Raw genomic sequence first — 144,179 nt, forward strand, 5'->3', positions numbered from 1 at the left:
TCTATATCTCGAAATATGTGTTGGTAAGCTTTTCGCTTCGACCAAGTTTATCTTTACCTAGTGACGAAAGTCATGATATGTTTCAATCATCTTGAAAATTGCTTTGACAAGAAATAGTGTAACAACTATATAACGTCCTCTAAGAATGTTTCAATGTTTGAAATGAGAGTTTAGATTACATAACCAATGATGGACATAAGTATTGTTGTGGAAACACATTTATGTATAAGTCCTATTCCTTGAACCAAAGTTTGCAAATTTTGTTGATCAAGAGAAATCGGAAGAATGGCTTGTTTCCAAGTCCGCGAACTCAGTCCGCGAACTGCCGAACTTCTCATCCCGAGAAATTCTGCTGGAGTTGACAAACTAGTTGCGTGAGTACCAGTCCGCGAACCGGCGGAAGGTCTCTTGCCGAAATATTCTGCTGGAGTTTGTAAACTCTGTCCGGTTGCTTAAGTCCGCGAACCTAGTGTGCGAACTTAAGAAGGTTATATATCTGAAGACGTTTTCTGAACTCAAACTTTAAAAATACTAAGGAATGCAGTTTGCAAACCGTGGCTATAAAAGTTCATGAACCGATTCAAGTGAATCAAATCATCTTTGCTTTAATTGTGTCTTGTGTAGTTACATAAGATTTCCTTGCAATTGAAAAACTCTCTAACTAGTTCATTTGAGTCATTTGAACTAGTTATGGTGAAGAAGAACATGGTTGATATAAAATGCCCATATGGCTAACCTTTTGGTTAACTATTGTTGAACCAACAATGTACACGTTTGGGTACGGTTAATAAACCTAGAAGCATGCAGTTCATTTGTGTGTAACAATCTAAGTTTTCGATCTAACGGTTGAGAAATATTAGCTTGAATCTAAATCAGGTTTTCATCTAACGATGAATATTTATTGCTTTGTTACCAAGGCAAAACCCTGTTTTGAAAGTGTGAGTGGGGAAAAACGATTTGCTGGTTTTTACGGAATTGAAGAGTCGACCGTGTGGAGACTCCTTGAACCGAACGAGATGTTGAACCTCACACAGATGGACTGCAAGAAGGGAGTGATTTAATTTCGAGATATCAATCTGTAAGACCCCGGCCTAAACCAAGAACAATGGCCGTTCCAGAGTCAATTCGGTCACAAGAGAGGATGGGTTGATCTGTAGGAGGGAAGCTGAGAAATACGTGAGATCAATGGCGATCTTAGATTGTAGGTGTTTTGTGAATTCAGCGTGAAAATGCTCTGAATGATTGAATTTTTCTCAATTGAGAGTAATTTATGTGAGTTCGTGTAGACGAAAGATTGTCTGTATGAACTTTGATGACAAATTGCTCGTCTTTGCGAATGTTGTTCTAGTGTTCGAAAACTTCTGTCTTTTCAATCAGGATTCAGGGACATTTTATAATGCCGGAGTTGAAAACACCATGATCCCATGAAGTGTGACAGTTGCTGGAATCAGAGAATGGGAAATGGGGAAATCATGTTAAAACCAATTACTCATTGTGCGGAGACTTGGTTAAATTTCCACCCACTACTTTGCTGACTCTTCCAACTGATTGCACGACTTGCTCACATTCTCATCGTGGGTGAACACACGTGTCGTAGACCGCCAGACCAAAACCCTAGTTAATATCCCCCCATGCGACACAATTGAAATCTCGTGATTTCGGAGGCAGTTGCTGACTTTATGGGACGATGAGTCCATGTAGCGCTGAGTTGAACATGTGTGAGTAAATGTTTCGAAACTCATGAATTTAACGTGTCTGCTGAGACTAGGTATCATCATAACCTAAGACGAGCAAAACTCTGTTGCTAAATTATTGAAAAATTGATAGTTGAACCAACATTCTCTGGTTTGAGCAAATATTGCTAGTCCGAGCGAATATTTCTAATTGAGTAAATATTGCCGGTTCGAGCGAATATTGCTAGTTCGAGCAAATATTGATAATTTGAACAAATATCGTTCTTTTAATGAATTGTTGGTAGCTGGACCAAGTAAAATATTAATTTAAGTTACTTACTGCTGGGTCGAGCAAAATAAATATGAATGTTAATCATGGAATCAACATAAAATTATCAGAGTGTTCGAATCTGCTCAGAATTAAGTTTCTGCAGAGCTCTGGATTCAAAACCTGGTTTTATGGAAAATAATGCTCGTGTGAGTGACAAATCATAAAACCTGGTTTTATGGAAAATATGAGGGACCGGCCAGGAGGTCATGGGACCGGCTCTCGATGGTCGTGGGACCAGTAGATGGTCATTTGAGCAAACTTCCAATTGTTTGGAAAGAGTTTGAACCTAATATGAGCAGCTGAGCAAATTAGGTTAAAATCATTAAAGCACGCGGGACCAGCTGTTTGCAAGCCTCAGGGTCACCCTTGGTCGGTCAAGGGGATGTTCCCATGTCACCATAATGTTCACGCATCAGTCCTGAGAATTTTGATATTTTCTGGTGCACGTTTGAGCAACATTTGGAGAAAATATGCAAAATCCATGGTTTTGCTGAAACCGGCAAAAATACATGAGATGATGAAAATAATAAATAAAACAAGAAATTACAAGGTGTGGGACCGGCCACGGCTAGGGCATGGCCGGCCGGCTGACACGCGGTCCCACATGCTTTTCCCAGTTTTATGTGATTTTATGTATTTTTCTCTGATTTAAGGGAAATTCCATGAAACTGGAGAGTTTGGCGAAATTAGGGAACTTCCATGAGATGAGAGACATAAATTAAAATATATAATAGGTAATGGGAGTGTGGGACCGGCAATGGCCGTGGCATGGCCGGCCGGCCAATGCGCGCGGTCCTAAGGCACTCTTCCCAATTTTATGTAACTTTGATGATTTTATATAATATTCGTAAAATCAAAGGGATTTGTTGAAAATCAAGATATTTTGTTGAAATCAGGGAGTTTTCATGAAATCAGGAAACAAAACACCAAATAATAATAAAATGATGGGCGTGTGGGACCGGCTAGAGCCCGGTCCCACAAGTTTTCCTAATTTTTTAATATTTTCCATGATTTTAGAGAAAATACATGAAATTAGGTAATTTTAGGGAAAATTCATAAAATCAAGGAATTTTCATTATTTGAGAAGGAATAATAAAATAATGGGACGTGAGGTGTGGGACCGGCCAAGGCATGACCGGCCGGTCGGCGGTCCCGCGACACCTTTCCCTAATTTTATTATTTTTGATAAAATCATGTGATTTAGATAAAAATACATGAAATTATGTAATTTTCATGATTTTAGGAAACATTCATAAAATCAAGGAATTTTCATAATTTGAGAAGAAATAATAAAATAATGGGACGTGAGGTGTGGGACCGGCCACGGCCAAGACATGGCCGGCTGGTGCTCGGTCCCGCGACACCTTTCCCTAATTTTATTATTTTTGATAAAATCATGTGATTTAGATAATTTCTTTGAAATAAAGGAAATTTGCTCGAACAAGAGGATTTTCATGAGATCGTGAAAATAGTAAAAATATGATAAAATATAAAATTGGACGCGAGACTAGTCATGGCATGACTGGCCGGCTGGTGAGCCTAGTCCCCTGGCGCTTTTGCTTAATATTTTATTATTATTATTTTCCCTTCCTATTTTGCATAGGTTCCTCGTTCGTTCGTATTTTTGAAATGCTCGTTCGTGCATTCAAATGCTGGTCTGTGTATTATCTGCTAATTACACTTGCACCATTTTTGTCAGAGATTATTCGATGCTCAAATGCTTGTTTCATTGAATATTTATTACTAACATGTGGAATTCTGCTGGGAAGAACCACAGATTGAAGTAACGAAATATAACGAGGAATCGTAGAGTATTGCTGGATATTCAGGCGATTAATTGACGACTCGTAGAATATTGTTGAATATTCATACGATGGCTTGTAGAATATTGCTGGATATTCAGACGATTTAAGATAATTAATTGTTGGCTCTATACTAGAAGGGATTCCTGTCTAGGAGCATTAATTATCTGAGGGTTGAGCAATATGAACTTGCTGGAGTATCATATTCCTCTTTCATAGTCGGGGAAAACCTGGTTACATCCCGAAGACGTTGTCGCTCTATACTAGCAGACATGCTGTCTAGGAACCGCCCAATCTTTCGATTCTATACAGTATGAGATGTGCCGTGGCCTCAGCTAAGAGACTACACATCTTCATCTTCCCTGAGATAATTTCTCCATCAGAGGTGGCATGAGCTTTCATGCATAGAGACATGAGTCTCGATACTCATCCGATTGCCGGATCCGGAGTAATTACTGAAATTGCTCAGTATTCATGAGATGTGTTGTGGCCTCAGCTGAGAGACTACACATCTACATGTACTCTGAGAGACGACCTTCTCAGTCAGAGATTTTATGGCATGAGCTTTCATGCTTTGATGAGATACATGAGCCTCAATACTCATCCTGTTGTCGAATCTGGAGTATAGTTTTACAATTCTACCCTTTGTCGAAAATCCACCATCTACATTAAGTCCCCTGCTTAGTGAGGAACAGTCATGTTCCTCAGTCAGCAATAAATGGTGATTTTCCGGGTACAGACAAAAATAAGTAATTGAACTTAGTCATAAGATAAGATATTACCAGATTTCGACTGAATGAGCAAGCCATGGTTTGAGCGGAAACCTATGTGGCATGATAGAACATCATCCAGTGAACATAAATTGATGTAGAACCGCCGATTTGATGGTGGAACCTTGGTTGGTTTAGGATTCATGGGCCGGGCCCAGAAAGGAAATCCTTAAGGAATTAGGTTTTGGAAATAAAATTAGGTATAAAAGGGAACTAATCCCTTTGTTTTTATTATTCTTTCATGACCGACCACCATCATCACCTCCTCCCTCTCTTCACGTCGCAGCAGAGAACAGGAAGTTTTCCCACCGGAGTTTCCACCGCCACCGCCGTCCGATCACCGTCAGGTGAGTCGATTTTTTTTCCAGAGTTTGCTGATTTCATGAGTTTTTCATGCTTTCACCATGTCAAAATTCTATACATGTGTATATGTTGATGTGAGTTTTGTAGAAAAACCCTTGTTTTATCAAACGTATGTTCGTTCGATCATTAGTTTTGAAAACTAATAAAAATCCATGATTTATGAGAGATTTCTTTATATATGTGGACTTAGGTCCAATGATAAAACTTAGTGTATGAGCTTTGATGTGAACCAAGATTTTACCTTAATAGATGTGAGCTTTCACAAAACTAGCATAAACCTTCGTTTTTTTAATAAAACACTAATACGAAGGAAAATAGATTTTTTTTAATATATATGTAGCCGTGACATATTTTATGTGAAACATGATGACATATTTTATTCACATGGATTTTTTCTTATTAGATAAGTTCTGAAAATTTATATGAACAAATTGCATTAATTATTGATTTATAAAATCAAGACATGGGTTTTGAGTAACCTTCAAACTAGACAACTTATTTATGATGAAGTCATGTCTTATTGTAAATTTCATAGTTCAGTTGTGAGAATGTTCACGTTATGAAAATTATGTATATGATTTTATGAGAAAATCATTTTCCATGAACTAATGAAGTTTTGTTCGTTATTGCAGATTTCAAGGAACGAATTGATTTCGTGTGTTAACTCTTGCATTGCAACCACTGTTGTTAGTGAAATTAAAAGAGGTAAGATTCAAGAATTACCATTTTGTGGATGAATTTATCTGCATGTCGATAACACCACGCTCCTGGTTTCAGAAAATGTCGGCTTCCAGCAGTCGTAGTTATTCCTCTGGTTCTGACGAAGATCCCAAAGCTCCCATAGCTAAGTCGAGAGCCAAGGTAATTCGCGATGAGGGAGAAAAGCCCAGCGTACCCTTGAATGAGCGGAGAGTTACTTTTTCCGAACTCAGGAAAAGAAAAGCCGAAGACGATGAGAAAGATGCTCGTCAGCGTAAAAAGGATCGAATCCGGCGCAAAATACAGAGAGCTGAGGAAAAACGCCAATTCTTGGACGGGGTACCCTCTGATGCTGATGCTGATGTTCCTAAAGAAGAAACCACTTGGGGTTTGCCTTATCAGTGTGCCAGAGAACTCGAAATTCCCATGGAGCAGATTGACACTGAAGCTGAAGCGGAAGAAGATTCAGATTCAGATGATGATTTTTATGCTCATCCAGACGTCACCAATAGTCATGACAGTGATTCCGAAGAAGAGGATTCCGAGAAGGATAGTGATGAAGACTCTGAGAAGGACAGTGATGATGAATCTGACAACTCAGATGGATCTGACGAGTAACTTTACTTTCGATCTCTTTTTCGTTTTAGTATTTGAATACTCTCAATCATCGTAGTAGATGTCTTCATTCGAACAATTTTATTGAAGTATTTAGGTTTTCCTTTCGAACGAGATATTTTATTAACGTGAGTTCTTCTTGATTGAATTAAGCAAACCGAGCCAATCTTCATGCCGAACTCATTGTAATCTCCCTTAACTCTTGTGGTTCTTCGTCTTATGAAAATATCCAAACATAAGCTGTATAGTACATGGGGCCGTGTGACTTGCCGATCACAATTAACCTTGGTCAGTCCCCAGTGCACTATTTTACTCTGCATCTCCAGTTTGACCTTGTTCAAGACTTAGGGTTTCAGTAAAACTCGTAACTGAATCGGAGATAAGTGCCTGCCGTATCTTGTATATATCTGTGTAGATTTAGGGTTTATTACTTGCGCCAGTATTTCCTCCATTCCTAAGTTAGTTTCATCACAGAAGAAATTTCGATCACCATATCTCTCATATCATGTCTGCTGATAATACTTCTTCTCAAAACGGACTTCAGTCGAAACATGAAGTAGAAGCGCCCATCTTAGTAAGTTGCACATCTTTTCCGTCTCGTTCAATTGAGGTTACTGATCGTAGATAACCATAAGAATCTTTCTTCTTACAATTCAAGGCCCAAGCGGACTGCTAGAACTCCTTCCCGGTATAGGTCGGCTCCTGATGAGACTGGATCATCTGTAATCAATCTTATAATCCTTGAAATTTTACCATATATAATTCGGGCAAAATTAAACACTTCCCCGTTCATCACAGGCGGATGCTCGTGTCGTTGTTGATGCTAGAAGGAGAAGGAGTGGAAAGTCCGTGACTATGGTCGAGGTTGAAGATAGTAGCAATCAAGCATGTGAAGATTCTGCAGAATCGGTGGAGACATAAGACAGTGTTCATGACCGTGAATACCCGACAGCTGGGCTCTTGTTTGAAGCTCCATTGATTAACACTTTCCCAGATAATGAGGTGGTTGGTGGATTCGTCATTCCCAAGTGCCATGCACCTCTGTATACTAAGATATGGAAAAAGTATGGGCATATTGCCACTACAGAAGTGTGGAAAGGTTTTCTACCCACCCTCCTGACTACAGTTGCAGGGCTGCTACCGATCATTGAAGAAATGAACCAAATGCACCTGCGAGACGTCAAGAATCAGGAACTACACAAGTGGGATGAGATGATTTCCAATTGCGAGATATTGCGATTCAATGTGAGCTGGCTTCGCCGTCGTCTTGAGATAATTAAGATCCATAAGGCGGCGGAGGTTACTGATGCGATTTCCATGACCACTGCTTTATTGGAGGAGGAAAAGATACTGGCTTTGGAGTCAGAGAGGGTCGAGAAGACGTTTGAGGATTTGAAGGCAAAGACTAGGATCTTCCAGAAGAAACTCGACAGGGTTTCCTACAGGGATTTTCCATTGCTGGATGGTTTGTTCTGAGTGAATATTCAGGAAAGTTGAAATGTAGGTTTCTGACAAGGTAGAATAATCTGATAGCATAAGGAGTTATTGTTCAATTGATGAATATTTGATGAACAAATTATCATCTTGCATGCTCTTTGAAGGAAATAGATTACATTTGAGATGTATTTGAAATAAAGGTTAATTATCTGCTGTTGATCAAGCGTAATAGGCTTTTAACCGTTTGCCAATGATAACATTTCCTTCCTTTCCTCCACTGATTGCTAAAATTTTATAGTATCCACTAGACACCGCTTTGATGATAACATACGGCCCTTCCCATTTCTGAGAGAATTTGGGAGCAGACATATCTTGTTGAATGTGCTTTGACGTCTTTAATACCAAATCTCCTACTTGAAAAGTTCGGGGTTTTACCATTTTGTTGTAAGCCCTGGATATCCTCTGTTTATAAGCCTCCACGTACTTTTCTACTTTATCTCTCCTTGATTCAAGCATATCTAGTTCAGCAACTCTTGACTTGGACACTTCAGCTTCATCCCATCGTATTTCACTAGCCGCTGCAACCCTTGCTGAAGGAATTTTTATCTCGGCTGGGAGTATAGCATCAGCCCCATAGACGAGCGAATACGGTGACGTTCCAATTGAGATTCTCGGTGCAGTTCTGTAAGCCCACAAAGCCATGGGAAGTTGCTCATGCCACGATCGTGGATTGTCATGAATTGTTCGACTGATAATCCGGATCAAAGTTTTGTTGGTACTCTCTGCTTGGCCGTTTCCTTGGGGGTAGTATGGTGTGGAGAAGATCTGTTTAATCCCGTACTCCTTGAGCAATTTCTCGACATCTTGGTTGGCTAAAGGAGTCCCATTATCTGTGATGATATGTTTAGGGACGCCGAATCTACATATAACATGCTCCTTGATGAAGGCTGTAATAGTTACCCCTGTGGTACCTATGAGTGGGATTGCTTCGACCCACTTAGTGAAATATTCAGTAGCTGTGATGATGTATTCATGCTGCTTTGAGGATGCTGGGTTGATCTTCCCGATGATATCAAGTCCCCAGCTATAGAAAGGCCATGGACTATTCAAAAAGTATAATGGAAGACAAGGGGTATGAATGAGATTACCGTTAATATGGCATTTATGGCACTTCTGAAAGTATGTGGCTGCATCATCTTCCATAGTCGGCCAGTAATATTTCTCGTGGATTTGGAGAAACAATTTCTTTTTCCCCTGATGTTCTCCTTCATGAGTTTCTTTCAAGACTGTCAGGATTTCATCTTCGGCTAGGCATCTCAACAAGTCTCCTCCAAAGCTTATTCCGTCAAGAAAAACAAAACTCTTAGCTCTCTGTATGAGTTTGATTGCATCTTTATTTTCTGGTGGCGATTTGTTGTCTCGAAGATATTCGATGTAAGGCTGCCTCCAGTCCCCGGTGTGAAGGAGTGTTAGCACTTCCAAATGATGAGGAGGTGTCTGAGAATTAGGACAAGCTCATTGCAAAGTCCTCGATTGTGTTTCCATGGAAGGCCAATAGTACCCGAGTCTCTGGAGTCTTCTATAAAGTGTTATTACCAGCGTCTGTCCGCACACTTCTTGATGTACACTTTCGAGTTTCTCTTTTGCTTCTTCATCACCCAGGCATCGTGATAGAGAGGCATCGGGGTTGCGATGGTATAAGGCCCCATGAAGCAAGAATAAGTTCTTCAGCTCTTTAAGGATGATAGTCCCTTATGTAATGGAGTTGCTCAGTTCATGAATGATAGGTACTCTCCAGTCATTTGCTTGAGCTTCTTCAGTTTGATTAAGCCACGTGGATGACAGAGTTCTTCTTTGCACTATGATAGCTTTCTCTGAACCTTCGAATTGCAACTTGGAGGCAAGAGTTGCTAAGCAATCAGCATGCATGTTGTTGATCCGGCCAGTATGGGTGATGGTCGCGTCGGCGAAATGAGTCAGGAGTCGCTGTGCTTCAGCTCTGAATGGAGCAAGTGTTATCTATTTGAGAGAGTACACCCCATTCATCTGATTAACTAGCAGCTTTGAATCTCCTCTGATCTCCAGATGCATTGCTCCTGCTTGTTTAGCTAAGGATAATCCTAGCAAGAAGGCTTCATACTCTGCTGAATTATTTGTACAGTGGAAATCCAGCTTGAATGAATGTGAGAATACCTCTCCTGATGGCGAGACCAAGACTATGCCTGCTCCTCCGGTATCATTACTAGGAGTGGCGGATCCATCAAAATACAACAGCCATGTTTCCTCTTTAACGACTGAGATTCCTGGCAGTTCTCCTGGTACATCATCTTGTAACGTCTCGGAATCTTCTCCTTGGAAGGCCGCCAGTAAATCTGATACTTCTTGACCTTTGATTGCTTTGGGGGAAACACAAACTATGTCGAATTCTGACATCTGAAGCATCCACTTCTCAGGTCTTCCTATCAGAGCAGGTTTTGATAGCAAAAACTTTATGGGATCAGCTTTGGATACAAGCACGACTCTGTTGGAGAGTAAATAATGCCCGAATATTTGCATTGCATGAGATAACGCCAGGCATTCTCTTTCAGCTTTCGGGTATCTGAGTTGAGCATCCTTCATGGTTCGGCTGTAATAGTATATCGGATGCTCGACGCCTTCTTCATCTTCCTGAGCTAATAGGGATCCAATAGCAACGTCACTGGAGGTTGTGTATAGTATCATCGGTCGTCCCTGCACTGGAGACCTCATGACTGAGGGTGATAAAAGTATCTGTTGTATCTTCTGGAATTCTTCATGTTGGACATCCGTCCATGTGAAACTCTCTCCCTTCTTCAGTAGAGGAGTGAACGAAGCAATAAGTTGAGCCAATCCTGGTATGAAGCGTCTGATGTAATTCACTTTACCCATGAAGCTTTGTAGTTCCTTCATAGTGCGTGGAGGAGGCATGGTGGAGATGGATTTTGCTTTGTCTGGGTCGACTTTGATCCCTTCGGCAGTGACCAAAAATCCCAAAAACTTTCCAGAAGAAACTCCAAAAGCGCATTTTAGAGGATTCATCTTCAACTTGTATTCTCTGCATCTTTCGAAGACTTGTCTCAGAACTTCTAGATGGGATGTTCGAGCTTTCGATTTCACCACGACATCGTCAACATAATCTTCTACTTGCTTGTGCATCATATCGTGAAATATTGCTGTCATGGCTCGTTGGTAGGTGGCGCCGGCATTCTTCAACCCAAAGGGCATCATAGTGTAATGAAAATTCCCAATGGGAGTACGGAACGCGGTCTTGGAAGCATCATGTTCGAACATTTTGATTTGATTGTACCCGCTGTAACCATCCATGAACGAGAACATACTGTGGCCGCTGGTCGCATCAACGAGCATATAAATGTTGGGTAAAGGAAAGTCATCCTTCGGGCAGCATTTATTCAGGTTTCTGAAATCTACACAACATCTGATTTGACCATTTTTCTTCTTAACTGGGACGACATTAGACAACCATGTTGGGTTTTGAATAGGCTTGATAAATCCTGCTACCAGTAATTTTTGAATTTCGGCCTTGATTTGTTCCTCGAATTCATGCCTGAACTGCCAGGGTGGTTGTTTGACAGCCTTGGAGCCATGAATGATATGTAGACGGTGAGTGACCAATTTGTCATCCAGACCAGGCATTTCTTCATACGTCCAAGCAAATATATCCTTCAGTAACTCTACCAGGCATGTACGCTCTTCCGGTGATAGTGCAAAACTGATTAAGATTGGTCTTGGATCTTCCTCTGTGCCGATGTTAACCGTCTCAAGATCATCAGTGGTAGAATTCGTGCCATCTTTCAACTGTTGTGGAGCTTCCTGAACTTCATCCTCAGGTGGTTGTTCATTCTGACACGATTCACCAGTGCGGGGAGACTCTTGATCAATCTCCCATATTAATTGCTAATCTTTGCGTCGCCGGTAAATGACCCTTCCTTCTGCGTCATGAGTGGTCATAAAATTGGACCCTAGGATCGTAGTTTCATATTTTCGGCGTTTGATCCGTGTAGCAGGTGACTTGACTGTTTCTGCTTCTGAAGATGGTGATGACGCCGCAGATGCCTCAATAGCCTTCCAACTTGGAAGTGGAGTAGTGTAGATTTTCTTAGGAGGTTCAGGGGAGCTTCTCTGGGACTCGATGAATTCCGCATCGTAGGACAGAGCATACGGAGATGATGAAGCCGCTATGCGGACGATCTTGTTATTGAGTAAAGCCTTCATGTATTGATGGTAGGTTGATGGAACCACCTTGTTGTCATGGATCCAAGGTCGCCCAAGTATCATGTGGTAGTCAGGTTCTTGTTCGATCACATGGAATTTCACCTTTGATTGAATTGGTCCTACCTTCAAATCTATGTACGCGTATCCATATGTGCGGCTTCGGCTTCCTTCAAACCCTGTCATTAGGATGGGATGGCGAATGATTTTACCTCGCGGTAATTTGGCCATTCTAAGAGTTTTCATAGTGACAATGTTGTTGGAAGCACCGGTGTCGATGAGAGCTCTTCTAAATTCGGTGCCTTTGATGAAGCCAGTCACGTACAACGCGCGATTGTGCCCTTCGTCTGCCATGCGATCTTCTTCTCCAAAAGTGATGTTGTCGATTGAATGTCCAGTCATCAAAGAAACTTCTTCAACTACTGGGGTTGGTGAAGTTATTTGTACATCAGACGATATCTGGCTGAGTGCAACATGTGTTTCCGTGCGTTGCTCCTTAGAGAAGTGTAGGAGTTCACATAAATTTTCGATCAAATGTGCAACTTCCTGTTCCACTGGTTCCTTATATGTGATGAAACTGTTGGTCTGAGGAGGATTACTAGCCGAAGGATTTGGAAGTTCCACCATCTCTGCTCCTAAAATCCTCGTCACGTGTACCAGGCAAGTGAACAAGTTATCGATTGCGCTTTTCAGCCGGTCCATGTTTCTTGACAAGTCTTCTTGTCTTCGTTCCAATTCATCCAAGCTTGGGATTTCTCCATCCATCGGTTCAACAGAGGTAAATGGAGTTGTAGAATATGATAATTCATTGTAACCAGAATTATTCGAAGAAGTGTGAGAGACATTACCATTCAAGAGATTCTGGTTGGGATCTGGACCTGTTGAGTCATTCCTAAGACCGACCATCCTTGTGAAATCGTGAGATTGCAACCGAGAGATTAATCTCCCACTGTGGTCGCTAATCTGTGAGTGGGGAAAAATGATTTTCTGGTTTTTACAGAATTAAAGAGTCGACCGTGTGGAGACTCCTTGAACCGAAAGAAATGTTGAACCTCACACAGATGTACTGCAAGAAGGGAGTGCTTTAAGTTCGAGAGATCAATCTGTAAGATCCCGGCCTAAACCAAGAATAATGGTCGTTCTATAGTCAATTCAGTCACAAGAGAAGATGGGTTGATCTGTGGGAGGGAGGCTGAGAAATACGTGAGATCAATGGTGATCTGAGATTGTAGGTGTGTTGTGAATTCAGCGTGAAAATGCTCTGAATGATTGAATTTTGCTCAATTGAGAGTAATTTTTGTGAGTTCGTGTAGACGAAAGATTGTCTGTATGAACTTTGATGAGAAATTGCTCGTCTTGGCGAATGTTGTTCGAGTGTTCGAAAACTTTTGTCTTTTCAATCAGGTTTCAGGGACATTTTATAGTGCCGAAGTTGAAAACACCATGATCCCATGAAGTGTGATAGCTGCTGGAATCAAAGAATGGGAAATGGGGAAATCATGTTAAAACCAATTACTCATCGTTCGGAGACTTGATTAACTTTCCACCCACTACTTTGCTGACTCTTCCAACTGATTGCACGACTTGCTCACATTCTCATCGTGGTTGAACACACGTGCCGTAGACCGCCAGACCAAAACCCTAGTTAATATCCCCCCATGTGACACGACTGAAATCTCGTGATTTTGGAGCCAGTTGCTGAATTTATGGGACGATGAGTCCATGTAGCGCTGAGTTGAACATGCGTGAGTAAATGTTTCGAAACTCATGAATTTAACGTGTCTGCTGAGACGAGGTATCATCATAACCTAAGACGAGCAAAACTATGTTGCTAAATTGTTGAATATTGATAGTTGAACCAACATTCTCTGGTTTGAGCAAATATTGCTAGTCCGAGCGAATATTGCTAATTGAGTAAATATTTCCGGTTCGAGAGAATATTACTAGTTCGAGCAAATATTGCTAGTTTGAACAAATATCGTTCTTTTAATGAATTTTTGGTAGCTGGACCAAGTAAAATATTAATTTAAGTTACTGACTGCTGGGTCGAGCAAAATAAATACGAATGTTAATCATGGAATCAACATAAAATTATCAGAGTGTTCGAATCTGCTCAGAATTACGTTTCTGCAGAGCTCTGGATTCAAAACCCTAATTTTACCAAGATAATGATTTATTGCAAATAACATAAGACCGGCTACATGGGATGACAGGTTCACCATATAACGCCCATATGCTCGAATGAGCAAAAATACCAAAGTATCTTGAGGACCAGTTGGTGAAAGAATGATTAAATGTTGGTTTAATCATTTACTGAAATAATGCTCGTGTGAGCGACAAATCATAAAACCTGGTTTTATGGAAAATATGAGGGACCGACCAAGAGGTCATGGGACCGGCTCTTGATGGCTGTGGGACCAGTAGATGGTCATTTGAGCAAACTTCCAATTGTTTGGAAAGAGTTTGAACCTAATATGAGCAGCTGAGCAAATTAGGTTAAAATCATTAAAGCACGCGGGACCAGATGTTTGCAAGCCTCAGGGTCACCCTTGGTCGGTCAAGGGGATGTGCCCATGTCACCATAATGTTCACGTTTCAGTCCTGAGAATTTTGATATTTTCGGGTGCACGTTTGAGCAACATTTGGAGAAAATATGCAAAATTCATGGTTTTGCTGAAACCGGCAAAAATACATGAGATGATGAAAATAATAAATAAAACAAGGAATTACAAGGTGTGGGACCGTCCACGGCTAGGCATGGCCGGCCGGCTGACACGCGGTCCCACATGTTTTTCCCATTTTTATGTGATTTTATGTATTTTTCTCTGATTTAAGGGAAAATCCATGAAACTGGAGAGTTTGGCGAAATTAGGGAACTTCCATGAGATGAGAGACATATATTAAAATATAAAATAGGGAATGGGAGTGTGGGACCGGCAATGGTCGTGGCATGGCCGGCCGGCCAATGGGCGGGTCCCAAGTCACTCTTCCCAATTTTATGTAATTTTGACGATTTTAGATAATTTTCATAAAATCAAAGGGATTTGTTGAAAATCAAGATATTTTGTTGAAATCAGGGAGTTTTCATGAAATCAGGAAACAAAACACCAAATAATAATAAAATAATGGGCGTGTGGGACTGGCTAGGACATGGCCAGCCGGCTAGAGCCCGGTCCCACAAGTTTTCCTAATTTTTTAATATTTTCCATGATTTTAGAGAAAATACATGAAATTAGGTAATTTTAGGGAAAATTCATAAAATCAAGGAATTTTCATTATTTGAGAAGGAATAATAAAATAATGGGACGTGAGGTGTGGGACCGGCCAGGGCCAAGGCATGACCGGCCGGCGGTCCCGCAACACCTTTCCCAAATTTTATTATTTTTGATAAAATCATGTGATTTAGATAAAAATACATGAAATTAGGTAATTTTCATGATTTTAGGAAAAATTCATAAAATCAAGGAATTTTCATAATTTGAGAAGAAATAATAAAATAATGGGACGTGAGGTGTGGGACCGGCCACGGTCAAGACATGGCCGACTGGTGCTCGGTCCCGCGACACCTGTCCCAAATTTTATTATTTTTGAAAATCATGTGATTTAGATAATTTCTTTGAAATAAAGGAAATTTGCTCAAACAAGAGGATTTTCATGAGATCGTGAAAATAGTAAAAATATGACAACATATAAAATTGGGCGCGGGACTAGTCACGGCATGACTGGCCGGCTGGTGAGCCTAGTCCCCTGGCGCTTTTGCTTAATATTTTATTATTATTATTTTCCCTTCCTATTTTGCAAAGGTTCCTCGTTCGTTCGTATTTTTGAAATGCTCGTTCGTGCATTCAAAATGCTGGTCTGTGCATTATCTTCTAATTACACTTGCACCATTTTTGTCAGGGCTTATTCGATGCTCAGATGCCTGTTTCGTTGAATATTTATTACTAACCTGTGGAATTCTGCTGGGAAGAACCACAGATTGAAGTAACAAAATATAACGAGGGATCTTAGAGTATTGCTGGATATTCAGGCGATTAATTGACGACTCGCAACATATTGCTGGATATTCATACGATGGCTCGTAGAATATTGCTGGATATTCAGACGATTTAAGATAATTAATTGCTGGCTCTATACTAGAAGGGCTTCCTGTCTAGGAGCATTAATTATCTGAGGGTTGAGCAATATGAACTTGATGGAGTGTCATATTCCTCTTGCATAGTCGGGGAAAACCTGGTTACATCCCGAAGACGTTGTCGCTCTATACTAGCAGACATCCTGTCTAGGAGCCGCCCAATCTTTCGATTCTATACAGTATGAGATGTGCCATGGCCTCAGCTGAGAGACTACACATCTTCATTTTCCCTGAGAGACTTTATCCATCAGAGGTGGCATGAGCTTTCATGCATAGAGACATGAGTCTCGATACTCATCCGATTGCCGAATCCGGAGTAATTACTGAAATTGCTCAGTATTCATGAGATGTGTCGTGGCCTCAGCTGAGAGACTACACATCTACATGTACTCTGAGAGACGACCTTCTCAGTCAGAGATTTTATGGCATGAGATTTCATGCTTTGATGAGAGACATGAGCCTCAATACTCATCCGGTGGCCGAATCTGGAGTATAGTTTTTATAATTCTACCCTTTGTCGAAAATCCACCATCTACAGAAAGACTATATAAAGGAGACATCTAGTATTGTGCAAAACTAATCCCCACACCTTACGTGTGATACTAGTTTGCGTACTAGAGTCGGTTCTCCTTTAACCTTTGGTTTTCTTCTTCTAAAACCAGGTTAACGACTTAAAGACTTCATTGGGATTGTGAAGCCATACCGATACTACTTTTATCGTAGTTGTGTGATCTGATCTTGCATCTTCTAGAGTAAGAGTACAATCAGATTGATTGGCTTGAGATTTAATATCTCCGATAGGCAAGATATAAAAAGTACTCACAAACATCTTCGTCTCATTGTTTGTGATTCCACAACATCTTGTTTCTCTACCATACGATTAAGATTGTTGTGATGTTATTGATTAATCTAGGCTGTTCTTCGGGAATATAAGATCGGATTATCAATTGGTTCTTGTTCACCTTGATTATTATCAAAAGATGGAACAAAAACTTTAGGGTTTTTCTGTGGGAGACAGATTGATCCTTTGATAGACTTGTCTGTGTGAGACAGATTTGTTTATTATCAAAGCCTGCGATTTTAGGTCGTAGCAACTCTTAGTTGTCTGTGAGATCATCTAAGGGAATCAAGTGCGCAGTATCCTGTTGGGATCAGAGGCGTATGGAGTACAACTGTACCTTGGATCAGTGGGAGACTGATTGGGGTTCAACTACAGTCCATTCCAAAGTTAGCTTGGAGTAATCTAATGTCTGTAGCGGCTTAATACAGTGTGTGTTCAATCTGGACTAGGTCCCGGGGTTTTTCTGCATTTGTAGTTTCCTTGTTAACAAAATTTCTGGTGTCTGTGTTATTTCAATTTCCGCATTATATTGTTTTATCTTTATAATTGAAATAATACAGGTTGTGCGTTAGATCAATCAATTGGAGAATCCGACCTAACGGTTGTTGATTGATATTGATTGACACTTGGATATTGGTCTTTGGTACCATCCAAGTTGTTCCTTGTATTTGATTAGTACTCGCAGTTTCTGTTTGAGGAAATCAAATCAAGATAGAGATACAAACTCGTTGATATACTTTTAATTGATTGAGTCTTGTTGATTCTCTTAAAAGTATATTCGAGTTTGTCCATACAGATTGCTAAGCGAAATATTGGGTGGTGTTGTTAGACCCCCGTTTTTTCAATTGGCATCAGAGCGGGCAAACACGTTTAAGACCTTACAAGTCTGTGCTTGTAGCGATCTGACTCTATGGACAGAGGTGTTATCTCTATTAACGTACCACCAGCCTTCGATGGCTCTAATTACTTATGGTGGAAAATTGCTATGCGAGCTTTTATTCAAGCACGTGATTTTGAATCATGGGTATATGTTGTTAATGTCTATGATGCTCCCGTTGTGGCAGTTGGAGACGTAAACGTTCCCAAACCTATTGGTGAATACACCCCTGCTGAGATAAATGTTGAAAAGCAATATTCCGACGGTTTGAATACTATCATACATGCCGTTACCCTCAACACCATGTGTCTAATTGCACTCCGTCTAAAGATGCTTGGGATATCTTAGAAACCGTATTCGAAGGTAACTCCAGTGAAAATGAAGCTAGGCTTCAAAACCTTAATTCTGATTGGGAGGACCTTCGTATGGAAGATGAAGGTACGTTTGATGAGTTTAATCACAAAGTGTCTGAGATTGTTAATGCATCGTTTGCATTGGGTAAGACTATTCTTGAAAAGGACATTGTGATGAATATTCTCAAATCGCTGCCATCTAGATACGAGTCTAAGAAGCATGCCATCGTTGAGGGAAATAACCTTGATAATCTTTCCAGAAATACATTGGTTGGAAATCTAAAGATCTTTGATCATAAGCATACATCCAAAATCGAAAAGGATGTTGCCTTTAAAGCACAGAGGAACACTAAGTTAGTTGATAAAAGTAAAAGTGTTTATGTCTCTGAGGATGATCAGTCTGAGGATGATTTTTCGGATGAATATCTTGACAAATCAGTCTCCTTGATCGCAAGACAGTTTATGGATCTTCTATTGAAGAGAAGTAAACGGTTTTCAAGAGACAAACCTAGGTCGTCAGATAAACCTCACAATCGCATCCCTCCTAAAAACAAGGATGCTGACGAGGATATGCCACAGTGATTTAAGTGTAAAGGTTTTGGTCATTTTGCAAACGAGTGCCCAAATCGTAGAAAATACACTGGGAACAAAGGTCTTGTTGTAACACTTGATGAGATGTATGAGATCTATGATTTTGATGAAGACAGGAAATCGAGTGTCAGTCTTCTATGTGAAAACATTCATTTCGATAATTGTAGCAATACATATATCAACCTTGATAGTTTCGGTGAAGAGGAGAATCTAATCAAGCTGTAAGAATCAATTGACCCATCCTTTGGAAACGCTGGTTTTAATGTTTCAGGATCCACTATGTGTCTAGCTGCGTTCACACCACAGATGCCTGAATACTATCCAAGTTTGACGTGCTCATTTTGTTCTCAGAAGGGTCATGAACTATCAAGATGTCACAAGTACAAGCATCAAGTGAGGCATGCCAACAAACTTCAACGAAGAGCAAATCGATTGGCAAGGAAGCTTAAACTTGCCCAGAAGACTGCTGAGATATGTAGGATTTTATCTTCGACTAAGAAGTTGGTTTCCAAAGATAAAATTAGACCATTAGAGAAGAAGGTATAGTCAAATCGTTTTGATAGACAGAAGTCAGAGGATTCCTCTCAAGAGGAAAATGGTGGACAAATTGTTGTTCACCACAGCACAAATTAATTGTGTTGTTTGGTAAATCTTGTCTCATGTGCCTGTTCAAAAGAGATGAGATTGTGTACTGCTCAGGCTTCAGAAAAAGGTTTTTTCTTAGGTTTGTGTTTCTTGTCTATCTAATAAAGTAAAGGGTTATTATCGACAATTCTACTCTTTATAGGGTTTAGAATTGGGCGTCCACGAACCTGTGTAAAAGGTTGCGAACTCTACATTCCTTTTTCCTCTCTGATATCCTTTATATCTTAAGACTACTTGTTGAGATTGTGAATTCCACTCACAAAAACCAGTTGTTTATAACTGTTCTCCAAGCATCATGTCTTTGGATGGAAAAGATGTCAACATGATTCTTAAGCCATCAATCAAGGAAAAAGAGAAATCTCAAGTAACTCCTTCCCTGAAAAGAAAAAGGAGAAATACAAGAAAGCCAAGGGTTGTCCCTTCTAACTTTCAGAAGTTTTCTGATGTTCTTGGTGAGTTGAAGGAAGTAATAAAGGAGATTAGTGAAATAAAGGCTTGTGTTTTAAGATCTTTGGAAATTCAGAAAGCCCTGGTTCGACTTCATCAGCCAAGACGGTTTGTTGGTATTGACTCCTTCCTCCATGAACCTTATATTCCAATGGTTGTTGACGACAAGAAGTTCGAGAATGATAAAAAATTTCTCAAAGACATTGTTGCCTAGTATGTCTTCTTTTTGGTTTAGTTGGAAGAATAACTAGTGCTTTGAATATCAATGATTGTGACTACACATAGCTATTATTTTTCATCTTCTTGTGTTATTTTTTTTAGGTTTATTGGTATAAAATTCAAATAATATTTGGAGGATGATGTTTTTGCAGTATTAATCTTTATGATTTGTGATATTGCAACTTGTTATGGAATATGTATGCTTGCGTCCGTGAACATGAAGGTCCTATACTTTGTCAAAAGTAAAGTCGTTCGTGTTCGGTATTCACGTACTGGTAAAAGGATGAATGGACTTTTGACAAATACAAAATTTAAGCCTATATTGTCAATTATGTTGATGGAAGATAGGTTAAAATCTTTTGTTTTCAAGGATTATGTTTATTATTGTTTTTATGTAAATAATGATTGAAGATAGAATGAATCCTTGTGTATTCCGCAGTATTGATCATCCCTGATCCATATTCGCATGTATTACTCTGAGGCTCCGTAATGTGTCTTATGTTGAGCACGATACAACCAAGTTGATTATTTTTTATTAGCTTTGTTGGTTGTTCCATAAGGTACTTTATGTTGATCATTTTGAACTAAATTAATCATCTTTTTTGGTTATTTAGTTATTGCTCTGTAAGTTTTCTTATGTCGAGCAAAACAATTGACAATTAAATTGATTACTTTGATAATTAGTGTGGTTGTGTATTCCAATTAGACTAATTATGGGTTCTCTTGTAATTAATCTAGTTGAGTATTTTTGTGTCTCCATGAGTTTTCTTATGTTGAGCACAAACAATTGAATTGATCACTTTTTGTGTTTGATTTGATTGCGTATACCGATTAAATTAGTCACGGGTTTTACTTGTGATTAATTTGATTGAGTTTTTGGATATAAAAAATCATTCTTATGGTTTTTGGTGTCCAATAAAATCCTTCTTTTCTTTTGAAATTAAGGTCGCTCTTGTTGTTCTTTCGGGAATGACATCAAATGGGGGAAAGTTCTTTTGAACTTGTGCTTAATGGTCATATCTTGAGGGGTGTGCGGCTGTGGAATTTTAGAGGGGTTATCTTGTATCTTTAAACTCCTTGATTAATGTTATTAGCTTCGGCTATATGATTGCATCTAAATAAGATGATGTGTGTTCTTTCTTTTTAGTCATGAAATGTCTCTTATGGAAATTTCATTATGATCCCGTTCTTGTACCTTTGCCAATTTTATTGACAAAAAGGGGGAGAATTAATATGTAGTTCACACTACAAATACATATGGTCTTCAGGTCATTATGTAAGGGGGAGTGGTTTCCATGTGAGATGGAGTATTGACTAAGGGGGAGTAATACATATCACCATAGTATTATTGTTGAAGTTGTGATACAATTGAACTTTGACGCTGTGTAATAATACTATGACACTGTATAGCAATGATCGAGACCGATGATTTCTCATTGTTATAGCTACGGATCTTCAACAGTGGTGATGCTAAACTTACAACCTTTGGGATCATTGAAGTACTTGGAAGTGACGAAGATTTCGAGGAATGTTGAAGATTAGACATGTGGAATAGGATCTACTTAAGTTTCTTTATCTTTTTTTGTAATCCATATGTATTGATAGTTTTCTCACTAAAATTGACAAAGGGGGAGATTGTTAGAGCATTGTTCGGTCGAGCTCGCATGTGTTGCTATCTCAAGCATGTTTGTCAATGTTACTGATCAAAACTATAAGTCTTGATTTCTAGTCTATTATAGCTAAGTCTTGGACTAGGATAGAAAGTGTAGTTGAGCTCAAGGACTTCATGGCGATTCATCATACAAGTAGAAGAACTACTCAAGCAACCGGTGGAACTTCTCGACAAAAAGGTATGTGAAGACTTGAACTTATTTGTCACTCAAAAGTCTATCTACTCTATCTCCTACTTCTTGAGACAAAAAGTCGTATGCTATACATATATACTTAGATTATACACATTTGGTATTTTGAGCGGAGTATACCTCGCCTATCTATATCTCGAAATATGTGTTGGTAAGCTTTTCACTTCGACCAAGTTTATCTTTACCTAGTGACGAAAGTCATGATATGTTTCAATCATCTTGAAAATTGCTTTGACGAGAAATGGTGTAACAACTATATAACGTCCTCTAAGAATGTTTCAATGATTGAAATGAGAGTTTAGATTACATAACCAATGATGGACATAAGCATTGTTGTGGAAACACATTTATGTATAAGTCCTATACCTTGAACCAAAGTTTGCGAACTTTGTTGATCAAGAGAAACCGGAAGAATGGCTTGTTGCCAAGTCCGCGAACTGCCGAACTTCTCATCCCGAGAAATTCTACTGGAGTTGACAAACTAGTTACGTGAGTACCAGTCCGCGAACCGGCGGAAGGTCTCTTGCCGAGATTTTCTGCTGGAGTTTGTAAACTCTGTCCGGTTGCTTAAGTCCGCGAACCTAGTGTGCGAACTTAAGAAGGTTATATATCTGAAGATGTTTTCTGAACTTAAACTTCAAAAAGACTAAGGAATGCAATTTGCAAAACGTGGCTATAAAAGTTCATGCAAGTGAATCAAATCATCTTTGCTTCAATTGTGTCTTGTGCAGTTACATAAGATTTCCTTACAATTGAACAACTCTCTAACTAGTTCATTTGAGTCATTTGAACTAGTTATGGTGAAGAAGAACATGGTTGATATGAAATTCTCATATGGCTAACCTTTTGGTTAACTATTGTTGAACCAACAATGTACACGTTTGGGTAGGTTAACAAACCTAGAAGCGTGCAGTTCATTTGTGTATAACAAGCTAAGTTTTCGATCTAATGGTTGAGAAATATTAGCTTGAATCTAAATCAGGTTTTCATCTAACGGTGAATATTGATTGCTTTGTTACCAAGGAAAAACCCTTATTTGAAAGACTATATAAAGGAGACATCTAGTATTGTGCAAAACTAATCCTCACACCTTACGTGTGATACTAGTTTGCGTACTAGAGTCGGTTCTCCTTTAACCTTTGGTTTTCTTCTTCTAAAACCGGGTTAACGACTTAAAGACTTCATTGGGATTGTGAGGCCATACCGATACTACTTTTATCGTAGTTGTGTGATCTGATCTTGCATCTTCTATCGTACGAGTACAATCAGATTGATTGGCTTGAGATTTGATATCTCCGATAGGCAAGATATAAAAAGTAATCACAAACATCTTCGTCTCATTGTTTGTGATTCCACAACATCTTGTTTCGCTACCATACGATTAAGATTGTTGTGAGGTGATTGATTAATCTAGGCTGTTCTTCGGGAATATAAGACCAGATTATCAATTGGTTCCTGTTCACCTTGATTATTATCAAAAGACGGAACAAATTCTTTAGGGTTTTCTGTGGGAGACAGATTGATCCTTTGATAGACTTGTCTGTGTGAGACAGATTTGTTTATTGTCAAAGCATGCGATTTTGGGTCGTAGCAACTCTTAGTTGTGGGTGAGATCATCTAAGGGAATCAAGTGCGCAGTATCCTGCTGGGATCAGAGGCGTAGGGAGTACAACTGTACCTTGGATCAGTGGGAGACTGATTTGGGTTCAACTACAGTCCAGTCCGAGGTTAGCTTGGAGTAGGCTAGTGTATGTAGCGGCTTAATACCGTGTGTGTTCAATCTGGACTAGGCCCCGGGGTTTTTCTGCATTTGCGGTTTCCTCGTTAACAAAATTTCTGGTGTCTGTGTTATTTCAATTTCCTCATTATATTGTTTTATCTTTATAATTGAAATAATACAGGTTGTGCGTTAGATCAATCAATTGGAGAATCCGACCTAACGGTTGTTGATTGATATTGATTGACACTTGGATATTGGTCTTTGGTACCATCCAAGTTGTTCCTTGTATTTGATTAGTACTCGCAGTTTATGTTTGAGGAAATCAAATCTAGAGAGAGATACAAACTCGTTGATATACTTTTAATTGATTGAGTCTTGTTGATTCTCTTAAAAGTATATTCGAGTTTGTCCATACAGATTGCTAAGCGAAATATTGGGTGGTGTTGTTAGATCCCCGCCTTTTCACTGTTCAGTGCATCTTTCTTGGTTACAGCCTTATGCACAAAGGATATAGGTGTCTTAATCTAAGTACCAATAAAATAATCATTTCCAGAGATGTTAATTTGATGACAACACCTTCCCATATGCCACACTGTTTAATTCTTCTGGCACTTCACCAACCCTATCTCTCACACCCTCCATATTACCTGTCAGTACTTCTTCATCTGAACCCACATTTATTTCTAATGATGTTGGTGTATCATCCTCCACAACTGCACCTACTTCAAGTGATTCTCATCCACTACTAGTTTCTTCTACACCATCTTTTATTGTCTGTCCACCTGTTACTAATGCTCATCTAATGAACACCAGAGGTAAAATGGGAATTTCTAAACCCAAACCTAGAATATTTTCTTCTGAAGCTCAATTTGTATGTGATGACATTACAGTACTTACTTACTATACTGAGGCTTGTATGGATCCAAGATGGAGAGCTTCAATGGATGAATAAATTACTGCTCTACTCCAAAATGGCACATGGAGGTTGGTCCTTACTACTGATAGTCAAAATGTTATTGGTTGTATATGTATATTTAGGATAAAAAGAAGAGTTGATGGTTCTATAGAGATATATAAAGCAAGGTTGGTGGCTAAAGGATACAATCAGGTAGAGGGGGTAGAATATCAAGACACTTTCAGTCTTGTGGTCAAGCCTACAACTGTAAGGATAATTCTTTATATTTCTCTTTACAAGGACTGACAGATAAGACAATTAGATGTGAAAAATGCCTTTTTGTACGGCCATTTATCTGGGGAAGTATATATGGTTCAACCACCTGGATATGCAGATAAACTTCTTCCTAATCATGTGTGTAAGCTTCGGAGATCTTCATATGGTTTAAAACATCACCCAGGGCTTGGTTTGAGAGATTGAGTAAATTCTTATGTTCACATGGCTTTCTGCCATCCAAAACTGATACCTCTCTATTTTACAGGGTAACCAATCATTCTGCTCTCTATATTCTCATTTATGTAGATGATATTTTGGTCACTGGAAGTTCTTCTAAGGACATTGATGCATTCATTGCTGCTCTGAGCAAAGAATTTTCTATTAGAGACTTGGGTTCTCTTCATTTTTTTTCCTGGGTATTCAGGCCACCAGAAGCTCTGCAAGTATTTTTTTATCTCAAGAGCAGTACATTACTAATTTGCTTCTCAAGACAAAGATGAATGCTACTAAACCAACATCCACTCCAATCTTATCATCTACTTCTGATGTTGATTCTACACCTTTTGAGATCCAGTTTTATATAGAAGTACAGTTGGTGCCCTTCAATATGCTATAGTCACTAGACCTGACATTGAATTTGCAGTTAACAAAGCTTGTCAACACATGCAACATCCATCTAATGCACATTGGTCAGCTGTCAAGAGAATTTTAGGATATTTGCATGGTATATTGTCATTTGGTTTACAGTTTAAGAGGGCTTCAGTTCTGCAATTGCAAGCTTATTCAGATGTTGACTGGGCATGTGACATGTCTGATAGGAGATCCACAGGTGGTATGTCTATTTTTCTTGGTCCCAACTTAATTTCTTGGTGCTCTAGGAAGCAGAAAACTGTCTCCATGTCTAGCACAGAGGCAGAATTTTGTGCTTTAGATGATGCCACTTCTGAAATTGTCTAGGTTCGGTCTCTTCTTGCTAAATTACATTTCTCCATTCTAAGAGTACCATTTGTGTGGTGTGACAACATGGGAGCTACTTACCTGACAGCAAATCTTGTTTTTCATAACAAAATGAAACATATTGAAATTTTCTATCACTATGTGTGTGAATTGGTTGCTGCCAAGGCTTTGGATGTCCGCTTTCTATCTACACGGGATCAAATAGCTGACATATTTACCAAAGCATTGTCCACAACTCGCTTCTCCATTCTCAGGATCAAGCTCAGTGTCACTGGTTTGTCTAGACCCTGAACTTGCTGGTGTGGTGTGGTGTGTGTGTGTGTGTGTGTGTATTATGAAACCATGATATACTTGTGTGGAATGTATATGTGGATACACGTGTAGTGTGTGGTAATTGTCAGGTGCCAGTTATAGTGTACGTTATCTACCGGCTAAACCTGTCATAGTTTCTGTGTGTTAAATATCCCTGTCAGTATGTCATGTGTCTGTAATTGAAAATTCAAATTACTGTGAAATGAAATCAAACAAAAAGAAGATTGTCTAGCGACATTTGATCTTCTCAACATGAGTTGATGTTTTCCCAACCGTAAAAAGAAATCTGCGGTGGGGAAATCCAACCGTAGGAAAACTCATAGTATTCATGTTTTCCAAACCGTAAATCAACTCTACAGCTGGGAAAATGATAGGCACATTTTTGTATCTTATATAATCTCAATTGTATATATTATTAGTGCTCGATTTTATATTTATTATGCCTTTTTATGTCCCTGTAGGTATTTTTGGAGAAATAAACTTTTGCGACGAAATTGGCTAAAAAAGTGGTTTTTGCGCTCGTGGGAGAAAATTACTATACGGACTCTCACTTTGGATAAGGGGTAACCTAATTACTAAGGGGTGACCCATTTCCAGGCATCTGCTAAAGGGAGACCAACACAGGATAGGTGGAGGTCACTTTCTTCTCAAATTCGAATGAAATTTTGGCGGGAAAAATATCCAGCAAAGAACCAAACTTTGGGTTGGATTTCGAAGGTGTTTTAGAGAGATTCAATCGCTGAAATTTTTTGGGCTGGACGTGATTGAGCATAACATGCTTGGTATGTGCGCTGGAATCGATCAAATTGGGCTGGATAATCCAGAAAAAGGAAACAAAGTTTGAGTTTTGCACGGAAACTTTGTGGAATTATTTTAGGAATTCCAGGGAGACTAAAGGCGTGATATTGTTTCCTAAGGTGATATTCTATCTAAGGAAGAGTTTCGGATGATTTGGAAGTCTTAGAAACGCTTAAGGAAATCGGCAGAGAAGATTATTGCCGTAGCTTGCACGAAAAGAAAAAGAGAGAATTAATCGCTATTTTTAGGTTTCTGAGCAGTATAAAAGGTGTGTTTGAGTCCCAGGGAAGAGGAAGAAGTGATTGGAACAGTCGCAGAGGAGTTTGTAACACCACAGGGCTGAAGAGATCGAGTTGCAGGAAAACCCGCGTTTCTGCTGCTGCTGCTGAAGAACAAAGGTTGCAAATAAGAACATCGTCTCAAATTTGTAACGCTGCTACAGTAACTTCTTTGTAACAGTCAGTCCTTTGTTTTGCAACGCCATTACAACGTTGCAAACAATCAGTTTTATAGTTTTCATTCTTTTAATCAACTTTTGGGCTAAGAACAAATATTTTGAGCAAGTGATTAATATGAGGAGCTAAACCCCATTGCTGAGGCGACGGAGGAAGCCATTTTCCCAAATATTATGTGGTAAATTCTGTTTAATTTAATTTTTGTAATTCTTTTATGATTATTTGCACTGAACTGAAATTGAATTTATGATTCCGATTAAGTGGTTGTGTTCTCAATTGATGGGTCATGCTTAGGTTAAGTCTTTTGATGGTCCATGCTTTCGATTTACAGCTATTATTTTGAGAATCTACTTGTCTAGGCGAATATTAGAATCACTTCAAACGTAAAAAGTTACATAATTATTGTCTTGAGTAAATCACAAAAAATTGGAGATTGGTGGAATCCTGAGTCTCAGTGCTTTTTATAATCTTGATAACAATTTCTTTTTAAGTTTTCTATTTTAATTTGAGTCTAAAATCGAGTCTACACAATCCGAGTTGAACGAACTTTACTACCACTTAAAAACTACATCAATTTTTGGCGCCGCCGACGCGAACTTGTATTTAGATTTGTTTTAGGTTTCTTTTTATTTTTTGTTCTTTTTTACGCGTTTTGGTATTTTTCGATTCTTTTCAGATTTGGAGCGAAGCTACAAGGGAAGAAAAAGTGTTATAAAAGGAAAGCATCGCCAAAGAAGGAAAGCAAAGAGGAATCCAAAAGGAGTGAAGAAGAAGATTTTGTATATAGTTATTTTGTTTTATTTTTAGAAACTGTAAACAGGGTTTTATTTTTTGTAATTTTTCTTTTTATTTGTGGACACTTTTTGGACTTTATTTTTGGACTGGGACATTATTATTTTTAAACCCTACAGAAGGGTTGGTTTAAATAAAAACTGTGTGCAGAGAAGGACGGTGATTACGATATCGCCTCGGTCCCTCGGGTTCGTACATGACATAGGAGTCGTGGCCCGAGTCGACTTCAGCGGTTCTTCGCCCGTCTGGTACGGGAGGTAAGTTTTTCGAAACACCCGTGAATCCCCTGTCAGCGGGTTTACTGTATTCCTTCGTTTGTATATATGCTGAGGACTTGAAAACGGCTGCTTTAATTTCCTAGTAAAGGGCAATGACTGGCCATACAAGATAAGGGTTCGGATTTTATCACCGTTCTCTTCTTGCCCGCCTTAGGAAAACAAAACCAAACGCGAACCTAAGCCTAAAATTTTGACTAGAACGAGACCTATAGGGTAACGAGCTTAATAACAAAGTCGTTCGAAAAATATTGGTTACTCTTTTGAGCATACTTCGAAGTTCATGATGGTTTCTGTGAGTTGAATGCGTGATTGCGCCGCCTTGTAACCCGTGAGGCCTTGGGTATCAAAAAGCTCCATTGAGCTTCTCTCGCCTCGATTCTACTTACTTTGACTCAGATTGATTCCAGAGGGGTTTGCTCAGATTGTAACGAGTTCCTTTTCGAAAGAATAGAAGCTGGTCTAGAAACAATCTAAGTGGAACCATCATGCTTTTTGTTTGCTATAAAATTAGGTTTGATTTGGTTGAGTCAGCCTTGTTTTGTGATTGCATATAATCTCAAATATCCCGATAGAGCCAAAAATGGAAACTTTAAAAGTTTTGTTGAATCCTACTAGGACTACTCGTCCCTCTTGTATCAGGTTAGCTGAAACTGAAGCAAATTATGAACTTAGGCCTCGAACCCTACAGATGCTCCCAATCTTTTTAGGGAAAGAAAATGAAAACCCATACTTCCATGTTAGGGACTTTGAGGAAATTTTTAGTACCCTAAAGATTAGAGACCTTGATGTTGATGCTTTGAAACTTAGGTTATTTCCTTTTTCCCTGAAAGATGAATCCAAATCATGGCTATATAGTTTGGCTTCCGGTTCAATAGAAACCTATGAACAACTTACATCTGCCTTTTTGAACAAGTTTTTCCCTAGGCACAAAACATCGTCTATTAGGACGCAAATCTGCACATTTTCTCAACAGGAGGGAGAATCGTTATATAGGTATTTGGAAAGGTTCAATGACTTATTAGCCCAATGTCCTCATCATGGTTTAGAAAAGTTTAGGCTAGTTCAAATCCTTTATGAGGGTTTAGATTATTCGACAACAACCATGGTTGAGTCTCTATGCACTGGTGGTTTTGAAAACCAAACTGTTGATACGGCAATGGAATTTTTGAATGAAATCACCGAAAAGACCCAGCAATGGGAATATTGTAGGGACCCCAAGAGAACAATTCTTCTAGGTAGAGGAAACGTTAATAGGGTAGAAGGAGGCTATGAATCAGATGCCAAAATTGTTTCTATAGCAAAAAGATTAGAAGCCTTAGAATTGGGTCACACTAGTGGTAGAGTAGAGCCATATAATCCTGGTTGGATAAACCATCCGAACCTTTCATGGTCTAAGGACCAAGGTCAGTTTAGTAATTCTAATGTTCCCCCAGGTTTTGGCTATACTAAGAATACTTCAGGATCAGCTCAGTTTCAGAATCAGTCTAATAAGAAAATCTTAAGTCTAGAGGAAACTCTCACCTCGTTTATTCAAAATACTGAAAATATGCGTCAATTGCTTTCACAAAGCATAAAAGCTAGTAATAGGATAGGACAAGAACATAGTCAGGCCATTTCTGAATTGAAAGACCAGGTTAGTCTGATCAATGAGTCTCTAATAAAAAAAGGTAACTTCCCTAGTCAACCGATACCCAATCCTAGAGGAGATAAAACATTTAATCAAGTGAATTCTGTCACAACCCTTAGGAGTGGTAAAACGGTAGACAATAAGGTAGCCAAGCCTAATAGTGGACATACTGTAGATCCACCTTCTAGTTCCCAAGATGAGCCCCAGAAGGTGCCACTAACTGAAGAAACCGATAAAATTTCTAGTGATGCCAATGTGGTTCCCGACAGGTCTCATTTTGTACCCAAAGCCCCATATCCACAGTTGTTAGCTCCAACAAAGAGAGAGTCGACTTTCAACGAAATACTAGAGATATTTAAGCAGGTAAACATTAATATCCCTTTATTAGAGCAATTAGGCAAATGCCTGCTTATGCCAAGTTCCTTAAGGACCTTTGTACACGAAAGCATAAGCTTAATGTCCATAAGAAAGCCTTTTTAGCTGGCCAGGTAAGTTCAATCCTTCTGAACCAAACAGCCCCTAAGTATAAAGATCCTGGATGCCCCACTGTTGTAGGAATTCGATTGCGGTAAATAAGGATTCGTTGCTCGGACTTGTAAAGATTTAAAAATTAAGATATATACAGAATATATGTCACAAGATCAAGAGGAACCAGGACTCAGGATTCCAATGTGTTTCATATTCAAGTGGCTCAGAAAATAATCCTAGGCGATTATAGCTCAAAATAAAACAAGTATTAACTCTATCTTTGCCAAATTAGATTCCATAAAATATTACTTGTATATTATAAGCATGGCACATCAAGAATCCCTAGGACTAAGCATGTTCCATCAAACAAAATCACAAGTAATTAATTGAAATCATAAATCAATTAAAATCGGTGCAAAAAGTGAATTAAGAATTATTTAAATAACCACATGGCTGAAAAACAGCTTCCTCCATCATCCCAGTATTGGGGTTTAGCTACTCATAATAATCATGTTCTCAAAATACATACTTGATGCTCAAAATATGATTAAAAGAGTGAAAAATATAAAACAGTGAAACTACGACCCTCTATAAGCGTCCAGAGAAGAAAGACACCAAGAACTGCAGTAAAAGAACGACACTCCGCTGCTGCTGTTGATGCTGCTGAAAATAAGTCTGCCCTGGAGAGTCTGTTCTTCGTGTTCTTCGAGCTTTGTTAATGGCAGCAGCAGCAGCAGGTACAATTCCTGCAACTCCTCCTGCGCCTCTCTGCTGGCCTCCCAATTGACCCCTAACTCTTCATCCCCCTTCTCTGACATAAAACCAACTATTTATAGGCTTTAAATCCCCTTGAAACTCGATCAAACCCCTTGGATATCTCCATTATTCTTTACGGGTTGTTTGAAGAATAATCTTCTTCTTGTTGCGTTACAGGCTGTTTCTAGCTATTCTATCGTCTCAAATATCTTCTAGGACTTTTACCCAACTGTTTTGATGTATATCCCACGCAAGATATCCCATAAATCTCTCAAACTAATCTCAAACCCTAAACAGAAACCGTGTGCAATGTCTTGACTTTGTGTGGATTTTCTGACTTACCCAGCCCAATTAGATGGGTCTAATTGCTTCTAACAGGTCCCTTATGTCTTTTAGAGTCCGTGGGTACCAAATTTTCTCATTGAATCGCCTCCTAGGTCGCTCAAATCCTTGATCCAAAACTGTTGACGTTGCTGCCTTTTTTTCCGCCAAAATCCAGTTTTGAAACTTTGAAGATGACCTCCCCCTATCCAGTTCCGGTGTCCCTTTAGTACATGCCCTGAAATGGGCTGCCCTTTAGTAATTAGGTTACCCCTTATCCAAAGTGAGAGTCCGTATAGTAATTTTCTCCCACGAGCGCAAAAACCACTTTTTAGCCAATTTCGCCGCAAAAGCTTATTTCTTCAAAAACACCTACAAAGACATAAAATAACCAAATAAGTACAAAATAGAGCACTAACAATATAAACAATTGGGACAAATTAGACACATAAATGCGTCTATCACCCACCATATCTTGTGTGATCGGTAATTATTCAGTAGATAAGGCATTACTTGACTTCGGAGCTAGTGTGAACTTACTCCCTTATCATGTATACAACCAGCTAGGTCTTAGTAAGTTGAAACCGACTAAATAACATTGCAATTAGCTAATAGGTCTGTCAAACTACCTCGTGGTGTCATAGAGGATGTTCTGATTGAGGTTGATAAATTTATTTATCCAGTGGATTTCGTTGTTCTAGATACTCAGCCTGTTCAGGATCCTAGTGCTCAAATACCGGTGATTTTAGGTCGCCCATTTTTAGCCACAGCTAACGCTGTCATCAACTGTAGGACCGGACTTATGAACATCTCCTTTGGTAATATGACCACTGAACTAAATGTCTTTAATGTTAATAGACAACCTTCTGACGATTTAGAGGAAGTGAATATGATTAGCACTTTAGTTCAGGATCTAACTCAGGATAATTGGGAAGACACTTTATTTGGTGATTCCTTAGATGAACTTGATGAGGAAATTCTCTTAAGTCAGTTAGGTGACCAAACTTTTGAACTAGAAGAATCTCTTGAGTACTTTAAAGACTCTACGGACCCTGAGATTCAAGACATAGTGCTAGGCCTTACGGAGAGTAGTGTTGACCCTAAGTTTGGGGGTAATGAACTAGAAGAAGCTTTTGAGTATTTTAAAGACTCTGAGGATCCAGAAATTCAAGAAATAGTTAGAGGTTTGTCCGAGAATACTGACTACCCTAAGTTTGGGGGTAGTAATGGTCAATTATCCCCATTAGAAGTCCCTAACTTGGGATTCGAGCCTAGTTTTCCTGAGGTACTACTTGAGTCACTTCCGACTCCGCAATCGAATCCTCCTGATATTGTTCAGGAGGAAATTCTAAAAACTTGTTGTTCGAATGAGTCAATTTTTCAAGACACTCATATGACGCCCAAATGGGCACAACAGAAAAACCCAGTTGTCTTGCAGGAAACCTTGGATGAGGATGTGCTATGTCTGTTCATTTTTCTGATTTGGTGCAGTTGTCTGATAATTGTGGCAATTTTATTTGCTTTTGTTGACCCACAGTTGTTTCGACTATTGATATATGATTTGAAAGGTAATTAGCCATTTTGTGGTATTTGACGTCTGGCTGAAGACTTTAAATTTAGCACTTCTTGGGAGGTAACCCAATCTCATGCAACACGGTAATATCTTTCCTTATCTCTTTTGCTTCAAATGGTAACAGTTTCTCCTTGTTCATGCTTTTAATTTTATCTTTAGAACATTGAGGACAATGTTAGATTTAAGTTTAGGGGTATGGGAGAAACTTTTTAGTTGCAATAAATAAACTCCAGAGCCTAGAAATTTATGCCTATTAAGGATTGCACTAACCAATCTAAGTGGATGGAAGCATTTTGGTTGTAGGAGTTGAGGAACCAATCTGATTAGATGGCAACATCTAAAGAGTCTATTCATAAAAGCACAAAGCTCAGTTGTTAGAAATAACATGATAGTTTCACCATATCTCGTTGAGTCCTTTTCACTTCTATTTTTATTTTATTTTGTTTTTAAACTATGTTACTCTAAGTGATTAGGTGGGGCTCAGGATTCAAGTTGTTACCAATGCTAGGATGAATTAGAGTGATTGAGATGCCATGAAAAAAAAAAGTTGAGAAAGAAAAAGAAAAAGAAAAGAAAGAAAAAAAAAAGAGATGCAAAAAAAAAAAAAAATTGAGACCAGACCATTTGACCAAAAGGAATAAATTCAATAAAGTCGACCACTGGTACCCTTGTATATGCCAGTTGTGTTGAACTAGAATTAGGATTATCGATCACTGGTTCCCTTGTATATGCAAGTGTGTTGATATTAGTCAGACTAGTACCTCAGTCCATTAGGATAGGTTCATTTTGGCGGAGGACTTCAGACAGATATGGGAAACGTCGTTCAGTTAGTAAACATCAAAACCATCTATGTTTTTCTATATCCATCTTCTTGATCTATCCATGTGATTAGTTTTGACTCCGGATATTGATGTCCATAGTGCAACTATTTGAGTAGAGCTCTGTCACTTTATATGAATTTTAGTATGCTTGAGTGCAAACTCGTGTACATCAATTGGAATTTCGCATCAGGGTACTTCCTCCTGTAGTCAATAAGTATGCCAACCAAGGAGATTCTTTAGTGCCTTCCAAGGTTCTGTGTAGATAGCTAGGATCTGGAGTATAAAGGTTTTGTGGGTATACTTCTGGTAAGCCCTCCCGAGACTATAACTCGGCCACTAGGGCCACCTAGGGTTTTAAAGGCTTATTGCATACACTAAATGCAATCGACGATGCCTGCGACAGTGAGTTAGGATTTTATTTTCTATTTGATTTGCTCGAGGACTAGCAAATAATAAGTTTGGGGGTATTTGATAGGCACATTTTTGTGTCTTATATAATCTCAATTGTATATATTATTAGTGCTCGATTTTATATTTATTATGGCTTTTTATGTCCCTGTAGGTATTTTTGGAGAAATAAGCTTTTGCGGCGAAATTGGCTAAAAAAGTGGTTTTTGCGCTCGTGGGAGAAAATTACTATACGGACTCTCACTTTGGACAAGGGTAACCTAATTACTAAGGGGTTACCCATTTCCAGGCATCTGCTAAAGGGAGACCAGACAAAGGATAGGGGGAGGTCACTTTCTTCTCAAATTCGAATGAAATTTTGGCGGGAAAAATATCCAGCAGAGAACCAAACTTTGGGTTGGATTTCGAAGGTGTTTTAGAGAGATTCAATCGCTGAAATTTGTTGCGCTGGACGTGATTGAGCATAACAGGCTTGGTATGTGCGCTGGAATCGATCAAATTGGGCTGGATAATCCAGAAAAAGGAAACAGAGTTTGAGTTTTGCACGAAAACTGTGGAATTATTTTAGGAATTCCAGGGAGACTAAAGGCGTGATATTGTTTCCTAAGGTGATATTCTATCTAAGGAAGAGTTTCGGATGATTTGGAAGTCTTAGAAATGCTTAAGGAAATCGGCAGAGAAGATTATTGTCGTAGCTTGCACGAAAAGAAAAGGAGAGAATTAATTGCTATTTTTAGGTTTCTGAGCAGTATAAAAGGTGTGTTCGAGTCCGAGGGAAGAGGACGAAGTGATTGGAACAGTCGCAGAGGAGTTTGTAACACCACAGAGCCGAAGAGATCGAGTTGCAGGAAAACCTGCGTTTCTGCTGCTGCTGCTGAAGAACAAAGATTGCAAATAAGAACAACGTCTCAAATTTGTAACGCTGCTACAATAACTTCTTTGTAACAGTCAGTCGTTTGTTTTGCAACGCCATTACACCGTTGCAAACAATCAGTTTTATAGTTTTTCATTCTTTTAATCAACTTTTGGGCTAAGAACAAATATTTTGAGCAAGTGATTAATATGAGGAGCTAAACCCCATTGCTGAGGCGACGGAGGAAGCCATTTTTCCAAATATTATGTGGTAAATTCTATTTAATTTAATTTTTGTAATTCTTTTATGATTATTTGCACTGAACTGAAATTGAATTTATGATTCTGATTAAGTGGTTGTGTTCTCAATTGATGGGTCATGCTTAGGTTAAGTCTTTTGATGGTCCATGCTTTCGATTTACAGCTATTGTTTTGAGAATCTACTTGTCTAGGAGAATATTAGAATCACTTAAAACGTAAAGAGTTGCATAATTATTGACTAGATTAAATCACATAAAAATTGGAGATTGGTGGAATCCTGAGTCTCAGTGCTTTTTATAATCTTGATAACAATTTCTTTTTAAGTTTTCTATTTTAATTTGAGTCTAAAATCGAGTCTACACAATCTGAGTTGAACGAACTTTACTACCACTTAAAAACTACATCAGAAAACATGAACTCCCAACCGTAAACAATTTTGAAACTAATCTTAAATCCCTGATCTGATCGAATCTAACATATTCAAGCAATTAAATAAATGGATTTTTTCATTCTTACTTTATTGAAGTCATATTGATTGATTGTACAATTCTTCTTCTTCCTAGGGTTTATCAGAATCATTAATCGCCATCGAAGAAGATAAAGAGAGGGAGGAGAAGAGGAAGAACGTTTATTTTTATTTTTTCGTTTATGTTTAGTATTTGATTTCAAGTCAGGTTTAGGTTAGTTATTAAAAAGTAACTAATTATCAAAGGATAATTTTGTATTTTTGTATATAGATTAGGTCCACCCTTATTTACAAATAGGATATTTGAATCCACAAGAGCCCTAAAAACCCAAAATTTGGAGCCCTATAATAGGCTTCTTTTATAGGTCAGAGCGGGGCAAAGCCAGAGGAAACTCTGGTGGAGGCTCGCAGCGATACTGACGTGCAAATCGTTCATCTGACTTGGGTATAGGGGCGAAAGACTAATCGAACCGTCTAGTAGCTGGTTCCCTCCGAAGTTTCCCTCAGGATAGTTGTTTTCATCCCATAACACAACATTAAAACACAACCAACACGACGATCCCACGACCCAAATTAGGCTTCCCAACTGGCTTTTAAGCCCATTTGTCTTTTGAAAGTCCCCTAATTTTGGCGTTTTCTTTATGAACGGTTTTTTGGGGACCAGCCTTTTTTTGGGAACCATTGTTTTATTTTGGGTAAGACATTAGAAGTAATTCTAGGTCACCCTTTATCTATATATTTATATTAATACCAAAATTACCCTCCTGATTATTTTTGTATAATGATTAGTTAGTGTGATTAATCATTGATTAAGGTTAAATTAATAGATTGTTTTTTTTTAAGTAGAATTATTGAGTGACTAAAGTGATAGAAGAAGAAGAAGATGGAGAAAAAAATTATTTTGAGATGGGTGAATATGGAGAAAAAACATCCTCTGGGTACCGAAGTATGCTTGTAACTTAGTGAATGTTGTTATAAATGGCCTAAAATATTTTGAAAATCAAAATTGTAACAAAAAAATTTCAACCAGGTCAACAAAGTTCGGTTAGATTATATGAAGAATATGTAACCGAACTTTCTGCAAATGCAGTTCGGTTAATAAATCCAAAATCACAGGCAACCAAACCAGAGCTTTAATGGAGTTTTTGTTTGTTCGGCTAGCTGATAAAAAATCAAATGTAACCGAACTACTGTGCTTGAGTTTACAGAGTTTGTTTGGTTCAGTCGACTCGACCACGTTGTAACCGAACTTTAAACAACAGAGTTCGGTAAGTTCGCAAAAAAAAATAAAAATTTTGCGATTAAACCGAACTCAACATTTGGCTATATAGAGAAGAGTTCGGTTTTGAAATTATTTTTGCGACTCAACCGAACTCAGGTGTTCGGTTAGGCAAAATAAAATTCTTAGCCGAAGTGTTCTTCGTGTTCTTCATTTTTAAAAGTTCAGTTGTAAAACCAGGGTTTTTTTCAAAATTATCCTAACCGAACTTACTACTGTAACCTCCAAATTCAACATATTTTGATGACTACATCTCAAAATTTCAATCAAAAACGAATTAGAAGTAATGCGTTTGTGGGAAAATATTTATGGATAGGTTTGTTTATAAAAGATTGATTAATCGACGATGAAAACACTCAATGAATCGACGACGATGAAAATTTGATGATTTTGATTAGATTTGTATACGATCAGGTTTAGATGATCATATATTGATGAAGAAGAGAAGAAGAAAAATTGTAGAATAGAGGAAGAAGAAGTTGTAGATTAGTTATAATTTTAATTAGGTAAAAGGGTAAACTAGTCATCTCCACCTTTTAGGACACCCCTTATAATTATAGGGAAGGTGGCCTAATCAAATCATGGTCCCCTCAAAAAAACTCATGGTCCCCGAAAAACCGGTCTTCTTTGTACCTTACCTGCATACCTTGCTTGCCTCCATGGAAGAAAATTTTCCTTCTGCCCCTTCATGGTCACAAGTTGACAGGAAAATATGCAGTACCTCCACCTCAGTCTGGCCTTTTTAAAATTTAATCTGTATCATTCAGTCTGGGGTCTGGCCCGAGTTATACTCCATGTTTTTGTACATGTCCAGAGTAGTAACTGTGACAGTCTAAGTAACTTGGACCATATCTAGAATCCAGATTCATTCGCATCCAATCTGTACCTTATCATTGATCCATAATCAACATTTAATGTTCACAACTGTCCTCTGTCACTAAAAATCCTAAGCAACCGAAAACTGAAGCATACAATGGGGAACCTTATCATTCTACATCCTCTTTATTTATAACTTTGTTCTTATTCTTCCCCCCTTGATTTCTAGGAGAATTGAACAAGTCCATCAAATTCAAACGTGTTATTAGAACTGCAACTAAAACAAAAATCGTTCTTTCACCACAAAAGTCCACCAGCGAAAAGAGAAAAACAGGTTTCTAAGGCTGTAACCCGTTGGACACTATTAATTAGTTCAAATTACAGATTGCTTGTACCTCATGACATTTCACCAAAAATGACATCCACAGATTTTCAAATTTACTCGATAATAGGCTCCTTTTTCACTGTGCTATACTGGTATATCCTATTTAAACAAATTCAATCAAAGGTTCATAATAAGACTGCATTCGATTCATTTTCACATACGCAGACAAACAACATGCTCAGGCTACACAAAGGAGAGATTATAAAACTCTGACAAACAAACATGACGGAAAAGAGCTGCAGATTACCACGGCTTAGATGAGTGACCAGCCATGAAAAGCTTCAGCAAACAAGTTAAATGCATAATCTCACAGGGATCTCTGATGAATAGCTGCAAAAGCTTAGGTTTTTCTAGAGAGGTTTTAAAGGCACATAACTGCTCTTGGAAGAACTGACCAATGAAACAAACAAACCTTATCAACAGTAAGTGGTTCAAACGTCTATATAAACATGAGAACATGATAAGTAAAACAAATGGGACATGAGAACATGATAAGTAAAACAAATGGGAGCGAACACTGCAAAGAAATATTCTAGCAACAAAAAATACGTAGACACGTATTATAACAATGATTGAATCTAGCAACTCGGTGGTTTTCATTCCAACGCCTTCAAATGCTTTCATGAGCTCCTCCTCGTCATCTATGCTGTTACTTGTGTATAAATACCAGCGACCTAATGTCAATTAAACTTATAATATTATCACGTTGTTGTATTAGATGGAAGAGAAGCTTTTGTGGTTATTGATATGTTTGCTGCCATCGAGCAACATTAATGATGAAACTAAATGGAATTCTAATAAGAAAACAGATGGGATTTTAAAATGCGATGTTGAGTAGCACAAAAGGAATCGAAAAAAGCATTAAACTTGGAGCAGCACAGAAGGATAGGGTGACGGAGGACAAAGACAGTTCACGTGGATAGGGATCTAATACGAACGAATTACAAATTCAGAAAAGAAAACAATTACAAGGGCTATGAACTCTGTTTTGTTAGTTTGTTTTTGTTTTTTTTTTTGGAAATGCCCAACCTAATAATATTGACAAGCAACAAAGATTTTCCTAAGTATTGGACAAATGCATCAATCAAAGGATTACAATCATTAACCTATCTATATTTTGATCAATTGAAGTCAGCAAATATGCTTCAGTCTGGTGTGTAAATGAAGAGCTAAATACCTAAACAGGAAACAGGTGAATATAAATGAAGAGCCAAAGTTCTGCAATAAAAGTAATATAACATCAGGTCCCATCATCCAAAACATAACGTAGACATACATCAATTCGATCAGGAGAATGATAAGTGATAACGTATAAGCAAATCAAAGATTAATTCTGAAGTTGTATCTTTCTCCCTAACTGGGTTTGGTAATGATCCCATCAAATTTAATTCAAAACAATCAAATTAAGAAAAAGTAATGAGAAACTGTCTATCTGATGATAACTTGATTAGCGGTAAGACCAACAACAACAACAACAAAAATATTCTCAGATCTTCATCATTTTAATCATCTAAAAATGGTGAGGAGATCTGTAAGATGATGATGATGATGAACCATACCATCCACCCGAATTAGGTCGATTCCCGCTAGAATTAGGTCGACTGCCGCTAGAGTTAGGTCGATTTAGATTTCCACTGGAAGAAGACGAAGAAGTAGGTCGATTCATAAGCTCCTGATCCGAATCACCACCTCTGTAATATCCTCCTGATTTAGGACGCCCATTATCACCATACTGATTCGCTGAATGGCCTTGATTATTTCCAAGCTCACGAGATCGAAACCCTAGATTAATCTTCTGTCCGTCCTGTCCTAATCTATCTTGTTTACCAGCAAATCCTGGTCTTAGATGTGGAGGAACAAATGGTTCTGGTTTTGGAGAAGAAAGTGATGATGATGAAAATGAAGGCGATCGCGACGATGATGATGATAATACTGATTCTTTCTCTTTGTTCTGTGCTACTATTGCTATAGGTTGGGATGAAGTAGTTGAGGTAGAACCAGGACGAAGAGAGATTGAATCTTGTCCGATTTGATCTGAAACTTTAGGGATTTGTGTAGCAGATAGAGATGGTTGCTGCTGTTGTTGTGGGATAATTTGAGGTTGAGGTTGAGGTTTTGGAGTAGGACGAGTTAAAACAAGCATTCCGCCATGTATACGAGAGTTGGAAAGGTTTTGAAGTGATGATTTGGTTGATGGGTTTGTAGAATTTGTAGCTGCAGATGATTTGTTTGGATTAATTTTCTTATCGTATATGTCGTTGAAATTGATAGAGGAATACTTGTTGGTCCTTGCCATCAACCACCACCGTTTTTAGAGAAAGAAAATTTAAAAGAGAAGAGAGAAATTTTAGATTTAGAGAGAGAGAAAATGAAAGAGAAGAGAAGAGAGAGAGACGTTTCTATTTTGTTTTTGTTAGTCGTTTCGTAACAGGCGGAGGGTTTTCGTGGCATAGTTGGTGTAGGGTTTTGTTGTCTTAAAAATCGACACGTTTGCATCAAAAAAGGGATTAGTGTGAGACTACCTAAACTTTATAGAGGGGATTCAGGGGAATAATACGTGGTAGTTTTAGGTTTGGCTGAACGGAAAAGCGGGTCGCAACCGATATGCGCCACTATCATTCGGAATTGCAAGCAAGGTGAAGGCAGGCGCCAAATGCGATTTGGACATGAACGGAATGCGAGATTAGTAGTAACATATGCTAAGAAAAGGGATGAAATTTGGAGATGACGCGTATGCACGAGGCATTCAGGAATGCAAGCGTAGGTGTAGATAATCCACAAAGCTAGGTGGCAAGATCCTAAACTGTGATATACAAAGAACAAAGAGCAGCGAAGTACAAGATAGAACCAAACGGCGCAAAGAGTGAGGTATCACGTGGGTCGGACATGATGGCCCAATAGTTGTCGGATGTGACGTGATCCTTATTCTCTGACAGGTCGGGCGAACATTCAGAAAGCACTCGGTCAGACGAAGGAAGATGGTCAAACAAAGGAACGAGAAGAAAGAAGGGAGACATCGTGTTAACCAGACGATTAAGACTCGGCCTCGGGTGAAGAACTATCGGTCAAACCAGAAAGTCGGGCGAGCAGTGAAGGTCCGATAGGGAACAGCTAAATTGATGTAATGTGACCAACATTGTAATTATGTTGTATGTCGACCTTGGCCTATAAATATAAGGGAAGGTCGAGAGAGAGAGGCAGGTTAAAAAAGGAGAGGGGAACAAGTCATCATACTTGAGTTGTGAGAGCTTCACCACTTGAGAGGGAGTGAACAACTTGTAATCAAAGAAGAGCAATAATAACATTCATCCTTTCACCCCGTGGACGTAGGTAATCATACCGAACCACGTATATCCTTGTTCTACATTTGTTGTGTATCTTCACTTTGTGTTAAATCATCTTCTACTTCGTTGGATGTGGTGTGTGGTTTTATGCCACTACATTCTGGCGCCGACTAAGGGGAACGTCTAAGTTCTCCGGATACCTTGACTGCATGTGCCGACAGAGACGATCCAAAAGCTCCTAAAAACACTTTGCGTGTTAGTTGATGCTATGGGATGACCCCTACTCGGTGAAAGTCTGTATATGATCGTTTGGTTTGAAGTCTGTTGATATAGTTAAGTTTTTGTTGTTAAGATCGAGCCGTTAACAAACATTTTCAGTTGGGTCGATCCCGAACAGTCGACTAGTCTTGCTTGTAGGCGAGTCTGTTTTCGGGTCTTAATCTTCGTTTTCATAGTATTTTTCGCACTTGTCTTCGTATTTTGATCTTAGTTTTTGTCTTGCGAGTTCAACAACGGAATACCCATAAACTCCCAAATAACATATTTGATGTGTGGTTGAATTTGCTTGAGGTTCCATGTTGGCTGGGGAAAATGCCAAAACAACAGCACGGCGAGATTATTGGTCGCCGGTGAAGGAATCCAAGGAATCAAGGGAAGACATCTCTTTGTAGTTCAAGGGAGTGCATAAGTCTTAGTCCAGTTTTTGTTGTGGCGTGCTGACCTCATAAAAGTACGAATTTGGACCTTTTACCCACAGAGAACTAGGTGTTAATGATTTGGAGTCTAGGGAATGTAGGACAAATTGTAGTTAATGCAGAGTCGTAGTACCGAAAGCGACGTCGTGCAACTTTGAAAGCGACGTAACATGATACCCGTCTAAAAGGAGACACTTAGAGTCTGAACAGGGCAAATTGGAGAGGTCAGCATGGCAGAGTAGAGGGAATCGTACTTTTGAAACTCAGTTTTAGTGTCAGTCACCTTTTTCTTCTAAAACTGTACGTATTATAGAAACTTTTCAAAAACAGGTCAAAGTAAGGTGTTGTCTGTTTTCACTGACGTAGGTAGGGACGACTCTCGGACTAACAGCACATTGTGTCCGATGGCTAGCACGTCAGGGATGGGAAGAACTCTGAGGAAGCGCACGATCTCCAGTAACAGCATGCAAGGAGGAGTAACTGGGACGAGGCGAGGGAGTAACGGGCATCCACCACCAGAGGAATCACGAGCTGCTGCAAGGGGTATGCCAACTGTGGACGAGGAGATCGATCTGGGACGAGGAAAAACGACCGGCCGACCGTGTCGTGGTCAATCCCACGCCAGTTTTATATTTTTAATGCATTTTTTATTTTCCATGATTTGATGAAAATTCTCTCATTTTATCAAATCTCCTTCGTCTCGAGGAAACTCCTCGGTTTCATGGTACTTCCATAAATCAATAAAAAATAATATAAAATTAAGAAAAGGAGTGTGGGGCGTGACCATTGGCCAACCGGACCCACACCCCATAGTTCCTTATTATTTTATTATTATTATTTCTCTAATTTCATGAAAAAACTCCTTGATTTCATGGTATTTTTGCACAAATCAACATACAATAATAAATAAAATAAAATTATGAAAAACTTGTGGGACCGGGCCACTAGCCGGCCGGCCATGCCCTAGCCGGTCCCACACGCCCTTTGTTTTATTATTTTATTATTATTTTTCCTTAAATTCATCAAATTCCTTGATTTTATGGTATTTCTCTCAAATTAGGAAAAATTCCCTCAAATCATCAAAAATACCTAAAAAATATTAAAAAATTATGAAAAACTCGTGGGACCGGTCCATAGCCGGCCGGCCATGCGCCCATGTTTTTATTATTTTAATATTTTTCTTCCATGAGCTCATGAAAACTCCTTCAATTCATGGAAACTCCCTAAATTCATCAAATTTCTCAAAATTCATGATTTTTTCATAAAATCATCAAAATATTATAAAATTAAGGAAAGGGCACCACGAGACCGTGGTCACGACCGGCCGACCATGCCTTGACCACGGAGGCCCCAGGCCTCCTCATTCCTTATTTTATAATTATTTTTCAACATCTCATGGTGTTTTCCTCAGTTTCGTCGAAACCCTAATTTTGGCATATTTTCTCGAATGGATGCTCAATTGCACGCCAGAAAATATCAAAATTCTCAAGACTGAGACGCGGACGCCTTGGGGACACGAGCACGCTATCTTGACTGACCAATATTGGCTCTTTGGATCACGGAAGCCGATCCCATCAATTTTCACAGTTTTGACCTAATTTGCACAATTGCTCGTATTAGGTCCAAAACTCTTCCAAACACTTTGGATTTTCATGAAGTGATCTTCAGCCGGTCACGTGACAACCCAGGGCCAGTTTCATGACTCCATGGTCAGTCCCTCGCCTCGTCATAATTAATTAGGTTTTCTCACCTAAGGCTCAGACGAGCATTTTTGAATAAATGATTAAGCCAGCATTTAATCATTCTTCCACCAACAAGTCAACTCTTCAGGAGTTCTTTGTATTTGCTCACGTGAGCATATGGACACTACATGGTTGATCCACGGTCCCATGTAGTCGCTCCCTCCTTCGTCCCATGGTTAAACTTCTGACGAACCATGAATTGATCATCAATTGATCAAATTAGGGTTTCTGAATCCAAGGATCATCATTCCATATTCCAACCTTAATAATTTTACGACGGCCTCATGGTCATTAATTTTATTAATTATGCTCGGTTCTACACCAGTGTTCTAAGTACGCTGCCAATAAGCCAGCAACACATGCTCAGACGATCAAATATTCAACAATTCATCTCATGAGAAACACTTGCTCAGATGATAAATATTTGCTCAAACCAAGGAATATTGGTTCAACAATCAATATTCAACGATCCATCGAATTAACAATACTTGCTCACTTCATCGTATGAACTATACCTCTGTCTCATGACATGTTCAATTCATGAGTTTAAGAACATCATGTTCAACTCAACAACTACATGGACTCATCGTCCCATCAAACCACGAAGTCATCAATTGACTAACAAACCACGAGACGTCAATCGTGTCACTTGGGGGATATCCCTTAGGGTTTTGGTCTGGTGGTCTACGACACGTGTGTTCAAACACACGATGGAATGTGAGCAAGTCGTGCAATCAGTTGAAGGAATTCACGAGGTAGTGGGTGGAAAATTGACCAAGTCTCCACACGTTGAGCAACTGGTTTCAAACACGATCTCCACTTCCCCACTCATTGATTCCATCAACTGTCACACTTCATGGAATCAAGGTGTCTAAAATTCCAGCAATATAAATAAGTCTTTGAATCATGATTGAATCATTGGCATCATCAGTATCATTAATCTCACGTCAAACTGACAACACGAGATCATCAACTCATCAATTGAGCAACTACTCTCAATTGAGCAATTTCAATCACTCAGAGCTTATCGTATTCAGAATTCACACACCCACAATCTTTGATTACCATTGATTCCACACATTTCTCAGCTTCCCTCCTACAAATCTACCCATCCTCTCTTGTGACCGAATTTACTCTGGAACGGTCATTGTCTTGATTTAGGCCGGAGTACTACAGATTGATCTCTCGAATCTAAAGCACCCTCTTTGCAGCGGTGTATCTGTGTGAGGTTTAACATTTCGCTCGGTTCGAGGAGTCTCCTCTGTACGGTCGTCTCCTCAATTCCTTAAAAACCAGAAAATCGTTTTTCCCCATCTACAGATTGGAGACCACAGTGGGAGATTAATCTCTCGGTTGCAATCTAACAATCTCACAAGATGGTTGGTCTTGGGACTAATTCAACTAATTAAAATCAGAATATTTCAAACGACAACATTCCTCATGTTACACCTGGCGGCATGGAAGGCAGAGGGATCCCGACTTTGGCAGAGTTGGCTCAAATCCTAGAGGTCCATACCAGGAACATGGACCTGATGAAGGAGACGATAAACCACATCCTCGACTTTCTCATCAGATTAACATCCGAGTTAGGCGGTATCTTCGCTCCAGAAGCCTCAACACCGGGGACTGAATCTTCATCTGACCCTCAAATGAACAGCTTCACCACATACGAGAATCCGGTGGAACAAGAGGTCACACATTTGATTGAAAATCTATGTGAACTCCTACACTTCTCCAGGGATCAGTGCACAGACACATTTTCAGCACTCAACCAGATATCATCCAGCGTGCAAATAACGCCACCAACACTATCAGTTGAAGAAATCTCCCTAGTGCCTGAGCATTCGATCGACAACATCTCTTTTGGAGAAGAAGATCGCATGACGGATGAAGGACACAACCGAGCATTGTATGTCACTGGTTTCATCAAAGGCATCGAATTTAGAAGATCTCTTGTTGACACCGGTGCTTCCACCAACATTGTCACTATGAAGACTCTCGGGATGGCCAGATTCCCACAAGGTAAAATCGTTCGCTATCCCATCCTAATGACAGGATTTGAAGGAAGTCAAAGCCATACATATGGATATGCATACATAGATTTGAGGGTGGGGCCGATTCGATCGAAAGCAAAGTTTCATGTGATCGAGCAAGAACTTGACTACCACATAATACTGGGACGCCCATGGCTCCATGATAACAAGGTGGTTCCTTCAACATACCATCAATGCATGAAGGCCCTGCTCGACAACAAGATTGTTCGCATTCTGGCTTCATCATCTCCTTATGCTCCCCTCTATGATACTGAGTTCCTTGAATCTCAAAAAGGCGTCCCGGAACCTCCAAGCAGGATTCGCATTTTTCTACTTCCAAGCTGGAAGATTATCGAGAAGGCTGATAACGATCCGTTATCCTCAGCTGCTAAAGTGATCAAGTCACCTACTACACCGACAAAACGCCATAATGATCAAGTCTCAACTCCAGGGACAAACTTCACGACCGATCGAGACGTAGAAGGGAGAGTCATTTATCGCCGACGGAAAGATTAGCAATTAATCGGGAAGAACGATGAAAAGTCTCCCCACCATGAAGAATCGTGTCAGAGTGAGCTATCACTTGAAGAAGTCCAAGATTCCCCATGACAACTACAGGACGACACTGACTCTACCACTGACGATCTTCAAACAATCAACATTGGGACTGAAGACGATCCAAGGCCAATCCTGATCAGTTCAGCGCTATCACCAGAGGAGCGGACCGAGCTGGTAAAATTATTGAAAGAATATCAAGATGTGACGTACGAAGAAATGCCAGGTCTGGATGACAAACTCGTCACCCATCACCTGCACATCGTCCCTGGTTCCAAAGCTGTCAAACAACCGCCCAGACAATTTAGACACGAAGTCGAGGAGCAAATCAAGGTCGAAATCCAGAAACTGTTTGCAGCAGGGTTCATCAAGCCTATTCTTCATCCAACGTGGCTAGAAAATGTGGTACCTGTTAATAAGAAAAATGGTCAAATCAGATGTTGTGTAGTCTTCAGGAACTTGAATAAATGTTGTCCAAAGGATGATTTTCCTCTACCCAACATTGACATGCTCGTCGATGCAACCAGTGGTCACGGTATGTTCTCATTCATGGACGGCTATAGTGGGTACAACCAGATCAAGATGTATGAACATGACGCCAACAAGACTGCGTTCCGTACTCCCATTGGGAATTTTCACTCACTGTGATGCCCTTTGGATTAAAGAATGCTGGTGCCACCTATCAACGAGCCATGACTGCCATATTCCACGACATGATGCACAAGCAAGTAGAAGACTATGTTGATGATGTGGTGGTAAAATCGAAGACTCGAGCATCTCATCTCGAAGTTCTAAGGCAGGTGTTTGAAAGGTGCAGAGAATACAAATTAAAAATGAATCCTTTAAAGTGCGCATTCGGAGTTTCTTCCGGAAAATTCTTAGGATTCCTGGTCACGGCTGAAGGGATCAAAGTCGACCCAGACAAGGCAAAAGCTATTACCACCATGCCTCCTCCACGTACCGTGAAGGAACTACAGAGCTTTATGGGCAAGGTAAATTATATTCGACGCTTCATTCCTGGATTAGCTCAACTGCTTCGTTCACACCTCTGCTGAAGAAAGGAGCAAGCTTCACCTGGACAGCTGTTCAACAAGAAGCTTTCCATAAAATACAACAGATATTATTGTCACCGGCCGTCATGAGGTCTCCAGTGCAGGGACGACCCTGATTCTTTACACAGCCTCCAGTGACGTCGCCATCGGCGCACTCCTCGCTCAGGAAGACGACGAAGGCGTCGAACGACCGATTTACTACTTCAGCCGCACAATGAGAGATGCTCAACTCCGATATCCAAAGGCCGAAAGGGCATGCCTGGCATTGGTACATGCAATCCAGAAGTTCAGACATTACTTACTATCTAACAGGGTCGTACTCATCTCCAAAGCTGATCCCATAAAGTTCTTGCTATCAAAGCCAGCCTTGATAGGGAACCAGCGAAGTGGCTACTCCAGATGTCAGAATTTGACATAGCTTGCACGCCACCTAAAGCCATCAAAGGTCAAGCGGTCGCAGACTTGCTCGCTGCTTTTCCAGGGGAAGACACAACAACACTACATGAAGAAGTGCCCGGCGAATTCCCAGACATCTTGGTCATCAAGGAAGAAACATGGCTTCTATACTTTGATGGATCTGCCACCCCTAGTAGTGACACCGGAGGAGCGGGATAGTACTGGTGTCTCCATCTGGTGAAGTTTTCTCACATTCGTTCAAGTTGATTTCCACTGCACCAACAACTCAGCATAATGAAGCCTTCCTATTAGGATTATCCTTGGCCAAGCAAGCAGGAGCAACACACCTTGAGATAAGGGGGATTCAAAATTATTGGTCAACCAGATGAATGGAACGTATTCTCTCAAGGAAATCACACTTGCTCCATTCAGAACCGAAGCTCAGCGACTGTTGACCTATTTTGCTGACGCAACGATCGTCCATACTGGACGGACTAACAATAGCATGATGATTGCCTAGCAACTCTCGCCTCCAAGCTGCAATTTGAAGGAGTAGAGAAAACGATCACTGTACAGAGGCGTACTGTATCTTCAACTTGGCTCACTCAGATAAAGACATTCCAGCAAACGATTGGCGAGCACCCATCATTCATGAATTGAGCAGCTCTGTTTCAGAAGCCAAGTCAGCCTCAAAGAATTGAAGAACTACTTCTTGCTCCATGGAGGACTATACTATCGAAATCCTGATGGATCTCTATCACGATGTCTTGGGAGACGAAGCGAAGGGAAGAACACTCAAGCGCATACATGAGAATCTGTGGGCAAACGTTAGTGGTAACACTTTACAGAAAGCTTCAAAGAATGGGGTACTACTGGCCATCCATGGAGACTCAGTCAAGAGCTTTACAAGGATCTTGTCCTGATTGCCAAACACCTCCTCATCACTTGGAGGTTTTGACGGTCCACCACACTGGGGACTGGAGGGAGCCTTACATCAAATACCTCCGGGACAACGAACTACCACTGGAAAAGAAGCAAGCAGTCAAACTCATTCAGAAAGCTAAGAGATTCGTCTATCTCGATGGGATCTTATACCGCAAAAGCTTTGGTGGAAATTTACTGAGGTGCTTAGCCGAACATGAAATCCCTACAATCCTGAAGGAAGTACATGATGGAGAACATCAAGGAAAGAGGAAACTATTTCTTCAAATTCATGAGAAATATTATTGGCCAACCATGGAAGATGATGCAGCCGCACACGTTCAGAGGTGTCACCAATGCCAAACCCATGGTAATCTCATCCACACTCCTTGTCTCCCGTTGAATTCTGTGAATAGTGTGGCCTTTCTACAGCTGGGGACTAGATATCATTGGGAAGATCAATCCAGCATCTTCAAAACAACATGAATACATCATCACTGCGACAGAGTACTTCACCAAGTGGGGTCGAAGCTATTCCTCTTCGAAGCACCACTGGAGTTACGATTGCCGCCTTCATCAAAGAGCACATAATATGCAGATTCGGAGTTCCTAAGCATATCATCACAGATAACGGAACTCCTTTTGCCAATCAAGATGTTGAGAAGCTGCTCAATAAATATGGGATCAAACAAATCTTCTCCACGCCTTACTATCCACAAGGAAATGGTCAAGCAGAAAGTACCAACAAGACTTTGGTCAGGATTATCAGTCGGACGATTCATGACAATCCTCGATCATGGCATGAGCAATTACCCATGGCTCTATGGGCTTACAGAACTGCACCAAGGAGCTCGATCGGTACTTCGCCATATTCCCTTGTCTATGGAGCCGACGCCATACTTCCAGCAGAAATCAAAGTTCCCTCAGCCAGGATTGCAGCATCCAGTGGTGTACAATGGGATGAGGCCGAAATCTCCAGATCAAGAATCGCTGAGCTAGATATGCTGGAATCAAGGAGAACCAAGGTGGAAAAATATGTGGAAGCTTACAAACAGAGGATCTCCAGAGCCTACAACAAAATGGTAAGACCTCGAACATTTCAAGTAGGAGATTTGGTATTAAAGACGGCAAAGCACATTCAACAAGACATGTCTGCTCCTAAGTTCTCTCCTAAATGGGAAGGGCCATATGTTGTTATCAAAGCAGTGTCTAGCGGATACTACAAAATTTTAGCAATCAATGGAGGAAAGGAAGGAAACATCATCAATGGCAAATGGCTCAAAGCTTATTATGCCTAATCCATGAAACAAACTACCTCTTCATCATTTCAAGCATTTTCAAAAATGTAATTTCATTCCTCCAAAGAGCATGTGAATGCTCCTTTGTTCATTAAACATTTCATAAATGAGCAAAATTCGTTCATACCATGATCAACTGTTTCACATAACTAGAAACTCAGATTTACTCAAAAAACAACAACCACAAATGCTCACTCAGAGCAAACCATCCAGCAACGGATAATCCCTGTAAGAAGCCTCGTCAAGATTCTTCTGAAAAATCTTGGCCTTTTCCTTCAAGTCTTCGACCGCTTTCTCAACCCTTGCTGACTCCAGAGCCAGTATCCTCTCCTCATCCAGTAAAGCTGCATTCATGGAAATTGCATCAGCAGCCTCTGCCGCCTTATGAACCTTGATTATCTCAAGACGACGACGGAGCCAGCTTACATTGAATCACAATGCCTCACAATTCGAGATCATTTCATCCCATTGGTGCAGTTCATGGTTTTTGACGTCTCGCAAGTGCATCTGATTCATTTCCTCGATGATCGGAAATAGCCCCGCTACCGTGGTTAAAAGGGTTGGAAGAAAACCTTTCCACACTTCTGTGGTAGCAATGTGACCATACTTCTTCCAGATCTTGGTGTACAGAGACGCATAACATTTGGGAATCACGAATCCGCCGACCATTTCATTGTCTGGGAAGGTATTAATCAATGGGGCTTAGAATAAAAGTCCAGCGGTTGGGTATTCACGAGCATGGACATTGTCTCCAGTCTCCATGGATCCTGCAGAATCTTCACATGCCTGGTTACTGCTTTCCTCAACCTCAACCACGGTCACGGACTTTCCACTCTTTCTTCATCTAGCATCGACGACGACACGGACATCCGCCTACGATGAAACGAAGGAGTGTTAATCCCGGGACTCAGTACGATCTCAAGAGTCATAGGTTTACTTACAGACGATCCAGCTTCAGCACGAGCCGATCCATACCGGGCAGGAACTCTAACAGTCCGCTTAGGCCTTGCATTATAAGGAGTAGCATTCTTCTTACAGTCCTACGACAAATAATTCTCTTGTGATCAACAATCTCGATTGAACAGAGACAAGAAAGGAGAAGAAGAAGAAGTGTACAACTTACTCAGATAGACGTTGCTATTTCACGCTTCGACTGAAGATCATCTTGAGAAGAAATGCTATTGCTCGACATGACGGCAAGAGGGTAGGATCAAAACTTCCCTGCACGATGAAACTGACTCAGAAATGGAAGAAATATTTGCGTGGATCATAGATTTGGAGTCTTGAAGATATATATATATATCAGGCGATAGTCATATAGTCAACTCAGTTACGAGTTTCACTGAAACCCTATGATTCAAAGATCGATACTGAAGACGCGGAGTAAAATAACACACTGGGGACTGAACGTCACGGGTCAAAGGATAGGCCACGCGGCCTTGTACACGTCATGAATTCTCAGCCGCGTTTTATGTTACTTCTCATGAAAATCGACAAGTCATGATGAATTTGGATATATGGACATTGGTCCATGTCATGGATTAGAAGAAATCGATGTTAACAAAATCTTCATCATGCAGAGGCGCATGTGCATGACGCACATGCCAGGCGCGCATGCCAGGCGCGCATGCCAGACGCGCATGCCAGACGCGCATGCCAGACGCGCATGCCAGCGCCACTTACAACACCATGGCCACCGGCAGACCATCATGCCAAGGATACTAGCACGTCGCTATGCCACGGTCACTGACATGCCACCATGCCACAACTACTAGCCAAAACGAGCCTAGCATCATATGTGTTATTTACCTACGGTAAGCCTCTCAATTTTAACTTGCCACACGTAGCAAAGTGCTACATGTTTTCCACGAAAACTCTCGAGACATCAAAACATGTCACAAACTGGGGGATACTCATCAGGGTATTGGTCTGGCGGTTTACAGCGTGCGGCGTGCAATACTCCTGTTACAAGAAAGTGTCATAAAACGGGGCGGTTAGTAATGGCAAGAAGTAATGGTGAAAACGTATCCTTCCATTACTCAAACGTTCCCGCTTCTACGAGACCAGGGTACGTTTTGTTACGACTTGTATAATTCTCACCTATTTCCACCAGAAAACAAGTTTTGGTCAGGAGAACAATACACATCCAGAAATCACCTGGTGGCTTTCCATTCAGCTCGCCAGTTCAACTTTCGGATACAAGTCGCAAAACACCCACACTTCCAGAATCAACTATTCTGGCCTCAACACTTTCTTTGCTTCCCTCCCTAAGACCAACCCTTCTCCTTCACTTTGTAACCGAAGCAAGCCTGGAATGGCCATTTCTTGGTTTAGGCCAGGATTGTACAGATTGATCTCTCGAATCAAAAGTACTCCCGTGCAGTACATTGTTTAGGGTTTAGACTCGTTTCTTACCTACACACAAGATTACCGAAATCAGCAGAAACAATTTTCACCCACAAACAATTATATAACTAGAGACAACTTCGTATAGGATAGACTAGAAAGATTAGGATTATGAGACATACAAGTATTACTCGAAGACTTGAAGAATGTGAATAAGTAACAAGCTACAACGACGACATCATCCTTCCTCTTGAGGTTAGTTATATTTTGACTTAAACTGTTTCATTCCTAACGTATTTTTCAAGTCGTGCTATACTGAGAACATAACTGCGAAGCTGTGAATCATTACACTCTAGTAGTGAGACATAATCACATGATCATAATGTTAAGGAATTAGAATACGAAGTATAACGCTTATCTTTTGAACTTCGTATATAAGACATCGACAAAATCGTATGAATGCTATTGTGATTATGTGTATGGGTATGGGTGAAGATTTCGTCATAGGAAACAATGTTTACATTTGTTTAAAGGAAGTACATTCATGAACTTGTTTATGATACGAGAGGGAATTCTCTAGGCTTATTGGTATTGTTATTCATCGCCAATATGTGTCAGTTAGTAGAACCGATCATAACTTGTTATGTATCTTGGTAAAACTAGTCACAGTGCCTAACTTATGTATTGGTATGACTTTCATTAGTGTAACCGATCCTAAATAATCACCTAAGATGGTATGATCGATATTTGCAATTGGTGTAACCGATCCTAGTAATTAGTATGACCAATCACAAAAGAGTTGTGTAATCGATCCTTGTAATTGGTGTCACCGATCCTAGTGACTTGTGTAACCGATCACAAGTAATACCATGAGAATATGGTAATCGGCCGGTCATGGTAATTGACGTAACTGATCCTGGTAAATGATGTAATCGGTCCCAGTAACCATATTAAGGTAGAACCGATACTTGTGTTTGGTAGAACCGTAAACCCATGATTAGTGATTTGATATTTGATCAATCACGTAGTTGTTCTTGGAATACAAATGAAACAATTCTAAACTTGTTTGGAAGTGTGGTACACTCGATTCCAAGATTGTAAATATGAAAAAGGATTTACAAAGAAAAATATGTCGACATACTTTGAACATGTTCATTAACTCTTATCTTTTATTGTTCAAAGATATTCCTTAATAACTCAAGGAGATCCCGGACCGAAATAAATTAAGAATCTTTTATTTTATTTTATTTTTTTAATTAAGGTTATTAATTTTATATGCGTTTAATTACCAAAAATTAAATGCATATCTCTGGAAAATAAAAATTGGTAATGTGCATTTACTAATTGGAGATTTTCTAGTGAGATTTCGGAAATATTGGACAAAGCATTTCCAGGAATTATGAAAACCATTTGGGCATTTATCGCATATCTTAAGAATAATTAGGTTTTGGAAATTCCTTGGTGTCCAAACATCCTTGGTCTATAAATACCCAAGTTTGCATTTCAAGCAAACTATCCTAAGATCCAAGAAAACTTCATCTTCTTGTTGTTTCTGGTGGAGCCGTCTATTCGGAGTGGAAAGTAACCTAATTAGGAGAAACTCTTACCGCTCGTTTAAAGACTTATGTGGGATCAAGAAGCGATCTACGAGTACCACTGGTGGGAAGCTGGATAATTGCAGTTTATTTTAGTTTTCGATTAATTTGATTGACTAATGGTTGTTGAACTTTGATTGCACCTAGTTTTTTTATTTTTGAGAATCTTCTCTTATGATATAAGATTCACTCAAACTAGATCGAAGTGTCAACGGGATCTTTAGAACTGTTTGTAGATCTAAAGACGTCTTGTGATAATCCATTGTTAACAGACTTCGATTTGTGCGTGATTGATGAAAAGAGATTCAAGTGGTGTTGTGCAGGTGTTTATTGAAGATTAAAGAAAATTTGAAGACAAAGAAGATTTCTGATTTGGTTTTTATATCTTTGGGAGTGCACAAACCTTGATCGTTTAGGATCCAACTTGAATCGGATTTATTCGATTGATTAGTTGTGTAAGATCGGCATCACCTTATAGTTTCTTGTTTGATCCCATATTGATTGATTGTAAATCTAAACTCTGCTACTTCGGTAGTTGTTGGATAGATTGATCTGACTAAGCAAAGGAGTTTATTGGTTAAACGGAAGAGCCTTTGCTTATGACTTGAGATATCTTCATTTGAAAGAATCAAGAGAGTTGTTACCAAACAGATTTGTTGTTCATTTACTGTTTGGAATATGATCCAAAGGAATTGTTCCAGTGCGTGCACTTTTTGAATGTCGGAAGCGCAGGGATACTGAAGAAACTAGGTGAACTATAGGTTTAGTTGCTTGGTCTCAACTATACGAAGTTTGTTAGATTTTGTATAGCGGCTTAATTCTGAGAGTATTCAATTCAAGACTAGGTCCCGGGGTTTTTCTGCATTTGCGGTTTCCTCGTTAACAAAATATTGTTGTGTCATTTACTTTTGTTTTCCGCAATTATAATTGTTGTTATTATAATTTAAAGTAAATTACACAAACGTTAATTCCGTATTACTTGATAATGATCCTATAGAGTTTGATTAAGTCCGAACCTTTTATCAAGTAATCACACTTTGATTGTTGTATTGTCTCGATCTCGTATCCATAGACGATCACACAAAGTGTGAACACCGATTTGTAGTATTGTCTCGACTTTGTCCATAAACAATCACTTCGGTAAGAGGACTTATAGGTGGATAATTTAAAAGATTGTGGTGTATTTGGGTACCCTCGTCTTTTCACAATTGTCTTGGGATTAGCTCAAAGGATAACTCCTTAGATGATTCTTATGAATCCCGAGGTAGAAAATTTTTGCTATCAGATTCTGATAACATTCGCTCTGATGAGACAATTGACACTATGTCAAAAGCTGAAATGAAACTCACCAGAACATTAAAAATCTGTTGAGATTATTGAATTCAAGATTCTAAAATAAAATCTCTTGAAGAAAAACATGCTCAGCTTATTGATGAACTTGAGAAGTCTATTGGTCGAGAACGGGAACTCTACAGTATTGTTGAGTCTTTCTTTAACAATATCGAAAATCATATTCAAGAAACTACCCTACAACGTGAAAAAATTAGTGTTCTTGAAGATATTGTTAAAGAAGATTCAATTAGAAAAAAACGTTTGATCGAGACTCATTCATCAGATCTGAACAACATTCGTGCTGAAAAATAGAAATTGGTCGCATGTCTTCTCCTAGCCCAGGAACAGTACAATTACTTGAAAAAGGAAAACTCTATCTTAATGAGAAAATCTTCTTCTATGTCTTTCTCTAATTCTCATTTCTCACAAGGTTTATAGTACATGAAGAAAATTACTCCAAATAAAGCATCTGCTAAGAAATGTTTACATAACTTGAAGTCTTCCAATAGGGATATGAGTTTAGAACATGTTCCTTTCAATGTCTCTCTTCCACGAACCTGTTCTTTCTACGGAAAAAGAAATCATTATGATTCACATTGTTTTTCTAGAAAGAACTAGATTTTTGATCTTCAAAATCTACTTCTGTTTGCTATTGACAGGGCAAATTGTCTGAGTTTCCAAATTCACTCTTCTAGAAATCTCTACAGGAATTTTGTCCCTCTTAATGATGTTAATTCTTGCACTACAAATGTACACATTTCCAGTGCTAATGAGAATAAGTCTGGTAGACCTAAGTCTAGGAAATGGATTTCTCTAAATCCTGACCCTATGGAACCGATATCTAGAGGTCCTAGATTTTGTCTTCAGAAAAATCCTTCTGATGGATACTAAAAAAGGTTTATGTCTTATTCCTCTGGGATAAGAAACAACCGAAGGAAGGTAAGGAATACAAGGCTCAAACATTTAGATGGTATTTACAACTCATCTCTCAATGTTCATGGTAGGATTACATCTCACTTAGCTACCTAGCTCGAGGTAATTTCATCCTTGTATCTAACAAGGATGACAATTGCGAGATGCTCAAGTCTACTGTAGGTTACCATCTGTCTTGTGTTTGATTTAGCTGTTTTCTTCTTTTGTGAATGTTGAGTCATCTCTTGACTCCTAGTAACTGGTGTATCTTTTTCATATGCTCATATTAAATATTTTAATTATTGAGCTATGAAGATAAAAGATATCTGAAAACATGGAGTATTTCCTTATTCTTGGATCTTTTCTGATCCATTAACCTTTCATAACTGGTCCACGAACGTCCGTGTCTTTCTTGGGAGTTTTAGGATATCCATAACAAGGGTGTCCTTCTCTTGTTCATAAATATGGATATTTTATATTATTTTTTCTTCCCTAATAAAACAAAGAAACGGAGAACTCCTCAAGACCTCATGAAGTGGTGAATTTTGAGATAGAAGAAGACATTAAAGGATGCGATTCAGTTCAAGAAATTGTCTTGAAAAAGATGATTGCAAGGAAAGAATACAACTCATGGATTGGTTAATCTGTCAAGGATTTAATTCTTTTTTCAGAATGACTCTAAGGTCGAATTTGCAAATCTTTAACTGCAAATGAATCATCTCATTGATGGTCAGACCAAAATCCTTGAAACTCAAAATGTCTTGATACGGAATCAGAAGAAACTCATCGTGGACTGCGTCAAAGCTAAGCAGATTGCCCGCATCGTTGAAAGTACTGTACGGCTCCATAAGTTTTCTTATGTTGAGCATTTACGATTAAATTAATCATTAAAGTTCCTTTGTGGTTAATTTAGTTGAGTTATCTGGATACAAATTCATGTTTAATGTGATTTGTTAATGTCCAAAGAAAGCCTTATTTTCTTGTAAAAGTAAGGTCGCTCTTGTTGTTCTTTCGGGAATGACATTTAATGGGGAAGAGTTCTTAATTGAACTTGTGCTTTGCCAAATCTTTGTGGGGAGTGAAGCTGTGGAATATTGTATGAGTTATCTTATATATTTATAAACTCCTTGATGAATACACTAATTTTCGACTACGTGAAATCATCGAAATAAAGTTGATATGTTCTCTTTTGGTCATGAAGTATCTCTATGAGAATTTCATTATGATCCCGCTAGTTTTCGTACCTTTGCCAATTTATATTGACAAAAAGGGGAAGAATTATTGTGTCGTTCACACTACAAATACATATGGTTTACGGATCATTATGTAAGGGGGAGTGGTTTTCATTGTGAGATGAAGTATTGACTAAGGGGGAGCAATACATATCACCGTAGTATTATTGTCAAAGTTGTGAGACAATTGAACTTTGATGTTGTGTAATAATACTATGACACTATATAAAAATAATTGAGAACAATTATTTTCTTATTGTTATGGTTATGGATCTTCAACAACTATGATGCTGAGTTGAACACGTTCAGAATCACTGGACAGATTTCGAGTAATGTTGAAGAACCAAGGAAATCAAGCATTTGGATGAGAAGCTACAAAGTTTATTTATTTTGTAATCCATATGTATTGATAGTTTTGTCACTAAACTTGACAAAGGGGGGATTGTTAGAGCACTGCTTGGTCAAACTCGCAAGTTTTGCTATCTCAAGCTTGTTTGTCAAGTTTAGTTGTCAAAACTATAATCCTTGATTTCTAGTCTACTTATAGCTATGTCTCGGATTAGGATAGAATGTGTAGTTGAGCTTTAGACTTCACAACGTTCATCGATTGAAGACGAAGAACTACTAAAGGGAGCTTGTGGAACTTCATCAACAAAAGGTATGTGGAGACTTGAACTCATCTATCACTCAGAAGTCTATTTCTATTCTATCTCCTATTGATACAAAAGTCGCATAGCTATATAGACTTTACTTTATACACATTTGATATTTTGAGCTGAGTTTAACTCGCTTACATATTTCTCGAAATATGTGTTGGTAAGCTTTCGCTTTGACCAAGTTCATCATTTATTCTTGACGAAAGTCAGAAGAAGATCATGTGAAAATCGCCTCGTAACATCTTACATGATTTGTGTGAGACAATCATTTGATGTAGACTCGGAGTGTTTCGTATTCATCATTTGATCATTTGAAAATTGCTTTGAAGCTAATAGTTTGTGTGAGACAGCTATTCTCGTCCTCCAAGAATATTTCAATGATTGAAATGGGAGTTTAGAACAATTTACCTTTGATTGGATATAGCATAGTATGCGTACTTGTATGCTAACTGTTGCAAGTGTATTCCAAGTCCGGGAATTTAGTATGCATACCTGTATGCATACTGATTCAACAGTTGAAGTATGGAAACTATAGTATGTGTTAGAGCACTTCTCGGTCGAACTCGCAAGCGTTGCTATCTCAAGCTTGTTTGTCAAGTTTACTTTCCAAAACTACAAGTCTTGATTTCTAGTCTACTTATAGCTAAGTCTCGGATTAGGATATAAAGTGTAGTTGAGTATTAGATTTCACGGCGTTCATCGATTGAAGACGAAGAACTACTAAGGGGAGCTTGTGGAACTTCATCAACAAAAGGTATGTATAGACTTGAACTCATCTATCACTCAAAAGTCTATCTACTCTATCTCCTATTTGAGACAAAAGTCGTATAGCTATATAGACTTCAATTATGCACATTTGATATTTCGAGCTGAATTTAACTCGCTTACATATTTCTCGAAATATGTGTTGGTAAGCTTTCGCTTTAACCAAGTGCATCTTATATTCTTGAAGAAAGTCAAAAGATGATCATGTGAAAATCGCCTGGTAACATCTTACATGATTTGTGTGAGATAGTCATTTGATGTAGACTCGGAATGTTTCGTATTGATCATTCGATTACTTGAAAATTGCTTTGAAGCTAATAGTTTGTGTAAGACGGCTATTGTCGTCTTCCGACAATGTTTCAATGGTTGAAATGACAGTTTAGAACAACTGGATATAAGCACAATATGCGTACTTGCATATGTGTAATCCAAGTCCGGGAACCATGGTATGCATATCCGTATGCATACTAATTGGTTTAGTAGAGGTCCGGGAACTAAGTACGCATACCGGTACGCGTACTGGCGTGAGGTTCAAGTTCCGGGACTTTACTGAGTTTGGTGGTATACGTACCCGTTCGCATACTGGCGAACCCAAACTTAGTCCGACCACTAAGGTATGCGTACCCGTTTGCATACTTGAGTGAATTATGTTCTAAAATCGGTTTGTTCATGAACTAATACATTTATATAATAAGGAATGCAATCTTTTGCAAACCGTGGCTGTAATGTTCATGAATTGATTCGAGTGAATCAAAATCAATTTTTCTTCTATTGTGTCTTGTATACTTCTATGAGAATATAAATAATTGAACAACTCTATAACTAGTTTCATTTGAGTCATTTGAACTACTTATGGTTAAGATGAATGAGGTTGATATGAAAGTGTTCATATGGCTAACTTCGGTTAACTATTGTTGAGCCAACAAAGGTGTACACGTTTAGGTATGGTTACTCATATCTATATGAAGCCACTTTTCATTTGTGTGTAACAAGCTAAGTTCGATCTAACAGTTGAAAAATATTAGCTTGAGTCTAAACAGGTTTTCATCTAACGGTGAATATTGAATGCTTTGTTACCAAGGTAACATTGATTGCAAACCCTGATTTGAAGACCATATGAGGGAGAGTTCTAGCAACTGGGAAACCTAATCCCCACACCTCATGTGTGTAACTAGTTGCGAGTAGAGTCGATTCTCTTTTAACCTTAGGTTTTTCCAAACCCTGTAGGTTAACGACTTGAAGACTTCACTGGGATTGTGAAGCCAGAGCCAACTATTTTCTCTGTAGTTTCCTATTCTGATCTTGCTGTTTTGTATCATGATTGAGTATTATCTTCTCTAAGATTTGCTCGATATTTAATCTCCGATAGGCAAGATAAAAAGTAGTCACAAACATCTTCGTCTCATCGTTTGTGATTCCACAATATCTAGTTTCGCTACCATATGATTAAGATTATTGTGTGGTAATTGATATTCATAGGTTGTTCTTCGGGAATATAAGTCTGGTATATCAATTGGTTCCTGATCACCTTGATTTATCAAAAGACTGAACAAAACTCATAGGTTTATCTGTGGGAGACAGATTTCTCTATTCAACAGACTTTTCTGTGTGAGACAGATTGGTTTATCAAGTCTTCGACTTTGGGTCGTAGCAACTCTTAGTAGTGGGTGAGATAAGATAAGGGAATCAAGTGCGTAGAGTCATGTTGGGATTCAGAGACGTAAGGAACGCAATTGTACCTTGATCAGTGTGAGATTGGTTAGGGTCTCAACTACATTCCAGTCCGAAGTTAACTTGGAGTAGGCTAGTGTCTGTAGCGGCTTAATATAGTGTGGTGTTCAAATCTGGACTAGGTCCTGGGGTTTTTCTGCATTTGTGGTATCCTCGTTAACAAAACTTCTAGTGTCTGTATTATTTATTTTCCGCAATATATTTGTTTATATAATTGAAATATCACAGGTTGTGCGTAAGTTCAATCAATTGTGAATCCAACCTTTGGTTGTTGATTAAATTGATTGACACTTGGATATTGGTTTTTGATACCGTCCAAGTTATTTATTATATTCAATCGGACTCGCAAATTCCTATTTGTTTGATTTCAGATTGAATTGAGAAATTGAGATATAACTATTTGATATACTTTTCTTAAGATTGATTCTGACTGTCTAGTTGATTCTCTTGAAAGTATATTGGAGTTAGTCCATAAAGATTGCTAAGCGAAATATTGGGTGTGGTTGTTAGACCCCCGTTTTTTCAATTGGTATCAGAGTAGGAAAACACGTTTAAGACCTTATAAGTCTGTGTTTGTAGTGATCTGACTCTATGGACATAAGTGTTATCTCTATAAACGTACTGCCAGTCTTCGATGGCTCGAATTACTTGTGGTGGAAAATTGTTATGTGTGATTTTCTTCAAGCGCGTGATTTTCAATCATGGGTTAACGTTGTTAATGGCAATGATCCTATGGTTGTTAGAATAGGCATTGTAACTGTTCCAAAGGATATCGGTGATTATGATGCTGTCGAGATTCTTGCTGCAAAGCTGAATTCTGACGGACTGAATACAATCATCCATGCCATTACCCCAGATCTTCAGCACCATGTGACTACATGCACTCGGTCTAAAGATGCTTGGGATATCTTAGAAACCATATTTGAAGGGAATACCTGTGAAAAAGAAGCTAGGCTTCCAAACCTAAATTCTGATTGTGAAGCCTTCATATGGCAGATGAAGATTCATTTGATGAGTTTAATCACAAAGTTTCTGAAATTGTTAATGCATCTTTTGCGTTGGGTTAGACTATTTCTGGAAAGGACATTGTGATGAAAATTCTCAGATCATTGCCATCTAGATACGATTTTAAGAAACATGTCATTGTTGAAGGAAATAACCTTGATTCACTTTCCAGAAATACTCTTGTTGGAAAGTTAAAAATTCTTGATCAAAACACAGTCAGAACATCTGCGCTCAAAGTTGTGACCAACACAAGTGAATCTTCTAACTTGTCTTGGGTTGATGAATGTTGTTCATATCATGTTGATTTTGATAAATCACTGATTACACAAAAGATCAAGGATACTGTAAGAAGAAGCAAAATATGTGAGAAAAGTCTCTCTCCGGTTAATGCTTCAGATGATTCAATACAAGAAACGTCATCCCAGGTTGTCAAAATCGTGCATACTTCCAATATGTGCAATGAACTTTCAGCTCTCGCAGCAGAAACTTCTTCCTACTCAAATTCGATTCAGAGTTTGAGTTTGACACTGAGATTTTTGAATTCTTGGATAAGTGTGGAGAATTTAACCAATAAAATCTCCGATTAAAGGCTTCGTTGGAGAAACTTGAATCATCACTTCAGGTGAAAAATCTTGAGATAGATTGTCTTAATGATGAATTCACCAGAACCCTGTCTCTGAAGGAAAAAGAGATTAATTCCCTTAAGTGTGACCTGCAAAGGTTGTCCGGAAGTTCTGACAAAATCTCAGCAATGTTATCCGGTCAGAAGTCTTTTGGAAACACAAATGGTTTAGGCTTCAAAAGCAAAACTGTGAGCACAAACAACTCTTTTGTTCCAAACGGTTTTGGAATAATTAATGATGAATGTTGTGATAAACAGGAGGCAAATAGGCAAGACAATAAATTTTCCTTGATTTGTTCGTTATGTGGAAATGCACATCATGTCCAAAATAAGTGTTGGAAATTCAAGAGGAATAACAAAAGGATTGCCAAACTTCAAAATGACATGCAAATGATGAATCTGGCCGTGGGTAATCAACAAGGCACTCCTGAAGACAAGAAAAAATCCAAAAGAACCAGATCCAGACGAGGTAAGAAGTCTGTTTGTACAACGAACCTTGATATGTCACTATGTGATAAAAGATGTGAGCATTCAGCTCACTCCGTCACTATTTAATACTAGTGAAGTCTGCATCCTCATCTTTATCTTGAGAAAATGAGGATTGCATCAAGGTTGCTCAAGTTTTGTATTATTATTAATTTCTTATTTTATTTATGTTAAGAAAATATCTTCTTGTTAAAATAGATAATGGATCATGAACCGTAAAAGACTTGTTCAAAGTTCTTCTAGGGTTTGGATGTCCATAAGTCTATTTATATTCATTTGTGATCAAAATGCCCTTCACTTTTCTTATCTTTGAAAAGATACATTTTCATGGCTCCTGTGACTAGAGGTACCACGAAAAGAGATGCAGTTGAAGCAGTTAATGTGTATCTTTGTGAAGGAATCATTTCCTCAAAGAAGAAAAATGAGAGATCCACAAATGATGAAGAAGGTTCTTCCTCTAACTGCCTCTTGTCTGTTTGTCATTTTGATAATAATTTTAGAGGTATGGTGAAGGATTTCATCAACAAAAGAAATGATTTAAAATCTCAAATCATTTTATCTTCAGAAAAGATAGCTCACTATGAACGTATGTTGTCTCTAACAAAGAACACCTTGTGTGGACTAAAAAGAGAACTTAGTGAGTTAACTGATATTTCTAAAGATCTGGAGGAATTGAACGATCCCATAATCAATGGTTTTTTTAATAATTAGAAGGAATTATCAGTAGATGCTTTGAGAAATCTCTATGATATCTAGTAAACTTCTTATGAGAATTTATTCTTGTGTTTTAAGAAGGATAACTAGGGTTTGGAATAGCAAGCATTGTGAGTACACATAGCTATTTCCAATGATTTTCATCTTGCAATGTTTTTAGATTTATTTATTTAAATTCTTGTTAGAGCATATCTCGGTCGACCTCGCATGCGTTTCTATCTCAAGCATGTTTTTCAATGTTAGTGATCAAAACTATGAGTCTTGATTTCTAGTCTACATAGCTAAGTCTCGGACTAGGATAGAAAAGTGTAGTTGAGCTCAAGGACTTCATGGCGATTCATCATACAACGATGAAGATCTACTCAAGGAACCATGGAACTTCATCAACAAAAAGGTATGTGGATACTTGAACTTATCTATCACTCAAAATTCTATCTCTTCTATCTCCTTCTTATGAGACAAAAGTCGTATGCTATATAGACTGGATCATACACATTTGATATTTCGAGCCGAGTATATCTCGCCTATCTATATCTCGAAATCATGTGTTGGTAAAGCGTTTCGCTTTGATCGGGTTTATCTTCACCTAATGACGAAAGTCATAATGTTTCAATCACTTTGAAAATTGCTTTGACGAGAAATAGTGTAACAACTATATAACGTCCTATAAGAATGTTTCAATGGTTGGAATGAGAGTTTAGGTCTATATAACCAATGATGGATATAAGCATTGTGTGGAAACACATATGTGCATAAGTCCTATTCCTTAATCCGAAGTTTGCGAACTTTGTTGATTGAGAGAAACCGGAGGACTTGGCTTTGCCAAGTCCGCGAACATACGGAAGTTCTCTTGCCGAGAATTTCTGCTGGGATTTTCCAAAAACTCGTTTGCGTGTTTATTCCGCGAACTGGCAGAAGTCTCCTTGCCGAGATTTTCAGCTGAGTTTGGAAAACTCTGCCGATTGTCTTAAGTTCGCGAACTTGTTTGCGTACTTGAGTGGGTTATGATCTAAATATGTGCTCTGAACATGAAACTTAAATTGCTAAGGAATTCAGTATGCAAACCGTGGCTATGAAGTTCATGAGACGATTCAATCGAATCGAATCATCTTTGTTTCAATTGTGTCTTGTGTAGTTACATAAGATCTCATAGCAATTGAACAACTCTCTAACTAGTTCATTTGAGTCAATTGAACTAGTTATGGTGAAGAAGAACAAGGTTAATATTAAATGCTCATATGGTTGACCTTTTGGGTTACTATGTTGAACCAACATACACGTACACGTTTGGGAATGGTTTTCACAAACCCAGTAAACGTATATCTCAAGTGTGTGTGACAAGCTAAGTTTTCGATATAACGGTTGAGAAATATTAACTTGAATCTAAATCAGGTTTTTATCTAACGGTGAATATTGATTGCTTTGTAACTAAGGCAAAACCCTTATTTGAAGACTATATATAGGAGACATCTAGCATTGGGAAAAACTAATCCCACCCGTCTGTGTGATACTAATGCGCTCACTAGAGTCGATTCTCCTCTAACCTTTGGTTTTCTTCTCTAAAACCAGGTTAACGACTTAAAGACTTCATTGGGATTGTGAAGCCAGACCGATACTACTTTTATCGTAGTTGTGTGATCTGATCTTGCATCTTTTATCGTACGAGTACAATCTTTGATTGGATTGAGATCGTGAGAGTTCTCCGATAGGAAAGATAAATAAGTCACAAACATCTTCGTCTCACTGTTTGTGATTCCTCGACGTCCTCTTGTGTATTCAAGTAAGACTGTTGAGAGGTGATTGATTAATCTAGGCTGTTCTTCGGGAATATAAGACCGGATTATCAATTGGTTCCTCTTCACCTTGATTTCATATCTTAAGACGGAACAAAAACCTAGGATTTTTCTGTGGGAGACAAATTTATCCTTTGATAGACTTTTCTGCGTGAGACAGATTTGTTTATTATCAAGTCTACGATTTTGGGTTGCAGCAGCTCATGGTTGTGGGTGAGATCATCTAAGGGAATCAAGTGTGCAGTATCCTGCTGGGATCAGAGGCGTAGGAGTACAACTGTACCTTGAATTAGTGGGAGAATGATTGGGGTTCAACTATAGTCCAGTCCGAAGTTAGCTTGGAGTAGGCTAGTGTCTGTAGCGGCTTAATACAGTGTGTATTCAATTTGGACTAGGTCCCGGGTTTTTTTTGCATTTGCGGTTTCCTCGTTAACAAAATTCTGGTGTCTGTGTTATTTCTATTTCCGCATTATATTTTTTATATAATTGAAATATTACAGGTTGTGCGTTTGAATCAATCAATTGGAAATCCGACCTTTGGTTGTTAATTGATATTGATTGATCCTTGGACATTGGTCTTTGGTGCCGTCCAAGTTATTCCTTGTGTTTGATTAGGACTCGCTGATTTCTATTAGCTTGAGTGAATCAAAACAAGAGAGAGATATTAACTCCTTGAGATACTTTTACCTAGATTGAGTCTGACTGTCCAGTTGATTCTCTAGCAAAGTATTTCGGAGTTAGTCCATACAGATTGCTGAGCGAAATATTGGGTGGTGTTGTTAGACCCCCACTTTTTCAATTGGTATCAGAGCAGGCAAACACGTTAAAGACCTTATAATTCTGTGTTTGTAGCGATCTGATTATGGACGAGTCTATCTCTAATAACGTACCAGTTCAGAAATTACCAGATGATTCTAAAAGCTTGGATTCACCTGAGAGAACTGTCACATCTAAGTCAATATCCAAACTTTCTCTTGATGTAAAAACTGTTGATTGGGAAACTCTCCTAGAAGAACAGTTGGATGAACTTTCTGATGAACGTAATTCAGATATTGATAGAGATGTTGATGAGGAAGTCTCAGAGTATGTTAAGTTTTTGGATTCGTGGAATATGAAGAAGATTACAACTTCTCATGTCACACCTCTTCTGACTCTTCTCTGTCGAGAAAACAAGAAATTGAGAAAATGTTACGCAGATGTTTATTTTTCGAATCGTTCTACCGAATCGATCCTCAAGGATTCTGAGGAAAACTTACGTATGAAGTCACTTGAATGTGACAATCTTTATCAAAATTACTTTTTGTTGGAAGAGAAACTTGTAGAATCTGAAGCAAGGTTTAACTTCCAGCAAACAAGTTTTGACGACAGAGAAAGCGCTTATCTCACTCGAGAAAAACGCCTTGAGGCTGATTTAGCTGCTGCTCTTGATAAAATCAAGATGTTGGAATATGACTTGAAAAAGTTCGATACTAGTTCAAGAAAATTAACCACTATGCTAGGAGCAAGTAAAAATCATCGTGATACACGAGGATTGGGCTATAAGGGAATAGATGCTCCAAGTACTAGCAAAGAGGTAAAATTTGTCAAGTCTAGTGATTCTTCTCAACAAAAGGTTTCCACTGATGGAAAAAGTGAAATACCTTCTCCGGCAGTTAAGGTTCAAAAGAGCAAAGTTTATCAACCTCCAAAGTTAGCACACACGGATCGAGGTAAGAACATTCCTTATGTTTTCCACTATTGCGGAAATAAAGGTCACCTGGAAAGGAGATGTCGTTTCCGTATAAGGAATGAGAAACTTCATGATGTTCTTGTTTGGGAATCACAAGAATTTGTGAAACCAAGATCATACGTTAAGACCGATCCTCTTAACGTTACAAGTTGTAATTGTCCAACATTTAGGCAAAGGAATCAGTGCTATGATAGACCTAGATTTTCCTATAAACGTCGTATGATTCCTTTTCATAATAGTAATGGTTATCAAAAGGATAACTTCGTAAAGACGAAGACAAGATCCGATGCTCCCAATTGGAGAAAGACTAACTTGCAAAAGAATAGTCAATCCAATTTTCTTCCAAGAATTCTAGAAGAGAGTGATGGGAAGAAGGTTCTGACTGTTCCTAAACACACTCAGAAGTGGATACCGAAGAAAGACAATGATGTTTTGAGTGTGAAAAGAAATTATCTTCCAAAAAACTCCATGAATATGGAAAAGGCAGTATCCATGATGTTGGAACTTAACAAGTTTTTTGGAAAAATGGAATTGGATGTGAAAGGATCTAAAAGTGATCTCTTTCATGATAATCCAAAGGTCACTTGTGGTGAGCAAGACTTTGTTCACCCCAACGCAACTTGATTGTGTTGGAAGTGCATCCTCACCAAGGAATGCCCTGCTTTGTATACGGTGAGGGAAGCACAAGAATTGGGGCACACAGATTATGTTCGGTAAGGCGGAAGAATTCGATTGGATTCATCTAAAAAGGTATGTCTATAAACTTGAGCAAGATTTGTACTTTTATTTGCTTAGAATACTTATAATAATCTTGCTTATCGTTCATTTCTACCTAACTTGATCTGTGTTTAAGGTTCGGGATGTTTGGACTACATGGTACACATACCAAGTATGCAAAACAGCATTCAAAATCAAAATCCAGGGGTTGAAGTTCGCAAACCCGTATGCATACTTGACGTCGATATCCGGTAAACTTGTTTTGGCCGTAACTTCTTCGTCCGAAGTCGGATTTACCTAATTCTTTTTGAATTCTCTTCCTTATTGAATTCCCTTCAAAATGGAGATGATAATTGTTGAATTTGGATGAGTTAATATTGGTCTTTTTCCTGTCTCTTATTTTTTTAGTGTTTGCTCTGTTTCGTTGCACTTGTTCTATTCTCTTGGACTTAGGCACTGGGATTCTTGGAGAAATCTTATTCTAAGCTATTTGGTGTCTGTTACAAGAGTGATGTTGGTGAATAACAAAGAATGAAGTTCGAGAATGGGTAGTAGTTCACATTGCTATATATTCTTGAGTGTTCACAATCATCTCATGTGAACTATGGTGCATAGTCGTCAATGACTTTGTATGTTCTTCTTTGTTAAGGAAATCTTTTTATACGCTTTTGGTAACCACTCTTGGTATAAATCCGTGCGAAAAATATTGATTCTACCTTCTAAGGGCAAAGATTGTTATTGCAGTATTAATCTTTATGATTTTGTGATACTGCAATTGTTTATGGGATATGTATTGTTTGCATCCGTGAACTTGAAGGTCCCATATGTTGTCAAAAGTAAAGTCGTTCATAAATTGGTATTCGTATTGATGAAAGGACGAATGGACTTTTGACAAATACAAAATTTATACCTATGCAGTCATTTAATTGATGGAAAATAGGGTAAAATCTTTTGTGTGACAAGGATAAAGTCTATTATGTCGTTATGCAAATAGTGATGGAAAAATAGAATATATCCTTGTATGTATTCCACTGTAATGATCATCACTGATCCATATCTTACTAGGGTATCACCCAGGCCTTCGGCCTGGGCTCAACCTCTTGTGTGCCTTCGGCGCGTGGGACTTTATGATTTGGCCCGGCAATCAGCATGTCTGATCATTCTGGCTCGCGACGTCGAAATCCTTTCGTCTGGTGGATTATTTTCTAGATAATGTGCATCCATAAAAATAAAGTTACTATCCTTGAATTGTTTCCTTATAAAAAAGATGCATGTTCCTTCCAAATACCTTGGCCTTCATTAAATAATTGAAGAACAATATAGGTGCACAATGACGTTAAGTAAATGTACGGAATACATGGATTACTTACAAATTGTTGTGGATGGTTTCAAAGTGGGCAAGGTCTGTATCAGATGGATTGGAATGAACTTTATTCAAGTATAGTTTGTACCCTCATTTTAAAATAGTTTCATTTTCACATTGCATTATAACTGGAAGGTAAATAAACTTACGTTCTGCATTGAGTACTTGGCTTTGGGCGTCAAGTTTGGTTTCACGTCATTCTTATCATGCAAGACCAATACCATCCATTCTGGCCAACAATTTTTTTATAGATAGCCTTGCTATATTGCTAATGAGGAACTTATAGTCTGTCAAAGAGTTACTTGTTTCCAAAGATAAAAAGTTAAACAAACTATAAGACAGAAAAAGGAAAATCGAAATGGAAATCATAAATGACGGTAAACAGATACTCGAATTAAGTCAGTTTAGTACTGCAAACACATACTCGAATTAAGTTAGTTTAGTACTGCATGATTTGCAAACATAGAGAGATGAGCAGTAGAGATCAATAAAAGTCCTCATCGAGATTGAAGAGAACGAACAAAAGTGAAGAAAAAAGAGAGACATAAATTTCCATTCAGGCGACAACAGCTATAAATAACTACAGGAAGAGGTTGCAGAATTAACCAAATATAAAGTCCCACCACTGATATGATGGGAAAAAACCACGAAGGTTCAAATGTTACAAACTTTTTAAGCAAATTACCAATTTCCATGTTTGGTACCATTACATTCCGGACAATGGTAAATAACAATTAATACAATCAAGCGAAATTAAATGAGAAAATAAATAACCAATTTGACACCAGGATTAAAAAGGATACTAAACAAACATCCTTTGAGAACATTTGAGAACTACTAAATTAAGGCATTGAATTTAAAATTTAACTATGAATAAATTGTATCTAATTTATTAACAAAATAGAGAAATTTCATGACACGACTCTCACCTACACAATAAGTGAGGAAAAACAAAAGCGCATAAATATAACTGCAATTGCTATCTCTAAATCTCGCATAGACCGATGATGGATTTGTGAATGTGCCAGCCGATGAGTTCTCTAGAATGTGTGCGCCTACCAACATGCAGTGATATTGCAGCAGTATCGACACCCTGTAGCATCTTCAGAAAATAAAAGAAACAGTATTGATCGACCAACATACAGATAGAAAGACACCAAAGCCAAAAATATACATAAACACAAAGAAAATAGAAAACCACTTAGTGTTTTCTTTGTAATTGATACTATTTCCTCCCTCCAATTTTCTTTGATGGATTACAACGAAACAATTTCCGCCATTGGTGTTTTAAGAGAATGATCCGAAGAGGGACACCAATAAATCCATTGCACATGGTAAGATCAAATTAGTAGTGATTGAAAAAAAAAAAAAAAAGAACAACATCAAAATAAAGAAGAGGAAGTTACCAAGTTTAAACAATATATTTACTTTGAACGAAGTGTACAAAAATACTTGGATTATGAAGTTTTGATGTTTGAAGTGGAAAAATTGAAAAAGTATGCTACTCTGGATGAAGAGGAGATCACTGGCCTCCGGGAGGCCACTAAAACACCCAGCGTTACATAGAGAAAGATTAGAAGGGAATCAGAGACTGTCAAGTTATGTACTAAGTCTCTCCAACTACCTGCAACAATGTACAGAAATTTTGGTATCCATACTCTTCTACTCCTTTCCTTAGTTAAACATACATTAAATTTATGCTTACACATAACTGTTTGATATCTCTTTGAAGATCATGCAATAGTTACCGAAATAGTTATTGTGGGAGTTCCATCCATAACCTTGGTCTGCATTTCATAAAAAGTTGGTCAAACAAATGGATCAAAAACATATAACTTACAAAATTTTGCCGGATAAACCATTTACATGAATATTTTCGCTAAATAAATGAGACTAACAACAACTAAACTAAATGCGAACAGGAGGACCATAATCGTTTATAATCATTACCAACATTAGCCAAATCCATGGTTGAAGAAAAATATTCAAAAAATTGTAAGGAAGAAAAATCTCACCTTTGAGACTCCACCAACTTAAGGAAGACCACCATATTTATTTCTTAATTTTTCAACTTAATCAGCATAAAATGGGATTGATGATTACCTGAACATACCGTTCATTATTACAATAAACTTTAGCATCATCATGGAACTTAATCAGCATATTTCTTTCTTCTATTCCGTTGTGGCATTGGTGGATTCCTCACTTTCACTCTCACCTGCAAAATTCACATCAACAAACCAACCTCAGTCTCGGCTAATGATGTCCAAGATGATGCCACAAACCCTCACCTTCTACCTCTCTATATGGGCTATGGATTTTGCGAGACGATTTGTGGTAAAACTTAAGGTAAAGAGAGAAAGAAGCCACAAACCCTCTACTACGTCCATTCAACAATGAAGAAGGCGAAATAATTATTGAGCAGGAAAATATGTAGAGAGTTAAGTTTTTTTTGTTTCCATGAAACTGATTAATTACGGTTTCCACAGTTAGCGGAATAGGATTCGTATCTAACCGCTAAAGATTTGTACGCATGGCATAATTTTGAACAAATTTTAAGCGACAGCTCTCCACGTATTGAAACTGCAAAAACGGAACCACTAATATTTGATTAGGTCGTGACACGTTTTGGTGTTAAAACTTTTTTCCATACCTGAAACTTTTTGACCCATTTTCCGCCAAAAGATCTGATACCCCATATAAAAAACGAACGACAGGATTTGTCTCAAGGACAACTGACGTTGGATGGCCAAAAAGACCACTCTGTTTTAGTTTATTGATGTATTACTGTGAGGCTCCGTAATGTGTCTTATGTCGAGCAAGATACAACTAAGTTGATTACTTTGTGATTAGCTTTGTTGGTTGTTCCGTAAGGTACTTTATGTCGAGCATCTTTGAACTAAATTAATCATCTTGATTGGTTATTTAGTTATTTGCTCCGAAAGTCTTCTTTTGTCGAGCAAAATTTTTGACAATTAAATTGATTACCTTCGTGATTAGTTTGGCTGTTTGTATTCTAATTAGATTAATTATGGGTTCTCTTGTAATTAGTCTAGTTGAGTTTTCGTATATTCCACAAGTTCTTTTGTTGAGTATATGAAGGGCTATACTAACTATGTTCTATTGGTTGATCTAGTCGTATATTCCGTAAGGTTTTCCTTATGTTGAGTATGTGAACGATTAAGTTAGTCATCTCCGTATGTGTAGATGGTGGATTTTCGACAAAGGCTAAAATCGTAAACTCATAATTATACGAAGCTCTGATTCAGCAATCAGACGTGAGTATCGAGACACGGGTCTCTCATCGAATTCTCAACGGATAGTACTTTCTCTCAGAGTACATGTAGATATGAAGTCTCACGACTGGACAACGGCATATCTCATGAATACTGAATACTTTCAGTGATTATTTATATATAGTATCACGAGATGGACGACTCCTACACAGCTTGCTCTGCTAGTATAGAGCGATAACGTCTTCAGGAACAAACAACAAGTTTACCCTGACTATATAAAGGATGTGACTTACCGACAAGCTCATATCGGGATAATTAATGCTCCTAGATAGCTTGCTCTGCTAGTATAGAGCCACAAAGTTAATTATTCCTAATTAAGATTAATTTTGTCGTGACATTCACTACTGAATTCCCAGAATAATCTATTATTGATCCTATTCCACGGTCGAATCCACGACTGGTCCCATGGAATGGCAATAAACAATTGTTCTGATTCTATGATCGAATCCACAGCTTGATCTCATAGAATAGCAATAACTATATTATCTCATTACTCCGATTTCGTGATCGAATCCACAACTGGTCTTATAAATGGTAATAGATAAATCTTAATTACTCCGATTCTATGGTCGAATCTACGATCCCATGGAATGGTAATGCTCATTTTATTATTCTGAATTCGTAGTCGAATCCTCAGCTGATCTTATGAATTAATAATAAACATATTATTGCTCAGTTTTGTGAATTATTCTCCATCGAATTCCATAATTAGTAATAAATAATCAACAACCGGGCGTCTGAGCTACCTCTAAGTAAGCCCCGATTCAAATGGTGAAGGTGTATTCAACGACGATACACTAACAGTCACCGCACGAACGAGTATTTCAAAAATACAACGAAACGATGAACCTATGAAAAATAGAGAAGAAAATAATAAATAATTAAAAATATTGACCAGGGTGCTGGGAGCACGGGCACACGACCGACCGACCGTGTCGTGGTCAATCCCACACCAGTTTTATATTTTTAATGCATTTTTATTATTTTTCATGATTTGATGAAAATTCTCTCATTTATATTTTCCTCGGCTTCATGGTACTTCCATAAATCCATAAAAAATAATATCAAATTAAGAAAAGGAGTGTGGGGCGTGACCATTGGCCAACCGGCCATGCCTTGGTCCCAACCGGCCCAACACCCCACGATTTTTTATTATTTTATTATTATTGTTATTTCTCTAATTTCATGAAAAAACTCCTTGATTTCATGGTATTTTTTCACAAATCATCATATAATAATAAATAAAATAAAGTTATGAAAAACTTGTGGGACCAGGCCACTAGCCGGCCGGCCATGCCCTAGTCGGTCCCACACGCCCTTTGCTTTAGTATTTTATTATATCCTATTTTTCCTTGAATTCATCAAATTCCTTGATTTTATGGTATTTCTCTCAAATTAGGAAAAATTCCCTCAAATCATCAAAAATACCTAAAAATATTAAAAAATTATGAAAAACTCGTGGGGTCGGTCCATAGCGTCCGTCCATGCCTCCATGGTCCCACACGCCCATGTTATTTTATTATGTTAATATTTTGCTTCCATGAACTCATGAAAACTCCTTCAATTCATGGAAACTCCCTAAATTCATCAAATTTCTCAAAATTCATGATTTTTTTCATAAAATCATCATAAAAGGCACCACGGGACTGTGGTCACGACCGGCCGACCACGCCTTGACCACGGCGGTCCCACGCCTCCTCATTCCTTATTTTAGAATTATTTTTCATCATTTCATGGTGTTTTCCTCAGTTTCGTCGAAACCCTAATTTTGGCATATTTTATCGAATGGATGCTCAATTGCACGCCAGAAAATATCAAAATTCGCAAGACTGAGACGCGGACGCCTTGGATACACGAGCACGCTATCTTGACCGACCAAGATTGGCTCTTTGGCTCACGGAAACCGGTCCCATCAATTTTCACAGTTTTGACCTAATTTGAACAATTGCTCGTATTAGGTCCAAAACTCTTCCAAACACTTTGGATTTTCATGAAGCGATCGTCAGGCGGTCACGTGACAACCCAGGCCGGTTTCATGACCCCATGGTCGGTCCCTCGCCTCGTCGTAATTAATTAGGTTTTCTCACCTAAGGCTCGGAAGAGTATTTTGAATAAATGATTAAGCCAGCATTTAATCATTCTTCCACCATCGTCAACTCTTCAGGAGTTCTTCGTATTTGCTCACGTGAGCATATGGACACTACATGGTTGATCCACGGTCCCGTGTAGTCGCTCCCTCCTTCGTCCCATGGTTAAACTTCTGACTAACCATGAATTGATCATCAATTGATCAAATTAGGGTTTCTGAATCCAAGGATTATCATTCTAGATTCCAACCTTAATAACTTTACGACGGCCTCATGGTCATTAATTTTATTAATTATGCTCGGTTCTACATTTGGTACGCTGCCAATAAGCCATCCGATGAGCAACACATGCTCAGACGATCAAATATTCAACAATTCATCACATGAGCAACACTTGCTCAGATGATAAATATTTGCTCAAACCAAGGAATATTGGTTCAACAATCAATATTCAACGATCCATCGAATGAGCAATACTTGCTCACTTAATCGTAAGAACTATACCTCTGTCTCATGACATGTTCAACTCATGAGTTTCAGAACATCATGTTCAACTCAGTAACCACATGGACTCATCGTCCCATCAAACCACGAAGTCATCAATTGACTAACATACCACGAGACGTCAATCGTGTCACTTGGGGGGATATCACTTAGGGTTTCGGTCTGGCGGTCTACGACACGTGTGTTCAAACACACGATGGAATATGAGCAAGTCGGGCAATCAATTGAAGGAATTCATGAGGTAGTGGGTGGAAAATCGACCAAGTCTTCACAGGTTGAGCAACTGGTTTCAAACACGATCTCCACTTCCCCACTCCTTGATTCCATCAACTGTCAAACTTCATGGAATCATGGTGTTTAAAATTCCAGCAATATAAATAAGTCTCTGAATCATGATTGAATCATCGACATCATCAGTATCATCAATCTCACGTCAAAATGACAACACGAGATCATCAACTCATCAATTGAGCAACTACTCTCAATTGAGAAATTTTAATCACTCAGAGCTTATCGTATTCAGAATTCCCACACCCACAATCTTTGATTACCATTGATTCCACACATTTCTCAACTTCCCTCCTACAGATCAACCCATCCTCTCTTGTGACCGAATTTACTCTGGAACGGTCATTGTCTTGATTTAGGCCGGAGTACTACAGATTGATCTCTCGAATCTAAAGCACCCCCTTTGCAGCGGTGCATCTGTGTGAGGTTTAACATTTCGCTCGGTTCGAGGAGTCTTCTCCGTAAGGTCGTCTCCTCAATTCCTTAAAAACCATCAAATCGTTTTTCCCCATCTACAGATTGGCGACCACAGTGGGATATCATTCTCTCGGTTGAAATCTAACAATCTCACAAGATGGTTGGTCTCAGGACTAATTCAACTAATTCAGATCAGAATATTTCAAACGGCAACATTCCTCATGTTACACCTGGCGGCATGGAAGGCAGAGGGATCCCGACTTTGGCAGAGTTGGCTCAAATCGTAGAGGTTCATACCAGGAACATGAACCTGAAGAAGGAGACGATAAACCACATCCTCGACTTTCTCATCAGATTAACGTCCGAGTTAGGAGGTATCTCCGCCTCAACACCGGGGACTGAAGCGTCATCTGACCCTCAAATCAACAGCTTCACCACATACGAGAAGCTGGTGGAACAAGAGGCCACACATTTGATTGAAAATCTATGTGAACTCCTGCACTTCTCCAGGGATCAGCGCACAGACACATATTCAGCACTCAACCAGATATCATCCAGCGTGCAAATAACGCCACCAACACCATCAGTTGAAGAAGTCTCCCTAGTGCCTGGGCATTCGATCGACAACATCTCTTTTGGAGAAGAAGATCGCATGACGGATGAAGGACACAACCGAGCATTGTATGTCACTGGTTTCATCAAAGGCACCGAATTTGGAAGAGCTCTTGTTGACACTGGTGCTTCCACCAACATTGTCACTATGAAGACTCTCGGGATGGCCAGATTCCCACAAGTTAAAATCGTTCTCTATCCCATCCTAATGACAGGATTTGAAGGAAGTCAAAGCCATACATATGGATATGCATACATAGATTTGAGGGTGGGGCCGATTCGATCGAAAGCAAAGTTTCATGTGATCGAGCAAGAACTTGACTACCACATAATACTGGGACGCCCATGGCTCCATGATAACAAGGTGGTTCCTTCAACATACCATCAATGCATGAAGGCCCTGCTCGACAACAAGATCGTTCGCATTCCGGCTTCATCATCTCCTTATGCTCCCGTCTATGATACTGAGTTCCTTGAATCTCAAAAAGGCGTCCCGGAACCTCCAGGATTTCGCAGTACTCCACTTCCAAGCTGGACTATCGAGAAGGCTGATAACGATCCGTCATCCTCAGCTGCTAAAATGATCAAGTCACCTACAAATACTACACCGACTAAACGCCATAATGATCAAGTCTCAACTCCAGGGACAAACTTCACGACCGATCGAGACGTAGAAGGGAGAGTCATTTATCGCCGACGGAAAGATTAGCAATTAATCGGGAGAACGATGAAAAGTCTCCCCACCATGAAGAATCGTGTCAGAGTGAGCTATCACTTGAAGAAGTCCAAGATGCCCCACGACAACTACAGGACGGCACTGACTCTACCACTGACGATCTTGAAACAATCAACATTGGGACTGAAGACGATCCAAGGCCAATCCTGATCAGTTCAGCGCTATCACCAGAGCGGACCGAGCTGGTAAAATTATTGAAAGAATATCAAGATGTGACGTACGAAGAAATGCCGGGTCTGGATGACAAACTCGTCACCCATCACCTGCACATCGTCCCTGGTTCCAAAGCTGTCAAACAACCGCCCAGACAATTTAGACACGAAGTCGAGGAGCAAATCAAGGTCGAAATCCAGAAACTGTTGGCAGCAGGGTTCATCAAGCCTATTCTTCATCCAACGTGGCTAGCAAATGTGGTACCTGTTAAGAAGAAAAATGGTCAAATCAGATGTTGTGTCGACTTCAGGAACTTGAATAAATGTTGTCCAAAGGATGATTTTCCTCTACCCAACATTGACATGCTCGTCGATGCAACCAGTGGTCACGGTATGTTCTCATTCATGGACGGCTATAGTGGGTACAACCAGATCAAGATGTATGAACATGACGCCAACAAGACTGCGTTCCGTACTCCCATTGGGAATTTTCACTACACTGTGATGCCCTTTGGATTAAAGAATGCTGGTGCCACCTATCAACGAGCCATGACTGCCATATTCCACGACATGATGCACAAGCAAGTAGAAGACTATGTTGATGATGTGGTGGTAAAATCGAAGACTCGAGCATCTCATCTCGAAGTTCTAAGGCAGGTGTTTGAAAGGTGCAGAGATACAAATTAAAAATGAATCCTTTAAAGTGCGCATTCGGAGTTTCTTCCGGAAAATTCTTAGGATTCCTGGTCACGGCTGAAGGGATCAAAGTCGACCCAGACAAGGCAAAAGCTATTACCACCATGCCTCCTCCACGTACCGTGAAGGAACTACAGAGCTTTATGGGCAAGGTAAATTATATTCGACGCTTCATTCCTGGATTAGCTCAACTCATTGCTTCGTTCACACCTCTGCTGAAGAAAGGAGCAAGCTTCACCTGGACAGCTGTTCAACAAGAAGCTTTCCATAAAATACAACAGATATTATTGTCACCGGCCGTCATGAGGTCTCCAGTGCAGGGACGCTCTGATTCTTTACACAGCCTCCAGTGACGTCGCCATCGGCGCACTCCTCGCTCAGGAAGACGACGAAGGCGTCGAACGACCGATTTACTACTTCAGCCGCACAATGAGAGATGCTCAACTCCGATATCCAAAGGCCGAAAGGGCATGCCTGGCATTGGTACATGCAATCCAGAAGTTCAGACATTACTTACTATCTAACAGGGTCGTACTCATCTCCAAAGCTGATCCCATAAAGTTCTTGCTATCAAAGCCAGCCTTGATAGGAGACCAGCGAAGTGGCTACTCCAGATGTCAGAATTTGACATAGCTTGCACGCCACCTAAAGCCATCAAAGGTCAAGCGGTCGCAGACTTGCTCGCTCTTTTCCAGGGGAAGACACAACAACACTACATGAAGAAGTGCCGGCGAATTCCCAGACATCTTGGTCATCAGGAAAAACATGGCTTCTATACTTTGATGGATCTGCCACCCCTAGTAGTGACACCGGAGGAGCGGGCGTTGCTGGTGTCTCCATCTGGTGAAGTTTTCTCACATTCGTTCAAGTTGGATTTCCACTGCACCAACAACTCAGCGGAATATGAAGCCTTCCTATTAGGATTATCTTGGCCAAGCAAGCAGGAGCAAACACACCTCGAGATAAGGGGAGATTCAAAATTATTGGTCAACCAGATGAATGGAACATATTCTCTCAAAAAATCACACTTGCTCCATTCAGAACCGAAGCTCAGCGACTGTTGACCTATTTTGCTGACGCAACGATCGTCCATACTGGACGGACTAACAATAGGCATGCTGATTGCCTAGCAACTCTCGCCTCCAAGCTGCAATTCGAAGGAGCACAGAAAACGATCACTGTACAGGCGTACAGTATCTTCGACTTGGCTCACTCAGATCGAAGACATTCCAGCGAACGATTGGCGAGCACCCATCATTCATGAATTGAGCCTCTATTTCAGAAGGCCAAGTCAGCCTCAAGGAATTGAAGAACTACTTCTTGCTTCATGGAGGGCTATACTATCGAAACCCTGATGGATCTCTATCACGATGTCTTGGGAGCGACGAAGGAAGAGAAGAACTCAAGCGCATACATGAGGAAGTCTGTGGGCAAACGTTAGTGGTAACACTTTACAGAAAGCTTCAAAGAATGGGGTACTACTGGCCATCCATGGAGACTCAGTCAAGAGCTTTACAAGGATCTTGTCCTGATTGCCAAACACCTCCTCATCACTTGGAGGTTTTGACGGTCCACCACACTGGGGACTGGAGGGAGCCTTACATCAAATACCTCCGGGACAACGAACTACCACTGGAAAAGAAGCAAGCAGTCAAACTCATTCAGAAAGCTAAGAGATTCGTCTATCTCGATGGGATTATACCGCAAAAGCTTTGGTGGAAATTTACTGAGGTGCTTAGCCGAACATGAAATCCCTACAATCCTGAAGGAAGTACATGATGGAGAACATCAAGGAAAGAGGAAACTATTTCTTCAAATTCATGAGAAATTATTGGCCAACCATGGAAGATGATGCAGCCGCACACGTTCAGAGGTGTCACCAATGCCAAACCCATGGTAATCTCATCCACACTCCTTGTCTCCCGTTGAATTCTGTGAATAGTCGTGGCCTTTCTACAGCTGGGGACTAGATATCATTGGGAAGATCAATCCAGCATCTTCAAAACAACATGAATACATCATCACTGCGACAGAGTACTTCACCAAGTGGGTCGAAGCTATTCCTCTTCGAAGCACCACTGGAGTTACGATTGCCGCCTTCATCAAAGAGCACATAATATGCAGATTCGGAGTTCCTAAGCATATCATCACAGATAACGGAACTTTTTGCCAATCAAGATGTTGAGAAGCTGCTCAATAAATATGGGATCAAACAAATCTTCTCCACGCCTTACTATCCACAAGGAAATGGTCAAGCAGAAAGTACCAACAAGACTTTGGTCAGGATTATCAGTCGGACGATTCATGACAATCCTCGATCATGGCATGAGCAATTACCCATGGCTCTATGGGCTTACAGAACTGCACCAAGGAGCTCGATCGGTACTTCGCCATATTCCCTTGTCTATGGAGCCGACGCCATACTTCCAGCAGAAATCAAAGTTCCCTCAGCCAGGATTGCAGCATCCAGTGGTGTACAATGGGATGAGGCCGAAATCTCCAGATCAAGAATCGCTGAGCTAGATATGCTGGAATCAAGGAGAACCAAGGTGGAAAAATATGTGGAAGCTTACAAACAGAGGATCTCCAGAGCCTACAACAAAATGGTAAGACCTCGAACATTTCAAGTAGGAGATTTGGTATTAAAGACGGCAAAGCACATTCAACAAGACATGTCGCTCCTAAGTTTCTCCTAAATGGGAAGGGCCATATGTTGTTATCAAAGCAGTGTCTAGCGGATACTACAAAATTTTAGCAATCAATGGAGGAAAGGAAGGAAACATCATCAATGGCAAATGGCTCAAAGCTTATTATGCCTGATCCATGAAAAACTACCTCTTCATCATTTCAAGCATTTTCAAAAATGTAATTTCATTCCTCCAAAGAGCATGCGAATGCTCCTTTGTTCATTAAACATTTCATAAATGAGCAAAATTCGTTCATACCATGATCAACTGTTTCACCTAACTAGAAACTCAGATTTACTCAAAAAACAACAACCACAAATGCTCACTCAGAGCAAACCATCCAGCAACGGATAATCCCTGTAAGAAGCCTCGTCAAGCTTCTTCTGAAAAATCTTGGTCTTTGCCTTCAAGTCTTCGACCGCTTTCTCAACCCTTGCTGACTCCAGAGCCAGTGTCCTCTCCTCATCCAGTAAAGCTGCATTCATGGAAATTGCATCAGCAGCCTCTGCTGCCTTATGAACCTTGATTATCTCAAGACGACGACGGAGCCATCTTACATTGAATCGAAATATCTCACAATTCGAGATCATTTCATCCCATTGGTGCAGTTCATGGTTTTTGACGTCTCGCAAGTGCATCTGATTCATTTCCTCGATGATCGGCAATAGCCCCGCTACCGTGGTTAAAAGGGTTGGAAGAAAACCTTTCCACTTCTGTGGTAGCAATGTGACCATACTTCTTCCAGATCTTGGTGTACAGAGACGCATGACATTTGGGAATCACGAATCCGCCGACCATTTCATTGTCTGGGAAGGTATTAATCAATGGGGCTTCGAATAAAAGTCCAGCGGTTGGGTATTCACGAGCATGGACACCGTCTCCGGTCTCCACGGATCCTACAAAATCTTCACATGCCTGATTACTGCTTTCCTCAACCTCAACCACGGTCACGGACTTTCCGCTCTTTCTTCGTCTAGCATCGACGGCGACACGGACATCCGCCTATGATGAGTGTTAATCCCGGGACTCAGTACAATCTCAAGAGTCATAGGTTTACCTACAGACGATCCAGCTTTAGAACGAGCCGATCCATACCGGGCAGGAGCTCTAACAGTCCGCTTAGGCCTTGCATTATGAGGAGTAACATTCTTCTTACAGTCCTACGACAAATCATTCTCTTGTAATCAACAATCTCGATTGAACAGAGACAAGAAAGGAGAAGAAGAAGAAGTGTACAACTTACTGAGATAGACGTTGCTATTTCACGCTTCGACTGAAGATCATCTTGAGAAGAAATGCTATTGCTCGACATGACGGCAAGAGGGTAGGATCAAAACTTCTCTGCACGATGAAACTGACTCAGGAAGAAGAAATATTTGCGTGGATCATAGATTTGGAGTCTTGAAGATATATATATCAGGCGATAGTCATATAGTCAACTCAGTTACGAGTTTCACTGAAACCCTAGGCTTCAAAGATCGATACCGAAGACGCGGAGGAAAATAACACACTGGGGACTGAACATCACGGGTCAAAGGATAGGCCACGCGCCTTGTACACGTCATGAATTCTCAGCCGTGTGTTATGTTACTTCTCATGAAAATCGACAAGTCATGATGAATTTGGATATATGGACATTGGTCCATGTCATGGATTAGAAGAAATCGACGTTAACAAAATGTTCATCATTCAGAAGAAAAGTCTAATTGAAGTAAAGTCGTTTAAACAGTCAAAAGAAAGATATCCACTATGAAGACTAAAAAGGGAATGCTCTAACGTCTAAAGAAGATGGAAGTAAAACTACTCGTCGGACTCATCCGAATTGTCAGCTTCATCGTCACTGTCCTTCTCGGAATCATCTTCTTCAGAGTCACTGTCAGGATCATTGGTGAAGTCCGGTGGACGGAAGATAACATCATCATCTGAATCCGAGTTATCTTCTGCTGCAGCTTCAGCTTCAATTTTCTTCATCGTCCTCTGATGCTCTCTTTCATATCGATCAGGCTTAATGTAACGCTCGGATGGTTCCCATGTGATCTCTCCTTCAGAAGCATCAGCAGAATCAGAAGGCACCCCATCCAAGAATTGACGCTTCTCCTCAACCCTCTGTCTCTTACGCCGGGTGCGATCTTTTTCACGTTGACGGGCATCCTCCTTTTTGTCTTCATCTTTTCTTTTCGAGTTCAGCAAAAGAGACTCTTCGCTCACCCAAGGAACATTAGGCTTCGCCCCTTCCTGGGTAACCCTAGCCTTTGATTTCGCTACAGGAGCGTCGGAATCCTCATCAGAAGAGCCAGAGGAAGAAGAGGAATACCAGTAATCGTAATTGCTGTTATTGTTGGTCGACATTTTCTGGAACCGGAAGATCAAAGATTACTACTATGTAAACAAACCAACATCAGCAAAAAATGGTAACTCTTAACTCTTACCTTTTATACTTCCACTAACAATAGTGATAGTAATGCTAGAGTTAACACCTCAAAATCGTTCGTCTCTTCGAAAACTGCAAAAAACGAACGAAACTTTATTTAATTTCGAAACTGATTTTTCATGAAATCACGGACACAATTTTCATAATGTGAACATTCACACAACTGACCTATGAAGTTATAACAATAAATATTCATCATAAATATATTGTCTATCTTCGAAGGTTCCTCAAAACCCACGTTTTGATTTTTCGAAAAAACAGCAATTAATGCAACTTGCATACATAAATTCTCAAGGATTTTATCTAATGAAAAAAACTCATGCAAATAAAATATATCATCATATTTTGCACAATATATGTCACGGCTGCATATATATATATAAAAAAAACTATTTTTCCTTCGTATCGTCATTATTTGTCTTTAAAACGAAGGTTTATTTCAAAAATATTGTGAAAGCTCACATCTCATACATATGATAAAGTTTTGTATTTACATGAAAGCTCATAAGCAAAATTTTATCACTGGACACAAGTTCATCATACATATTTTCCTTCGTGTCATCGTTATTTGTCTTTAAAACGAAGGATTATTCCGATTTCATGAAAATTCACTTCTTTTATGATAAACCTTGGTACACATGAAAGCTCATAAACTAAGTTTTATCACTGACCTAGGTTCATATATAAAAAAAAATCTCTCCTAAATCAGGGATTATAGTTAGTTTCAAAACTAACGATCGAACGAACATACGTTTTCAAAAACGAGGGTTTTTCATAAAACTCACACTAATATACACATGTATATAACTTCATCATGATCAAAACATGAACAACTCATGAAGGTCACAACATCAGCAAACATAAAAAAAAAAAAAACGCACCTGGTGGCGGAATCGGCCGGCGGCAACGGCGGCGGCAGGGGTGGCGGCGCGGCGGAATTTCTTGCTGGCGTGAAGGTGGAGATGAGGAGAGTGGTCTGGGGAAAAAAAAAAAAAGGATTAATCCCTTTTATATCAATTTTATTTCCAAAACCTAATTTTCTAAGGATTTCCTTATTGGGCCCGACCCGCGAATCCTAACCGACCACGGACTCGTCGTCCAAACCAGCGGTTCAACACCAATTTATGCTCATCAAACGACGCTCCAATCATGATATTGAAGCCTTCATCAAGTCATGGTTTGCTCATGTTCTCTAAATCCGGTAACGTCTCAACTTACGACTAAGTTCAATTACTGGTATTATTATTTATGGCCGGAAAATCACCATTTAATGATGACTGAGGAACACAACTTTCCTCAGTAAGCAGGGGACTTAATGTAGATGGTGGATTTTCGAAAAAGGCTAAAATCGTAAACTCATAATTATACGAAGCTCTGATTCAGCAATCAGACATGAGTATCGAGACACGGGTTTCTCATCGAATTCTCAACGGAGAGTACTTTCTCTCAGAGTACATGTAGATATGTAATCTCACAACTGGACAACGGCATATCTCATGAATACTGAATACTTTCAGTGATTATTTCTATATAGTATCACGAGATGGAAAACTCTTAGACAGCTTGCTCTACTAGTATAGAGCGATAACGCCTTCAGGAACAAACAACAAGTTTACCCTGACTATATAAAGGATATGACTTACCGACAAGCTCATATCGGGATAATTAATGCTCCTAGATAGCTTGCTCTGCTAGTATAGATCCACAAAGTCAATTATTCACTATTCCAGAAGGGGCTATAAATGACGATTGAAGTCTGTTATATAACATGATCTATCACGGTTTTGCTGGGAATCAAGTACGCAGTATCTTGCTGGGATCAGAGGCGTAAGAGTACAATTGTACCTTGAATTAGTGGGAGACTGATTGGGGTTCAACTATAGTCCAGTCCGAAGTTAGCTTGGAGTAGGATAGTGTCTGTAGCGGCTTAATATAGTGTGTATTCAATCCGGACTAGGTCCCTGGGTTTTTCTGCATTTGCGGTTTCCTCGTTAACAAAATTTTGGCGTCTGTGTTATTTCTATTTCCGCATTATATTTTTTTATATAATTGAAATAATACATGTTGTGCGTTTGAATCAATCAATTAGAAATCCGACCTTTGGTTGTTGATTGATATTGATTGATCCTTGGATATTGGTCTTTGGTACCGTCCAAGTTATTCCTTGTGTTTGATTAGGACTCGCTGATTTCTATTAGCTTGAGTGAATAAAAACAAGGGATAGATATTAACTCCTTGATATACTTTTACCTAGATTGATTCTGACTGTCTAATTGATTCTCTAGCAAAGTACTTCGGACTTAGTCCATACAGATTGCTAAGCGAAATATTGGGTGGTGTTGTTAGACCCCCGCCTTTTCAAGTCCAAAGTCTATTTGGAAGATGATTTTGCAGTATTAATTTTTATGGTTTTACATATTGCAACTTGTTATGGGATATGTGTGTTTGCGTCCGTCAACTGTGATTGTCCCATATTTGCTCAAAAGTTAAGTCTACCATATGTCTTTATTGATAAAAGATAGAATGAACTTTTGACAACAAAAGTTAAGCCTATTATGTCTATATGCAAATATTGACGGAAGATAGGATGAACTTTTGTCTATAAAGATTAAATCTATTACATGTCTCTGTGCAAATATTGATGCAAAATATAATGAATCTTTAAATATTCCGCAGTATTGGTCTTTCCCTGATCCACATCTTTGTGTAAGTACTGTGTGGCTCCATAAGTTCTCTTATGTGAGAATTTCCGATTAAATTAATCTTGGGTTCTCTTGTGGTTAATTTAATTGATTATTTTGGATATAAATTCATGTTTCATGTTATTTGTTAATGTCCAAAGAAATCCTTCTTTTCTTGTGAAAGTAAGGTAGCTCTTGTTGTTCTTTCGGGAATGAAATTTTAAGGGAGAGAATTCTTAATTAAACTTGTGCTTAATTGCCAAATCTTTGTGGGGAGTGCGGTTGTGGAATATCGTAGAAGTTTTCTTATATCTTTATAAACTCCTTGATGAATACACTAGTTTCGGCTATATGAAATCATCGAAACAAAGTTGATATGTTCTCTTTTGGTCATGAAGTATCTCTATGAAAATTTCATTAGGATCCCACTAGTTTTCGTATCTTTGCCAATTTATATTGACAAAAAGGGGGAGAACTAATGTGCAGCTTCGCATGTTATTTTTTCAATATAATACGAATAGAAAGATATGTTAGGAATGGAAACAAGTCGATTCAGTATTACTAACCTCAAGTTGAAGGATGATGTCTTCGTTGCAGTCGTTACTTTTTCTCATTCTTCAGGTCTTCGGAGAAATACTTGTACGTCTCAACATTCCTAGACTTTATAGTTTAGCCTAGACGAAGTTGACTCTAGTATTTAATCAAGCGACTATAGATGAGTTTTGATACAAAAATATGACAACCAAACTTGACATACCAACGCTTGGTGGGTTCCACCGAGCTATTCTCTAACAACCACCTATCAAGAACGATCTTCAAAAGATCAATTAAGATCAGTATTCAGATATCTATCTTGAGAAATCACAAAGTCTAAGACGATTTTTTTTTTGCAATTTCTATCGATTTCGTTCTTGATACGAGATACCGAAAACCTCGAAGATCAAGAAGAACAAGATCATGATACACAAACTATCAGGTAATAGATAGTTGGACCTGGGTTCACGAATCCATAAGTGAAGTTTTTAAGTCATAACCTGATTATGTTTCTCAGGGGAAACCTAAGTCGATAGAGGACGACTCTAGCAAGCAACTAGTACACAAAAGTGTCAGGGGTTAAGAAATCTCGTTGCATGAGTCTCTCCATTTATAGATTTTCAATACTTCATGTAGCTTTGATTGCAAGCTAAAATAACTTGATATTCAAGCAAAGAATTTCTCAGTTTAGATGAAATTATTATTAGAAATTTATCTTAGCATGTGAGAAGTTCGCCTTGAAATTACACAGAAGAATATATACTATGGTCCAGGACTCCAGGGTCCTGGAACAATGACAGTCTGTATTGGAAAATATGCCTAATAAACTTTCAAGCATAAATCATGTTCATTAACACTCAAGACTTCAACCATAATTCACAAGCACTGAGTGATTTAGTGAACAAAGTTGTCTTAGAAGTGCTTCAGAGAGTTGTAGTAAGGCCAAACATATTTGAATATAGTTTATGAGCATCTTCTTAGTTTTATACCGGATAGGTATGTGTAAGGGTAAGCATACCTATGGACCAGTCCTTGATCTCGAATTATTGGGGTACGCGTACCGCATATGTGTACCCTTAGCCATTCACGAACTCCAATCCTAGGGATACGCGTACTGGGTATATATATCCCCCTCTCATTCACAAACTCATAACCTTAAGGTACACGTTCTAAGTATACGTATCCATCCTATTCTAGAACTTAGATCACTAGGGTACGCACATTGGGTATGTGTGCTTACCCTGTGTCCAGAATACTCAAGTTAAAGTATTTATAGTGGATAATTAATCTACTCAAGTTGTTATGCTAATACGTACTATTTTTACGTTCCTTAAAGTCTAATTGTACCAAAAATTGGAAGCAATGCTACGGTGATATGTTCACCCTCTTAGTCTTTACTTGTCTCTTTTGCATAATAGGTATAAACCTACATCTTGCAATTCACTCCCCCTTACATAATGCTCCGAGATGACATATGTTATAGTAGAATACTACCGTAATTCTCCCCCTTTTTGTCAACAAAATTGGTAAAGGAGAAAAACAAGAGATTATAATGAATTTAAAAATATATATATATATGTCAAGACTAGAGATAATATACCAGCTTTGATTTAGAAGATTTCACCAAGTAAGCTCAGCGTCTTCATCAATGAGATATATAGGTACAAGCATCTCCTATAATTTCATAGCCGCACTCCCCACAAAGATATGACAATAGCTGAATTACTCGTATGGTTGATTCGTTCTCACCTATATTCCAGTCCGAAATTTGACAGTAGGCTTGGATTTGTAATGACTTAACACAGCATTGTGTTCAAGTTCTGGACGAGGTCTCGGGGTCTTTCTGCTCACTAATTGCAGTTTTCCTCGTTAACAAAATTTCTAGTATCTTTTATTATTTCTTTTTCCAATTATATTGTTTATCTTTATGATAAAAATATCACTAGTAATATGTTAAACAACCTAGGCAGTTTTCAAGCCTAAAAGACTCTACTGAATTTGCATGATTTATTCTTAAGAATTCGTATCTTGAAATATAGATTACAAGAATTGTTCTTGTCGGAATTCGGTTCGGATACATTTCGGGTACATATTAGGTTGATTCTTCGATATTGATTTTTCATATCGTCTAAGTAAAACTTGTGTACATATCAGGTACATGATATCATCTGTTTGATCTGTATTACTTATCGTGACAAGTTTACCCCTAATCAAAATTTGGTGGTGTACTTGGCACCGATCAACTTTTCACTAATATACAGTCTACTTATCAAAACTATAACATATATTGTTAACCAAGAGCATTATGAAGGAAGGGACACCGTGATTCTTTTGGCACATTTATGCAAGTTAGACGAATTTTGATAATCCTTTACTATATTTTTGCATAAAATTTTCGCAGTCCGCAAAAATACTCAAAATGTTCTATTTAACGGACTAAGCTTCTGGGCTTGGTGGGCTAATCTGATGGGCTTAATGGGCTCAAGTGATAAATTTTACTTGCGCTAAGAAAAGAACGATTTTTTGGGGACCATGATTTTTTTGGGGTACCATGATTTTATTTTGGGTAAAGACATTAGAAGTAAATCTAGGTCACCCCTTATCTAGATATTTATATTAATACCTAAATTACCCTCTTGATTAATTTTGGGTGATGATTAGTTAGTGTTAATAATAGTTAATGTAATGGATTAGTGAGATGATTAAGTTAAAGATAATTAGTGAGATTAAAAAATCCGATGATTTTTTTTTAAAGAAGTAGAATTATTGAGAGAGTAAAGTTAGAGAAGATGAAGAAGGAAAACATGAAAAAGCGATGGATTTTACCAACCACAACCGGAGGAAGGGTATTTGGGTACCCAGGTATGCTTCAAACTTAGATAATGTTGGTTGAATTGCTCCAAACTTTCAAAAAAAATGAAATTTTTTATGTAGATTTGGGCTAATTCGGTTACCATATGTCAAGAACATGTAACTGAACACACCTGAAAGTGTAGTTCGGTTACGTTTTCCAAACACGCAGGTTACCGAACTCGCTCGTTAATGGAGGTTTTGGTCGTACAGTGTAATGTTCGGTTACCTAGGATAAAATGGTAGGTAACCGAACTTTGAACTTAACAATTTATTTGGGTACATATTGTGTGTTCGGTTAGTTCGAAAACTTCAACGCAACCAAGTTCCCAACCGAACTGCAGGTTAATAGTAACCTAGTGTTAGAAGTTCGGTTGGTTCGCAAACTTCAACATATTTTGCGAATCAACCGAACTGGGCTTATATATGCATATATGCAATTAGGAAAACGTTCGGTTACTACGAAATTTATTTCTTGGCGAATTAGGTAGAGTTCGGTTACGAAGTTTCAAAGGTAGAGTTCGGTTACAAAGAAAACTTAACATTTTTGCGAACGAACCGAACTTGTGGACTTCTCATTATTTTCGTAAACTAAAGTCCAGTGATATCCTTATTTTGCGAAGGAACCGAATTTATGGACTTGTGTTGTTCTAATACAAGGAGTTCGGTTAAAAGTATTTTTTTGCGAATCAACCGAACTCTGAGTTCGGTTAAGAAAAAATTAATTCGTGATAACCGAACTTTTCTCTGAAAAAAAACTCTCCATTAAACATCTCTGCAACTTCCATTTTATACTCATTTTAATGATTACTTCTCATTTATTCAACCAAAAATGAATGACAAGTAATGGGTTTGTGAGGATATTTTTGTTAATATTTTAAATTAAGTTATATATATATATAGTGGTGGTGGTGGTTGGTGGTGGTGGTAATCGGAGGTGGTGGTGGTAATCGGTGGTTGGTGGTGGTGATAATCGGAGGTGGTGGTGGTGGTAATCGGCGGTGGTGGGCGGTGGTGGTGGTGGTGGTAATCGGTGGTTGATGGTGGTGATAATCGGAGGTGGTGGTGGTGGTAATCGGTGATGGTGGGAGGAGGTGGTTATATATATATATATATATATGTGTGGTTATTGGGTTGGTTTTAAATTAAATTAGGTTAAGGATAGGTTAGTCATTTCGATGCTTTAAGACACCCCTTGTAACTATAGGGAAGGTGGCCTAATAAAATCATAATCCCCTCAAAAAAACCATGATTTCTAAAAAAATCGTTCTTTTTTTTAATCAACCTGTACTTCCACCCTTGTCATCTAAAATAATTTTCAGATTGAGAGGAACAATCTAAAGTTAGTAATATATATTTGGAGTCTTTTTGATCCACTTCTAATAGTTTTTTTTATTATTTTAATAGCTCATTAAAAATTTAGAAAATATAAACGACTGTGTTGTAATATTCGGTAATACATTGCTGGACCAAGTAAAGAGAGATGTTGCCTAGCACCTTATTCGTGAATGACAAGCATTTATGAACTTTATCAATTCAAAAATACTCCCTCCGTTTCGATTTACTTGACGCTGTAGAATTTTTCACAGATATTAAGAGATATCAGAGAGAGTAAAATTTTTCCAATAATGTCCATATTAATTCCTAATTAAAAAATTAAATAACCTAGTTTTGTGTTTCTAAAATATAGGGAAAGTTATCAATCCCATAGTTATGTACTTGGGATGTACAAGATTGAGTATATATCCTCCATGGGGTATATTTAAAAATTATAGAGTAATTGTTTTTGTGTTGATTACCATGAGAATTAATTTTCTGGAGTGATTCCAAAGCAGGGATTGACTAGTGAAAATTAGAAGAAAAAAAAAACTAAAACTATCATCTAATTTGAAACACAAAGAAAACCCTAAAAAAGGAAGTAAAATGGAACGGAGAGAGTAATAAACAAATTTGGTTCCCAAACTCCACAAAAATCCGACTCTCATAAGATAATGAGTGTTTGTGCATTAGTTGAGACACACATCATAAAGGGCTATAAGATCTCTAGCTATATATAGCTGCTAGCTAGTAGCCTAGCTAGCCACAATGCCAGTAACAAAATTAACTCAATTGGTTTTCTCATCTTGAGTTAGTTTGTTCCCGATCCAACTGTACTTTAAGTCACTGAAAGTTGTGTGTTTAATGCAGAATTAATGCTTTTTGGGTTCTTATCTTTGCTACTTACTGTAACAAAAGAGCCTATTTCAAAGATTTGTATCCCTAAAAGTAGTAGTGAAACTTTTCTTTCATGCAACTACAACAAGTCTTTAGACGAAAACGTCTTTGAAGAACCCTCATGCCTAAACAAGGTAATACAATAAAGAAGAACCAAAGTTATGCTAGCTAATCATCAGTCGGAAATTATCATCATCGATACAGCAATACTAATTCATGATTTTTATTCATTTGTCGCAGGGAAAGGTTTCTCTTATCTCCGGAGACGGAGTGAATCAACTTCAAATTCTAATCTTCATCTTGGCTCTTTATCATGTCTTCTCATGTGTTCTTACGTTTAGTTTTGGCCACCTAAAGGTAATTAGAATTAATCTAGTACATTTTTCTTTTCTTTCTCCGGTATTAAGCTTTGAAAAGACCCCATTCGGTTTCTACGGTCTTACCTCGGCCAGCTGGAGCAAACACTGAGTAATTCGGTTTACATAACTTCTAAACCAAGTTGCATAATCTTAAGTAATACGAGTAACTAATAACTCATGGCATAGGTGTACGTAGGTATTGAATCCTAGTGATTACTATTTTCTACACCCTACATGAAAACGTGGACCGTTTACTAATAGTCTATTAAGATTGTTTCAACATTCCATACGTGGATTGGTTCATGGTTGTGAATATTTGTGTGGCAGCCAGCAATGGATAGTACTGTACACTATAGTGATAGTAGTCCTAGATACTGGACCATTATAGTAATGGTAGTAAGTTTTCTTGATTTACGTATTCATTATGATTACTGTTTTCTTAATTATTAAGATGAGAAGTTGGAAGTCCTGGGAGGAGGAGACAAGAACGTTGGAGTATCAATTTTCAAACGGTGAGTTATTTATTGAAAATGACCTGTGAGGTTCTTTCTAGCCCCTTTTACTTGGGGATGGATGTTTCTTTCTTGCTATTATTATGTTGAAACACTTCCGTTGCACAAAGAACAGGAAAAATGTAGTCTCACTAAAATTGTTTGATCGTCCCAAATTTGGTTTTATTTTTGCTGGACGAAAATTTATTTATCTTCCAACCCCAGGATTTTAATCAGCTCAATTTGCTGTTCTTATTGCCCTAATTGTAATGTCCATTGACAGACGCCACCACTGCCTGAACTCAGGATATTCTGCCCTAAAAACTAAGATGATTGTATGCTGTAACTGGTGTCCAGACACGTTACAAGTAGGTTTCATTAACGTTTCAGGCAAGATAACTAGCTAAACCAGTTTTCTTCAAGGATCTGTTGTACTAATATTGCACTATTATGCAATCATGTGCGCTTAACTGCATTCAGATTTGATATCAATATTTCTCCCATCGCAGATCCAAGGAGATTCAGGCTCACCCATCAAACATCATTCGCACAGCGACATCTTAAGTTCTGGAGTGATCATCGTCTCCTTCGCTGGCCGGTTAGTTTCCTTTCATCATTTCTCATCTGTCCATTTGTTTTCATTCTTTTAACTAAGTCTTCTTTTATTGATAATTTTCTCAGGTCTGTTTCCTTCGTCAGTTCTATGGCTCAGTCTCTAAAACTGATTACTTCACACTCCGTCATGGATTCCTCACTGTAAGCCTGCAACAAGTTTTTACAGAGAAAAAGAGAGATCAATGTTTATTGTATATGCGGTTTAAAATATAAGTTGAAGTGAACAAAATTAGATTCCCTGTTCTTTCTCTTTTAGGCTCACTTTGCAGAAGGCAGCAGTTTTGATTTCCGAATGTTTCTAAGGAGAGTTTTGGATGAGGACTTACAGGTGGTCGTGGGTACAAGGTACGTTTACAAGAAAACTCGAAAACGTTTAACAGTGGCTACAATTGCAGAGTGTATGACTTGGCAATGAGTATAATACGGCAGATGGATCAAAAAAAATTCCAAAAGTTTGATTCTTGGGTTTCTTGTTTTGCAGCCTGTGGATTTGGGTATTCTCAGTACTTTTCATCTTTTTCCATACAAAACGTCCCCTTTCAAGATTATATGAACAACAGTGTTACAGTTACAGACAATAATCTAGACAAAGCTAACTTGAGCCATCACATTTGCAGGATTTTACAACCATTTCTGGCTTCCTTTCCTTCCTCTTCTGGTACGACTCCAGGCTAATTTTTGTAATTAAGCAAACCACGGAATCTTAATTATAAACTTCTGACAGACAAATCTATATACTACGAAGCCTAAAACTTCAAATTTCATTCATGGCAAATGCTTTTGATAGTTGGGACAAAATTACAATTAATCATAACCAAAATGTGCTTAGAAAGCCGTGATTCAGCTTCTGTTGTTTGTGGGACTTTGCTGGTGAAACCCCATGATAAGTTTTTCTGGTTCAGCCGGCCTCAGTTGGTTCTTCATCTTCTACATTTCATCCTATTTCAGGTAATGAATATTGTGACTGCGATGATTGAAATGCTAACACCTAAGTTGTTCTAGGGTTTATCAACTGTTTCCTTACAAATCTCAGTTGGCTTTTGCAGAACTCTTTTCAACTGGCATTCTTCACTTGGACATGGGTAAGCACTAAAATCCAACTGAAAGTTCTTCAACTTCTCCATAAAAGTAATAAAGTTAATAACCAAACTTCTTACATAAACAGATTAAGTTCGGAATGAGATCTTGCTTCCATGAAGAAACAAATAACATTGTTATAAGGCTCGTCGCTGGATCACTAGTTCATGTCCTTTGTGGATACGTAACACTACCTCTATATGCTTTGGTTACACAGGTAAAATATCCAAATGTTTTTCAGAAGACCTCAGTTTGTCTCTTCTTTGATATGTATCTAACTTGTGCTAAACTTACATCAGATGGGTTCATCGATGAAAAAAGAGGTATTCACGCCAACAGTTATTGAGGGTCTAAAGAGCTGGCATAACGACGCCAAGGGAAACAAAGATGGAAGGAAAAATAATTTGAAGAAACTGTCGCCTTCTCACAGAGTTGACAATGCACTGTGTGACAATCAAGAACTAGAAACCGTACAAATTGATAATTCTTCGCCACAAGGAACTGGCTATACACAAAATCCCTCAGCTGGACATACAGCAGTGGAAATAATGGAAGAAGAAGTGGCGTATGAAAAGACTTAATGTAAAAATTAAGTATGGTTAGACTTCCAAATTTACTGAATCAATGACAAGAACTGGAACTTATCATTAGAGATTTTCTCGGAGCTTCTCCATAATAATCAAGACCCATACTATTTTTCCATTGTTATAACTTATGAAATATTGTACAGAGAATAATTATAGGATATTAAATACGCGTTGATAAATTACACATTTTATCATTGTCTTAGACTAGTTCAACTGGTTCGTTGTTGAGCAAGATAAACGTAACTTTCTAAGTTCAAACTAAAGATTTATAGTTTAATTTAATTAGATGTATGTTGAGCAGATATAGATTACCTCCAAACCAGCAGTGCAAAAAGCTACTACTAAATAATGTGGCAGGATTGATTGATGATTCTAATTTTAACGAAAATAAAGAGCAGAGGTAAGATCAAACGGACTTACTATTTACTCAACCAGTAATCTGAACTGCCCCAGAAGGAAGTCAATCATCAAACTGATATTTTTACCAGAGGTCCGTGAATGATGCGGAATAAAAGAGATGTCCATGGCTACACTGTTAAGTGGAAATAAAGCTCCAAATAATAGGAATACTTCCGTTGCCATAGCTCCATCCTGATGTTTGTTTCTGATCTAGCAAGTCGAAGGAAAAATCATCTACGTTAGTTTTTGATAGGTGGATCCACCAAAAACCCTACACCATGCTCCAACTCATCTACATAGCAGAATAAACAAAACCTAAAATAAGTTAAATAACACATTTCAAAAGTATTTACCTGAATCATACAAGGATGTGATCTTCGATTGGGAACTGTGTATAGATCGACTCCAGTAGGATCTAGAAGACTGGGTGCACTTTTCAGTCTGTTGCATCTTTATCTAATAAGACACACTTGAACTACACAAGTTCCAGTACTTAGGCCTCGTGTAGCTAGTAACATCCCACAGAAACAGCTAACTTTAAACTCATGCAAAAAGGGAAGACGTTGCAGAAAATAAAATATAGAAGCATGAAAAAATATGATAGAAAAAGATAAAACAAGAAAAAAAAATCAACACTTTAAGAGAGGCACAAGTTCGACTTTGAAGCAGAAAAAATAAACACACATTGCACCTGTAAAAAAATCACAGGATGTATCGGATAAAATGCACAAAATTGACTTACAATATCCCGAGAAATCTAACAGTTGGATTGCAGGAAGACTTTCCAATACGAGAAGGTTTACTCGAGTTGACAATATAGCACATCAATCTAAGGGCTGCTTGATCTTCAAAACTAGCTCTATAAGAGAACTGAGGCACAAATTCTCAACTTTGCAATGAAATAAAACATCCTTGTCAGAATCTAAAGGGATTAGTACATTGTTTCTGAAAAAAAATCTTAATCCTAACTCCAATTGAGAGTTTAAACATTTATCTGTCTTTGCAGTGATAGTCTTGCTTTCTATGTGACAACTACACTCCATTGATAAAACTACCCCTTTACCAGTACTTCTGCGGTTCCCAGACGTCTTATTAAAATGGCCAACTCCTGGACATGCACAAGAGTTTTCTCGACCTTCAGGTCCAACTTCATCTTCAAGAAATTCTGAACCAATAGCACTTGCGGCAGCACAAAATTTTCTAACGGATGACAGAAGATTGACAGACAAGGATGAAACAGCATCATGAACATCTTCTACAGTCCAGCTGTTTCCCTTTTTCTCCTTCTCGTGAATGAGAAGCTTCTGAATCAAGCCGTTGATCTTATATACGCAGTCAGAGCAACAATTATAAAAACAAGTTACCCCAGAGACAGCTGAAACATCACTGTTTTTGTTAGAGTTAGAATTGACATCTTTATCAGGATCATCATGAATATCCACCCTCCGATTAGAAATGTCAGTCTCTCCCATTGCAAGACCATTAGAATGGTAGCTGACACTTTCAGTTCTGGAGTTCATATTGCCACCTGATTCATTACAAACACTATCCTCAGATGGAAAAGTTATTTCTTCCTGTCCCACACCATTTGACGACTCAAAACCTTCACGATGGACTGCAACTGAGACATGCTTTTCAGATAGACCACCTATAAATTCATTGGTCTTCCTACATGTGGTGGAAGTGATTTCAACGGTAAGCGAGTTTGCAACCAAGGAAGAACTTTGAGGCAGAACAGGAGAAGAGTGATCCGAAAACACCGACTGTTCAGACTGCTCCATGGCCACTGTGGTTCTCACCTCAGAGTTGAGTAAACCAAGATTAGTAAATTCCGTTATAGAATCAATGCATTTGTCATTTTTGATCACAAATCTCGGAGGACTCTGTCCATGCATTTTTACTTCATCGGAGTTCTTTTCAGAAATTCCTAATATGCATGGTTTACTTCCAGTTAGGAATTCCGAAGAACCCCCCAATACCGCATCTGTGCTTGACAGGGGAATTCGACTGTCCAACTCTAAACTGCAGCAGAAGCACATTACATTAATTTTAATATTATGTATTTTTAGAATAAAGTAAACAATAAAAGTGAAGTTGTTCATGTTGGCTTTTTATGGTTTAGCATCAAATTATGATTAATTAAGTTAACCTATGATCAGTTTAAGTTAAGCTGGATAAACAATAATCAAACTTATATGATGTAATGTATAGCCATAATTATGCATTTAATCTTGTTTATGGTTAATGCTAGATTAAGCTAATCATTCTATGAGCTGTCCTATGTAGCCAAATGAGGTGTCTCTCAACCCATGATGGACTCTCTTCTAGCCTCATAAATGAAAGAGATTATGCTTTACCCACTAAAACAGTGTGGGGAAACAGAAGTAGAAATCCAAGTTAAAATCTATTCAAGCTATATTCTTTTGTGTTATGACTTATGTAACTTTAAACTCTTTTTTATTACATTAATAAGTATTTCCCGCCTTAAAGGACAACTCCACGAATGAATAGGAAAAAATATCTTTCTATTTTTTGTGAAGAGAATGAATAATTTTAAAACAGAATATCTCCTAGTGTACAGTCTGTTGTTATATACTATCATGTTGTTAACTAGACCAGGCTGTGGAGTATTTTAATACTAAGGTAAAGTCTGTTTTCAGCATAAGGCACAGCCAACTCTTAAGTATGATGTTTATGGAGCTTAAATTCCAACAGGTCGAAGTCTAGCATTACCTCTGAAGTGTGTATGCCCAGCTGTACACCAGATCTTCTAGATAAGCAACTTGAGAAAGAAGACGAAGGAACCGATTTCTATCTTTCCCACTCGAAATTTTTGCATTGATCTGTTCAACTAAGAGCTCAAGAACCTTTCGAACATTAGAGGAAACTTCTATAACTGATGTATAAGCACCTTGATATGCCAACATACCAACAGCTATAAGCCCTCTGACAACACCAGAATTCTCTCTGTTTTTTGTATCACTAGAGTCCCAGCTAACAGCTACACTCTCCATCGATATCTTGGGACGAATAATACATGCATTAAATGGCCAACCTTTCCAAGGCCCATTTATATTTGTACAAGGACCTTCTTTTAGTTTCGATGTAGTCCAACAGAGTTCTGAGAAATGAGGATATCGCAGAATTTGATACCCAAATGTAGATATTGCACATAACAAGCTCGGTTTCCCTTTTAAAGTTCTACTTGGGAGAATTTTCGGAACAGAATCTTGAGAGTAACCTGGTGTGTCCTCAATTTCATGATGGTCGGTAGATCTTAACACCACTGGAGATGGTTCATCACAGCTAGTGTGTTGCTGACTTTGGTTGCCAATATATACGCGCCTTCCAGATGTCACAGCGTAGGATCCTTCTTCGACTACTCCGTTCTCTTTATGGTATTTCTCGGTAATGGGATTATCCACAACTGCAGCAGTAACAGTATGTTCCTTGGATATATTAGCTATATGAGTTCGGTCATGAATTAACTGAACGTAATGTTGAACCAAACGCCATGACAACTCTTTTGCAGATGAGTTGATTGCCATGCTGCAATCGAAGTTCTCGTCAAGTTGAACGAGAAATCGTGGTACGGTGTGTTCGGAAGGGGCTAATTTGCTACAGTGGGACACATGACTTGTAAAGAACTGACTTATTCTGAAAGGGAGTACTTGATTTGGCACCTCAGAAGTAGCCTGCAGGTGTACAACGTGTATTCAGAATGTTTTATATCATAAAAAATAATAACAGCACTGCGAATTGAAAAAAACAAAAATTATAAACAACATATGAAATAATTTACTGAAAACAAGATGAATAATACAATCACACAAGTATTACTAATCAAACAAGAGAAAACAATAGCACACATCTAACAGCCACTATACAAATAATAACCTAAAGTCAAATAGCCCCTACAAAAATTAAATACCATACAGAATTAGGTAGAGCAGAAGTGCTGCCCAAAGATCACACTAGATGATGTATTATCAAACAAGTCAGGTAAAGCACGTCTTGCCTCTGAGCACTGAGAGCAAAACCAAAAGGTACAAGATCTAAGAGCTATGAAAAAGAGCAACTTCAGATCGAGTTGCAGTCATAAAAAAGAATAAAAAACAAGCAACAACACGAGAAAACCCCTATGGACAGCTAAGTTCATGCTCGTGAGAGTTCGCATAGCATCACAGAGCATTAGATCGGGTGTTAATGGATTTCAAGATAATCATATCTCCCTAAGCATGTGTTACTAATATTGATATCTGTTACCCACTTGATAGTTTTATTTTCTGTAGTTGTTTTGTTGCAGTACTTTCAGGCATGGATTCACACAAAAAATTGGTGACCCTTTGATAAATTTCTGAAGCTGTTGTAAGGAAACTAAGTAGTTTGGTTAATATCATGTTATTAAAATCAAATCAGGATCAAATGCACATGGATACAAAATAGCAGAACATTTTACGGGATATTCAAACCAAAGCCTTTGAGGCTGAATCAAATAATGATGAGTACCGAGACAGAGAAGTCCATGAAAAATCAATCAAGAACACTTCTTTCAAATTCTTCCATATTTTAAAATAAATAAAAATTGAAAGTTAATTAACCGTGTAGAAAAGCTTAGCCCATACCAGAATTATCAAGGATGTGGACAAACATGTTGAATCCACCTGCTCAATAAAAGTATTCCACGCCTGTGAGGCAGTTCTTCTAGCATCATAAGCCACTGTTGTATCAGTTGATTTGTATGCATTATCAGATGTATCACTCTCGCTTTCAGCAACCAGATTGTTTGCCTCCATGGCCCACAAATCAATTCTGGGTAAGTAAATAATGCACAAGCCCGCGCGTGCACACTTCACTGTCAGATAAACTAACATTTAGAATTACCAAACATGAATAAACCCTAGCACATGGGTAATGCTGACATGCTAAACGAATGATCCTTGAATAAAACTTTGGTCATCTACATGACTATGTTAGTTTCTGTGTAAAAATTAATCTAGTTAGAACATAACAGGGAAAACTACACTGAACAACACTTAGACCTCCTAAAATTCCCAGTGAAGCAGTAACAAACCAGTCTCATCAGTCATCAAGGTTATCACTCTAAGCTACATTCGGAGAAAACTGTGAAAGAAAAGAAACGGTCCACTACAAAATGATCGGGAATTTAGTTGCCCAACTGGAAGACTTCAGAGAATATACCAGCAATCCTTTATATTAAGTTAAACTAGTTAAAAAAAAAATAACGGATAAAGAAAACTTACGCAATATTCGGGTTACGCCTTGGACTACATCTCCTTGTCCTTCTTGTGAAATAGTAGCCTGATTAACCTTCTGGATTTCGACACGCCCCACAAAACTATGGAGAAGACAAGAGGCAAGGTGACTTTGACCAGATCTGGGACATCCAACAACCAATACCCTAAATCCCGATCCTCTGCCTGATGAATATGAAACATTGCTCAACAAATTAGCACGTGCGCCAGCTAGATTCACTTTGTGAAGTTCAAATTTCTCATTTTCTTTATTGGCATCATCATCATCTACCACATCTGAATCTGCAACACTAGAAGGCCCGATTAAAAGGCCACTACGAAATAGATTTTTTTCTATTTCTTCGACAATATCTGCTTCCTGAACTAAATCATGAAGATGACACCACCAGGATTTACTACACGTATGCCGCTTCTCCAACGCCGTGATGATAACGTTTTTAATCAACTCAGCTGCTTTGTAAAGAGAAGGTGGCAACCATATGCGCTCATCAAGAAAAAGGGAAACAAGCAAATGCGATAACGGTTGTAGCAGACAGGGAGTTAGATGAGTTTGAAGAGGAGAAGAAACCACATCACTTGCAGCCATTCCTGCTTCTCTACGAGAACACGGGGGAGGGGCACATGCGAGAGCATCTAACCAATCCCTTTCTTCCACAGAAAAGGAAGGAAGTGGGGGACATTTATCATTGTTAGCTTTCTTTTCTGCAACCAATACCATTAAGTCTTGCCAGGCACAGTTCCGCTTTAAAGCAATCATGGCTGCTTGAGTACAAAGAGCTTGCAGATCTGCACCAGCGAAGCCCACAGTTTGCTGGGAAATCCACTTCAGCAGCGCCCCATTTACAGGTTTTGGCCACGTTTGAGTGTGAAATGACAGAATATCAGCTCTATCTTTAACTGATGGCAATGGAAAGTAAATTTCCCTATCAAATCTTCCCGGCCTCCTCAAAGCAGGGTCAACTGCCTCAGGACGATTTGTGGCCCCAATTACTATGACTGAACCACGAGATTTCAGACCATCCAGTAGCGCCAACAAAGTTGACACAACAGAGTTATGTGTTTGATCTTGCTGCCTCGTCCGACATGGTGCCAACCCATCAATCTCGTCAAAAAATATTATAGACGGCTGAGATTTCTCAGCAACCTGAAACAGGAGTCTTAGCTGGCGCTCGGCATCACCAACATACTTTCCTAAACAATCTGCACCCTTACGAGCAAAATACGCTATCCGCTTATCACCACGAGCACATGAACCAATCAACGCTCGCACTACTAGCGTTTTTCCTGTTCCAGGATAACCATGCAAAAGAACTCCTCTAGGTGGTGTAATCCCTAAAGTACTAAACAACTCTGGATACAGAAGAGGCAATATGACAACCTCCTTCATACATTGGATGACGTCTTGAAGGCCAGCAACAGATTCCCAACCCTGGTGTATTTTTTCATTTTCCGAGTTAGAACCTCCAATATACACAGGTGCAATTCTCAGGAGATCTCGATGTAGCCTCTTTCCCTCACGTTTCAAGAACTCTTCATCCTCACCACAGTTCTCCAACCATTTTTCCTCTACCTCAAGATCCTTACGTGAAGCGTCATGTGAAATCTTCATCATTTCCAACTTCATTTTCTGAATTTTCAGCTTTTTCATCCACTTCAAATGATGGGGTTGGAAAAAGTGTCGATGATCTTCACAAGCTATGAGAAACTTGCGGTGATCAAAAACGCAACCCTCAACTCGCGCACAAGGCTGAAGAATAAAAATTGCATACAAGTCATGAGATGGAGTATGAAACATAGAAAAGATAAAACAACTTGTGGAAGTCAAGAAAATATAAAAGTAAGGCCTGACTGAAAAGATATAATCTTACCAAGTGGTAAGTTTTAGGACATCGATCGACACGGCATCCAATAGTTGCTCCTGGCCTCCCACAGCGGCTGCATTTCAATGATCTTCCCCTACAAAGAGCTGCTTTTACATTTTTCAGGCATCCTAAACCGGCAAAATACACCTAAAAAGAGAAATTCATCAGAAAAAATTTAGAATACCAGATCATATCACATAAAGTGAAACAATAGCTACCATTTCCAACACAGGAAACATCTATCATGAGGAGTTATATAGGTTAAAGATCATCAGCAAATATGAACAACCGAATTACATAGAGAAAGGAAATCTGAAAGGCAGTATCTGAATAAATTGAATAACACCTGATTGGCATTATATATTTTTAATGCAATGGAAACCTTTGTTCTTCCGTTGGGCTCAAGTGCTAGGAAAACCCAATCCTACATTGTCAAATAAATCTCAACACTTGGTTGATAGATGTGTACGTTTCAGATATGACAATAGATCATACTAGCAGCGACCTTTGCCCCCACATTGGCTCATGTACTACCAAAACTTATTCCTTCTATTTTAAACTAATAAATCTCAAGATTTGGTTATCATGTTTACGGATGTCTATGCTTCATATGATGATGGATCCTGGTAAAAAGACCGTCTAAGGTTGAAACGTAAGTTATATTTGAAATGTCGCTCTCCCTTAATGTTGAAAAGAGACACATTGCAGGTGCCACTGACAACTCAGTTTCTACTCCATGAACTATAAAACTGGTCTTTTCGTTTGTCATATCATCAAGCTCTTTGTTTCCAGGGTTTGCTAAATATTGCGAAGGGCCAACAGCACTCACTGCTTTTTCCAATTTACTCTAATCTATAAGCAAGGATTAGTGACCAGAAAGCCCATGGTGGAGCAAACAACCCCATATGATGGCACCACATCCTAAGCCATACAAACTAAATTGTATCTTAAAGTAACTGATGGATAAATAAACAATTCAAGCGCAAAGGAAGCATCTTTGACTCACAACAGGTGACAATGAAGAAAAACTCCTTATAAAATCTGCAAAATATAACTGATTATTGGCCCCACAAAAAGGTTCTACGAATCTAAACTAGTCCTTAATTTAATAATAACATTGATTCTATCAGCAGATTACAGGTGCAGAGAGGTGAGAGTGAATTGTTAAACTATCCTGAGCAGAAAGACATAATGAGCAGAGAAAACCAACGAAACTCATGTTAAATAGTAAAGGAAATAATAAGTGAGCAGCATGCAGAAATGAATACTAATAAGTTGTATACAATGCTGTGCTTGTAGTAAACAATTTAACGATAAAAGTACATAAAGACATTCAAATATGTGCAGTTTTTCTCAAGTGAACCACAAGTATAAAGCTTAATAATAAAAGTAGCTAAGTCCGTGAACCCAACCTCTGGACTCCACACAGCACAGTTTTGATGAACCCATACACCAGCAATGCCAAAGCGATCGTTTATGGGACCCAAAAGACGTCCAAGCCAGCCAGGTTCGTCCACAAAGCCATCCAACACATTATAACTGATATTGATCTCCTCTGAAGCTGATGACCCCCCATATGCCTCATCATCACTCTCAGCCGAATAATGGACCAACTTTCTTGCAGGTTTTCCATCAGTCCCTCCGCCACACAAACCACATCTTCGCCCTTCTCTTATCCGAGTCTTGTAGGGAGTACCAGTTCGAAATTGTTTCAACTCATCCATCTTTATATTATTCTCATCCATCTTTGTGTTATTCTCATCCATCTTTGTGCTATTCTCATCCATCTTTGTATTATTCTCATCCACTACAGGCTCTCCACCAAGGTCGCCTAGCGAGGTATCCTTGTCCTCACAAGACCCACATATATCTAATTGTTCTGCCTGAATTTCCTCCATTTCCACAGCATTTACTTGGTTCCCTTCTTCCTTTTCACTACCTACTTTTTTCAGCTGCTCATCAAATTCCGCCATTGTCTCCACATACTTGCTTCCACTCTGCTTCACATCAAATTTCAAACTACCCGCCCTTTGCCCCTCCCCTTCCTCAGTTTCCTGTCTAAAACTAACTGGAGTAACTTCCGTGTCATTTTGATCTTCAACATTCATATCATTGTTTTGTTCTACTTTATCAGAAGACGGAGTTGGTTGATTATCAGCCTTGTGAGCCTTCAAACCGTTGGTTTCATCATTAACGACCATATTCTCCTTAACTACAGTTGATGTTGCCTCTTTAAACTCTTCCTTCTTGTTATTCATTTCACTACCATTCACCTCGGATCCTTCTCCTGACTCATCCTCGTCATATATAAGTTTCCTCTTACCCCGAGGAGAGCAACTCTTTCCCATTAATGCAAAGTTAACATTACCAGCTCTAGATCTAAGCCTTGACGTCCAACCACTCGATTCATCCAGATTTTCAGAACTCCTGGATGAAGAGGTCTTCTTCAATCCATCTTCAATCCAATCCTTATTTCTGAAAGACACAGAACCACCACCACTGCCATTATCAAATCCACGCCTCTTTCTTACAGGAGGAGAAGGGGATGCATCAAGTACCATAGGTGCTCTCCTAGCACGAGTACTCCTACGAAGTAATCCAGAGTCTGATCCAACCTCTTCGGCATTGTTCTCATCTTTACTAACACGATGTTGATTATATACTTGTTCACAAATAGCATCTAAACTCTTCTCTTTCTTCTTAACTTTGACAAATCTATCAGAATCTGTGTGTTGTTTTTGTTTAGGAAAAACAGTTTTACCCTTCTCTCGCATGACAAGTGAAAGAAATAGGTATAGAAAAATAAATGGTGAATCTCTAAACCTAATAAATAAATAAACACAAACCCTTAACCAATCTTTCTAGGTTTCAATGATTTTCAGTTCCACTATATTTCTCTATAACATGGAGAAATTGACAAAACAAAATTACTGAAATGACAAAACAAACAAACTTACTTGGTTTCTCCGATTGATTGAATCTACAATACAGAGACTGTAAATAGGGATTCTTAAATTAAAAAATTTAGGGCAAAAAGTAAAACCCTAGGATTTAAAACCACGGAGGAAGGGATTTTTGATTTAGGAGTTTCGAGAGTCTATTGGGTTCTGCGAAGACTAGGGCGTAATGGAAGCGAGAGACAGGGAGAGAGGAGGAGAAATATGAGTAAAACCCTTTGTAAGAAATAAAATAATAATGCATGAAATGTAATAGGTTTAGTTTTGTGGGCTATTTTTGGTTTTCGCTTCTCCGTTTCCCACCAAACGTTAACGCCAATAAAGCTTTTTTGGTACTCCCTGACTTGTTTTTGTGTGTTGCAAAATTATTGTTGTGAGAGAATGAGTCAGTGTCTCAGACTCTCAGTGAAGGTGACAACGGCTACAAAAATAAAAAATAAAATTGGAGTGTCTTTAGATAACCCTGTCACATTTTCCTAATAACTAGTGATTTCATTTATTTATTTTCAATTTTAGGCCATAATCCATCAAACAAACAAGTTAAAGGAAAAAATTTGAGTTAAGCTTGTATACAAATTCGTGTTGATTGGTTATGCAATTGCTATCTGGGCTACTACAAGTTAGGCACCCTCCATGAAGTCCCCAGTGGCGGATTGTCTGGGCAGATCATGAACTTATGGGGGCTGTCAACCCTGGTTTAGCCAAAATACTTGTATTAATCCTCCGACCTCTGTATTCCCATCTTGAATATAGAAGGTAGAAGTCATCGGGAACCCAGTCTAATGTAAAAGCTAAACTTTCAATTTTCAGATTAGTCTGTTTGGTTTAATTGTTTTTTTTTTCTATGAAGGCTATTATTGGGGCGTCACATTCCAATAGAGGGGCTTCACTTGGATTCTTAATGTCCAAAAAAGTGGTTATGAGATATCTTAACACATATCCAAAATGTCTAAATTACCCTTTAACTAGAAGTGATTTTACGTCCAGTTTTTTTTTAATTCTAACCGTATAATTTTAGTGAAAACTACAGACAGGCCCATTTTACAGATTCTTCCCACTGTGAAACCCATGCTCAAAAAAACACAGGCGCGCACCCATTTTCTACGACAAAATATCTCCCAAACCCATAATTTCTGAAATTATGTTTCAGTCTTTTTTCTTCTTCTTCTCCGATTCGTATCTCCCTACTGTGATCGTCTCAGTTCTTCATTGGAGCTTCAATTCACGGGTAAATCTCAACATCTTCGTATTTGGGGGTTGAAAGGGGATCTGAGCATCATTTTGAGCTTCTGCAGTTGAACTGAAATGGAGACATCAAGGATTGATTGAAGCAGCGATGACGAGAATGGATCTGTGGTGTTTGGGGGTTGAATTTCAAGCCAATTGTTTCAATTCTCTCAACAACAACGATTGAATTTGGGAGTGATTGCTTGTGGATTGATTGCAGGTGGTATAATTTGGGATCTGTTGATTGAAGAACTGGTGTTGTTCGATGATTTGACTTAGGGTTTCTTCCATTGATTCATGGTTATATACGAGAAGTTTAAGCAACAGATTTTGGGGATTTTTGAAGTTAACTGAAAGGGGTTTTATATGGAGTTGTTGGATGAATGAGATGGATTTGTTGGGGTTCAGTGTGGTGCTCGATTGAGTGAGAAATTATGAAGGTAATGGTGGTGTTTGCAGGTCAAATTGGTGTTGATTTCCGTCGAGTATTCTCTGGATATAGACAGAGTTTGGTGGAGTTTTGGTTATGCCAGAAAATCAGCTGAAATAGATGCCACTGTTGCTGTCAACTGGGGTTTTGCTATGGCCTGAAATTGGAGGTTTTTATTTGAAAAATCAACAGTACCTGGCATAAACTAAAATGGGATTCTGGGGAATTCTGGTTTTGAACTGAAATTGGGGGTCTTTGGTTAATTGAATTGATTCCGTGGAGATGGGTTCTTACCCATTTTTGTTCTTGATTAAACAATGGTTGTCGACTTGTCGGGCAGAATTGCAGACACAAATGGAGAAGACTCGAGCTTCAAAGCCACTGGTGGTTGTGCTAGACAGATCTTTAGACGTTGTGAACATGGGGAGTTGAAAAAGATGGTGTCTGTCCTTCTCTACTACATTACTGATGGAGACTGGAGTGAGCAACGAAGAGAGACTTCGGCATTTCTGTGCTTCAGAGACCAAGTCGAAGATGTAATGAAGTTGTAGCGACTCGATGGGTGATTGCAGGCAGCAGTGGTCTACAACAACAGTAACAACACAGATTTGCGGAGGATTTTTGGATGTGGATTAAAACTGGGTTCAATTGAGAAGTGGAGGAATGTGATGATATGAGTGCTACAGAAAAATGTCTATGTTGTTAGTTATAGATTGTATGGCTGTCTAAGATGGAAGATGTACTGCAGTTTGGGGTTTCAATTCAGTGAAGTATGTGGCCTGCATTCAGGCCAGTGAATCGGCAAGAGCAGCAATTCAAGGTCTATGTTGTTTACAAATTTGTTGCATAACTTGTTATGCAGTCCCGAAAATGGTCGCATAACACGTTATGCAACAACTTTTTTATCACTATTGAAACCAATGAAAACAAAGACTGTATAACTTGTCATGCACCTAGTATAATATCTACATAACATGTTATATAGTCGCGAAAATTGTAGCACAATATTTGATGCATCCGAAAATATGACTGCATAATGCATTATGCATCGAGAAAATTGTAGCACAATATTTGATGCATCGAGAAAACAGATGCATAACCTGATATGCATCCGTAAATATGGATGCATAATGCATTATGCATCAATTTTTTATATACGCATTAAAACCAACCAAAACAATGGTTACATAACTTGTTATACATGCATAACTTTGTTATGCAGATGCATAATTTGTTATGCAGTCGAGAAAATAGTTGCATAATTCATTATGCATCTGCAGAATGTGTTATGCGTCTTTTTTGGTGGCCGCATAATGGCTACATAATGCATTATGCATCGAGAAAATAGATGCATAACCTGATATGCATCCGTAAATATGGATGCATATTGCATTATGCATCAATTTTTTATATGTACGGCTAAAATCAACCAAAACAATGGTTACATAACTTGTTATAGACGCATAACTTTGTTATGCAGATACATAACTTGTTATGCAGTCGAAAAAATGGTTGCATAATTCGTTATGCGTCTGCAGAATGTGTTGTGCGTCGTTTTTGGTGACTGCATAATGGTTAAGTATCAAGTTTTCAAAAAAATTCCCTAAAATGAGGATCACCTCCGATTTTTTCGTTAAAAACAAAAATTTGATATTCTTGTTTGTACTCGTTGCGTAGCTCTTTTAAAAAGATTTCCAACGATATAAAATTTGTAAAATTCTAAGGCGCGGATTTTTAGATATGTTATGTCCAAGTTGCGCTGCCAATTATACCCCTGAAAAAGATAGTATGCATAACGAGCTATGCCTGAAAAGATAGTATGCATAACCAGTTATGTATTGATTCATATAATAATTTCATATAATTATGGGTGTCACGGTATCCAAAATTAATTGTGGGCCTGAGAACGAGAATATTATTTTTTTTGGGTCTCCCCCTAATTTCCCCATAATTTTATTTGTATGTAATTTTACGTCCAGGTTTGGATTAGTTCAAACATTAGAAGCTCATTTTACGTCCAGGTTTCTTTTAATTCCAACTGTAAAATCCGATTTTACGTCCAGTTTTCTTTAAGTTCCAACGGTAGAAGTGATTTTACGTCCAGATTTGGAGATTTTACGTCCAGGTTTGGATTAATTCCAACTGTAGAATTTTATTTGCATGTAGTTTTACGTCCAGGTCTGAATTAGTTCCAACCGTAGAAGCTCATTTTACGTCCAGGTTCCTTTTAATTCCAACCGTAGAATCTGATTTTACGTCTAGGTTTGGATTATTTCCAACCGCATAAGTGATTTTACGTCCAGGTTTGGATTATTTCCAATCGTAGAAGTTTATTTTACGGTCAGTTTTTCTTCACACAAAAACTTTGTCCTAAAATTCACCAAGTTAACAACAAAATTCGTTAATTTAATTTTTATCTAATTAAATTAAATTAAAATTAACTAAATAAAGGTTGTTTAGTCATTACAAAATTATTTGAGATAAGGGGTTTTTGATATTACTTATGGGTGACCCGTTTTTGTCCTATTAGGTGACGCCCTTCTAATGGAATGTGACCCCCAATAATAGCCTTCTTTTTTTATCAGATTTTTTTCTCTTTTTGAAGATCTTAGGCGACCACCCTTCCAAAGTGCAATAGAAGTCACTAGCCTGGGCCGTGATCTTTCTTGATCAACCATAGACCCCAACCAGGTAAGTGTTTGGTTTAGTTGTTCAGTTCCATTAAACACTGAAGTGATCACTCATGGTACCAATGCTTCTAGTTCCATGCAGGAAACATGGAACAGAAACAATAAACTGTTCAATTACAGGATTTTGATAGTAACATACCAAAAAAGAAAAGGAGTGACAATCACAAATGATCTACTTGTAGATTCTGATCGGTGTTGCGTTCTTTTGGGGGGGGAGAGTTTATGATACACAGATTACTATAGCATTCATCCTGAAAAAGTAGGACTCATTCATCTTCCTCAAGCTCTGTGAAATCTTCAACCATAGTTGGCCGTGCAGTTTGGATATTGGTTGAGCGATATTCATCAATATCCAGGAGCAATAATGGGTCACAGACAACTCTTTCAGCCTGCAATATCTTGGGGCAACCTATAGAATCACACCCCAAAAAAGGTCAATGTAAAAACTCAAAAGAAAGAAGTCAAAGTTATTGTATAGTGGGTATATTGGATGGCCTGGCTATATATGGTATATTTATATAGCTGGCTCACATATTCTACTCCTATCACATATTTATATATGGTATATTTATATGGCGGCTAGAGTATTGTTGGAAACCAAAGTTACCTGCTACAGGGCACTTGCAAGGTGGCCTTTCTTTCTTAATATAGTGCAATACGAACTTCATTTCATAAATATGTTTGCAATCCATACTGCACCAGACAAAATAAGGCAAAAGTTTCAATGTTAGAAAAGAATTCTTTGATACAGATATACACAGTGACTGCAAGGAGTGAATCAATTTGAATAATCTGTGGGTTCATTCAACATAATTAACCAAGTCGTAAATCTGGTGTTAATCGCTGTTGAAATTTTCCTTCCTCACTCAACTGATGTACGGACACTCTACATATGGACGAGGTTTTTTAATATAAGCTAGAATGACTATTATGGTTGATAGGCTACATTAGCACAAAGGATACCCAAGAAGATGACACCCCGACAGAAAATTTCATGGTTGGACAGAACAAAGAATCCTAAGGCCAAGAATAACTCTTGTCCCACCCAAACTGTAAATCTTCTTTTTTTAGTGCAGAAACCCTTAAAGCCAGCTCTAGACCTAATTTACATACACCCTGGATCCTTCACCCTTAAAGCCAGCTCTGGATACGACACCCTGGACACAACAAATCTGAAAAGTAAAACTAGAGGATAAATATTTGTATCTGGCTATCTGCCAATGAGAACTGAATCCCCATCGTATATATATCCTGGAAGAAGGTTATATCAGCAAGGAGCATGTAAGTAAGGAATACATGACACCACATGCTCATACACTTATGTTATATGACTGGGGAAGGGTTCTTAGTATTGAAAGCGCACAACATCTAGAGATCAAATAGCAGCAACTGAGCATACTGTTTATCAGAGTCACTTGCCAATTGCATACATGTCTCTTTAGAGACGGCCAATGGTACACCATGATCCACCCAATGGTTTCACTCATATTCCATCTAAAACAAGTACACAACTGTACCGCTGCTACGTGATGATATTTAGATTAGAACAGTTACCGATAAATTATGATAAGTACGAGATTGATTGATATAAATACGTGAAGAAACTGTTTCTTCGGTCGGTGAACTCCAGATAAGAGATACTAAATCGACCTACTAATAACTTGGATGCTATACTTTGCAGATTATAATATATGGGTAAGCAAATAAGGAAACGGAATAAAGGCTTGGGAATATCATACCTCCGAACAGGGTCTTGTAGTTCAGTAATAGGCTTTCCACTTACTGGGCATGTGATATTTAAAATGCTGGTCTGAGTGCTTGTCATGACGATGTCCTCCTGCTCGTCACCAGGCATTGACTGACCTGCATGGTGAACATTCTGTGGAGGAGCCGTTGAGAGTGTCAAGTATATAAAAGTGATTAAAAAAAAGGAAATAATAAATATGAACAATGGAAACACATATGCTGGATAGTAAATAAAATCTAAATGATATCTTTGCTCCGTGCATGTAGAAAAGAAAGGTCCTAACATGATCTCTTCATTATTCTATTTTAACTTTGTTAAGCTGATTGGTGTTTCCTCCAGTATTACTCCTCTAACAACCGCTAATTAGAAACATAGCCGGCAAATGAACACTAAAATTACACAAATCATGAGTCACAGCCTGCTCCTTAAATGACCATTTGCACCAAAGCGCACTGGCAGCTGATGAAGCTCACAAGACTCAACTGTGATTAGTCGTTGGCCTAGTGATTTATGATATCATGGAATGATTTCTGCAAGTTGGACCTGATTTACCAAACATTAATTTTATTGCCTCAAACGGGAGCTTGGTTGAGCAATTCTAAGATGAGTAAGTTAAAAAACAAAACAATCCTTATAAAACTCCACAGAAGCAAAATCTGAGATAAGAATATACTGATGTAACTGATAATCTGTGATCCCCAGTGGCAACAAGAATCCGGACAAGTAAACGCTTTAATCAAATGAAAACATAATGAAGACAAGTACATGTATATTGAGTTACCATTGGTTTGAGTCGTTTGACCTCCGACACTAACAATTGACTGCCATTGCAAACTATAAACTCCAGAAAATAGGCAGGATCTGAATTTTTTATCACACAAAAAAAGGATCTGAATTCTGAGATACTAGTTTCAGTGTAATACCACTCTTGTCCTAATTAACAAAACTTTAGGAGTATATCCAAGGACTTCCACCCCTAGTGTGGAATCTAGTTAAGTACACGATCAGCATTGAAGTGTTCAAACTTACATATCTAGTTAAGCTACATTCAGACCTAACTTCTTCTCTTAGCTCACTTAGTGTTCAAAAAAGTTAAACGATGAATTTTCTTCCAGCGCTTTGTCAGTGATTCTTACTGTGATCTCTTAAAATAGCAAATTCTTACTATGATCTCTTAAAATACCAAAACTGGCAAAAGAAAGAGAGAAAAATTACCCAAATAGCTTCTCTGAACTGACGTAGAGATGAATTGTTCTGAAGATTCAATGGGTTAGCAGCCTTCGTTTTCGTTTCTTCCTCGTCAAACAATTTCTTAAAATCCGTTAACTGTAATTAAACCCAAAAAATTAAGTAAGTAAGTAAGTAAGAAACTAGCATTCCGGAACTAAGGGGAAAAGAGAATGGAGAGAGATAAATCTACCCCTTCTCCAGGTTGGTAAGAATTCCCAACAGTTTGGACTGCAGATGAGAAATGTGCGCAATCATTCGATGTTTTCAGTAACTCGATGACAGCATCTTCAAGCTCTTTCACCTACATTATCATAAATGTGTACTCGAACAAACAAAACTTTATCAAAACATGAAAAATTGATTCAGAGTTGAAAAGAATAAGATTTTACCATTTGAGATCGATTCTCTTTCTCCAAATCGACGGCTACTCCTTTAACCATCGTCGAAACTTTCCTAATTTCCTGAAACAAGTAGGTGACATATCAAAATTTTATAAAATAGGAAGTGAGGGTTAGGGTTACAGTCAGGGTTTTGAAATAAATGACTTACACCGACGAGAGCCTGATTATCATTGAAAATATTGCTAGAGGCTGTTTTGATCCTACCAGCAGTACCCTCGACATGGCGATTAGAGGTTGAAGCCATAGTTTTTTTAGGGTTTGGGGAAATTTGTTCTTCAGCTGGTTCGTTTGGTGATCTTTCGGTGATGCTGATGACTGTAAGACAGGATCTCCGAGGAAATTATGAATGAGGGAATTTGGCGAAACTTTATTTTGCTTTGGTGAAATTTTACTCAGCAAGGAATTTTCTCTCGCCTGTCTGCAGTAGTCTAGGGCTGCAGAACGGGTAGGGTGGGTAGGATAGGGCCTATTTCGCCATCCTATCCGCTGAATGGCGGGTAAGAAATTTTTTACCCGCCATCCTATCCGACCCAATAAATGGCGGGCCGGGTAAGATAAGGTGGCGGGTATAACCGTTTTTTCGTAAGTATCTACACAAGTACCCAACGGTACTGTCAATCTAAGTAAAAATAAACAAAAGCATTCTGGTAGGCACAAATCCATTTGCAGTCACAAGAAACAAATGTTCCGTTTTTTTCAAAATCTGTAGGGGGTAAAGCAGAACCTAACTAACACAAAAATACAAAAACAAATCTCCAAAGGTTTAAAGCTCTTCGCAGGGACTTGACGCTACGACGAATCCCAGCATAATTCCATGTTCTTCATGTAAACTTGGTCTTCATTCATCATCTACGATTATAGAAAAGCTTTAATTACCTCCGCTCTTTGTTGGTTAAGTCCTCCACTGGTTGCAATAAGCAGAGAGCCATTCGACTTGCGCTCACTTACAGCGCCTAAAAAAATGTGGAACAATAACAACTGATTCTTATTAAACATGCTCCGTCAGATGTATCACATGGTATTCCAACGAAATAATTTCAATGATTATCATCTACTAATCAGTGTTTTTCCCATTATTGATTAAATTACTATGCAACAAGAAATAATTTCCAGCACCAAGTTCTACAGCAACAACTCCGTCAAAGTCAGAAGAAGAGAACATACTATGCAACAAGAAATCAGCCAATACAAGTTTTGTTTTTCACACCTAAGAGGAGGAAATATGTGAGAGAACCAAGCATTAATCAACTACAAAGAATAGTGTAACTCATGCATTACCTGCAGTCCAACACTTGGAATTGATGATGTGATACTATTTTGGATAGTCTTAATTAATAATATTCGACTGTTCTGCACACACTGTACCGTATAAGAAATTTGTTTTAAAGAAAAGATCAATACCATTCCAAGTAATTTGACAGTCGTGCACTAAAATTAGAGCTATAGCAATATGCTGATTCACTGACAACGTAGGAGATACATACACATACGAAAATCCATGGAAAACCTTAAAAGGACTTACCGGTACGTCTAGGTAGAACAAGATCACCATCTTCATCTAGATTCATCATTTGACATGGCAATTTTCTTCAACATTTACAACAACACTTTGTATCTTCACCTCTGCATCAAATACTACATCATCAAATAAATTACAAAGTTAATTACTAGTAACGCGATACAACACACTTTGCATACCATTGATACCAATAAATATCCCCAAGTACTTATTTTGCTAAGCTGCGAACAACACTGCTTAAACCAATCAAACAAAGTAGTATAGCCATTCATAAAGAGTGGATTCAATAACTTGCAATTCAATTGAAACCCGTTTTTGAGAACACCAAATAAATACATCCTGATTGACTACATTGCAATTCAAAGATGAATAATTTGCAATTCAATTGAAACCCACTTACTAGAATACTTCAAATAAACTATCCTAATTAAAAATCCAAAATTTGCAATTCAATTGAAACCCAAATAATAGAAAACACCCCTAACAACAAATATGTATTTTCTCTCTATAATCCATCACTGATAGAAGTAGTTACCTGGAAGCTGGTGGTTTAACATGGAGAAGCATCATGAAGTACAATTCAACACCAACAACAGATTTATGACTCTTTTTTTTTTTTCATATTGCTTGACCCAATTGTTAATTGCTTTTCATTACCTTTAAGAAAAGAAGATCCAGAAAGCCATCCCTCAACATTTACAACAATAATATGAAAAACTAAATTCCTTTGAGAATTTTCATCAATCAGTTAACATGCATGTTAAGTTTTCATAAAATCTCACTTATTTAGGAATTAGGGTTTGATTTCATAGCACAAAGAGTAAAATCATGAGAGCGACTTGATGATTCAGACTAGTTTGTCTTCCTTTTTCTAAAATCAAACATGCAGAGGATGAAATCAATCAAAATCCTCACAAAATAATCAAACCTGAATTTACCTTTTGAAATTCCTCTTTAGACGGAGATGGAGCAAGAACAGTAGAAAGGGTTTCTTCAAAAGACCGAACTGAATGAGTTCTCCACTTCTAGATTTAGGGTTGAGTTTGATTTGGGAAGAAGGTTATTCTCTGTTCGAACTTAGATATGGTTTGGGGAGAAGAAGAAAGAAGAGGAAACAGTTAAGGAAGAGCAAACAACTTCATTTATTAAGCCTAATATGTTTCGAAATAACGAAAAAATACAAAGGAAAAAACAACAACGCAAGGATAATTAAGTCATTTCGAAATTAACGGGTAAGCGGTAGGGTAGGTTGATTTCGAGCTTTACCCGCCACCCTACCCGTTTGATGGCGGGTAAAATAAATTTCAACCGTTATCCTACCCATCAAACGGCGGGTATGGTAGGGTACGAGTAGAGCAGGGACGGATAGGATAAAAATGGAGGATATGGGTAGGGTATGTGCACCCCTAGTCTGCACTCTATGCGAAAATAACCGGGAAGACCAATGTATTTTGGGCGGGAATGCTAGGTGGCAACTGGCAAGACTCAAGACGAGGAAATTAGGGCCGAAAATACTCACCTACCTGTACCAGCCCGCCATGGGCTCCCTAGCCTGGCCTAGTTAGCACAAACGGGAAGGTTCGGGATTTTCCTAGTAAAATTTAATAGCCTGGTCTGATATCTGCATAAACAACCTGGCATGATACCCATTTGAATTATCATAAGAATTTTAATTTTACGGAAATAAATTATTACGTGATTTGGTTATATTTTTGCTTTAAAATTCTTATTCTCATTTCTTTTTTACATTTAGAAGATTAATCGTATAAGATTCTTTCAAAAATTATAGTTCATATAGCCTCCAAATTCCAAACAAAAATTTAATCGGTTATTACAAAACCTTAAAAGTACAAAAATCACGTAGCCTGTTTGGCATGTCTGGCCTGGTTAATAAAATAGGCTTTAGGCGGTCTTTAGGCCTCAAAATAACTATATTTATCTGGCCTGCCCGACCTGACGGGCTTTTGGGGTAGCTGAATATGAAACCTGTCGGATCTGGCATGGGTTAAAAATCAGGCTAAGGTGCCCGGCTGACCCGATTTACACACTAGAGTAAATGTTTCGGGGTCTGGTTATGTGCACGAGTGATGCACTAACATTTCAATCTCCGTTGTTAATTTAATTTATGAATCAGGTACAAGGGTCGAGATTTTAAATATGTATGGACGGTAGGGATCATCATTTAACTGGCCATGTGAATATGTCAGATATACTTTCTTTAGAGGAGTGTGTACAAGTTTAGTCTTAAGATTTATTAATCAACCACTTTTATAAGTTTCATGCTAGTTTGCACGTATACTCGATTTTTTCCGGATGAGTAACATATATAATTAACTTTTCATAATATTTACAATTAACAACTAACAAAATGATGATTGAATGATCAGCTTGCCAATAACGCGATATTGGCTAAAGGAGATTGTGAAGAGGAGATCAAAGCAGTTAAAATGAGTTACATAGACTACATGCTTTGTCCATAATACATTAATTACCGAGGAAATTTTGGAGTTGAGACAGAAGATCTAAAACTTATGTGTTATTTTTTGTTGTAAGGAAGCAAATTAGGCAGCTTTTCAATTGGCAAGCAAAACCAATACAAGTGCAACATTTGGTTTACATGTGAACCACCGATTTATAATTATAAATTTCTTAACAAAGGCCGATGGTCCAGAGATTATGGAGTTTAAATAAGTCTCCACAATACTCATATTATGTTTTGTAAATTATCATTATTAATTTAAGGTTTTTCGTCAAAGGAAAAATGATGACGATGATCAAAATTGATAGTTGCTCGTACCTTCCTTACTATGCCTTTTAGCCAAAAGAAGAGAAAAATCCTTACAGAATGACGTTGAAAAATGTTAGCTCCCTGTCTCAGTTGTAATTAAGGTAGTTTGTAGTAGTTTAATATACTATCATACTCACATTATCGAGCAATGGTTCGTCAACTTGTCTTTACAATTTAAAGCATGGTATATGGTTAACAGAGAAATGTTAGATAAAATAAATAAACAGTCGATAGACGATCTGTTAGAGAATGACTTGGTCGAACTCGTGAATTATGTTATTTCAAGCATATTATTAATGCTAGATGCACAAAATTATATCTTGATTTCTAACCTACTTAAGTCAAGTCTCGTATTAGGATTAGAGTATGGTAGTTGAGTATCAAATATCACTGAATAATCCTCGATGATTGAAGACTGAAGATCAAACGAAAACATTTGGAGAACTTCATCGAAAAGGAGGTATGTGAAGACTGAACCATTTTATTTACTTATAATATTACCATTCTATCTTTATGAGACTATGTCATATGACTAATAGTATATATACAATTGCAAAGAAGAAGCTATGACCAAGCTTGTCTTGTTAAACATCTCGAAATATGATTCAAGCAATGGATGTTCATAGATCCTTAGCAATCTTAGTTCAAAAAATTTATTGTTCAAGAAGCATTTTCGTGTCAAATAGATCATTTGTAAATTGGCCAAGCAGTGATATTTATATCTTTGGGGGGATTGGGAATGTTTCAAAACATCAAAAGAGAGTTTTCAGAACTACTAAAATCAAAACACAGGGTAGGTACACATACTTTTAAATATCTTTTATTCCTAAATGTAGGTAGATGGGCATGCACAGTATGCGTACCAAGGAGTTCTGAATTCATGAATGGGGGAGGTACGCGTACCTCAAGAGCCTAAGTTCGTGAATAACTTAAGGTATGCATATCCAGTACACATACCTTAGCACCCTGAATTTACGAACTTGCTCATAGGTACGCATACCTACTGAGTACGAATTAAGCAGATGCTCATGAACTATTTTTACGAATATGTTCAACATCGATACGACTTTCATGAACACCTTTAAGACATCTTTTATCACCAAATCACTTTTTGTATGTGTATCATGATTCAAGTCTTAAGTTCTAAATGAGCATGATTGTGCTTATACATTCATATGATATACTTGCCATGAACTATCATTATACACGGTTATGGTACCTTGGAACATAATATATATTTTTCTATATAATTTCAAGATAAACTTGTCACATGCTTACATGAACTCCAAACAAGAGTTCTATCTAAACTGAGAAATTGTTTGCTTGAGTCTCAAGTTATCTTAGCTTGAATTCTAAGCAACTATACTCTTGAGAGTCTATAAATAGAGAGACTCAAACAACTGGGAAACTCAATCTCGGACACTCCTATGTCCTAGTTGTTTGCTAGAGTCTTCCTTAATTAACCTAGGTTTCCTCTCGCAAACATAATTAGGTTTACGAATTAAAGACTTCACTTAAGGATTCATGAATCTAGGTCCGACTATCTTTACCTTGATTGTTCGTGTATCCTGGTCTTGTTCTTTTTGTTGTTGAGTATCTAGTCAATCTCCTTCATGAAAGAGATAAATAGAAACCACACAGTTTTCTTCGTCTTAGACTTTGTGATTCCTCAAGATACATATCTAAAACTATTCTTTATTGATCGGTTTAAGATGTTCGTGAGAGGTGGTTAATAACCCAGGCTTCTTAACTAACTAAGTGTAATTGTTCCAGATTTGTGAGGTTTCTAGCTTTGTATATTGCAAACAGATTTCCAAACCTTAAAAGAAAATCATATAGGCTTATTTGTTAGAGGAAAATTGGTGTCAAAAGTCTTCACTGAGGTTGAAGCAACTCTTGGGCGGTAAAGGACGTCAGCTAAGGGAATCGATTGCGTAGAGCGTTGCGAAGTTCAAGAGGCGTAAGGAGCACGACTATAGTTGAATTGCTTGGAGGTTAAATCGGTTTCAACTACATTCCACTCTAAAGTCTGATAGTGGACTAGTCTCTGTAGCGGCTTAATACAGTTTGGTACTCAAAACTGGACGAGGTCTCATGGTTTCAAGCAAGAACAATTTTTCTCGTTAAAAAAACTTTTAGTGTGTTATGTTTTTCCTTTTTCACATTATATTGTTTTATCTTACAATAGGAATAACACAAGTAGTACGTAAATCAATTTTATAAGATAAGGCCATATCAATTTTGATCAATTACGAGACTAGTTCTTGTAGAATTTGTTTCTTGGAAAATAGATAGTTTCGTACTTGGAAGAATTTGTATCCTCTTTACTTGGACACGACTAAATTGATCTTGGATATTGATTTAGGAGACCATCCAAGTACTATTGTATATAATTAGGTTCATGGAATTTATTGTCTTGACTTTCTGATCGTGGATAAAAAGAGATATAAAACTCTATCTACATATTGTTCAAGGATCTTTAATTAGATCTACTAGCAATTGTGTATTAGGTTTTGTTCATACTGATTTCCGAACGAAAAAGTTGGTGGTGTACTTGGTACCTAATGTAGTTTTGAAAGTTGTTGTAAAGTGGTAGCAAAGATTCGTTCAACTCAGACTTGTGAAGATTGATTTTAGACCTAATTCTTAATTAAACTAGAAAAAATGTATAGGTTGATAACAATATTGCGAGAGACTGGGACTCGGGATTCTACCATAAAACTCATTCATGTGATTCATATATTTATTCAAGACAATTTTAGCTCAAATATGGACTCTATTTCTTTGCCACAAGTAGATTTTCAAAGTTAATGAATGTAAATCGAAAGCACGAGATATCAAAATTCTTAAACTAAGCATGACCATCAACTGAAATCGCAATAATTCAATAAAAACCATAAACCGATTAATAATCAATGCAAAAACTCATAAAAGAATTAAATATAATTACCACACACATGAAATATGGCTTCCTACGTCATCCTGGTGTTAGGGTTTAGCTCCTCATGTCGGAAACACTCTCAAAAGATTTATTCATGGCTCAAAAAGTGTTTACAAAGGTGAAAAGATGAAAACAATGAATTTGCAACGCTTTAATGCCGTTACAAATTCGTTGTTACAAAAAATAGTTGAAAATGATGAACTCCAGTCACTAAAAGCTTTTTGCAACTATTTCCGAGGAAAACAATTTATGCGACTGACTTCGCTGGTCCAATGTTCTTCGTGTTCTTGATAACTGTAACAACAAAAATAATTCTCTCGGACATCTTATTCTTCACTTATCCGCCTTTGTTAGGTCCGTAAACTCCCGATATCACTTCTCTGACTTCCCAAACTCCTTTTATACACCACAGGGTCTAAATATATCGAGTAAATCCCTAAAATAAGCTTGCTTTCTTTCACCAAAAGTCAGAGGAATAATTCATTTTATATCTCTGTTTACGCGTTTGTTGAGTTGTTAAAACTCTCTCTAGTCGACAGATGAGAATCCTAGGAGAATATCTACTCCAAACAACTTGTAACTACCTTAAATAAAATCACTAGTATCCTGAAATATCCTCCACCTATGTTTTGCTTCAAATCAATAATCCAGCCCATTCTAGTCGATCCAAACACATGTCCCTGTTTTTCTCTAACAAGTCCAACCCAACATAAATCCGTGATTGAATCTCATTAAAAATCGTCCAAATTCAAAACATACTCAGTTGACTGCAACTTTTCCCGCCAAAATCCAGTTTTCAAATGGTGAAGATGGAGTGCCCCTATCCAAATCGGGGGTCCCTTTAGCACATGTCTTAGGGTGTAATTAATAATTTTCGGGGTGTGAATAGTAAAATTCTTGGGGTGCCTTTAGTAATTTTCTCCAGTACCACTTTCGAGCCAATTTTTTCACACATGTTTATTTCTTCAAAAACACCTACAAACATATAAAATACCAAAATGAGTACTAACAATATAGAGAATTGAGATCAATCCATACACAAAAATGTGTCTATTAGAACCCTCTCATTTTCAATTGGTACCAGAGAAGGCAAACATTTTAAACCTAATAAGTCTATGTTTGCGGCTATTTGAATAGATTGACAAGAGTTCAATCTCTATTTTACGTACCACCAGCCTTCGACAACACAAATTATTTACTGTAAAAAATTGTTATGAGCTCCTTCTTACAAGCTCGTAATTTCAAAACATGGGTTCTTGTTATAAAGAGGTATAATCCTCTAACGGTTACACAAGGCAAAAAAAACTATTGTGAAAGACATATCCACTTATAGCGGTGATGAAACCAGTAATTCTAAACACGACTCTGACTGACTCAACGCTATCATCCATGCCACAAGTCAAGATCTTCAATATCATGTGTGTACTTGCACTATGTCGACAGATGCTTGGGATATCTTAGCAACCATACTTGAAGGGAATACCTAAGAGAAGTAAGTCTTCAAAACCAAAGTTCTTACTGGCAAAACCTTTGCATGACTAACGAAGATTCGTTTGTGGAATTTAATCACAAATTATTTGAGAAGGTGAATGCCTCTCATACATTAGGTAGGACTATATTCGAAAAGGTTATTGTAATGAAAATTTTGAGATCTTTGTCATCCCAAATACGAGTCTAAAAACATGTCATTATTGAAGGAAATGATCTTACTACACTTTCTATAAGCATCCTTGTTGGGAAGTTTAAGATCTTTGATCATGAACATCACACTAAGAACGAAAAAGGCATTGCCTTTAAAACCTTAAAGAACACTTAAGTACTTGATAAAAGTGAAAGTATCAGTGCCTTTGAGAAATATCAGAGTGATGATTGTGAATTGTCAGATGGAGATCTTGACAATACAATGTCTTTTATCATTAGACTGTTTAGAGATCTTCTTAGGAAGAGAAATAAACGTTTCTCCATAGGAAAATCCTGATTATTACACAATCCACATAATAGTGATCCTCATAAAAATAGGGATTCTAACGATAGTAATGATGAGGAAATGTGTCATGTACCCTGCTATGCATGGTTAGAAGAGGGTTCCCCTTATCATATCATTGTTAGTAGTTAGTAAAATAGATACTAAGTATTAATTAGTAAATTGTCTAATTAGTAGTTAATTATCAGTGTAATGAATGGGTGTGATATAACCACCTGGACCGTTGAGGGTCGTTAGATATTAAGTTAGATGTGTCTAGCTATATAAGCAAACAAAGAGTCTGCAATGAAAACCTTAAGAAAATTATAATATAAATATCGAGTTATCGACTCAGGCTTGTTCTTCGGAATTAGAAGGCTCGATTCTTCGGAATTGAGAGAAACTTGTCATGGGTTCATGACAATAAACCTCAGTGCTTCAAGTGTAGAGGCTTCAGTCACTTTCCTAATGAGTGCTTGAATCGCAAGAAGTACACTGGCAACAAAGGTCTTGCTGCGACACTCGATGAGACGTCTAATCATTATGATTTATAAGAAAAATATGTTTCAAGTGTAGCTCTCTTGGCTGGAATGGTCAATTCTGATGATCCTTATGTCAATACTTACGTCAATATTGACAACTTCCTTGATGATCCTTCACCAAATTCTTTGGAGGTTAGAATGGATTTTTCACACACTAATGAAAATTATGTTATCAATATTTCAGGACCATCACAATTGTGTCTTCCTGTAGAAACGAGAGATGTTATCGAATCTCTATCCAATCGAACATATATTTACTGTACTATTGAAGGTTACTTACTCAAACATTGCTTCAAGTATAGACAAAAGTAAGGTACATCAACAAACTGAAATGAAGGGATAGTCGCTTGACAAATGTGCTTCAACTCTTCCAAAAATAAAATATATCCAAGGTGTGTAAGGTTGTTCTTTCTTCTCCCAAAATCTTGAATAATTCTAAGGGAAAGGATAAACCTAAAGGAAAGAAGAAATTTATATTTAAACGATCAACGAAAACGGATGTTGACAAACCTATGCAGGAATTAATGTAGTGATGAGTTCACTGCTTGCCTAAACACAACTTCATTGTGTTAAAAAGTGCATTATTGTCTCATGTGCCCTCTAAATAGACAAGAACTATGCACAATAAGGGCTTTGGGTCAAACTACACTTAGTATGTGTCTTGAATATTATTACTTGAATTTCCACCCTCTTGATGTTTGAAATAGTGTGTGGACTCTATTTTATGACACTTGTTTTCAATTGTAGCCATTATATGAATAGAAAATAACGAAATTCCATGTCGAGCCTTGCTCCATTGAAATAAGTCCACAATATGATCTCGTGTCCGATCTGGTGTTTGTCCCAGTTACTTAACTGGAATGTCAAAATTTATTCTCCATGCATCTTATGATAAGTTTATGACTTAATGATAACACATCACAGAATAGAGAGTCCAAAATGTAATGACTCGATATGAGTATCAATTAATTTTATGCTCTCAGTATAAAATTCTCTTTGCCTATCTGACTTATAAGGAATAGACGAGAACAGGATCCATGGGATCTTACTTGACTAACTAAGATTTCATGTATGCTCTTAGAAAAATATCTAATGGTACAAATTAATATATTAAACTCAAAAATTTTGGCATGAATTAACAAAGTTTTCATACTCTTAATTAAAACACATACATGTTCATCTTTCAATATATTTCAAGTACAAACTTGAAGGAATGCTAAAATTGACATTTCACCTTTCAAGTTTGAGTTATAGTTCGTGAACGGAATCCTTGATAGACACAATTTTGTGTCTGTATTGTCCTCAATGTTTGTATTGTTGGAACTCGATTTTTGTACTAATATTGTGTTTTTAGGTATTTTTAGGTATTTTTGGAAATAAATACTTTCGGAAAAATCGGCTCGAAAAGTTACGCGGAGCACCCACAGAGGACATTTGATATTCAGACTCCCACAGTTTGGATAAGAGGCACCCTCAGGACACCCCTCAAGGCACCTACTATTCGCACCCCACCTCTGGATAGAGGGAAGCCCCTTCTTCTTCACGGTTAGACAGATTTTGGCGGGAAATATGGTTTTGAAAATGCAGTTAACTCGTTATTCCCTGTTTCGATTTTTGATGAGTTCTGATGAGAATTTTTAGGAGGAATGAGTTGGAATAATCCTGTTTAGTCAATACAGGATTTGTATGAGGCTTAGAAACGTGAAAAAAAAGGGGATGTGTACGTGGACTTTGCAAAACAGAGGAGGAAGATACTCGGGATTATGCCGATGCTGATATGGAAAGATTGCATGCGTTTTCAACGTCTTGACCCATTCCTTGATGATCAGGGAGCATATTTGGAGCGTGTAGACACTGATTGACAGCATGAGAAGGCAAGAAAGGAAAGAATATATCCAAAGTTTATTTTTATTTACTGCGGAATGATGGAAAGATTTTCGTAAGTAATGAGGTGATATTCTTGTACCTGTTGAGTATAAATTAGAGGTTGGGATAGCATAGAAGGGGGAAGAAGTTATTGGAAGGGAACAAAGTGAAGAAATAGAGAGATACAAAGATTTGATTCTGCTGCCATTAGAGAAGAACACGAAGAACAAAGACTACAAAGAGCAGTCGTTTTCTAGTGTCTTATTTTTTGAATTTCTGTAACACCCGAGATGCAGCATTTATCTTCGCTGACTGAGACGCATATAGTAACAGCGATTTCTGCAACATCTCATCAGTGTTGCAAATCACTGTTTTATTATAAATCATCTTTGTAAGCACCTTTTTGAGCAATAAAAATGAATTTTGAGCGTGTTTCCAACACGATTAGCGGCTAAAAGTTCCCGGTGACCAAGGCAACGGAGGAAACTATTCTCTTATGCATGATTGGTAATTTTCTTTTATAATTTCAATTATTGTTAATTTGATTTAATTCACTAAGATCACTTTAATATATGTTTTTATGAGATGAAAATGGTTTTCTTAATTAGTTGTGAATCAATTTGATGTCTTATGCTCAGAAATAATTCTTTGATAATTCATGCTTAGGGATTACAATTTAATGTTTGGAAACCTTACAGATATTAGTGAGTTAATGTGAAAAAGGGCTTAATAATAATTCTTGAAATAATCTTTATCAACCAATCAGTTAAAGGAATAGTGGAATCTGGAGTCTTGGTCTAGTCTTAAAATCTTGATATCACTTTATTTGAGTTTATCTTTGTTTAGCTTAGAAATTTAATTTAAAAAATTGAACCTTCACAAGTCTCAACGAATCTTTTACTACAACATCATTGAAAATAACCATCAATCCTTAACTTTAAGAGTACTATTGGTTTCAAAACACCATACAGTTTGTCATTCTTCCTTTTCTAGTCTCACGCTATTTTTGGAACTCTTCCAAAAAGTTTGCTTGTAAAGTGTTATATATTGGTACTCTTGTGAACACAAACTCTTATTCGTAAGAATTATGGAGCATCCAAGCACGATATCTTCTAGTGAGACTTGTATTCCTATGGTTGTTGATAATCACACAACTATGAAGGAAGATGAGAAGTCCTACTCTTTAGAGAAAGATTTCTTTAAAAAGAAGAAGAAGAATATGAAGAAGCTTAGAGCAAATTGCTCCAACCAACAAAGGCTTGCAACCTTTCTTGAGAACTTAAGAAGACTAAGATGGAAGTGCAGGGACACAAAGACATTCTGCAAAAACTATTCGAGATTAAAGAAAGCATTTGTCAAACAACAACCTAATAGGTTTGAAAAAGTTAATTCTCTTATTCATAAACCCCTATATTCCAATGTCGGTTGCTGACAACGAGTTCAGGGAGAATTCTTTAAGGGTACTAGTTAAACCACATGTGCGATGCACATGCTTGACTTTTACTCTTTGAACAATACCAAACTTGATTACAATTATATTTTTTTCGTAAAATAAAATTTAATGTTCTTATTTGTACTCATTATGTAGGTAATTCAAAGAGCTTTCCAAATATGTTAATTATATAAAAATCCGGCGTATATTTTAAAAAATATCAAGTTTTTAAAAAATTTGATATATTTTTTAAACAATGACATTTATGTTAGTATGTAAATATATTAGATGACCGCTGCCACGGTGGGATGGCCGACCGAAGAAATCTGCGCGAAAGTATCATTTTTCCTGATACGGCGTGAAAGTATCATTTTTCCTAACATGGCGCAAAAATATAGTTTTTCCTGACACGGCGTGAAAGTATCATTTTTTTCTGACACGGGGTGAAAGTATCACTTTTCCTGAAACGCAAAATTATCCGATGCATAAACCAAAATATGGCTGCATAATGGTTATGCATTTAATTTTCGAAAATTGTACCTAAAGTGAAAATATCACTTTTCTTGAAACGGAGGGAGTACATCGTTTTATTAGTTCCAACGGAAAATAAGTTGATGCATAAACCAAAGAGGGAAGATCCCTTTACACTTTTATTTTTACACTATCTCACACGGTTGACACTAATTATTTTACAAAATCTAAACGGTAGCATATTTGAAGCTAACACTTTGGAGATATGTTTGTCTTATCAAAATCTACATGCCCCTAAAAAATGACCAAATTCCGAGATGTGTAACTCCACCATCTACTATTTTGAAAATAAAACGTCAAAAAGACTTTATTGGGATAGGGTTTGCGTACCTAAGGTGATTGATACGGGTATGTTTTGGTATAACAACCATTGAGTTGACTAAATCACTAAATCACTTTAAGACCGTACGCAATTATTTAGTAGTATTCCTTTAACCTTAGGTTTCTTCTCGAGACCCTGTAGGTTAACGACTGAAAGACTTCATTGGGATTGTGAAGCCAGACGAAACTACTTCTCTTATAGTTGAGCGATCTGATCTTGCCATTTTATATTGTACGAGTTCAGTTGAATAATTGACTTGAGATTATATCTCCGATAGGGCAAGATAAAAATAAATCACAAACATCTTCGTCTCATCGTTTGTGATTCCGCAATATCTAGTTTCGCTACCATACAATTTAGATTATTGTGAGGTGATTGATAATTCTAGGTTGTTCTTCAGGAATTTCATTAGGATCCCGTTCTTGTACCTTTGCCAATTTTATTGACAAAAACTGGGAGAATTAATATGTAGTTCACACTACAAATACATATGGTTTTCGGATCATTATGTAAGGGGGAGTGGTTTCCATGTGAGATGGAGTATTTACTAAGGGGGAGTGATACATATCACCGTAATGGCTATGTATTTAATTTTCGAAAATTGTACCTAAAGTGAAAATATCACTTTTCTTGAAACGGAGGGAGTACATGGTTTTATTAGTTCCAATGGAAAATAAGTTGATGCATAAACCAAAGAGGGAGGATCCCTTTACACTTTTATTTTTACACTATCTCACACGTTTGACACTAATTATTTTACAAAATCTAAACGATAGCATATTTGAAGCTAACACTTTAGAGATATGTTTGTCTTATCAATATCCACATGCCCCTAAAAAATGACCAAATTCCGAGATGTGTAACTCCACCATCTACTATTTTGAAAATCAAACGTCAAAAAGACTTCACTGGGATACAGGTATGCGTACCTAAGGTGATTGATACAAGTATGTTTTGGTATAACAGCCATTGAGTTGACTAAATCACTAAATCACTTTAAAACCATACGCAATTATTTAGTAGTATTCCTTTAATCTTAGGTTTCTTCTCGAGACCCTGTAGGTTAACGACTGAAAGACTTCATTGGGATTGTGAAGCCAGGCGAAACTACTTTTCTTGTAGTTGAGCGATATGATCTTGCCATTTTCTATCGTACGAGTTCAATTGAATAATTGACTTGAGATTTTATCTCCGATAGGGCAACATAAAAAGAAATCACAAACATCTTCGTCTCATCGTTTGTGATTCCGCGGTATCTAGTTTCGCTACCATACGATTTAGATTATTGTGAGGTGATTGATAATTCTAGGCTGTTCTTCGGAAATTTCATTAGGATCCCATTCTTGTACCTTTGCCAATTTTATTGACAAAAAGGGGGAGAATTAATATGTAGTTCACATTACAAATACATATGGTTTTCGGATCATTATGTAAGGGGGAGTGGTTTCCATGTGAGATGGAATATTGACCAAGGGGGAGTGATACATATCACCATAGTATTGTTATTGAAGTTGTGATACAATTGGACTTTGACGCTGTCTAATGATACTATGACACTGTATAATAATGATTTAGAACTATTGTTTTCTTATTGTTATAGCTACGGATTTTCAACAACGATGATGCTAAACTTACAACCTTTGGGATCATTGGAGTACTTGGAAGTGACGAAGATTTCGAGTAATGTTGAAGATTAGGCATGTGGAATAGGAGCTACAAAATTTAATTAATTTATTTTTTGTATTCCATATGTATTAATAGTTTTTCCACTAAAATTGACAAAGGGGGAGATTGTTAGAGCATTGCTCGGTCGAACTCGCATGCGTTGCTATCTCAAGCATGTTTGTCAATGTTAGTGATCAAAACTATAAGTCTTAATTTCTAGCATACATAGCTAAAGGTCTCGGACTAGGATAGAAAGTGTAGTTGAGCTCAAGAATTCCATGGCAATCATCATATAAGACGAATGACTACTCAAGGAACTGGTGGATCTTCATCGACTAAAAGGTATGTGGAGACTTGAACTTATCTATCACTCAAATGTCTATCTATTCTATCTCCTACTCTTGAGAAAATGTCGTTTTGATATATAGACTTTCGTTATGCACATTTTCTATTTCGAGCCGAGTTTACCTCGCCTATCTATTTCTAGAAATATGTGTTGGTAAGCTTTCGCTTTATCCGAATTCATCTTTACCTAGTGACGAAAGTCATGTTATGTTTCGATCACTTTGAAAATTGCTCTGACGAAAAATGGTGTGTGAATAACGGCTATATCCGTCCTCTGAGAATGTTTCAATGATTGAAATGAGAGTTTAGATTACATAACCATTGGTAGGATATAAGCATTGTTGTGGAAACACATATATGTATAAGTCCTTATTCCTTGAACCAAAGTTTGCGAACTTTGTTGATCAAGAGAAACGGAAGTGGCGTGAGCCAAGTCCGCGAACTAAGTCCGCAAATTGGCGAAAGTTCTCGACCCCAGAATTTCTGCTGGAGTTTGTGAACTCCTTCCATGAGCTTAAGTCCGCGAACTTGAGCAGGTTATATCTAAAACCGGTTGTTCTTGAACTCATGTTTATTTAAACTAAGGAATGCTTTTGCAAACCGTGGCTATAAAGTTCATGAACCGATTCGAGTGAATCAAACCGTTTTTGCTTCGATTGTGTCTTGTGTAGTTACATAAGATCTAAGCAATTGAACAACTCTCTAACTAGTTCATTTGAGTCATTTGAACTAGTTATGGTGAAGAAGAATATGGTTGATATGAAAGTAATCATATGGCTAACCATTTGGTTAACTATTGTTGAACCAACAAATGTTAATGTTTGGGAACGGTTCGTAAACCCAAAATTGGACATTTCATTTGTGTGTAACAAACTAAGTTTTCGATCCAACGGTTGAGAAATATTAGCTTGAATCTAATCAGGTTTTCATCTAACGGTGAATATTGAATTCTTTGTTACCAAGCTAACATTGATTGCAAACCCTGATTTGAAAACTATATAAGGGAGAACTCTAGCAACTGGGAAACCTAATCCCCACACCTTACGCGTGATACTAATTGCACATCTAGAGTCGATTATCCTTTAACCTTTGGTTTCTTCTTGTAAACCAGGTTAACGACTTAAAGACTTCATTGGGATTGTGAAGCCAGACCGATACTACTTTTCTTGTAGTTGTTTGATCTGATCTTGCATCTTCTATTGTTACGAGTACGATTGTAATAATTGGCTCGAGATTTTATATCTCCGATAGGCAAGATAGAAAAGTAATCACAAACACTTCGTTTCATCGCTTGTGATTCCATAATATTTTTTTTCGCTGCATCGATTAAGATTATTGTGAGGTGATCAATAATACTAGGTTTTTGTTCGGGAATATAAGACCGGTTTATTGATTGGTTCTTGTTCACCTTGATTTATCAAAAGACGGAACAAAACTCGTAGGTATATTCGTGGGAGACGGATTTATCTAATACCATAGACTTTTTTGTGTGATACAAATTTGTTTATTAAAGTCTTCGACTTTGGGTCGTAGCAACTTTTAGTTGTGGGTGAGATCAGCTAAGGGAATCAAGTACGTAGCATCCTGCTGGGATCAGAGGAGTAGGAGCATAACTGTACCTTGGATCAGTGTGAGATTGATTGGGGTTCAACTACAGTCCAGGCTGAAGTTAATTTGGAGTAGGATAGTGTCTCTAGCGGATTAATACAGTGTGTGTTCAATCTGGACTAGGTCCCGGGGTTTTTCTGCATTTGCGGTTTTCTCGTTAACAAAATTTTGGTATCTGTGTTATTTCTTTTCAGCATTATATTTTGTTATATAATTGAAATATCACAGGTTGTGCGTTGTTCAATCAACTAGAATATCCGACCTTTTGGTTGTTGATTTAAATTGATTGACACTTGGATATTGGTCTTTGGTACCATCCAAGTTATCTCTCTTTGATAAAGACTCGCAGATTTATATTTGCTTGAGTAAAGATCAAATCGAGAGCTTGAGATATAAACTCTTTGATATACTTTTATCTAAATTGAGTCTGACTGTTTAGTTGATTCTCTAGAAGGTATATTGGAGTTTGTCTATACAGATTGCTAATCGAATTGTTGGGTGTGGTTGTTGTACCCCTACTTTTTCAGATATGACAATTAAGCACAAGTTCAAATTGAAATTTCCCCCATTTGATGTTATTCCTAATAGAACAACATGAGCGACCTTTCTGATCTAATCATAAGAAGAGGATTTTCTTGGACATTAACAAATTTATTCGCCAGTTATAAACAAATTAGATTTGTATCCCGATTTTTGTTTTGCTCTCTCCTCGCCAGTTAAGAAAAAAGAAGTTAAAAATAATGATCTAAATTTTTAGAGGTACTAAGACATTACTTTCGTGAGAAAAATAGTTCTAAAAAATCTTTTCTAGGCCAGTTACGAGCAAATAAGACATTTTATGCTATATGACTCAACATAATAAGAATTATGTCTTATCTAGCTATGTACAGACGCGGAGATTAAAGTTCTCGATCTTATTTCTTGGTCGTTACGTATTCAAGGAGAAAAGGCAATAACTAAGACCATCTTACGTAGTCCATGTAATAAAGTGTAATCGTGAAAAGATCAATATTAGTTGCAATTCTCAAAATAGTTTACTCCTCTTTTAGACAATGACGAACACAAAAGTTAAGAGCTTAACTTATGAGAACATATGAGATATCCGTTCTAATAACCGAAAATCTGATAATAAAGAACAAATCTCACAAAATAAACAATATGTACTGCGACTCATCTCCAAAATAAAATTTGAATAAATTAAACTTTAAAAAGCAAGATGATAGTATTTAAAACAACTAATGCAAAACACATAAAATAGCTACTCCAAAAGCTAGTGTTCCCCCTTAAAACAATAAGAATAAAATTCCTATAAGCAGTTAACTAGTAAATATCTTATACTGATATAAAGAAAATAGGTATTTTGGTTGGTCACAGAAGGACAAAATAGCTTGGTGTAACCCTGATATTACTAATATGACATTCAATATCAACTATCACTTCACATATATTAAAGGGTACAAACATACATTAAATCAATATTTACATATTCAACCTTATTGGGCCTACCAAGCGAAGCGAGGGAGGACCTTATATATGGTGACTTTGTGTCAGTGTGAAGCATGACTTTTTTTTCCAATTTGACATAAAAAGATTGGATTTGGTGTTTGTAACCAAAAAATTCAATTAACAATGAAAGGACTAACTTGTCCCTCCCTTTTAGTCCAATTATCCTATTGTTAGGGGTATAATTGGCAACCAAACTTTAATATAACATATCTAAAAATCCGTGCCTTGGAATTTTACAATTTTTATCTCGTTGGAATGGTTTTTAAAAAAATCTACGCGAAGAATACAAACAACAATATCAAATTTAGAGTTTTTACGAAAAATTTGGAGGTGTTTATCATTTTAGGCACAATTTTCGAAAATTAAATGTATATCCATTATGCAAACCACCACAAATGATACATGATATTTTATGTAGCCATATTTTGGTTTGAGGGAGGATCCCCTAACACTCTTATTTTTAACTATCTCACACTTTTGGCGACATTTTTCTTAATAAAACTTATACGGTAGCGTATATGAAACTAATATTTTGGGGATATGCTCGTCTTACAAGGTTCTACATACCAATAGACATTGAGCACTCTCAGAAATACCAAACCTCATCATCTACCAATCTTAATTTTAACCGTTGATATTTTCGACGTTTGATTTTCAAAATAGTAGATGGTGGAGTTACACATCTCGGAATTTGGTCTCTTTTGAACAAAACTAAACAACACAAAGCTAAAAACAAAATTAAATTTTTAAAGCCTGTGGTGTGCAAGATCTTGTCTCTTTAGTGCAAGATCTTATTTCCCCAGCAGCGACGCCAAAAATTGATGTGATTTTAATTTTGTTGTAGAAAGTGGTAGTAGAAGTTCGTTCAACTCAGACTTGATGAGATTTGATTTCAGACTTAAAATAGAAATAAAGAAAATATATACACAAGGTTGTCACGATATCGAGAGATTACTGAGACTCAGGATTCCACCAAACTTCATATCACGTGGTTCAAATATCAATTCTTAGACAATTATAGCTCTTATTTATTGACTCTAATTATTTGCCAAGGTAGATTTCTAAAAGATTGATTGTAAATCACTAGCATGACGCATCAAAAGCACTTAGACCAAGCATACATCATCAAATGAAATCACAATCAATTAAGAAAAATCATAAAGCGATTAAATTAGTGCAAAAAGTCATAAAAAGAATTAATATAATTACCACAGTGAAGAAAAATGGCTTCCTCCATCATCCCAGTATTGAGTTTTAGCTCTTCATGGTGAAAACACGCTCAAAATAATAATCCATAGCTCAAAAAGGTGTTTTATTGAAGAAAAGGTATAAAGCAGTGTGTTTGTAACAGTTATAATTGTTACAGAACCCACTGTTACAGAGAAACTTTAACAGAACTGTTGCGAACTCAGTATAATTGTTGGAAATAACACATGTCCTGGGGTGTTTCCAACAAATTTCTGGGGTGCCTCTAGTAATTTTCTCCCAAGAGCGCAAAAACCACTTTTCGAGCCAATTTCGCCGCAAAATCTTATTTCTCCAAAAACACCAACAAAAACATAAAATGCCAAAATAAATACAAAAATGGATACCAACAATATAGAAAATCGAGATCAAAATAGACACATAAATGCGTCTATCAAATATCCCCAAACTTATTATTTGCTAGTCCCGAGCAAATCAAATCTAGAAAATAAAATCCTAACTCACTGCCGCAGGCATCGTCGGTTGCATTTAGCGTATGCAACAAGCCTTACCCAATGCAAAAGATGCATTAACAATTTCAGACACTTTGTGATAAAACTCATCAAATGAATCTTCATATGCCATACGAAGGTTTTCCCAGTCGGAATTTAGGTTTTGAAGCCTGGCTACCTTTTCACTGGTATTTCCTTCGAATACGGTTTCTAAGATATCCCACGCATCTTTAGACCTAGTGCAATTTGACACATGGTGCTGAAGATTTGTGGTAAGGCCATGCATGATGGCATTCAAACTGTCGGAGTTTTGCTTTGCAGCAAGTATCTCAGCAGCATCGTATTCGCCAATAATCTTTGGAACAGTAGTGTTACCTATTGCCACAATGGGAGCATCATAGCCATTAACTACATGTACCCATGATTGAAAATCGCCTGCTTGAAGAAAAGCTCGCATAGAAATTTTCCACCATAAGTAGTTTGAGCCATCGAAGACTGGTGGTACGATACAGATAGCACCTCTGTCCATAGAGTCAGGTCGCTACAAACACAGAATTTTGAGGTCTTGAACGTGTTTGCCTGCTCTGATACCAATTGAAAAAGCGGGGGCCTAACAACCTCACCAAATATTTCGATTAGCAATCTGTATGGACTAACTCCAATATACTTTCTAGAGAATCAACTAGACAGTCATACTCAATCTAGATAAAAGTATATCAAATAGTTAATATCTCAATATCTCGATTTGATCTATACTCAAGCAAAATGAAATCTCTGAGAGATAAAAGGTACCAAAGACCAATATCCAAGTGTCAATCAATTTAAATCAACAACCAAAGGTTGGATATTCTAATTGGTTGATTGTAACGCACAACCTGTGATATTTCAATTATATAACAAAATATAATGCGGAATAGAATTAACACAGACACCAAAAATTTTGTTAACGAGGAAACCGCAAATGCAGAAAAACTCCGGAACCTAGTCCAGATTGAACACCACACTGTATTAAGCCGCTACAGACACTAGCCTACTACAAACTAACTTTGTTCTGGACTGCAGTTGAACCCTAATCAATATCACACTGATTCAAGGTACAGTTGCGCTTCTTACGTCTCTGATCCCAACAAGATACTACACACTTGATTCCCTTAGATGATCTCACCCGCAACCAAGAGTTTCTACGACCCAAAGTCGAAGACTTTAATAAACAAATCTGTATCACACAGAAAAGTCTACAATGATAGACAAATCTGTCTCGCACAGATAAACCTAAGAGTTTTGTTCCGTATTTTGATAAAATCAAGGTGAACAGAAACCAATTGATAACCCGAACTTATATTCCCGAAGAAAAGCTTAGAATTATTAATCACCTCACAATAATCTAAATCGTATGGTAGCGAAACTAGATATTGCGGAATCACAAACGATGAGACGAAGATGTTTGTGATTTCTTTTTATCTTGCCCTATTGGAGATATAATCTCAAGTCAATTATTCAATTGAACTCGTACGATAGAAAATGGAAAGATCAGATCGCTCAACTACAAGAGAAGAAGTTTCGTCTGGCTTCACAATCCCAATGAAGTCTTTCAGTCGCTAACCTACAGGGTCTCGAGAAGAAACCTAAGGTTAAAGGAGAATCTACTCTAGCAAAACCAACTAGTATCACACATGAGGTGTGGGGATTAGTTTTTCCAGTTGCTAGATGTCTCGTTTATATAGTTTTCAAATCAGGGTTTGAAATCCAAGTTACCTTGGTAATAAAGCATTCAATATTCACCGTTAGATGAAAAACCTGATTTAACCAAGCTAATATCTTTCAACCGTTAGATCGAAACTTAGCTTGTCACACACAAATGAAATATATTTCATTTAGGTTTGAGTAGCCGTACCTAAACCTGTACACTTAGTTGGTTCACAAATAGTTAACCAATGGTTAGCCATATGAGCACTTCCATATTAACCATATTCATCTTCTTCACATAACTAGTTCAAATGACTCATAAGAACTAGTTGAAGAGTTGTTTAATTTCTTAGGTCTTTATGAATAGACACAATAAATCGGTTTGATTCACTTGAATCAATTCATGAACAATATAGCCACAGTTTGCAAAGATTACATTCCTTATTGATTTATTGTTTAAGTTCATGATCTTCCGATTTGAGAAATATAACCAGCTTGGGTACGCGTACGGGTACGTGTACCATAACTACCAGACTTGAGTTTAGAAACTCAGCAGAAATTTTCGGTCGAAAATTTTCGTGGGTATGCGTACGGGTATGCGTACCTAAGGTGACTGGTTTAACAGTTTGCAAATTTACAAACTCAACAGAAATTTTCGGTTCGAAAACTTCCGTTGGTACGCGTACCCAACCTGTCTCCTTCACCAATACCACATGCACACATATGCACACACTTGGTTTCCGGCACATGGATTTATACACTAATGTGCGAACACACTATATATGCTTATATCCATAGTTGGTTACGTAATCTCAACTCTACATTTCAACCATTGAAACATTCTTCTATAATGTTATAACAATCGTTATTCACAACTATCGTCATCAAAGCTATTTTCAAGATTGAAACGTCATCATGACTTTCATCACGGGTTAAGATGAAAAGTGGTTAAAGCGAAAGCTTACCAACACATATTTCGAGAAAAAGATAGGCGAGTAAACTCGGCTCGAAATAGCAAATGTATATGTACAAAAACTATCATACTTATACGACTTTGTCTCAAGAGTAGGAGATAGAGTAGACAGACTTTTGAGTGATAGATAAGTTCAAGTCTCCACATACCTTTTAGTCGGATGAAGTTCCACTGGTTCCTTGAGTAGTTTTTCGTCTTCGTAAGATGATCGCCATGGAGTCTGGAGCTCAACTAAACTAAACTGTCCTAAACCGATACTTAGCTATAAGTAGTCTAGAAATCAAGACATATCGTTTTGACAACTAAACTTGACAAACATGCTTGAGATAGCAACGCATGCGAGTTCGACCGGGCAATGCTCTAACATGTGGAATATTGTAGGAGTTTATTGTATCTTTATAAACTCCTTGATGAATACACTAGTTTCGGCTATGTGAAATCATCGAAAGAAAGTTGATATGTTCTCTTTTGGTCATGAAGTATCTCAACAGAAATTTCATTAGGATCCCACTAGTTTTCATACCTTTGCCAATTTATATTGACAAAAATGAGGAGAATTAATGTGTAGTTCACACTACAAATACATATGGTTTACGGATCATTATGTAAGGGGAAGTGGTTTTCATTTGAGATGAAGTATTGACTAAGGGGGAGTGATACATATCAACCATAGTATTGTTGTCAAAGTTGTGACACAACTGGACTTTGATGCCGTGTAATAATACTATGACATAGTATAACAATGATTGTGAGTGAAAAAGCGGGGGTCTAACAACCACACCCAATATTTCGTTTGGCAATTTGAATATACAAACTCCAATATAATTTTAAGAGAATCAACTAGACAGTCAGACTCAATCTAGAGAAAAGTATATCAAAGAGTTTTATATCTCAATATCTTAATTCAATCTGCAATCAGCAAATAGGAATTTGCGACCCCGATTGAATATAAGAGAATTAACTTGAACGGTACCAAAGAATAATGTTCAAGGATAAATCAATTTCAATCAACAACTAAAGGTTGGATTTCCCAATTGATCGATTCAACGCACAACCTGTGATATTTCAATTATATAACAAAATATAATGTGGAGAAGAAATAACACAGACACCAGAATTTTGTTAACGAGGAAAACCGCAAATGCAGAAAAACCCCGGGACCTAGTCAAGTTTTGAAGACCATACTGTATTAAGCCGCTACAGACACTATCCAACTACCAATGAACTTCAGACCGGAATGTAGTTGAGCTCTAATCAATCTCACACTGATCAAGGTACAGTTGCGCTCCTTACGTCTCTGAACCCCAACAGGATTCTACGTACTTGATTCCCTTAGATGATCTCACCCACAACCAAGAGTTGCTACGACCCAAAGTCGAAGACTTGGTAAACAAATCTGTCTCACACAGAAAAGTCTATAGGAATAGATAAATCTTTCTCCCACAGAAATACCTACGAGTTTTGTTTCGTCTTTTAATAAATCAAGGTGAACAGGAACCAATTAGTATACCGTACTTATCTTCCCGAAGAACAACCTATAAATATCAATCACCTCACAATAATCTTAATCGATTAACGAAACAAGATATTGTGGAATCACAAACGATGAGACGAAGATGTTCCCGGACATGGATCACATATGTCCAAGAGTGCACAACATGTTTATAATCCAATGTTGCTTAGGTGTTCTAAACTCTTATTTCAATCATTGAAACTTTCTTAGAGGATGATAATAGCCATTTTCACATACTATTAGCATCAAAGCAATTTTCAAGTTATTGAAATAATCGTAACGAAACATTCCAAGTCTACACCAAATTATTGTATCACACAAACCATGTAAGATGTTACTCGGCGATTTTCATATGATCATTTTTTTACTTTCGTCAAGAATATAAGATGAACCTGGTTGAACCGAAATCTTACCAACACATATTTCGATAAATATGTAAGCGAGTTAAACTCAGCTCGAAATCTCAAATGTGCATAATCGAAAACCATATAGTAATACGACTTATGTCTCAATATAGGAGATAGAGTAGAAATAGACTTTCCAAGTGATAAATGAGTTTTAGTCTCCACATAACTTTTGTTGATGAAGTTCCACAATCTCACCTTAGTAGTTCTTCGTCTTCAATTGATTAACGCCGTGAAGTCTAATGCTCAACTACACAATTTATCCTAGCCCGAGACATCACTATAAGTAGATTAGAAATCAAGACTTATAGTTTTGATCACTAACATTGACAAACAAGCTTGAGATAACAATGCTTGCGAGTTCGACCGAGCAGTGCTCTAACAATCTCCCCCTTTGTGAATTTCAGTGACAAAACTATCAATACATATGGATTACAATATAAATAAACTTTGTAGTTTCTCATCCAAATGCTTGATATTCTTGGTTCTTCAACATTACTCGAAATCTTCGTCACTTCCAAGTAATCCAATTGATTCCAAATGTGTTCAATTCCGCATTATCGTTGTTGAAGATTCGTAGCAATAACAATGAGAAAACAGTTTCTCTCAATCATTGTTATACAGTGTCATAGTATTATTATACAACATCAAAGTCCAATTGTATCACAACTTTGACAACAATACTACGGTGATATGTATCACTCCCTGTTAGTCAATACTTCATCTCAATATGAAAACCACTCCTCTTTACATAATGATTCGTAAAGGTACACAAGGAGTGAACTACACATTAATTCTCCCCCTTTTTATCAATATAAATTGGCAAAGGTACGAAAACTGGTCAGATCCTCATGAAATTTTCATAGGGATACTTCATGACCAGAAGAAAACAACATACCAACTTGTTTCGATAATTTCACATAGTCGAAACTTAGTGTATTCATCAAGGAGTTTATAAAGATACAAGAAAACTCCTATAATATTCCACAGCCGCACTCCCCACAAAGATTTGGCAATTAAGCACAAGTTCAAAAAAAAACTCTTCCCCATAAAATGTCATTCCCGAAAGAACAATAAGAGTGACCTTACTTTTACAAGAAAAGAAGGATTTCTTTGGACATTAACAAATCACATTAAACATGAATTTGTATCCAAAAATATCAATTAAATTAACCACAAGGAAAATGACAATTCAATTGGTCATGCTCAACATAAGAGGACTTACGGAGCAACACAGTTCATACACAAAGATGTGGATCAGGGAAATACCAATACTGCGGAATAAACTAAGATTCATTCTATTTTTCATCACTATTTGCACAATGACATATACTGGACTTAATATTTGTAAATAAAAGTTCATCCTTTCTTCCATCAATATTTGCATAATGACATAAAAGGCTTAACTTTTGTAGTCAAAAGTTCATTCTATATTTTATCAATACTTTCATACCGACAAATAATAGAGTTAACTTTTGAATAAATATGGGACAGTCAAGGTTCACGGATGTAAACAACATATCCCATAACAATTTGCAATATATAAAACCATAAAGATTAACACTGCAAAAATCATCTTCCAAATAAACTTTAGAATTTAAACAAATAAATCTAAAAATATTGCAAGATGAAAACGTTGGTGATAGCTATGTGTACTCACAATAATGGCTATTCCAAACCCTAGTTATCCTTCATAAAAACAGAAGAATAAATTCTCGTAAGAAGTTTCCTAGACATTAAGACCTCTAAAAAATTATTTATCGTCCCTGAACTCCTTGTCGTCAACAGCCATAAGAGCATAAGGTTCATGAAGAAACGAGTTAATTCCAACAAACCTTTTAGACTGATGTCGAACCAGGGCCTTATGAATTTCGAGAGTCCTAAAAACAAAAGCCTTTATTTCCTGAATCTCCTTTCTTGTTTCCTTCAACTCTTCAAGAATCCCAGAGAACTTTTGTTGATTAGACGGAACAACTCTTGGTTTTCTTACATTCCTCCTTTTTCTTTTCAAAGTTGAAGATACAGGAGATTTATATTTTTCCTTCATGATTGATGGCTTAACAATCATATTAACATCTTTTCCATCTGAAGACATAATGCTTGGAATCTCCATACACGTATGAGATTTTGGGAGGAATTCACTGTTAGAGCATAGCTCTGTTGAACCCACCAAGTGTTGGTATGTGAAGTTTGGTTGTCATATTTTAGTGAATCAAACCTCAATTAAAGAGTCGCTTGATTATGTACTAGAGACAACTTCGTATAGGTTAGGCTAGAAAGATTAGGATAATGAGACATACAAGTATTACTCGAAGACTTGAAGAATGTGAAGAAGTTACAAGCTACATCGACGACATCGTCCTTCCTCTTGAGGTTAGTAATATTTTGACTTGAAATGTTTCATTCCCAACGTATCTTTCAAGTCGTGCTATATTGAAAACATAACTGCGAAGCTTTGAATGATTATACTCTAGTAGACATAGTGTTAAGGAATTAGAATACGAAGTATAACGCTTATCTTTTGAACTTCGTATATAAGACATCGACATAATCGTATGAATGCTATTGTGATTATGTGTATGGTTATGGGTGAAGATTTCGTCCTAGGAAACAATGTTTACATTCGTTTAAAGGAAGTACATTCATGAACTTGTTTTATGAATCGAAAGGTAAATCACTAGGCTTATTGGTATTTTATTCATTGCATATATTTGGATTACCAATATGTGTGAGTTAGTAGAACCAATCATAACTTGTTATGTATCTTGGTAAAACTAGTCACAATGCCTGACTTATGTATTGGTATGACTTTTATTAGTATAACCGATCCTAAGTAATCACCTAAGATGGTATGACCGATCCTAGTAATTGGTGTAACCGATCCTTGTAATTGGTGTGACCGATCCTAGTAATTGGAGTAACCGATCCTAGTAATTGGTATGACAGATCACAAAATAGTGTGTAATCGGTCCTTATAATTGGTGTAACCGGTCCTGGTAATTGGTGTAACCGATCCTGGTAACTGGTGTGATTGATCACAAGTAATACCATGAGAATATGGTAACCGGTCCTGGTAATTGATGTAACTGATCCTGGTAACTGATGTAACCGGTCCCAGTAACCATATTAAGGTAGAACCGATCCTTGTGTTTGTTAGAACCGTAACCCCATTATTAGTATATTGATATTTGATCAATCACATAGTTCTTGGAAATCAGATGAACCAGTTCTAAACTTGTTTGAAAGTGTGGTATAATCGATTCCAAGATTGTAAATATGAAAAAGGATTTACAAAGAAATAAGATGTCGACATACTTTGAACATGATTAGTAACTCTTATCTTTTATTATTCAAAGATATTCCTTAATAACTCAAGGAGATCACTGACAAAGTTGAGAATCTTTTAGTTAAGGTTGTTAATTTTATATGCTTTTAATTACCAGCAATTAAAATGCATATATCCGTAAAATAAAAATTGGTAATGTGCATTTACTAATTGGAGATTTTCTAGTAGGATTTCGGTTAATTTTGGACAAAGCATTTCTAGGAATTATGAAAACCGAATTTGGAAATATATTGCATATCATGAGAATATTCGGCTTTAGAAATTCCTTGGTGTCCAAACTTCCTTGGTCTATAAATACCCAAGTTTGCATTTCGAGCAAACCATCCTGAGAGCCAACAAAACTACCTTGTTGTGTTGTTACTGGTGTAGCCGTCTATTCGGAGAGGAAAGTACCCTAATTAGGCGAAATTTCTTACGACCGCTCGTTTAAAGACTTTTGTGGGATCAAGAAGATCCACGAGTACCGTTGGTGGGAAACTAGATAATTGCAATATTGGGAAAAATATCATTTGGTCCTTTTTAGGTGGTCCCATGTCTGTTTAGTCCTTTGGGAAAACGCCTTTACTGTTTGGTCCATAATAATTAAAAAATATAAAACAGACAAAATTACCTTTCCGTGTTAATTTTTACTTATTTTCTTGTAGCAGTTTATTCGTCAAAATGAACTCCTGTTAATTTCTACTTATTTTTTCAAAAAACATATAAACCAAAGTTCATTCCAGAAATGAACTCCATATAAAAACCTACAAAAACCCGAGTTCATTCCACAAATGAACTCCATATAAAAACCTGAAAAAGTGGGGGTACAATTACCACACCCAATATTTCTCTTAGCAATATGTATGGACAAACTCCAATATACTTTTTAGAGAATCAACTAGATAGTCAGACTCAATCTAGATAAAAAGTATATCAAAGAGTTTATATCTCAATCTCTCGATTTGATATATACTCAAGCAAATAGAAACCTGCGACTCTTTATCAAATATTAGAGAGATAACTTGGATGGTACCAAAGACCAATATCCAAGTGTCAATCAATTTAAATCAACAACCAAAAGGTCGGATATTCTAATTGATTGAACAACGCACAACCTGTGATATTTCAATTATATAACAAAATATAATGCGGAAAAGAAATAACACAGACACCAGAATTTTGTTAACGAGGAAACCGCAAATTCAGAAAAACCCCGAGACCAAATTCAGATTGACACACACAATGTATTAAGCCGCTACAGACACTAGCCTACTCGAAGTCTGGACTGTAGTTGAACCCCAATCAATCTCACACTGATCCAAGGTACAGTTATGCTCCTACGTCTCTGATCCCAGCAGGATGCTACATACTTGATTCCCTTAGCTGATCTCACCCACAACTAAGAGTTGCTACGACCCAAAGTCGAAGACTTTAATAAACAAATCTGTATCACACAAAAAAGTCTACGGTAATAAATCCGTCTCCCACGAATATACATACGAGTTTTGTTTCGTCTTTTAATAAATCAAGGTGAACAGGAACCAATTGATAAACCAGACTTATATTCCCTAAGAACAGCCTAGTATTATCAATCACCTCACAATAATCCTAATCGACGCAGCGAAAAAAGATATTGTGGAAGCATAAACGATGAGACGAAGTGTTTGTGATTACTTTTCTATCTTGCCTATCGGAGATATAAATCTCGAGCCAATTATTACAATTGTACTCGTAACGATAGAAGATGCAAGATCAGATCAAACAACTACAAGAAAAGTAGTATCGGTCTGGCTTCACAATCCCAATGAAGTCTTTAAGTCGTTAACCTGGTTTTAGAAGAAGAAACCAAAGGTTAAAGGAGAATCGACTCTAGTTATGCAACTAGTATCACACGTAAGGTGTGGGGATTAGGTTTCCCAGTTGCTAGAGTTCTCCTTTATATAGTCTTTCAAATCAGGGTTTGCAATTAATGTTAGCTTGGTAACAAAGCATTCAATATTCACCGTTAGATGAGAACCTGATTAGATTCAAGCTAATATTTCTCAACCGTTGGATCGAAAACTTAGCTTGTTACACACAAATGAAATGTCCAATTTTGGGTTTATGTAACCGTTCCCAAACATTAACATTTGTTGGTTCAACAATAGTTAACCAAATGGTTAGCCATATGATCACTTTCATATCCACCATATTCTTCTTCACCATAACTAGTTCAAATGACTCAAATGAACTAGTTAGAGAGTTGTTCAATTGCTTAGATTTTATGTAACTACACAAGACACAATCGAAGCAAAAACGGTTTGATTCATTCAAATCGGTTCATGAACTTTATAGCCACGGTTTGCAAAAGCATTCCTTAGTTTATATAAACATGAGTTTGAGAACGACCGATTTTAGATATAACCTGCTCAAGTTCGGACTGGGTTCACGGACTTAAGCTCACGGAAGGAGTTCACAAACTCCAGTAGAAATTCTCGGTTCGAGAACTTCCGCCAGTTCGCGGACGCAGACTTGGCTCACGCCACATTCCGTTTCTCTTGATCAACAAAGTTCGCAAAATTTGGTTCAAGGAATAAGGACTTATACATATATGTGTTTCCACAACAATGCTTATATCCTACC

General features: G+C 37.8%; 4 protein-coding genes and 1 pseudogene across 5 annotated transcripts; 1 reads left to right on the plus strand and 4 right to left on the minus strand.

Annotated features, from left to right (window-relative positions):
- Positions 1–39,627: 39,627 nt before the first annotated feature.
- On the minus strand, positions 39,628–40,825 carry LOC113307905 (uncharacterized protein DDB_G0271670-like). The gene has a single exon (XM_026556373.1). The coding sequence runs from the start codon at positions 40,718–40,720 to the stop codon at positions 39,935–39,937; it is 786 nt and encodes a 261-aa protein (XP_026412158.1). The 5' UTR covers positions 40,721–40,825; the 3' UTR covers positions 39,628–39,934.
- Positions 40,826–42,807: 1,982 nt separating this feature from the next.
- On the plus strand, positions 42,808–94,868 carry LOC113353994 (MLO-like protein 2). The gene is made up of 12 exons (XM_026597456.1): positions 42,808–42,946; positions 91,557–91,717; positions 91,824–91,940; positions 92,394–92,454; positions 92,943–93,031; positions 93,115–93,189; positions 93,305–93,393; positions 93,666–93,706; positions 93,836–93,996; positions 94,095–94,130; positions 94,214–94,342; positions 94,425–94,868. The coding sequence occupies exons 1-12, from the start codon at positions 42,808–42,810 to the stop codon at positions 94,704–94,706; spliced, it is 1,380 nt and encodes a 459-aa protein (XP_026453241.1). The 3' UTR covers positions 94,707–94,868.
- A 112-nt stretch (positions 94,869–94,980) lies between these two features.
- Positions 94,981–105,481, minus strand: LOC113307916. Of its 2 annotated transcripts, XR_003339372.1 has the most exons (8): positions 103,662–105,481; positions 102,256–102,396; positions 100,376–102,134; positions 99,737–99,966; positions 97,845–98,806; positions 95,854–97,133; positions 95,465–95,619; positions 94,981–95,321 (listed from the first exon to the last, which is right to left on the minus strand). XR_003339372.1 is itself a non-coding variant. In XM_026556383.1 (6 exons), the coding sequence occupies exons 1-6, from the start codon at positions 105,021–105,023 to the stop codon at positions 95,936–95,938; spliced, it is 5,652 nt and encodes a 1,883-aa protein (XP_026412168.1). In that variant the 5' UTR covers positions 105,024–105,481; the 3' UTR covers positions 95,723–95,935. The 2 variants fall into 2 exon arrangements, 1 of the variants encoding a protein (XP_026412168.1); XM_026556383.1 differs by lacking the exons at positions 94,981–95,321; positions 95,465–95,619 and having other exon boundaries at positions 95,723–97,133.
- A 3,949-nt stretch (positions 105,482–109,430) lies between these two features.
- On the minus strand, positions 109,431–109,562 carry LOC113345307 (annotated as a pseudogene).
- Positions 109,563–109,566: 4 nt separating this feature from the next.
- LOC113307925 (E3 SUMO-protein ligase MMS21) lies at positions 109,567–113,335 on the minus strand. Its single transcript, XM_026556398.1, has 7 exons — positions 113,080–113,335; positions 112,920–112,991; positions 112,721–112,831; positions 112,516–112,626; positions 111,293–111,432; positions 110,161–110,246; positions 109,567–109,962 (listed from the first exon to the last, which is right to left on the minus strand). The coding sequence occupies exons 1-7, from the start codon at positions 113,173–113,175 to the stop codon at positions 109,820–109,822; spliced, it is 759 nt and encodes a 252-aa protein (XP_026412183.1). The 5' UTR covers positions 113,176–113,335; the 3' UTR covers positions 109,567–109,819.
- Between the last annotated feature and the right edge of the window lie 30,844 nt (positions 113,336–144,179).

The sequence above is a fragment of the Papaver somniferum genome, chromosome 1 (genome assembly GCF_003573695.1).
Source record: "Papaver somniferum cultivar HN1 chromosome 1, ASM357369v1, whole genome shotgun sequence".
Classification (NCBI taxonomy): domain Eukaryota; kingdom Viridiplantae; phylum Streptophyta; class Magnoliopsida; order Ranunculales; family Papaveraceae; genus Papaver; species Papaver somniferum.

Bases quoted from the DNA above. Each gene is read 5' to 3' on its own strand.
- LOC113307916 (XM_026556383.1), bottom strand. From the start codon at position 105,023: ATGCGAGAGAAGGGTAAAACTGTTTTTCCTAAACAAAAACAACACACA. The intron at 102,397-103,661 runs GTTGGGTTCACG...TTCTCTTTTTAG, and splicing joins GTGCTGTGTGGAGTCCAGAG to GTGTATTTTGCCGGTTTAGG. The intron at 99,967-100,375 runs GTAAGTTTTCTT...TTTATCTGACAG, and splicing joins AGGCGTAACCCGAATATTGC to TGAAGTGTGCACGCGCGGGC.
- LOC113353994 (XM_026597456.1), top strand. From the start codon at position 42,808: ATGGCTAGCACGTCAGGGATGGGAAGAACTCTGAGGAAGCGCACGATC. The intron at 42,947-91,556 runs GTATGCCAACTG...TGTTTAATGCAG, and splicing joins ATCACGAGCTGCTGCAAGGG to AATTAATGCTTTTTGGGTTC. The intron at 93,190-93,304 runs GTAAGCCTGCAA...TTTCTCTTTTAG, and splicing joins TCCGTCATGGATTCCTCACT to GCTCACTTTGCAGAAGGCAG.
- LOC113307905 (XM_026556373.1), bottom strand. From the start codon at position 40,720: ATGGCAAGGACCAACAAGTATTCCTCTATCAATTTCAACGACATATAC.
- LOC113307925 (XM_026556398.1), bottom strand. From the start codon at position 113,175: ATGGCTTCAACCTCTAATCGCCATGTCGAGGGTACTGCTGGTAGGATC. The intron at 112,832-112,919 runs GTAAAATCTTAT...ATGATAATGTAG, and splicing joins AAGAGAATCGATCTCAAATG to GTGAAAGAGCTTGAAGATGC. The intron at 110,247-111,292 runs GTATGATATTCC...TGTCTGGTGCAG, and splicing joins CTACAAGACCCTGTTCGGAG to TATGGATTGCAAACATATTT.